The following is a 144,179-nucleotide window of genomic DNA, read 5'->3' on the forward strand; positions in this document are numbered from 1 at the left end:
GACCCCCGGTCTGAAGGGCACTATATAAATATAAGTTGTTGTTGATGCTCAAGACTTCTCTCTGGTTGGCAACTCACAATCTGTCAAAGGGCAACTACATTGGGGGAGGTTCTGTCCTTTGGTGAGATGTTAGACTGAGGTCTCGTCTGCCTGTTCAGGTGGAAGTTAAAGATCCAATGGCACGACTTGAAAAGAGCTTTTCCAGTGTCCCGGCCAATAATACCCGGGATACAATCATTTCATTTCTGCTTGTTGTAGATTGGGGGCACAAATTGGGTTTGCTGTTCACCTACAAAATGCACCGGCTTTTGACGTGAAAGGCGCTGTATCAAATGCGAGGATTATTATAATTATTATTTTTTCTTTAAATTAAGAACAATGTTAAGTTGCAAAGACGTCAGAATGTAGCATTGTAAGAATCCTTTAAATTATGGGTATCGACTTATAAAAAGCATATAAGAATGCATTTTCCTATCGATGTTACGATGTGTCTGCTCACGTATCTGTTGGGCTTCTGATTGAGCTGCTATTTACAGAGTCTGACACTGAAATGTGACACATTTCCATCAGCACAGGGACAATTCTCCTCACTGTGAGTTGCTAAACTCAGTCAGGTTGTCAGTGAGAGGCGGTGACATCAAATAAAGATGAGCTCCTTCTCCATCCGTTGAGAAGGAGAACCATAGGGTGATCCACTCTGACACCATCTCCCAAGTCCTAGTTAGTCTTACACAGAAGTGTTAGCGAAAACCTGGGTGCACTTCAGAAATATGCTTGGTACAGGGAACTTAAAGTAAATTCACCCACAAAATACACAGTCACTACACTTTACAGTATATTCTGTGAAGCGCTTTGATAAGGAACAATAAGGCACTTTATCAAATGCAAGGGTTATTATAAATTTAGAAAAACTTTTGTGCTTTGGGACGTCCTCTCGACGTGAAAGGTGCGCTATAAATGTAATTTTGTTGTTTTTTTAAGGTTTAAAAAAACATATCGGTCAATCTATCAATATTTTCCCCCTTTTAGAAATTTAGATAACTGGATTTAAATGGTGCACCATAAACTTGTAAAGTAGATTTATCAAGTATGTATGTGTGGGGGGGACGGGGTGATCTGTGTTGTGTGCGATAATTTACTGTTTATTTCCCCAAATACAAGGGTCCTGTAGCTCAGTGGTTGGAGCACTTGTCTCGCAAGCGAGAGATCTGGGTTCAATTCCCAGCCGGGTGAAAAGTTTCCTTACTCCACATGCCTGATAATAATCCCTCACGATAATAATAATAATAATAATTTAGTCACTCAATCCACAAATGTTTGTGGGACGCTGCTGTGCGCAATTGGCTGCCGCGTTTCGCCCACAAATATACAGTCACTACATTTTACAGTACATTCTGTGAAGCACTTTGACACGTCTTGAAGACGTGATAAGGCGCTGTATTCAAATGCCAGGATTATTAGTACATTATTATAAATTTCTTTTAAAAAGAGCATCAACTGGAGTGAAGCAATTGATCCCAAGGTCTGCCGCCAGGTGGCGCTGCTGTGCCACAGTGCCTGAATACAGTGCTGTAGCGCCGTCTTGTGGCATTTATCATGAGCTGCAGCTCAGAGAGTCCAATAAAGGACCAGGAAATTAACTAATTAGATCGGATTAGAAATAAAACCAGAAAACGCAGGAAATGCACAGGTGAGCTCACACATATATAATAATAATTGTAATACTAACAATCCTTGTATTTGACGCAGCATCTTATCACATTTTTGAGACGTCTCAAAGTGCTTCACACAATATATTGTAAAGTAATAATAATCCTCGCATTTGATATAGCGCTTTTCACATCTTCTCAACGTCTCAAAGCGCTTCACAGAATATACTGTAAAGTGAAGTGACTGTATATATTTGGGTGAAACGCGGCAGCCAATTGCGCACAGCAGCGTCCCACAAACAGCCGTGGATTGTATATATGAGAAACATAAAGAGAAAAGTTATTTATGCAGTGAGAAATATACACAGAAGCTGCATCAGCAGCTGAAAGAGACAGAAGAGCCAAATCAACCACATCAAAATTATATTTATAGAGCACCTTTCACGTCGGGAGGACGTCCCAAAGCGATGTACAGTCAGGTGTTGGGGCCCAGGGGTGGGAGGGGGGTGGGGGAGTGGTGGGGGACTGGTGGTGTAGGGGTGAGGAAAGGCAGAGAGGTGGGAGGGAGACCAAAGGCACGATCGAACAGAAGGGTCTTGAGTCCGGCCTTGAAGGAGGCGAGGGAGGAAGTGAGGCGAAGGGACCGTGGGATGGAGTTCCAGAGTGTGGGGGCAGAGAGGCTGAAAGTCCGGCCACCGATGGTAGGGCGGGTCGGGCGGGAGACATGGAGCAGACCGGAGCCCGATGAACGGAGGGAGCGGGCGGGTTGGTAGGGAGTCAGCAGGTCAGAGAGGTAGGAGGGGGTGAGGCCATGGATGGCCTTAAAGGTGAGGACAAGGATCTTGAACTCGATCCTCTGGGGGATGGGGAGCCAGTGGAGTGGGCGAGGGTGGGAGTGATGGGGTCGGGCAAGAGTGGGAGTGATGGGGTCATGGAGCCTGTTGCGCGAGAGTACATGAGCTGCAGTTTTGGATGATCTATAGCTTGTGAAGGGAAGAGTTGGGAAGGCCGATGAGGAGGGAGTTTCCATAATCGATCCTTGAGGTGACGAATGTGTGGGTGAGGGTTTGGGCAGCCTGAGGGGTGAGGCAGTGGCGGAGTCTGGCAATATTGGGGAGGTGGTGGTAGGCAGTGCCGGTCATGGCGCGGATGTGGGGGAGAAAGGACAGTTCAGGATACCCAGGTTCCTGACTGGCTTAGTGAGGTTGAGTGCGTAGCTGTGGAGGCTGATGCTGCCGGTGCTTGAGGTGCGGAGGCGCTGGCGCGAGCCAATCAGGAGGTCCTCCGTTTTGCTGATGTTGATTTGGAGAAAGTTGTCCCTCGTCCAGGACTTGATGTCGGACAGGCAGTCGGTCAGGACACCAGTAGTCCTGGAGTTGAGGGTGGAGACAGAGAGACAGAGTTGGGTGTCATCCGCATAATGTGTGAAAATTTACCCCATGTCTGCGGATGATGTCACTAAGGGGGAGCATGTAGAGGGTGAAGAGGAGGGGACCGAGGACAGAGCCCTGAGGAACACCACACGAGACAGTGTGGGGGCTGGAGGAGAAGCCGTTTACCGCGACCAAGTGGAGGCGGTGTGAAAAGTAGGACCTGAACCAGTCAAGGACAGAACCTTGAAGGTTGAGGTGGGAGGAGAGGCGGTGGAGGAGGATTGAGTGGTCCACGGTGTAAAAGGCAGCAGAGAGGTCGAGGAGGACGAGGAGGCAGAGGGAGCCCTGGTCACACATGGTCAGCATGTTGTTTGTGACCTTGACCAGAGCAGTTTCCGTTTGGAGGGGTTCATGGAAGGAGTGAGAGGAGAGGAAATAGCGAAGCTGGGAGGCAACGGCTCTCAAGGACCTTGGATAGGAAGGGGAGATTTGAGATGGGCCGGTAGCTGGATAGCTGTCATGGGTCAAGGGAAGGTTTCTTCGGGGTCGGGGTGATAGTGGCTGTTTTGAAAGCAAATCGAAAGCACTCAGAATTTATCTCACTCGCCCAGACACCAACCCGCACCCCCACCCAGAAATCCTGTCCTCATGTAATACTTTAGTTCATTTTTTTAATCAGGAAGATGTTTGCTTCCTTTTTCCTCGCTCCACTGGCACCAGTTACATTTCACCACCTCATTATTCAGGATTGAGCCTTTACAGTGAGTGTTTGCAAGTTATTCGCTTGTATGTGTTTGGGGTGAGGGAGATCTCAGATAAAGCTGTTCATATCCTCACTCATTAAAGTCTCAAAGTCCACATATTTACATCTTCTGAGCATGGAGTGGGGGGAGGAAGAGATAATTACTGAAGCGGGAACCCTGGTTGATTTAACTCCCTTCTTAATCCAGGTTTCTGAGGCTAATTGTAATCTTCATTGTGCCATTGGGTTCTTAGGTTAGGTACCTCAGCACAGACGAGGGACCAGTCTGGCAATTTGCTGATCTGAATAGACTCACAACAGTCCTTAAGTTGATGTGGAGGCCTGATAGCTGAAAAATACTCACAGTACGGCTCCTGAATTTTGTATTGGGCTCCACTGGGACAGTGAAGGACAGAAAGGTCAGACTGAAGGTAGGAAGGGGTATTGATGAACCACAGGAAAGGCAGGACCAAGTTTGACCGAGAGGTGGAAAGGAATGCAGACAGGAGTGTGAGAGAAACAAAGCCACAGCTGATTTATCTGTTGTATTTTCAGGAAACAGAAGTCCTAGTGAAGAGCCCACTAACAGAAGGGTACTGGGACAAAAGTGCGTTGGCAGAAATGGCAAAAGACAATCTGGTGGATGAGTCGGTTGGTGGGGTATAAGATGAGGACAACGAGTTTCTTTGTTTCTGTGTGCGAGAGGGACATGGAGGAAAGGCCCAGGAAATGGGCAGATCTAAACAAAGGTCTTATCCATCAGCCTTCAGTGGTGGGACGTCTTGAGAAAGGTGCTGTACAAATGTAATCTGTTGTTGTTGTTATTCTTTGGGTGGTGGGTGGGGGAAGTAACTTGAGATGCATTGATACAGAAAGTGGAGTCAGATTACACACAGAGAGAGACAATGAATTAATTCTTGGTAATACTAAACAACCATACATAGAAACAGGAGGAGGCCATTCAGCCCCTCGAGCCTGTTCTGCCATTCCATTAGATCACGGCTGATCTGTACTCAGCTCCAATTTCCCACCCTTGCCCCACATCCCTTGGCACCCTGAACTATATCCATCCACCTCAGTCTTGAATTCACTTAATTATGCACACCTTGAGGTCATACATTGCTCTCATCTTTATTACCCTTTCACTCAGGTCACCTAGGCTTTGCAGAAGAAAAACTCCTTTAAAAATAAACTACCTTTTTTTTATTAAAATAAATAAATCATATTTATATATGCTGTACCTGGCAGTGAGATTAAAACACAAATTCAGGCCAGGAGTTCTGCTTCTGTTCATAAGAAATGCACAAAGGAAATATTGCCTTGTAGCTCGACGCCAGCTATTCATTATACTTTCTGATTCTGAGATCATTGCCTGACGAGGCTGAAAAATGAAACGCTCCAGCCAAGGCCATTTAGGCATAACAGAGCTGGGAGACGGAATCACAGGCTGCAGGTTATAAACTGGGGAAATCTACTTTACAGACGCAACATAATGCTACTTAAAGATGGGGATAAATTGATGCACCGGTTTTGAAGCTAAACTGAATGGATTTTTTAAAAAAAATGCTTCCTACTTATAAAATAGATTCACCCACAGCATACAGTCGATTCACTTTACAGTGTATCCTGTGAAGCGCTTTGAGACGTCTCGAAGACGTGATAAGGCGCTGTATCAAATTGCAAGGATTATTGTTATTATTATTATTATAAAATCTTTGTGCGCTGTTTAGGAAAAGGATATTCCTGCGCTGAACGATGAAACACATGTCTCCCACATGGTTTTGCAACGTAACATACCAACAGGAATTCCATTATAAATTGCTCGCTGTCAGTAACGTATACAAGGAACCTATGAGCATTTGCAATGGAAAAGAAAATGTCTTACATTAGAATTCTGTGAGGTGGATGAATGGTGGCCTTTCCTTGTTTTCCAATATTTCCTCATTGAAATTGACCTCAAATTCAAATTAATTGGCCATTCATCTGCTTGTGGGACATTATTGGTGCAAATCAGCTTCTGTATTTGACTCTATAACAGTCTTAATTTCTTAACAATTACATTGCAGTTTGGTCATTGTTTGTAGGACAATTGCTGTGTGCAAATTGGCTGCTGCATTTGCCTACAAATACACAGTCACTGCACTCCACTCCAATCCTGTGAAGCGCTTTGGGATGTCGGATACAGGTAATAAATCACTTTGTCAGATGCAAGGATTAATATTTGTTATATTTCATAAAACACTCTGAATTAAAGTTTACACCAACGATGCCTTACAAAGTCAATGTTTTATCATTCTGTTTGTTAAATCCTAAGAACTACAATCATTTAGTGATTTTTATGCCTTCTTATGACTTTGTTCCTCCGGGTCTCCTCCTCATCCCCCGAGTCCTCCGCTCCCCCTCGGCGGCTGTGCCTTCAGCCACTATGCCCTGAGGCTCTGGAACTCCCTTCCTCACTCCCGTCCCCTCGCTCCCTCCCTTCCTATTTTCAGGTCTCTGCTGAAGACCTTTCTCTTCAACCGCGCCTTTGGTCACCTTCCTCCCCTTCCCCCTGGTCCGGCCCCGGGATCCGTTACTGTGAAGCTCTGAGATGCCGTCCAGCGTGGGGGGCACTATATAAATCCAAGTTGTTGTTGTTGTTTATCCCCCATAATATCTCATAACGATTTGCATCTTGTGTGTCTGCACTAACCTCCTCCAGCCCATTGTTAATCACCTTATTCCTGATGAGACCTCACCCAGCGCCTCGGGACGTCCTCCCGAACCAAAAGGCGCGATACAAATGTGATATTGTATTGCGTCCCTTTGGAAAAAAACCTTGTGCTGATTTCCATTGCTGGACATTTCTGGTTCCCTTCCTTCTCGAAGGGAGACTGAATTCTCCATGTGTTGCTATACATTTCACCGCTCTCTCTTGATCTGGCCACACGACAGACTTGTATTATTATGAACCTTTGTTTAAAAAAANTGGATCACATCTTCAAAGCCTCTCTTAACTAACCGCAGTGCTTTCAACTCTCCCCCCGCCACAATTTTTGATTTTTTAAAAATGTAATTAGAAAGAGGCTCTTGCCTTAAAACAAAATTTCTATGAAGTTCTGGAAGGTTGACATTCTGCTCAAAATACAGATTTTTTTTTCGCCTCTTCAACTGTATTTCTGAATTGCTTTCATTTGACAACATAATTGTTCAAACTTCGAACTTGCAATAGACTTCAAAAAGACTGGGTAATATATGGCTTCATTTGCATCTCCCTCTCAGATCTACAAGCATATTACATTACAATTGAAAGAAATGATAATTAGAAAACACTCTTTTATCAAAACATTTGCCATGTTTATTGTTCTTCATCTCTCAGGATTCGAGTGGGCAGGTGATAAATCATCCCGAATAAATCTGGGTAATTGGGAGCAATTTATTTTTGCCAAAAGAAATACGAGATACAACCAATCAGTCAGGCATGTAACACAATACCAACGTTCACAGACGGAGGAGCACAGAACGGTTTGGTGAGGGCAGTGGTCTTCACTTGAACTACGGTTCCCCAAACTGCAACCCCAGATCAGCCCAAATTTGGGGCAATTTCTTTAAAAAAATTATCTTTCAAGCAACTAGGAAGGCTAATGGCATGTTGGCGTTTATTGCAAAAGGGTTAGTATACAAGAGTAGGGAAGTCTTGCTGCAGTTGTATAGGGCCTCGGTGAGACCGAAACTAGAATATTGTGTGCAGTTTTGCTCTCCTTATTTAAGAAATGACATAGTCGCCTTAGAAGGGGTGCAGCGTAGACTCACTGGGTTGGTTTCTGGGATGAGGGGGTTGACCTATGAGGAGAGTTTGAGTAAGTTAGGCCTATGTTCTCTAAAATATAGAAGAATTAGAGGTGATCTGATAGAAACCTGTAAGATTCTTATGGGGCTGGACAGAGTAGACAGCGTGAGACTGTTTCCCCTGTTGGAGAATCTATAACCAGGGTTCACAGTCTTAAGATTAAGGGACAGCCTTTTCGAACTGAGTTGAGGAAACATTCCTTCACTCAGAGGGTAGTGAATTTATGGAATTCTCAACCCATGAGGCTGTGGATGCTCAGTCAGTCCTTGAACATATTCAGGACTGAGGTTGATAGATTTCTAAAGGATACATGGATTAAGGAATATGGGGATAAGGCGGGCAGATGGAGTTAGGTTAGAAGATCAGCCATGATCTTATTGAATGGTGGGGCAGCTCGAGGGGCCGAATGGCCTACTCCTGCTCCTAATTCCTATCTTTAAATTTGAAATGTGTTTTTCAACAGTTCTTAAATAGAACCAGCTCCCAATTCAATAGCGAGTCGAAGAGTTTTCCAAAATATTACATGTTCTTAATATTTTAATTCCATGGGCTTGAGGCACATTTTGGTTCTCTGATGTTTGGTTCAGTTTTCGCCCATTGAGCAGGAATGACAGCCCTTCCACAGCCTGGAAACAAAATGAAGACATTCTTTCTTTGTTGGAGTACTGCAAACAACCCAACTTGCGTTGAAACATGTTAAGCACGTTCAGCCCCCAAAATATACAGTCCATTCACTCTACAGTGTATCCTGTCAAGCGTTTTGAAGCTCTCGATGGCAAGATAAGGCACTATATCAAATGCAAGGATTATTATTATTATCGACATTAACAGCTATGAGATGAGTTGTAGACACTCTTCCCACAGGGAACTCAAGATATAGCAGTAAATTAATGATTTTTTAAAGGATTGAACAACAATTGTAGGATTGATTTTCGGTTAATGCATTTATTGCCTTTTTACATTTGGTCATGATATTGATCAAATCTCCTTTAGTCCCTTTTTAATCTTGACGTGATAAGGCGCTATATCAAATAAAAGGATTATATTATTATAAACCTTTATTTCATAAGCATATTGCTTTCCTATTATTTCATATTTATGTGCTTTCATCTTTTCCTTACTTCTCTCTTTATTGCCCCCCCCCCTCCCCCCTCCCCCCCCCCCTCACACACACCAGCCCTCGAGGGAGTAGTGGCTCTAAACACTTCAGAAGCAAAGAGGAACTCAGTGTACAGTGCAAATCAGCAGAAAGTCTTAATCGAATTAGTTTCACAGGAGCTGGCACAGCTCAGCACAAATACCGAGGTGAAAAGCGAGAGTTTTAACGCTAATAAAGTGTCCCAGATTGAGTGGGTTGGTGCTGAAAAAACACACCTCTTTCTGGTCGTCTTGGTAACAACACACCAATGCATAATTTCCCATTTTAAAGCTGCCAAACTGATGTCAAGAGCCACCATAAAAGAGCACAAAGCTCTGATGATAGCAGAACCAGAGAATTCAGATTCAAAGCCAATGCCTTAAAAGTGTGAGACTGCGCTTCATTTTGGAAATTCGTTAAATTCGGTCTCGATTTGAGGATCTGTACTTCTGCGCCTCCCCGAACAGAACCGGTGAAAACTGGGGGAACTGGGGAAAACCTATTTCCAAATTACGGCTGAATTTAAGGATTTTCTTAAATTCTGCACAATCTAAAATTTTCGGACAATAATAATAATAATCCTCGTATTTGATACAGCGCCTGATCACGTCTTCGAGACGTCTCAAAGCGCTTCACAGGATACACTGCAAAGTGAATTGACGGCATATTTGTGGGCGAAACGCGGCAGCCAATTGCGCACAGCAGCGTCCCCACAAACAGTCGTGGATTGAGTGACCACATGATTGATTGATTGGAGGGATTAATTGATGGGCGCTTCGGTGTCTTTTCACAGACGAGCTGCAGTGAGGGAAAATTGCAAAGGGTCAGGACATTGCTGCCTTTGAGGCAAGAAAATACTAACAGGAGGGTTTGAAGCGAGAGAGTTCAAGGGTTGCAATTCACCCGGGTTGTCAGGAGGTGGCACAGTGTAGTCGCGAGGAACTTGAAATCACTTTACCAGCATCCTGCTCCTGTACATCATCAATAGCGAGAGGTGTGGTTTTAGTTGGTTAGACTCTGTGAAGCACTTTGAGACCTCTCGATGACATGATAAGGTCCTATATTAAATGCAAGGGTTATTAATGTTATAAACCCACCTTGTGTCATTTCGGTGTCATTTCTGGGTTTATAATATTAATAATAATAATCCTTGCATTTGATATAGATATAGCCTTATCATGTCATCGAGACGTCTCAAACAGAAACTGGGAAATACCTTGTGATATATGATGGTCTTTATCTGAATCCTCCTCATTTTCTCTCCTAAAGGCCACGAGTCACCTTTCTCCTCCAACGACTGATTCTTTTTCTCTGTTAAAACTTTTGAATGGTACTTTTTTTGTGAACGGATCGCACCAGCCGATGGCATTCTGACGTCTCGAGTCAGAAGGTCGTTGGTTCACGTTGCGGATCGAGGGCTTAACTATTCTGTGAAGCGCTTTGAGACGTCTAGAGGATGTGAAAAGCGCCAAATCAAAGGCAAGAGTTATTATTATTATTATTAACCCCTTGTTGGCACTGACGCTGCAGGGCTGGCCTGGGAAAGGCATCGCATTGCCAACATACAGCGTTTCGAATGAGACATGAAAATCGAGCTCCCATCCGCCTGTTTCATATGGATGTTAAAGATTCCATGACTCTATTCGAAAAGAGCAGGGAGTTAGTTGACCATTTGCTTCATGGCTGCTTGCTGCACGTTACTGGTGTAAACCCCTGCCCGCAAAAACAGTTACTACACTTGACAGTAAATACACACGAAGCCTTTATATTACATCATGAGATTTAAGCGCTCTGGGACGCTGCATAAAAACAGGACTCAGGATAATTTTGTTGGAAGCCCTGGCTATTGTGCTTACCCTATATTTGAGTCAGTGTCTTGCACTGTGACTGATGTGTAACCACCAGCACTGAGCATGTAAACAGCTTGAAGTTGTGAACTTTTAAACCCTCTCAAAAAACGCACGTCAGTGTCATCCAAACCCACCATTTGGGAAGACTCCAAGGAAAGGAGTCTTTCTCTGAATCCTCTTCATTTTCTCTCCTAAAGGCCACGAGGTCACCTTTCTCTTCGTAGGACGAACGTAGGCACAACGTGGGATTGTTCTGTGTGTCATATTTGTTCCTGACCCTGATCGCACACAGCGAGTTGTAGTTATGTCTGAAAGTTGGGATTTACTGACATACTTTTTGAGAAAATAGTGACGCAGCAACACCAACGTGCACTTATACAGCGCACCCCACCCAGGGTAGTGTCTCAGAACTTTTCAACTCACCCACACAAGCCGTGAGAGCCACAGAATATATAAACTGTGAGACGTTGTGGCCTTACGAGCAATTAAATTGTCCTGATGATTTCTGCTGCTGTCGTTTGAATCTCGATTTGGGATTAGTCTATTCTGTAAAGTATTCTCTCCAGAATATTTTCAAACTACCATGTCCCTCGTTCCGCCATCGGTGGCCGGGCTTTCAGTCACTACACTGGACCCCGAAACTCTGAAACTCTCTCCCTCTAACCCTCTGCCTTGACCCTTCCTTCCCCATCTTCAGGTCACACCTGAAGACTTTCCTCTTCAACCGTGTCTACGGTCACCTCCCTTCCCCTGCACCCCCACCCCCCCCTCCCCAGGCTCTGTGTCGTGCTCCGTCACTGTCAAGCGCTCTCAGACACTACCCTGAGTGAGGGGCACTGTGTAAATGCATGTTGTTGTTGTTGTTTGATCTGACAAGGATAATAACAAGGCACTGTGTTTAACTTACATTCATTCTAGGTTTGTGCTGAGTGCCATGTGCCACAAACCCAGACCTACCTCTAGTAACGTCATCGTTATCAAGTGCTGCATTGTCACAGGTGCTGTCCTTTGGTGCTGTGGACATCAGATACACTTCATTTAATAATTATCAAATGTAACACTAAATTGACTCCATTGCGTATTAATTAAATAAAGGACTAATTGTTCGTCTGCACGCATTTTGCCCACAAAATATACAGTCACTACACTTTACAGTACATTCTGTGAAGCGCTTTGAGACGTCTCGAAGACGGGATAACGTGCTATATCAAATGCAAGGCTTATTATTATTAGTATTATTATTATTATCAATCCACCGCTGAGCCTGGTGCAGGAAGACCAAATTTGGCAGGATTCAATGAGACATTAGTGTCCAGTGGTTTAACCGTTTACAATCAATTGCGTCAGAAAATATCCGGGGAGTGTGAGTGATTGAGGCCATTTGCGATCAAAGGACTCTTGTGTACTCACCAACTTTGGAGTCACTTTTCCTCCACAGAAAGTCTTCTCAATCTTCCATTCAAATAAGCACAAGAGAATATAAATACATTCCTTCATATTAAATCACCTTGAGACTTTGCCTTCTTGGCTACCTAGAAAGAACAGAGTGTTCGGTTGCACCTAATCACACACTTCACTGCAGTTCAATGTGATGTTTTCAGATCATTTAAATCCCATTGCAACCTTCTGGCACCTGAATCAAAACTGAGAGAAGCTCAGCATTTTTTCCTATGAATGAAACAACACGTTTTGTCTCTGTTACAGTTGCAGTTTGACCTCGTAACGATTATTCTCAGCTACTTTGCAGAGAATTTATTCAAGAAAAGGTTCAAAATATAAGTTTTTGAAAGTTCCAAAGAGTTTTCAAAGGGTTATTTTACAATCAAGGCTTCTATTTACAACAGAGGACATCTTGACTGTGTGAAAAAAAATGCATCACAGCTTACACAGTTGTAAAGAGGAAAATCACATAATGTCCTCGAATACAATGATACCATCAGACTGTTGATCATGTCTGTACTTTTAAAAAGAAGCATCATTAATGTTTATTGAAAGACCTTGAACATCCTCACGCAAATTACATTGCGATAGCTTCAGCAACAGTAGATGTGGTAATGCTTTGCGCCTCCAGTCAAGTGAGTGAAACCGGCTTTTCAGAGGCTTTGATAACAATAATAATAATAATCCTTGTAGCCCGATTGTTCCAAACCCAGAACCTCCAGCAATGGCGTGAGGCTGGTCCCTTTACTGTGTTGTAACAATAATAATATAATAATAATAATCCTTGCATTTGATATAGGGCCTTATCATGTCTTCGAGACGTCTCAAAGCGCTTCACATGATATACTGTAAAGTGAATTGACTGTATATTTTGTGGACGAAACACAGCAGCCAATTGCACACAGCAGCGTCCCACACGCAGTTGTGGTTTGAGTGACCACATTATTTATTTATTTTGAGGGATTATTACCCCCGGAAAGACGATCTGCCAGTCGGGTTCCCACTTACTCCTTGGTAAACAGAGGCATGTGGAGTAAGGAAACTTGCCCAAAGTTTCTCCCTGCCCAAGAATCGAAGGCAAGTCTGTGGCTGCGAAGCGAGTGCTCTAACCACTAAGATACAGAACTCCATTTTATGACATTTCTGAATCTCTCCCTCCATGAATAGATTCATAGAATATTACAGCACAGAAGGAGGGTTGGAAGAGCTACTCAATTAATCCCACTCACTCCCCCGCTCTTTCCCTGTATCCTTGCAATTTTTTTCCTATTCAAGTACCTATCCAATTCCCTTTTGAAAGTCGTTATTGAATCTGTTTCCATCACCCGTTCAGACAGTGTATTCCAGACCGTAACAACTCTCTGTGTTCATATATTAAAAAATTCTGCTCATCTCCCCTCTGGTTCTTTTGCCAATGATTAAGCTGATGTTTCCTTTCCCTCTCACAAGGTCTTTCTTACAGAATAAGTACAACTCAATCCCCCCCCCCCTCCCCACCCCGTAAACATATTTTAGGTGTTTCATTGCAATATGGGAGTTTTTCTATCAGGACTAGAAAATGCAAAATATTGCACCAGTTTTATCTTTTGCTGAGCTGAGCAGAAAGCAATTTGCTAAATCTAATGGACTGAAATAAAGTCAATACGTTGGTGGAGGAGCAGAATTTGAAATCAGTTTTGAAGTAAATCTACCAATATTGAAATATGCCAATTAGTATTGTGGGAAATGGAACACATAGCACTGTGCAAATTGTGGCGTGTAAATTGAGTCTGTGGTTGAAATTTCCATCTGAGCCGGTGCATTAAACAAAGAAGTCAAGCAGCAATAAGGGCTTTTCGAATGTTAGGGTACGAGATTAGTCCTCCCTAGAATTTCATAATGTTATTGCAGATTTTGATAAACAGGTGACAAAAAAAAGCATCGACCAGGCTTGTCATTAAACCCACAACAAGAGTCCAATTGATAATATAAAAGGTAAAGCAACTTCTGTATTGAAGTGCCACCTACCCATAATAATTCTCTTAGCTTCATGTTTTACCTTTACAATAACCTTCACTTGAAACATTCACACTTTAAAAAAAAATCCACGAATGTTCGTGGGACACTGCTGTGCACAATTGGCTGACACATTTTGTCCACAAAATACCCAGTGGTATAAACTAGAGAGAGCTTGAATATCATTGGAATATCTTCAAAAGCTAAATGAATCCACTATTTAATGCCATTTGTTTTGTCAAGGTACAATGTTGTATTAAAGCCACAACATCTAGTCTCTTCCCAAGCCTGTAATTGACGTACACAATAAATTCCCAACAGTAACAGAAACTTAGGCTCTGAGTTGGGTCCAATAGGCATCGTCTTTAAAGAGCCTAATCTTTGCATTCAGTCGAATAGAAGAAACATGTTGTACTGACCAAAGGAATGAAAATCTGGTATGATCTGTCTTATCTCATGAAAGCATGTGTGATCTGTCTTATCTTGTCTTATCTCATGCTTATGGACCGACCCATCTGAGAGTATGCAATGGAGCGAGTAAATTTGTTTCGGGTTTAGCAATGAATACTTAGTGCTCCAACCATCAGAAAGGAGGTGGGTCCAGTGATGACAAGCTAAAGTAGCCCATGACAGGAATGCACCCACTCACCAACATTGCTGCACAGTGTAGGAATGTGCCTAAAGCTTCTAATCGATCCCTTAACATATCTTACTCTTATGCTTGATTTTTTTGCCACAAAGTGTTTGTTCCAAACATGTATTTGGGACTCAGGTATTAACGCTTTAAAGCAGCTTTCTGCTTTAAACAATCAGCAATATTGATTAGTCTTTCCATTTTTTGTCTGGCCCCTTCTTATCTCACCTGAAAACAAGAGGCATTAAGATGTTTACGTTGCTTTGGGTATCGAGCGAGTATAAAGCATTTGAGGCATTTATTTTTAGTGTGCTTTCATCGAGAGGGAGTTGAGCAAATCAATTAATTTCAATGATCTGATACGTCGTGATTCCAGCCCGAACAGAAGAAGAAGAAGAAGAAAAAAAATTTGCGAGGTCGGCCTGAGATTCAGATTACATTTTTTTCCGAAAGGAATTTTTAAAATTGCGGTTTGATAGTTTCATTGTAAGTCGAGAATTAGATATTTTTCTTCAACCGGGTGCAGAATGTTCACTTTAGTGCCTTGAGCCACAGCAAGAAATCTGACTTCCAAGCTAGAAACAGAGAGAGAGAGAGAGAGAGAGAGAGGGCCTGACAATTGCTGGCAAATTAGCTTTTATTCTGGTACAGCAGGTTTCTAAAACACCGAGTTGAGCTAATGGTTGTGTACATGTACAATTCTTAGCAATCGTGCTTGGAGCTTGGACCCATTGCCATACTGATCAGTGTACGTCAGATCTCTGTTGGGCTGCAACAGATAATATATTTGCGTTGAGTGTTTGTCTGAATTTTGGGGCTAATTGATTATGTTGATGCAGAAATCGTCACTACACTTGACAGTGAGCACTGTAGAAAATGATTTTGGGATGTCATGACGTACGAATGAGCTGTAAATGAACCTACCTGATTCTTGAGAAACAATCACTGAAGTATCCCTCAGGCTTTAGTCCCATGTCAGGACAGTTCAACTTGAAAAAGCGCAAATGTTCATTCCTAATAGCCATTTAAGTAAAACGTCATATCAGATTATTTTCACTTCTTTGTGAGACGTTTGCATTTTTTCTCCGTTTCAAAGCCTTTCTACTAAGGTTGGTATTCACAAGCTCCTCAGTTTGCGTCTCTCAGCCCTCTGGGCCTTTGCCATGCACCAAGTTGTATATATCTATATATATTATACACACAGTGCCCCTCACGCAGGGTAAAGTTCCAGAGAGCTTGACAGTGGTGGAGCACGACACTGAGTCGGGGGGAGGTGACCGTAGGCACGTTCAAAGAGGAAGGTCTTCAGGCGTGACCTGAAGATGGGGAAGGAAAGAACAAGACGGAGGGATAGAGGAAGAGTGTTCCACAGTTACCCTCCTCCACTCCACCTCCCGCAAAACTACTGATAAACTGTTCTTGTTTCTACCCAGTACCTCAACCCGTGCTTCCAAAAGAACATCTAAATCTACACAGTGAATATCTCTAAGCTAATGCTTCCATCAAGTAAAGGTAATGCTACTTTGGTGAAGCAGATAATCTACTGCTTCTGTCGTTCTGTGAAGGAACATATGGGGTGGTGTCAGTACAAATCCATTTGCATGCAGTCCTTCAGCCCATTACCATACTGCCCTTACATAACTACAGCATCATTACATTTCCTACAAGAAATCACTGTGTTTAAGAGGAAAGTTTTGCAATGCAGACAGGAGGGAGAAGGGAATTGGAAGGGTATAGGAGAGGGGATTAGGAGGAGTTGTGGAGCATAGACACAGCATCAGATGTATCAGATGGACCAAATGGCCTGTTTCAGTGCTGTAACATTCTATATTAATACTGTGAGGTGCTTGAGTCCAATCGCTGTCCATACATTTGTTGCATATAAACTTCAAACACTTGTCACCATTCTACCCTTTTCTCTTCAAATATTATGTGTGTTTCCACTAACCATAAACTTTCTACAATATTAATCAAAGTATCAATATTTAGCCTCCACATGTCTTCTAAACACAGAGTACCTTTGGGCATCATAAGTCTTGTCAAATATTATTCTTAATTACACGAGTTACAAGCAAGTCTCTGGATGCTTATAATGTGCCTTCACTGTTGCACAATATGGGAATTGTTTCCACTATGTGAACATAATCCACAGAACTACAAAATACCATTGCAACCCATCTGATCAGTGCCACTGTTTAAACAGAATCATACATCACTTTAACCCTCATACCCGTCAATTAATTCTTTCCCCAGTCATTAAAACTGGCCACAATAATATGGCTGTCAAGTGGAGTCCTGCATCTCAGTGGTTAGAGCGCTCACCTCGCAAGCAAGAAGGCCTGGGTTCGATTCCCGGGCAGGGAAAAACGTTGGGCAAGTTTCCTTACTACACACACCTCTGTTTACTTGGCTGTAAATAGGAATCCGATTGGCGGATCGCTTTTCCGGGGGTAATAATCCCTTCAAAAAAAGAATTTGTTCACTCAACCCATGACTGTTTATGGGGCGCTGCTGTGCGCAATTGGCTGCTGCGTTTCGCCCACAAAATATACAATCAATTCACTTTACAGTATATTTTGTGAAGCGCTTTGTGGCGTCTCGAAGATCTGATAAGGCACTGTATAAAATGCAAGGATTATTATTATTACTATAGCCAAGATATGAGTTTTTATTAATGTTGATGTATAACTGTAAAAAGGCTTTACCAATCCCATACGCACATCGGTTTTCTCCCCTGCACAGCTTGTGAACTTGTGGCATAATGCACTTTAACATCACTTAACACCTCATTCAGTCTGCAAAAAAAAGTGCTACTAATTTATTGTTGGAGGCAAATGGGCATTGACTAGCTGTTCCCTGTTGAGCTTAATGGTACCTTACATCCAAATAACAAGTGCAATATGTAGACAGTGCAAAGGTGGTGAGATAAGTGGGATTAATCTATCAAAAAAGCAGTGTATTGTTGAGACTAATGGCCTTTTTGTGTTCCGAAGAAATTTTATATTCTAGCGTGTAATTTAAGTGTGTGTAATTTATTTAAATCCCATACAGTGCACGGCTACCCATTGGGCTGAAACAGTTTAAAAGGAGGTGTTTTTCAGGGAAATCAAGATTATCATGAAAAATGTCAACAGAAAAAGAACACAAAATATAGCATGGCTACCATCTAAACAATACACACCGACGTAAAAGGAACAATTAAATATTGCAAGGAATAAAATAGTTTCAGCACTCACAGAGAAGATGGTTTGGGGGTTAAGATCTAGATCAAGTTGAATGTAAAAGATTAATGTAGAAACCTCTTGGCAAATGGCATAGGGAGATTGGTCGTTGATTAGGTTTCTACCCCTCAACGTTCTGTTCTGATCATCCCTTCCCCAACTCCCCTACAGACACAAAATATTGTGTGTAACATTCAGCTTCCTTAGAATAACATACTATAAAATAGTATCTTTATATAATTGTCTTATATAATTGCATTACATAACTACGCTGGTTTGAAAACATATTCCCTTTCCTTTATTAAAAGAAACAAAGGGGATTTCGCAGTCAGTAACGTTTTGCTGATCTTCTCTGATACAGACATTAAGAATAATTTGGGAACTATTAATGACAGTTTATCAATTCCAGTATAAATGTAGCATAGTAGTCCATGTTTTAGAACAGCGGCTTAAAACAACTAAGTGGAGAGAGATTTAATTAACTTCAATTATGTAGGAGATTTTGAAGTTTAAGGTTAAGCACTGCACCATTATTAAAAGTCGCTTTCCATGTGGACTTTATTGCCGCCAACAGGCTGAAATCGATACCTTTCAAGTCATTTTAATTTGAATTACTGACACAATTGGCAATATGAAGTGAATGTGTTTGGGCAGAGGCATTTTCTAGGAATCTATTGTGATGTGTTGCAATGTGTTACCTCCTCTTTCTCTCAGTGGGCAGCGTGGAAGTTAATGCGAGCGCTGGAGTTTTGTGGAAGAAATAATATCTGCTGGAACTGACATACATTAGGCTATCAGAGGAACCATTGCATATTTATGATAACAAGAAGCTCAGGATAAAGAAAATAAATAAGGTTTTGCAATTTTTATAGCACTTTTATCGAGTCAAAGTGTCCCACAAACAGTCGTGGATTGAGTGGCCAAAATTTTTTATTATTATTACCTGATATGATCCTTGCATTCAATATAGCGCCTTATCATTTCTTTCTTTAATTTCATGACTTTACAATTAATATTAGCAAATTGATTAAGAAAGAGATTTAGTAATAATGATTTATCCTTGCATTTGATATATCGCCTTTAACATCATGTCAGGTGGACGCCTCAAAGTGCTTCACAGTATGTTCTGTAAAGTGTAGAGATCGTATTTTGCAAGCGAGTATTTAACCGCTCTATGTGACCTATTTAAAGACTACTCCTCACCGGCCTCCCCTCCACTACCCTCCATAAAATCCAGATTATACAAAACTCTGCCGCCCGCAATCTCACCCGTACCAAACTCCGCTCCCCGATCCCCCCAGTCCTGGCCAGACTGCACTGGCTCCTGTCCCAGAGAGGATCGACTTCAAGATCCTCACACGTCTTCAAATCCCTCCACTCCTCTGCACCCCCCGACCTCTCTGACCTCTCTCCTCCCTCCGTTCTTCCGGGTCTGGTCTCCTCCTTGTCCCCCGAGTTCTCCGCTCCCCCCGGCGGCCGTGCCTTCAGCCACTATGTCCCAAGGTTCTGGAACTCCCTTCCTCACTCCCTTCCCCTCGCTCCCTCTCTTCCTACTTTCAGGTCTCGGCCGAAGACCTTTCTTTTCGACTGCGCCTTTAGTCACCTTCCCCCCCCTCGCCCCCTGGCTCCTCTCCCTCCCCCCGGCTCGGCCCCGGGATCCGTCACTGTGAAGCTCTGAGATGCCATCTGGGGTGGAGGGCACTATATACATCCAAGTTGTTGTTGTGCTATACGTCACTCTTTCATACATTGAAAGGTTTAGTGATTCTCCACTCAGCTATGTAGTATTGTTCAGGACTCTGTGATATGGACGGTTGTGTATTGTATTTACCTTTGACGCCCTTTTTCATTGTTACATTTTCAGCAATGCTGCTGGAGTTTAGAAACTTGGTTGATTTTACGTGCTGTTGAGGTCTAAGCCTTCTTGCATCTATCCTTGCACGATAGATGTGGTGTTAAAAAAAGCATCTTTATGTTCGATTATCAGTTCAGACATTGAAGAACACCATCAACTTTCCTCTCGTCCCCACTTTCTGCCTTTTCATGCCATTCTTGTCCAACATCGCTCTCATTAATATATTGGTTAAGGTGATGCCAAGTATAATATAACTGGTAGAACAAGCTCAACAACTCCATCACTTATTCCAATGCCAGTCTTGCACCAGACTTTATTTGGTTCACAATAAACCATGTCAAACTGTCAAGTTCTCACGACCATCTGTCTGTGATGTTAAATGGTTGCGTGTGTTTTTTTGACATCTAGTAGATTGCTCAATAGGAGCAATTCCGTCTACTAATAAGGAGTGGATCTATGAGGTCTGCAACAATTTTCTACAATAGTTGGGTTGTAAAGAGTTACTGAAAGGGGCTCGGAACCTGGTAAATCTTCAACATCAAATGTCACAGATCTTTTTTCACAAAAACACTAAAATGAGTCATTTGTTTAATTTGGAATTTTCTTTGTATATTAATTTGATGACTTATCAACGTATCTCCGGAGAAACAAAACACTTTGAAGTGAATGATGTTCGCAATCTTTACAAATGAGCTTTTAGGTTTTCGTACAATCATCATTGCAAACTCAAATAATCTGCTCTGCTCCACGGGGGCTGTGTTCAAATTGGATGAAAGACTCAATTTAACACCTGTGGTCACAGCGAGTGTTGCAAGTTGTGACCTAATATGGTAGGCGGTATGTAAACGGCTGCAAAATATATTCCTTCCTTAACCAAATGAAACAGGTTTTGTAGCTGTATTTTCTTTGTGCAAAGCCACATAACCAGTGATTACCACATACTAAACCATATACGTCTAATCATAATCCCTCCTAAAAAAACCAATAATAAATTGGTCATTTTTCAATGTTTGTGTCTCACAAACAAGCAATGTTTGTGGGACATTGCTGTGCGCAATTGGCTGCCGCGTATCGCCCACAAATATACAGTCAATTCACTTTACAGTCTATTCTGTAAAGCGCTTTGAGATGTCGAGAAGACATGAAAAGCGCAATATCAAATGCAAGGATTATTATTATTATTATATTGCACCAAATAACTGCAGTCATAAGTTCAGGCCATACAAATGTACCACATTTAATGAGCATCAACTAACTATAGTAACGTATACAGAGTGACCACAAAGTCGTGATATCTACCATTATCTTTAAAAAAATCATAATTTATTTAAGACTTATTTGACATTGTAATGATATCACAATTTATCACTTGGAATAACAAATACCTGCAGGAACACATTAACGACATATTCTGCAAAAATATGTCTATTAACAACAGGCAGACATAAAGCATATCACAGAGGTCCAGAATTCCACCAGGACTTATCTATTTTGTCTTAAGATTTTAAATTGTGTATAATTGCAGAAAATTCTCAAAATTAGAATTTGGAAGGCTTCGGAATTGACTGTATATTTTGTGGGCGAAACGCAGCAGACAATTGCGTATAGCAGCGTCCCACAAGCAGTCGTGGATTGAGTGACCACATGATGCAGGAGCATTAGGAATGGACCTGAGGAAATGGTTTCCAGAGCACTTTGATTCCCACTTCATGGTGTAATCCCCATATGGTCTTTGGAATACCTTGGCCTGTCCAATGAATTGCAGAGGCACTTCCAAGGGATCGTTCACTAAAATTATCATGCGATCTTGAAATAACCTCCAAACTTGCACCAGATTTCCCACTTCTGCAGACCAACACTGGATGGTATTTTAATGTAACAGCTCCTGATGTCTAAGTCTAAATGCAGCATCTTGCTCTGATGCTGGAAGCAAAGTTGATTGCTTCTGGCAGTATAAACACAGCATAATATTACAATAATGATGCCTCGTCAAATATAATGAGTAGCCATATTACTGTACCATTAACCTCTGGGGACTAAAATAAACATTTGTTGTTGTAAATTAAGCTCAATTTTAATTAGAAAAAGGCAGAATGCTTTCAGTCTGCATTCCCACTGTCTTTATTGCCCCCTGTTTTATCTTCTTTCCTTTGTTTTATTTGTATATGTTTTTAAAAACAAAATGTCTACCTAAACGAATCAATCCTATCTGTTCAAATCTTCTCCCTTAAAAAATAATGAATATTTGGCACATAAACGAATCTGCCCACCAGTAGAATTTGCTCACTCTGGATTATCACATTAAATAATTTGTGTTTCTTCCAGTGTCAGAGGAGTGATTAATACTATATGTCACCTGGGTTATTAGTGCACACTATTTATTTCTGAGGTTTTGTCTTTTTAAATAAGATTTTTCCCCTTGCATCTATAATAGAAACAGGGAGAGGATCTAAAACATATTACTTTAAAAACAGTTTTGAATTGCTATTTGCTATTTCTGATTTGCCAAATTTGGATTGCGAGATTTGCAAAATGGCACTGAAAAAGATATGTGAATATGAGACTTCACGATTTGAACCTTGCGATAGAAATGGATCTTCTGTAAGTAGATATATTGCTATAGTGTCCGATGCTAAGCAGCTATGCAAATCAATATATGACAACTCGTGATGGCCGAAGAAATATAACCAACAAATACCACGACATCAAGAGGGATTAAATGAGTTTCCCCAATGGCCTAGCGAATAAAGATAGCACTCGGTGGAGCAATAAAACATCATGTTGAATGTTCAGATCAATACTCAGTCAGGAGATATTATTTGGGGCTTTAGTTGGGTCACTATATTTTTCTCAATACACGGGATTAGGTGAGGAGAAAAAGTGATCAGTCACAATTCCCAGTATTGTTCCTGTTCTCTGTCCAATAATAATAATAATCTTTGGATTTGTTACAACATCTTCGAGACGTCTCAAAGCGCTTCACAGAATATACTGTAAAGTGAATTGACTGTATATTTTGTGGGCGAAACGCAGCAGCTGATTGCGCACAGCAGCGTCCCACACACAGTCGTGGATTGAGTGACCATTATTTTTAAAAACATTTTTGAAGGGATTGTTATCCTGGGAAAAGTGATCCGCCAATTGACTAACAACAATAACAAAATTAGATCTGTATAGATTTCACGTCGGGAGGATGTCCCAAGGCGCTGGACAGTCAGGGATTGGACCCGAGCTGGGGGTTCAAGTTTATCTTTTTGCAATACTTGACACATTTCGGACCCGAGCTGGGGGTTGGGGTGGGGGGAGGGTGTAGGGCAGGGGAGGAAACAGGGAGATTGAAAGCACGGTCGAAGAGGAGGGTCTTGAGATGGGTCTTGAATGAGGCAAAGGAGGGGGCGAGGCGGAGGGACTGCGGGATGGAATTCCAGAGGGTGAGGACATTTTCTGTAACGTAAGGAGGATTTGGGGAGACCGACAAGCAGTGAGTTTGCACAGTCGAGCCTCGATGTGATGAAGGTGTGTATGAGGATCTCGGGGGCCTGCGGTGTGAGACAGTGTCGGAGCCGGGCGATGTTGCGGAGGTGGGGAAGGCAGAGCAGGACATGGCATGGATGTGGGTAGAAAGGATAGTTGAGAATCAAACAAGACCTCAAGGTTCGGGACTGGCTCGGTGAGGGGGAGTGAGCCCCAGGGATGGTGATACTGTCAGCGCCTGAGGTGAGGAAATGTTGATTGGAGCCAATCAGGAACCTCGGGCTTGTTGAGGATCAACTGAAGAAAGTTCGCTCTCATCCAGGACTTGATGTCTGACAGACATTCTGTCAGGACAGCAGTGGCCCTGGAGTCAAGGGTGGAGGCAGAGAGATAGAGTTGGGTGTCACCTGCACAACAACCGGGTTCCTGTTTATTGTTATTGGGTAAACAGAGGAGTGTGAAGTAAGGAAACTTGGCTAACGTTTCACCCGCCCAGAAATTGAACTCAGGTCCTCTCGCTTGTGAGGTGAGCGCTCTAACCACTGAGCTACAGGACTCCACGTATACAGGCTTCCCACAACTTGTCCAAAAAGCACCACCCTGCCCATTAGGGCTTTGGCTTGCAGCATTCGTGGGAACTGCATGGGAGATTTATTGTTGTGTTGCCACACCGCAAGTGGTGGGGGAGGGGTGGTGTAGGGGTGAGGGAAGGCAGAGAGGTGGGAGGGAGACCAAAGGCACGGTCGAAGAGAAGGAGGCAAGGGAGGAAGCGAGGCAAAGAGACCGTGGGATGGAGTCCCAGAGTATGGGGGCAGAGAGGCTGAAAGCCCAGCCACCGATGGTAGGGCAGGTCGGGCGGGAGACATGGAGTAGCCTGGAGCCTGCTGAATGGAGCCTGCCCACTGCCCTGTCCTGACTAGTCATCTCTTTCAAACCGTGAGAATGCGAGGTGAGCGCTCTAACCACTAAGCTACAGGATTCCAAGATATTGTCAGGAAGCCAATTTCATAGGAAATGGATGAACTACACTGGAGTTGTCACTGTGGTATCTCGCTCCAGCACAACATCTCTGCCCTTTCCTGCCATGCATGTTTTGCCCACAAAATGGACAGTCAATTCACTTTACAGTATATTCTGTGAAGCGCTTTAAGACGTCTCGAAGACGTGATAAGGCGCTACATCAAATGCAAGGATTATTTTTATTATTATTATGTCCGCCTCTAGCACAGTGTGAATCTCTCTTCTCTTAGCTGCCATGATTCAATCCCTTTGGCCACCCTCTACACAAATGGGAGTTGTCCCAGACTATTAATTATTTTTGAGACAGGATCTTGGAAGGAAATTAATGTCAGAAGAGCAGAAGAGGAAAGATCAGACTTTCGGGCACTCAGAATTTCTGTATGTTAAAACCAGAAGTTGCAATATTCCAATAGAAATGTTAGACAGTGCTTTCTGAAAACCTTGTTGAAAAAAGCAATTAAGACAATTTATTTGATCTTGGGAGCCAATTAAGGCAGAAAATCTATGATTTTCTATGATTTTTACTATATCTGATGCTTTCCAAACATAGACGGTATTTAATCATGGTTTGAGAAGGCATAAATTCTATGAACTGTGTGTAAAGTGCTGTATCTTTGGCAGGGTGTACAGAGAATGTTTTATTAGTCAATGGCATGCACTCCAAACTGATGGACTATAATGGTCCCTGCAGTTAATATTGCAGTTTCCTTACAACAATCCAAACATCAAAACGGAAAACACCACATAAAATAATTCAAATAAAATCATTAAAGGCAAAAAAATTATATATTTTTAAAAAAGAATTCAGTCTTAGTGAAACCTGAGCGCTTAACAGTGGCAGAGCCTGACTCCGAGCCGGTGTGGGGGAGGTGGGGGAGGTGGCCGTAAGCACGGTCGATCAGGATGGTTTTCAGGCGGGACTTGAAAGAGGGGAGAAGGGGGGGCAAGGCGGAGGGATTGAGGGAGAGTGTTCCAGAGTCTCGGGGATGTAGTGGCTTAAAGCACGACTCTGATATCGGGGCAGAGGGTGTGAGGGACGAGCAGGAGCTGGTACCAATCGAGCAGAGGCTCTAGGTGGTGGATTGGGGAGTCAGGAAGTCGGAGCGGGAGGGAGACACCTTTGTTCTGCTGTGCACTCGGTGCCAATAACTGCTTTCTGTAAATAAATGCATGTGCACCCATTGCCATCCGCAGGTTAGGGAGCAGGAATTCAATGCTTTTGTTAGGAAGGTCACAAACCACAAGCTGGTAAGTGGTTTTGTGTAGATCATAAACCTCAGCACAATAGACACGCTGACGGACATTGAAACGTTTTCTCTTTTACACAAAATTGTTGATGTATTGAGTTGAGAGCAGGCAGGTGAAAGAGTAAAAGAGGACCTGGTTTTGGAGCAAAAAGCGAGGTTATGTAATAGCTATTTCGGGCTCACTTCTAGTGTAAAGTGTAGTGGAATAATTATAATAATCCTTGCCATTGATATAGCACCTCATCACGTCTTTGAGAAGTCTCAAAGCGCTTCACAGAATATACTGTAAAGTGTAGTGACTGTATATTTTGTGGGCGAAACGTGGCAGCCAATTGCGCGCAGGAGCGTCCCACAGACAGTCGTGGATTAAGTGATCAAATTATTTTTATTTATTGATTTATTTATTGAAGGCATTATTACCCCTGGAAAAGCATGTGAAGGACTGGAAAGGATCACTGCAGTCCAATAGGTAGATCCCAACTCATTTGGCATTCAGAAGGTTCGTTTCTAATTTCACACGGCATTTCGACAATTAGCCTTTAATGTGAAATGATCTGGATTAGGATTGGGTCAGTTAACAGCTGTAGGCATTTGTTTACTGTAGAATTAATAATAATAGTCCTTGCATTTGATATATCGGTTTTCACGTCTTCTAGATGTCTCAAAGCGCTTCACAGAATATACTGTAAAGTGAATTGACTGTATATTTGTGGGCGAAATGCGGCGGCCAATTGTGCACAGCAATGTCCCACAAACAGCCGTGGACTGAAATGACCAATTTATCATTGTTTTGTTTTGGAGGGATTATTATTAAGACAGGTATAAAAGATGGAGTTAGAGATCTGTCTTTGATTTACTTGAGAGCTTGATGTATTGTGTGTCCTTCAAAGCAAGAAATAGACAAATTCCAAACTGCTGTGTTAGAATCAGGATCAAGTCATTTTTAATTGAATAAATACAGGTACTTGATTGAAGCCTCTTTTCCCCTCTCCATTTAGAATTTGCAGCAGACTAGAGCAGCAGTTGCTGATGAAATTCTCGTGAAACCAGTAAGGAGTTTGAATGTGAGCATTGGTTGTACAAGGAGCAGGACTGTAATGGTTTGTGACAGCTGCCTAAATGGATAAAGGAGTGAGGAACTCCGAATGCTGATTAACCCTCCTCTTGTGGAAATACAAAAGACAAGTTCAACTGTCAACCCATGATAACAAACACTCAGAAGCCTAGGTGAAGTGGATTGAGAACATTGCTACTTTGGAGATTGCTACAGGAGGTGCTGTAAAATGTAAGGGTGCGGTGATAAGGCATTGGTGTATTCTGAATGTTTATGTTGAATGAACTCTAGTCCATTCATGACTATATCAGGAATCCAGGAATGTCAGGTATATTTTGCTAGGTCAGGGTATCAAGGGATAATAATAATACTAATAATACTCCTTGTATTTGATATAGTGCTGTTCACATCTTCTAGACGTCTCAAAGTGTTTCACAGAAAAACTGTAAAGTGAATTGACTGCATATTTGTGGGCAAAACCCGGCTGCCAATTGCGCACAGCAGTGTCTCACAAACAGTCATGGATTGAGTGACCAAATTATTATTATTGTTTTTTTGAGGGATTATTATCCCTGGAAAAGCAATCTGCCAATCGACTAACAATCGGGTTTCTACTTACTGCTAGGTAAACAGAGACGAGTGGAGTAAGGAGGCTTGCCCAACCTTGGGATATGGGGCAAGGGCAGTCATTGGAGTTGAGGTACAGATCAGTCATAATCTTATAGAATGGCAGAACAGGCTCGAGGGGCTGAATGGCCTCCTCCTGTTTCTATGATTCCGAAGAAAAATACATTTAGTGCTAGTCAGAGGGTAACTGCGATTTAAAACAACAGAACTGTGTTTGTTCAGAAAATGAGAAAGCGTGAAAAAGCCGCGCAAGATCTGATAACCTTCATAAGATTTTTTTTTAAATGGCTACATTAATTAATCATGACCATTTCATTTTAACCACAGCTGAAGTGAGGACATGGTGACCAGTCAGTTGTGTGAAGTTATTGGAATCTCCCTGTGTTATCCAATACCTCTACATTTAGTTTGTCAATGACACAAGCAGGATTTATTTTAATCTGCCTGACAAATTGCAACAAAAATAATCTGTTGACATCTACCAACATTAGTTGAGTTGCCGTAATGTATAGGCTTGTTTGCTGTAACTAATGAGTGCTAACCCATCTGACTAGAGTCTCACCCGCAAACCTGAATTTTTGACATTTTTAATCTTTCTTAAGGCATCAAGTCAAAACCTATTTTCCATTGACTTAAACAGCCATAAATCCAATGTCAACAAAAACATTTAGTGATATCAGGATCCCTGCCAAGGCAAAGTTGTAACACACCAAAAAAATTATCTTACCGCAACTTGGCATCTGCCCTCCAAGGATACTGTATATTGGAACATGATATTAACACAAGCTACTTATCTAGCTGAATGTTGTGGAAATTTACCAAACCAAACACTCAAACAGAAGGCTTACTCGAGTGCTCACCAAATGACAGCCAGCATAGAGAATTTCTAGATCTGGATTTGAGCATTGTAAGCTCAAAGCAATAGTTCTTTTCTGAGTGTAATACTACAATGTGTTTAGCAAGTGGCTGCCTCTAATGTTCATGCTAATCTGCCTGACAAGCGACTCAGCTTCTGGCTTATGGTAGCAAAAAGGTACAACAGGAAATGAGAAGTTGGGAGTTTTCCTCAGTAGAGGAGTGCCGCATAAAAGGTTAGTTCAAAAGATAAGGGCCCATGGAATTGGGGGGAGCATATTAACGTGGATTGGGGAATGGTTAACGGGTAGGAAACAAAGAGTAGGGAAAAAACGGGTCCTTTTCAGATTGGCGGGATGTGACTAGTGGAGTGCCACAAGGATCAGTCCTTGGGCCTCAGCTATTTGCCATCTACATCAACGATCGAGATGAGGACATCAAGTTAATATATCTAAATTCACGGATGACACAAAACTAGGAGGAAGTGTCAACACAGAGGACGACATTAAAAAAATGCAGCGAGACATAGATAGGTGAGGTGATTGGGCAGATAGGTGGGACATGACGTATAATGTAGGGAAGTGCAAAGTCATCCATCTAGGGAGCAAAAACAGTAGAGTGGGTTATTTTTTAGAAGGGGAGAGATTGGAATGTGTTAGCAACGTATAAGATCACCAAAGGCCATGATAGAGTAGATAGTGGGAGATTGTTTCCCCGGTTGGAGAAACTAAAACCAGGGGTCACAACCTTAAAATCAGAGGCAGCCCTTTCGCACTGAGTTGAGGAAGAACTTCTTCACTCAAAGGGCAGTGAATGTATGGAACTCACTACCCCAAAGGGCTGTTGACGCTCAGTCCTTGAACATATTCAAGACTGAGATTGATAGATTTCTTATTGTGAAAGGGATTAAGTGATATGGGGATAAGGCAGCGTCAGGTTATTAGCTGGAGTTAGATTAGAAGATGAGCCATGATTGAATGGCGGGGCAGGCTCGAAGGGCCGAATAGCCTCCTCCTGCTCCTACATGTTATGCTATGTACACAAATTCCATTTAGATTATAAAAGACAAAATACTGCAGATGCTGAAAATCTGAAATAAAAACAGAAGTAGCTAGGACCACTTAGCCGGTCAGGTCAGGCAGCATCTATGGAGAGAGGAAAATGAGCTAACATTTCAGGTCGGTCACCAGTTCTGACAAAAGGTCATCGATCTGAAACGTTGACTCACTTTCCCCTCTCCATAGATGCTGCCTGACCGGCTGAGTGTTCCCAGCCACTTCCATTTCGATTATATCCTTCGAAAGAACTGCAGCCTCTCTCTTTACACAATCATTAGGAATCTTCTAGTTTCTAATTTGTTGGGCAATGTGGCTGTACGTTGGAATCTAACAGGCATGGGTGAACAAGTCAGATTAGAAATGATTCATTTAGAATCAGAAGTCAAACCCTTAATGTTTTTCTCTGCCTTTCATCATCACCCAACACCTAGTACAACATGGACTAAAAGGTTATCTATTTTGTGGGCGATTAAGTAATTCATCACCGTGGGATGAACCAAATATGTTTTTATGCTAGTAATGAATCACTTTATAATTCAGTACAAACTTATTTATTTTGTGCTGATTAAACGGCAAAAGATGAATTGGTCAATTACCAATGATGACACCTTTAGCTCCTTTTTCATATAACCCTATCGGAAGAGTTTTACAATAAAATACATATTCTATAAATACGACGATAATACCTCTTTGAAAATTTCGAATCTCATTTCTGTAATAGATTCAAGATAATTGGCAAAAGAACCAGAGGGGAGAGAAGGAGATTTTTTTTTACACAGAGAGTTTTTTTACAGTCTGGAACGCATGGCCTGAAAGGGTCGGTGGAAGCAGATTCAATAACAGCTTTCGAAAGGGAATTGGGCAGGCACTTGAAAAGGAAAAATTTGCAAGGAAATGCGGGAAAGAGTGGGGGAAGTGGAACTGATTGGGTGGCTCTTCCAAAGTGCCGGCACAGGCACAATGGGCCGAATGGCCTCCTTCTGTGCTGTAATATTCTATGAAATGGACTCCATGCATTGACAGTTGGTGATACGCGATTACTTTCCGATTAGATGTGTGCAGATTGTCCTTCCTTGGTTTTAGAGACTCTGTAAGATCTCAGTATTAATTTTATCACAGCATCTTTGGAGCAATTCTCCCTGTTTTTCGTGAGACAATCAAAATTCCCTCCCCTGGCTATTGCCTGATATTGATCATGGGTTGTCCAATCATTCACTGTCATTCCAAGAATAATTATGAGCCGGAATGGCTGAGGGTTTTAGCTTTGATGCCTTTTACAGATAACCTTTTCTCGAATAACATTCCTGACAACACCTCATAACATAGAGAAGAACAGGACCGCTGATTCAAAATACAGTATCTAGAGATCTCTCTCTCTCACTCGCTGCAGTGCATGAGTACATTTGTGCAAGGCCTGATACAGGAATGAGTAACTAAAGGGACTCCTTAGGTCAGTCATTGATCACTACTGGAGGACAGAAGTTAGATGCAAGTCCCTCATTGCTGAAGTCCTGTAGCTCAGTGGTTAGAGCACTCGCTTTGCAAGTGAGAGACCTGAGTTCAATTCCAGGCAGAGGGCGAAACCTTGGGCAAGTTTCCTTACTCCACACAGAGCCTAATAATAATCCCTCCAAACAAAACAATAATAAATTGGTCATTTTCAATCCATCACTGTTTGTGGGACATTGCTATGCGCAATTGGCTGCCGGGTTTCGCCCACAAATATACAGTCAATTCACTTTATAGTCTATTCTGTGAAGCGCTTTGAGACGTCGAGCAGACCTGAAAAGCGCTATAACAAACACAAGGATTATTAATTATTATTATTGCTCTCGATGAAGCTGAAACCAAAGGGAAAATAATTTCCTTGTTACAAAGAAATCTTTCGTTTTCAGGCCACAATCTTTTGACTGCAGCTTCCGACAAATAAGCTGTAGAAATGTTTGGAAAACGTGCTGATCATATTGGAGAGAGCAGAGCAGAACAGAACTAAAATCTAATTGTCTAAACAAAGGGATGAATAATAGAGTTTGTCATTTTGAAGCTAAAGGGAAGTTTCTAATGTCAGGTTTACGAGCTAAGTTGTGGTGTCAGTTTACAAGGATTCTTTCCTCTCCAGTGAAATCTTTCACAGGTTCCTGTGGGTCGTTGTGAAGGAATTCTCACTAGGATTTCCTTATTGAGGGATCCCATTAAAAATCACAACATGGTTGATGCCTCTAGCTTAACTCTAACTAAAACCTGCTGAGGAGAACATGGCTAAAAATGCAGATTTTGCCTATCCTGACTCTTTGAAAGAGATCAATAAAGAGGGGAGTGTAGACTAGACACACGAATCTTCTGTTATTTTGCAGTATCAGCCGCTGTTTGTTTGAAAAAATGTAACCTCCTATGTTGTGTTCTCCCTAGAAATAATAACCAGCTCTATTTATTTCAGTAGGTTCTGCAATCTATATCACCGCCTTTCTCAAAACAATTTCAGTGTTTCCAGTGGCCTGACCTTGGTAAGGCTTGGGAGAGGGTGAAAGGAATGTGCTGTAAATCAATGACATCATAACGAAGCAAAACTTCATTCATTTCAGCACCAAGAATGTAACTCTCGCAAAACCCAAGAAAACTCCAGATATTTAATAGTGTGTGCAGACCAGAACACACAGGACTGTCTATTGCAGTACCATTGTCCCTTTTGCACAGAGGCAATGTAGTAATTGTGTTTGTAGGTCTACTTTTAGTGCATTTATCAATTTAAATTTGTCGCAGTAAACTAAACCTAGAGTGGCAGCAATCTTGGCTCTGGTTCAAAGCTCGTTCATTGTCAAATACTGCTCAATTTTTTAAATAATAATCTTTTTGAAAATGGCATCCGATCTTTTAGGACTGAGGCAATATGAGCTGGATATAATTGTGCTAAAAATGACTTTTTGTTGAGAAACTTTCAATAAAACTGCAAGTGAATATCCTTTCACATGCATCATCATAATAATCCATTTAATACAGCGCCTTATCACGTCTTCAAGACGTCTCAAACCGCTTCACAGAAGATACTGTAAAGTGAATTGACTGTATATTTTGTGGGCGAAACTCGACTTTAAAATAGTAATATGTGATAATCATTGCATTTGATAAAATGACGCATCACAAAATTGAGACCCCATAAACTGCAGTATGATAGTAGTTTAAGGTGTAAGAAATATTAATTAATATATGATATCTATGTAAATATTTATATATGGACATCTGGACGTAAACACAAAAAGTTAGTTGAAGAGTTCCAGCTGTATATTTAGAGAATAATACAGTAGATACATGAAATTGATTTAAAGTATTCGATTCTGCAATACCAATTTCGGCATATAGCCTTTGCTGTAACAGATATAAGGGAAATCTGTAGCTATTATAATAGAATGGTTTGGGTAGGGATTTGACTAAACACTCACTCACGCGGTGGAAGTGTGTTATAAAGCAATAATACAAATGATATGTTCCAATGACATGGTATCTGTATGACCAAAGCTCAAGTGGTTTATTAATCATATAAAGCTCATGATTGGATTACTGCTGGTAATCCTCTTCCAAACATCTCCTAGCTTCGCGTTAAAAGGATCTATTTTGTTATAAAAAAGCACTGCTCGAGCTGGATTTTGTATCAATCCTAAGAGATATGTTCCAAAATTGAAGTAGTTATTTTCGTATCATGATAACTCATGCTCAATGGACGACCTTGGCCCATAATAATAATAATCCCTGCATTTGATGCAGCGCCTTATTACGTCTTCGAGACGTCTCAAAGCCCTTCACAGGATATACTGTAAAGTGGATTGACTGTATATTCTGTGGGTGAAATGCTAAAATACCACTGAAAACAATTTGAGTGGTTTGGGATCAGTTCTCTTGGAGCATCAGGTGGCAGTCGCTTGTTCTACTGTTTATTGTTTGAAGTTAGTGAGAAATATTAATAACTATTTTCTCCCATAAGAGATGAGTTTCACTCCCATGGGATTCACTGATTCAATCCAAGGGTGTACCAAGTATATATCCAATTCCCTTTTGAAAGTTATTATTGACTCTGCTTCCACAAACCTTTCATCCTTAACCTTCTCTGCTCTAAGGAGAACAATCCCAGCTTCTCTAGTCTCTCCACATCCCTGGTATCATTCTGCTAAATCTCCTCTGCACCCTCTCCAAAGATTATTGCTCATAATCCATATCCAGGCATTTAGTAGTCACACATTCTGTTTTTTTTATTAAAAAAGACACTACTTAAGGCCTGTATTTGCATTACTTAATAGCAAAGTACAGATAAATAATTAGTGACAAAATTGTCATTTTTAAACCAAGAAATTTCAGATAGGAGAGAATTAATGAAGTAAAGCTTTGAGTGTTAGAAGTTTTAAACCATGAAATTAATGTTCTTGCTGGGAATTAATGTGTTGTGTGAAGCTATGTGAGACGGAGACAAGCAGAGATGACATTCCCATGATCGTAGATTATTTTGCTACACTGTTTTGCCGCTATGTTGGCCTGCCTCATGGTTGGTGTGCTAAGCCTTTAGTCATTATAGCTGTCTGACTCTCAGTGACTGCTCTAAGAACACAAGAATTTGCTGGTGAAAGAAGACCAAGGTCCATCTAGTTTGCCTTCCACCATCCTGGCAGTCGCTTGACATGACATATCTCAAACTATATACTGCATTCCCAGATATTATTTTCTAGTAGAAATGATATCTTCTCTGATATATTACCTGATATTACTTTGTAAAACTATTTTCCCTTCACGTAATCTAATAAAACACACTCCTTTATAATTATGCTCTAGACATGTAAAATAATGACAGTACCTTGTTCTAACCACTAGTGATGTAGATGACCATTTAATTCTCAATGGGTCATGATCACTGCTCTGACAGTCTCATACATTAAATAATGAAACACCTTCACTAGTTTTGACCATCATGGTCATCAGTCATTTATCATTTCAGCTCACTAATAATAATAATAATCCTTGCATTTTGACTAAAAATCTCCCCCCATACAAGCACTACAGCAACAACGCTGGATAGCAAAGCAGCTTCCTTCTGTTTGGAACTCCATTTGGAACCCATTGTGTCTTGCAATCCTTTCCAACATCATTTTATTTATTTATTTGCTCCTGTTAATGTAACAATACAACATAGAATAAAAGCGTATGTTTATACCTAAATAAAACAAGTGATTTATAGACACCAAAGTGCATTAACTCACTTAATTTGTTGCTACAAACCTCTGAGTACTTTTGACTGAAAAGCAAATTCCGATTCAGCTTTGAACATCTGATGTGCTGCTAACTCCAAGCATATAATTTATGATTGTTAAAGTGTCAGGAAAATGAGGGGAAAAGAAACATTTGAACGTTAGAAATGACTTCTGTCTATAGCTTTCAAATTACTGTGCTTCTTTCAATCGCATTACATCTTGTTATCAAATAAATCAGAAGAATCCAGGCCAACAATCCCGGTGAAAATTGGCCATCCACTTTATGGCTGTTTGTGGGAACTTGGCTGCACTTGGCTGCCACATTTACCACTCAAATTCACAGTCACTATATGTGACAGCAAGTGCATGAGAAGCTCTTTTGAGGGATTCGGCGGAATAACAAATGCAAAGATTACCTTGATAAGTTATTGAGTAACTACACAATGCAGGCATAGAAATGGGGCAATAAGATAGATCAGCAGGTGTTCATTCCCACAGTGGCCTTTTTTTCTAGCAGATCCAAGAGCAAGTTTTTTTTAATATTTAAAAAAAGATTGCGGATTCTGCCTACGCATGAGGACTTGCACGTGAAAAGCTTGAATTAAATTACGGCCAATTTTAATGGAACCAGCCCTAAGCCATCGGTCATAGAAAGTGCAGAGAGCAAACACTAGATTCAATCCCATAGATAAGGTGAAAAGGTATGTGAGTATGGAAATGCACAACCAATTCTGCATTGGTTTGCATTGGTGCAGAACTCTTTATAGTCAAGACAAACAATGTCATCCACCTAGAACATAGAATATGTTAGCACAGAAGGAGGCCATTGGCCCATCGTGTCTTGCCGGTTCTTTGGAAGAGCTACCCAGTCAGTCTCACTGCCCCGCTCTTTCCCCATTTCCTTGCAAGTTTTTCCTTTTCAGGTACCTGTCCAATTCCCTTCAGAAAGTTGTTATTGAATCTGCTCCCACCATCCTTTCAGGCAGCGAGTTCCAGACCATAACAACTCTGTGTAAAAAAATGTCTCCTCGTCTCCCCTCTGGTCCTTTTGCAATTATCTTAAATCTATGGGCTCTGGTTACCCACACACCCACCAGTGGAAACAGTTTCTCTCTGTTCACTCTATCAAATCCCCTCATAATTTTGAACACCTCTATTAAATTTCCCCTCAACCTTCTCTGCTCTAAAGAGAGCAATCCCAGGATCTCTAGTCTATATCTAGTCTTCTCTTCAATCTGATAATTAAACTTTTGTCAGAACCACAATGCCTACAAGCTGTACGCCAGCATCTGCTAGCCTGGCGTCCCAACACTATCCTCCACAAACTGTATTCCATCTACAACTCCGCAGCTCACCTTCTTTCCAGCATTAGATTTCAAGAGCCTATCAACCCTATTCTCCCTCCCCCATGCTCGGGCCCCAACATCTGACTGTTTGGGATGTCCTCCCGACGTGAAAGGCGCTGTATAAGTGCAATGTTATTGTTGTTGTAGTGCTTGCTCTCTGTAATTTCTATGACCTATGGCTTAGGGCTGGTTCCATTAAAATTGGACGTAATTGGATTCAAGCTTTTTATGTGCAAGTCCTCATGTGTAGGCAGAATACACAATCTTTTTTTAAATACAAAAAACAACGATTCCTATATGTTCCTCCTTAACATATAAGAACGTGATGCAGGGCTTAATGCCGGGCAATAAGCACTGCATCATGTTGGGAAGCATTTTGCTGTCAGATGCGCAGTGGTGTACAATGACAGTAAATGGAATTTTCTGTTCCTTTAAGGGGCGTCATTGGCACGGCAGAGCAGAGGCTGGCTGCAGGTGCAGTCTGGAACGACTGAATGTGGACTGGGTGAGCTTGGCACAATGCCAGCTGGCACACTCAGCGCCGCAGTGACAGAAACCAAAGAAGCGAACGTAAAAGAGCAAAGTAGAGAAGAAAAGAGAAGCAGGGAAAGATGCAGGAGGAGATAGCAACCGAAAGCTAGTACAGGAAACCTCTCATAAATCATGTCATTTGGGTCCGTACATTGAATATGACTTGTGCGAAGTATGAGTTATGTGAAACTTATAAATAATAGCAAATTCAGCGGGACTTGGGCAGTTAATAATAATAATAATAATAATCCTGGCATTTGATACAGCGCCTGATCACGTCTTCGAGACGTCTCAAAGCGCTTCACGGAATATACTGTAAAGCGCATTGACTCTATGTTTTGTGGGAGAAACTCAGCAGCCAATTGCACACAGATGTACAACTTAGGAAGAGAATGAGAATGTGGTCCTGATCGAGGAGATTCAGGGATAAGTTGTGAAATTCTTTAGAAAAAATGGTAGAGAGAGGGTAAGGTTCCTGTGGATGAACTTTGTAAATAAGATATAAAAGGTACATTTTGTAACAACAACAAAATACAACAAAATTATATCTGTAAAGTGCCTTTCATGTCGGGCGGACATATATAAAAATAACCTGGAATGTGGACAAAAAAGAATAAATTGAAAAAACAGAACTCATGGGCAGGCCAGAGCGGCAGCAAATAAAACTGACTTCGTGAAGGAACTCAATTTCTGTGTATTGAATCTGAATAAAGAAGCAGAGATGGAGGAAAGTGAAAGGAAACCCGAGATAGAAATGGGAATAGAGAGACTTTCACACAATGAGTAGAAGGAACCTGCTTTGAAACCGAGCATCAGACAGAATCTGTGCGAGAAAAAGCAATTGGAAAGGAGGCAGGCGGCTTATAATCAACCATAAGTTTAGTTCAGCATAAGGAGAATTATTTCATAGCAGGGAGCCAAGCATAACACAAAGGATAATAAGCAGTTGAGAAAAGACTTAAATAATAATATAATATAATCATAATAATCCTTACATTCGATACAGCGCCTTATCCCGTCGTTGAGACGTCTCAAAGCGCTTCACAGAATATATTGTAAAGTGAATTTACTGTGTATTTTGAAGGCCAAACACGGCAGCCAATTGCGCACAATAGCGTCCGACAAAATGTTGTGGATTGAATGACCAAATTATTATTTATTTATTTTTGGAGGGATTACTACCCCCAAAACAGTGACCATTGTATTGTTGTTATTGCCGATTCTTACTGCATTGCTACTTGTAAGGTATTAAAAACTCACACTTAAGCTAATGTGCTTTAATGCTGTGCCCCTATGTGTGAAACTCTTAATTCATCACCTCAAACTGCTCCCATTTCTACCATCCAAGTGACAGACATATAACCACAAGTCATTCACCTCAGCCTTCTGTAGTTCTAAACGCTCTCCCAAGTATGGAAAGAGAAAATCTATAATTGCTTTGCTGGTTGTTTTTCACAGTTTGAATAGACGTGGTACAATAAATTCACTTGGCTACCATAATGTTTCACTGAAATCCTACTTGACAGCACTGCAATATACACCAAGACTTAAGCTGAGCTCAGCTCCAAAAGGTCTTTACTACTTAATGCTTTGTGTAAACTAACAACTAAACTTTTTTGTGTACTTCACAACATGGTGAAGTCCTGTAATGTATTGGTTAGAGCACTCGCTTCGCAAACGAGAGGATCTGGGTTTATTCCTGAGCAGAGCGAAACGTTGGGCAAGTTTCCTTGCTTTTCACGCCTCTGTGTACCGAGCAGTAAGTAGGAATCCAGTTGTTAGTCGATTAACCCGGGGTAATAATTCCTTCAAAAATACAGTAAAATAAAAATAAACTAGGTCACTCAATCCACGACTGTCTGGGACGCTGCTATGCGCAATTGGTTGCAGATTTCTCCCACAAGTATACAGTTAATTCACTTCACAGTACATTCTGTGAAGCGCTTTGAGATGACTTGAAGAATTGATAAGGCGCTGTATCAAATGCAAAGATTATGCTTATTCTGGTCTTGAATTCAGCCCCCTTTGTTACTTGACTATGTTGAAGGGATACTGCCTTCATGCTTTAACATTATTCCCCAACAATTTGATCAAATTAGTTGTGCTTTTACTCAATAGTCGACCGTAATATTAAAAAAATTACAATAATCTTCAAAATGCTGTGTTGACACTTACAAATACTCGCAGCCTGACTGTACGTTTGTTCGTTGCTGTTTGTTTCGAGAAAATTTATTCCCAATAATTTTTGCAGTTGTCAAATATTGCTGATATTTTTAGACAGCAAAATGTTTTTTTATTTTAAATAATGCATATTGAGAACGCTGTTTTACTGCAACACGCAGGGAAATAAAATCTTATATTCACCGCATTTCAATCGCACCTTACAAAAGCACTTCAGTTTGGATGACATGATCCAGTCGATGAAAGTTGTTTTCTATTTTAAATGAACTCTGCTATGGGATTCAACCAGAAAAAAAAATAACTGAAGGTGTAAATTTTAGAAGGAATAATGCAGTGAATAAACCTCACTCTGAAAGTTTATATCCTTCAATATATATAGCTTCCTTGCAACCCGATCTATCGGGTGTGGTATTTTACGATTATCGGACAATGCAGTGAATTATCAGGATTATTAATAATAATGCTTGCATTTGATATAGCGCCTGATCACGTCTTCGAGACGTCTCAAAGCGCTTCACAGAATATACTGTAAAGTGAATTGACTGTAATTTTTGTGGGCGAAACGCGGCAGCCGATTGCGCACAGCAGCGTCCTCACAAACAGTCGTGGATTGAAGTGACCAAATTCATTATTATTATTATTATGATTATTAAGAATCTTGTCATCCTGAGAATACTGCATAGTAAATACTATCTCTGATTTCCTATTACTCTTCACATAGCCGTGAAACATGGCGAGAATCAGACAGGAACAAGGCATCCTCAAGCATAGACATGACTCGATAGACATGGCTAGGGTGGATCTGACCCACCTCTCTATCTCCTGGGAGAATGTTATCACATTAATACCCCCAGATTGTCTCACAGGCAATAAATTAACCACTTTGGAAGTTTCATCGATAACCACTCGACTAATCTGGTTTCCTCGTCCCTCAAGACAAGATTCCCGCCCCATTCTCCCCCGGGTAAAGCAGGAGCACGGAAAAATCAATGTGTTCCTTGCAGCACTTGTACATTTCAGTTTGAACCTATCCCTATATTACCCCAATACTGTTCTCAACCAGAATGCTAAACCGGTTTGTTGTGACTAACAGTTAATGCTTTTGTCGATAACATATGCACTGCAGTGATTTTAGCTGATATGTCGAATCTGGTTGAATGTTGCTGTTGTGGTCAACGGTACCTTCTAAGTCTTTGATAATCCCACCAAGACACCTTTATTCTGCACGTATTCGTGTTACATTTCAGACCCTTGAAAGTTGTAATGTGCAATGCATAAACCATTTTATTTGACTATATATGAATTATTTATACGTAGCGCAATGGATTCGTTGAGTGATTACAAGGTAGTAATCGAATTGGAGAGGTTCAGATGCTTTATGCATGTAAAATAACGGATGCCTGGGAGTGATTACAAGGCGGTGAGCTAATTGAGGGGCTTTGTAACTGTCACATAACTCGAAAATTGCATTTCTAGGCCTTGAAATTCCACCAGGGCATGTTGCTGGTTATTTTTATAATATTATATTATTTTCTTTGTGGGGAACTTTTATTTTCTTTTATTTTATTTCTACCAACTGGTCCACGTCCACGTGGGGGGCAAGGTGACCAAAGGCGCGGTCGAAAAGAAAGGTCTTCAGCAGAGACCTAAAATGGGAAGGGAGGGAGCGAGACGACGGGAATGAGGAAGGCAGGCTAACACTAGAGTGTGAGCGGAGGTTCCTCGGTTTGATACTGGCACAGCAAAACTCCGATGATGAAGTCTTGGTCTTCCAACTGTAACAAACCCTCGTAATTGCCACGGTACTGATGCCACTAGCCTAATATGGTATGAAATTGCTTTAGAAATGATTTTCTGTGCTCTTCGAAAGCTGATTAAATGTCTTAATTAATTAACTTGTGTTAACTTCAAAGTGCACATTTTTTTTCATATTTTTACAGTCTGGAATTAAAGCACATGTTAAACATTTCCTGTGGACTTTCCGCCCCTCCATAACACCCTGTTCCCTCTTTAGTTTGTTCTTCTGTTGTTTCTGCAGTTCCCGATAATGCTGATCTGGTGATGAGGCAGTTTGCAGTGACTCTGATGTCTGTACCTGTGCTGAGCTGTGTGATAGCCTGGTTCAGTTGCCCAGCGCCTACACAAATACAGTCACTGAACTTTACAGTGAATCCTGTGTAAAGCTTTAAGACGTCCTTGTAACATGAAAGGCATTATATAAAATACAAGCCTTATTATTATTGAGCAAGCACCTTCTAGACTTCAATTCTTTCCTCTTAGCCTTTCTCTATTGAAGCTGCCCGCTTGGCGATGGTTGCCTGACTTAAATGTTTTTTTTTAACATCTTAAAAACCCAGAGACTTTGTATCAGCAGGCTGTGTGACCATGGGGGCTCCCGTCAGCGCCTGACATCCACATATGTGCACTTCCACTAAGGAGCCCTGGATAATAGACAGGAGTGCAAACCCAAGCCAATTCTCTCTTCTCCTCCCGTTCCCAGCTCAGGGGTACTGTAGCATGACCATGGCTGAGACTCTCTGTGCATCAACCACAGATTGAACTTGGGGTCTGTTTGGCTCGGTGCTAGACCACAGGTGTATTTCCGCTCGGAGTCTGCGGAGAGCTGCCAAAAACTCTGGAGGATTATTAAAAAAAAATTGAATTGCTGGAAGTAGGTCATGCACAATCAAATTACTGGCTGCCTTGATCTTTTTCCTTTTTGTTCGTCATTTGAACATTTTAAAATTACTTTAGCATAAAACGCTGTTTAACAGAATGAAAAGCCGGGTGATAGTCTCATAAAGCATCTGATGAAGCAGAATTCGCTGCGCGCAGATGATGTTTAAAAAAGAGAGAGAGAGAGAGGCTGCACCATTTGGATGCTCTCCGAGCCCCATAGTCTCTCTGTTGTGAAGCCCACAGCAAAGCTCGCTGTCCAGATGCCGTGTGTTTAGCACACGCTCCTTCCACCTCTGGGACCTGTGTTCGAATCGAGCCAAAATGTGTGGGGTAATAGTCTCTTCTGTCTGTTCGCTGTAAGTTTCCTATTTGAAGTGATTTTGAGCCGTCGTAAGCCAGTTCTTGGGGCGTGCAGACACATTGAATGATTTGGCATTAAATTGCCATTCTCATTAAAGAGACTGCAGGATGGCCATCGTGGGAAATGTAAAACATCACATTGCTGCACATCAGAGGTTAGAGCAGAGGCAGAGTTGTACACTGCGTCTCCACTTCTGTAATAATAATAATAATCCTTGCATTTCATATCGTGCCTGATCACGTCTTCTGAGATGTCTCAAAGCAATTCACGGAGTATACTGTAAAGTGTAGTGACTGTACATTTTTGTGGGCAAAATAGATGTACACGATTGAGTTTCTTGATGCTGACATTGAGTAACCAAAGTGAGAAAGTATTTCATTTTCCATTGTGTTCACCTCACGCACACAAAGCTTAGCAAACCTTTCAGTTTCACAGTGCTCCCTCGACTTCAGTTCCTTAATCTCCTCTGTACGGCCATTTAAATGTGGATGTGGGAGAGAGACGGAGAGTCTATTGACTACAAACTAAAAGTTGAGGCCAGTCATAAGAAAATAACTTTGTTTTATGGGAATTGTGAATGGAAAGTGGAATGTTAACGTATCTATTACAGGTAGAAGAATCATAGAATATTACAGCACAGAATAATAATAATAATAATAATAATCCTTGCATTTGATATAGCGCTTTTCACGTCGGGAGGACGTCCCAAAGCGCTTCACAGTACACACTGTAAAGTGAATTGACTGTATATTTGTGGGCGAACGCGGCAGCCAATTGCGCACAGCAATGTCCCACAAACAGTCGTAGATTGAAAATGACCAATTTATTATTGTTTGGTTTTGGAGGGATTATTATTAGGCTCTGTGTGGAGTAAGGAAACTTGCCCAAGGTTTCCCCCTGACCTGCCTGGAATTGAACTCAGGTCTCTCACTTGCAAAGCGAGTGCTCTAACCACTGAGCTACAGGACTCCAGAAGGAGGCCATTCAGCCCATTGTGCCTGTGCCAGCTCTTTGGAAGAGGAGCTACCCAATCAGTCCCACTCCCCCGCTCTTTCCTCCGTATCCCTGCAAAGTTTTCCTTTTCAAGTACCTGTCTAATTCCCTTTTGAAAGCTGTTATTGAATCTGTTTTCACCGACCCTTTCAGACCGTGCATTCCAGACCGTAACAACTCTCTGTGTAAAGAAATTTCTCTTCATCTCCCATCTGGTTCTTTTGCCAATTATCTTAAAATGAAAACTGATAATATCTCCAACTCTATGGTGGAAAGCAAATCACCAGCGAGCTTAAGAGTAGAGATGCCAAGAGCCTGGACTGAAATAAAGCCTGATGTGTCACATGTCTTTTGCAGAGAACACAAGGTGCCTGGGTTAGTAAAGCACTGCGGAGAGTCTCGTTACTGCAGCACCAAGAGAGAGACAGAGGGCAGCAGCGACTGGGAGCGGAGTGGGGAGAAGCTCTTGGAGAATCTGCCGGGAAGCTTTGGAGAAATTCATTCATTCATTCGCTCAGACCATGGCTGAGAAAAGTTCCGAAGCCGTGCTGGTAAGGGCTCTGCAAATGAATTCTTTATTTCATTTTGTTTCGTTCGTGATGTGTCGCTGTTTTTAACCCGAGAGAGAGAGAGGGAGTTTTATTAATGTGGTATAAACTTTTCTTTCCCAGTCTCGCTGATAGTCTGATATGTTGCATTTAAAATGTCCTTCGCTAACAGCAAACTTTATTTTGTTTCGTTCGGGATCTTTGCTGTTTATGTTTTTTTTTACAAAGTGCAGTGTTATTTTTCATTCAATTATAAAACTAGTTTCTGAAGGGATCTGTCACACGGAGAGTCTTAGGCTGAAAGCTTGTTGCTCAACACCTCGTGAAGCAGCTTACTCTGGAACAGTAGTGGGTTGTACCACTTCACTGCCTATCTGAAGCATGTGTGTAAATCAGTACGGCTCTTTTTCCCCCTGCGCTGTTCTCTCTCTGCTCAGGAACATTGAAAGTGTTGACTGAAGGTAAATATTTACTCCATCCTGGTCAGTGTCCTCTGACTTTCTTCGACCAAACCCTTTGCGATCTCATCCACAGGACAGCTGTCCAGCCAACAGTGTCAAGCACTTTGAGAGGTCCTCTGAAAAGGGCCCATGCTTTACACCCTGATTACTCACTCGTGTGCAGCGCTGCAAATGAAACATGAAGGGACGAACGTTTAAAAGAAACCAATTTCTGCTGCGAGATTTGGTCGCATTTATTCTTAGGAAACATCTCTCGCTCTGTACCACAAGTCACTTTGGGTGGAAATCTAGATCCCTCCGAGGTGATGGCAGGTCAGGCAAGACGTGACACAAATCATCTTTAAGAAGGGTGCGGAGAACTCCATTTTACAAATCATATGGTACTTCTTTCACACCGTCTATTGTAATCACATCCATTAGTAGGATCTCTGTCCCTGCGGTGAAATCTTTACCAGACATATGCTCAGTAGAATTGAGTCTGAACAATTCTGACAGCCTGACACTGTTTTGCCTACTTCTGTTCGAGATGTTTTACATTCCTTCTTTACGGGAGAGCACAAGAAATTTTCTCTGTTGCTCCTTTCTTTCTTGAGGTGCCCTGTTTGTACCAAACCCACCAGCCTGGCCCGGTCTGGTGATCTGGTCTCAGCCCTCGCCACACATCCTCTGTCCACTCCCAGAGATGATAAGGACAACAACAACAATTTGCATTCACACGGCGCCCCTTGGGCAGGTTAGCGTCCCAGAGCGCTTGACATTGGCGGAGCCGGGGGGAGGGGGGGAGAGGGGGAAGGTGACCTTAGACACTGGTTGAAGAGGAAGCTCTTCAGGAGCCACCTGAAGATGGGGAAGGAAGGGGCAAGGCGGAGGGATAGAGGAAGAGCGTTCCAGACCTGTCAGCCATTCATTTGTATCACTTTCCGTTTGCTACGAAACAAATGTCTTTCAAATGCGAACCACGTGAAGAATATCTTTCAATAACAAAAAGGAAACGGCACAAATGGGGCAGCCTGTCAGAGTTGTTTTCGTTTGTTTAGCCTGGAACAGTCCTTGTTAAAAGGCTCGCACTCTAACATAGCTTAGAAGCTGTACTTAAAGGGGGCATTGTCTTCATGAAAAAGTCTTTGGCAAATCCTTTCTTGCTCAGTTACAGACACATGATTGGGATGTAAATCGTGTTAAAAATCATCATTGTATCACTTGCCCATGAAGGGATCAGACACAAACAGTGCACAGTTCTCCTGTCTCGTCCTTCTGCAAACAAAATCAAGCTCAATTATGCCCTTTAGCAAGGCTTTGATTCTGAGAATTTTGTGTTCAAAGCTGATATCTTCCCATTATTTATTTCTTCCTGTAATACACAATATTCATCTTCATCCCTTATTCTTTCTTTCTCGTCTTAGATAATAATAATAATTTGGTCACTCAATCCACGACTGTGTGTGGGACACTGCTGTGCGCAATTGGCTGCTGAGTTTTACCCACAAAATTTACGGTTAATTCACTTTACAATATACTCTGTGAAGCACTTTGAGACGTCTTATCGACCTGATGAGGTGCTGTATCAAATGCAGGGATTATTATTAATATAATTCTATCCTTCTCTTCTTTAACCCTCATTCAGTCTGTCTCCCACCCAGTTTCACTGCCAGTCACCTGAAAGCTTCAACAATCTGGCGGTATTTGCACAAAGCTTTCAATGGCAAATAATCCAAGGTGTGAAAAGGCAGTTATTATTAGTCGTATCCCAATAACCTACTCAACAAGAACCACAACAATAATAATAGTTCTTGCATGTGATATAGCGCCTTATCACGTCTTCGAGACTTCTCAAAAGCGCTTTACAGAATATACTGTAAAATGAAGTGACTGTATATTTTGTGGTATATTTTTAAGCTAAACTAAATAGTGTTTCCCCCTACCAAACCGCCCGCTCCCTCCGCTCAGTCGGCTCTGGCTGCTCCACGTCCCCCGCCCCACCATTGGCGGGAGAGCCTTCAGCCACTCTGCCCCCAACCTCTGGAATTCCATCCCCCAATCACTCCGCCTCGCCCCCTCCTTAGCCTCCTTCAAGTCCCGCCTCAAGACCCTCTTCGTCTATGCCATCGGCCACCCCCCTTCCCCTCCCCTCCCTTCTCCCCCCTGACCCCAGCTCGGGTCTGAAATGCTGAACAGTGTCCAGCGCCTTGGGACGTCCTCCCGACGTGAAAGGCGCTATACAAATGTAATCGTGTTGTCGTTGTTGTTTCTTAATGTTCAGTTTTAAACATTCAGTGGTGCAGGAAGCGGGAGGAGGGGGGGTAGGGGTGGTGGAGAAGGACATACATCACACACACTCAGCTGTGGAGACCAGGTGTGTTTCGAGAGACCTTTGCTATTGGCCTCAGGAGAAGCAGACTGTGGGACCCAGGGACTGCACACTGAGGTTCAGCTGTTTGCTTTGCTTTGCAGCCCACATTGGTGGAGTAAATTCTGCTTCGTCTGATTCTGTTTGAGGCTGTTGCCCAGTTTCTGATGGTGAGGAATCCCTTTGGATTTTTCAAGCTCCTTAGTGTTTTGAAGCCTAATCGCCACTGGAATTGCTTCTCATGGCGCACATATCTATTAATATCTAATATTTATCAACATATTTTAAAAAATAATAATAATTTGGTCACTGAACTCATGACTGTTTGTGGGAACGCTGCTGTGCGCAATTGGCTGCCGCATTTCGTCCACAAAATATAGTCAACTTTACAGTATGCCCTGTGAAGCGCTTTGAGACGTCTCAAAGACGTGATAAGACGCAATATCAAATGCAAGGATTGTTATTATTATATTACACTAACACTTATCTATTAACATATTACACATGAACTGTTAATGCATATATTACGCATCCTGTTCTTGGGTCCTTCTGAATAGGGTGTTCTTGGCACTTAACGGATAGATTATCAAACTCTTTTTGAGCAAATGATCATTAATTAAGTCTGCATTCCAAGAACCAGTTGAACTTGGCAATATAATAATTACATATCTATCTATTATTGGTGGTAATGAATGTTGCAACCTGTTTTACTCTTGAACAAGGGAATTGAAATTGCAGTTTATATGTTAATCAGCTCTCAGCCCTGAATTCCAACATAACACACAGTGGAACATTAATAGTATCCATAGTGATGGATTTGACTTTGCCTACGGTCACCTCCCACTCCCCCGGCCCGGCATTGTGCTCCGCCACTGTCGAGCTCTCTAGAACACTACCCTGCATGAGGGGCGCTGTACAAATGCAAGTTGTTGTTGTTGGTGGTGGTGGTGTCCATCACTGTGAATGCTCTCCGAATAAGAACTCCTTTGACTGGTGATACGAATCCTGGGTTCTGCAAGGCACAAACGTCACCTGTCTAAACCTTGGTCTATTTTGGATGAAATGCCTGTGACCATGTTATGAGAACTTGTCGAATTGACCTCTCCTCTCACACTCCTCTTCTCCTAACAGAGACGTTTACACCCCAGAGTCATCAATGTCTCTCTCTCTCTCTCTCTCTTCACTGAGCCAACCCTGACATTGTCCTTCTGAAAATGGAGTTGGGAAATTATGGATGTATTCCATGTTATGGACTTTCCAAATAGGGAGTTGAGAGACTGATTTTATCTCACAATCTAAAAGCCTTGGGATGTTTGATTAGACTTGTTGATAAGAGACTCACATTGACAGGCACGTGGAGTGTATGACATCTTTCAAACTTTGGACAGATGGTGTGTGCACAATAGGTCCTGTTTCTATCATCTTAAAATATGAAGGGTTTGGCTTAATGCAGACAGTGGGATAACAGGATTATTCCCTTTGCTGTTTGCCCTTTGTTATTGAGAGGTTTCTGTTCTATTCTGTTGTGTTTCGAGGTCTGGTTGTTTCGAAGGAAAAGGACTTTAAAAATAGCTTATTAAAGCTTTACAGTATTCTGCACCTGGCTTGGTGGTTAAGGAGACAGCTCCCTCAGGCTCATTGGGTTTTGTTTAGTAAGTCCCTAGTTTTTGTTCATCAGCTACTGGCAGGTTTTTAAAACGGATAAAAATCAAATGAATTACCATCTTTATGTAGAATATTTCGGCCCTCAATTTTAATAGGGCTACGTTGAAGATCGCGACAACAGCAACAACAAAAATGGACTTTCAGGTTTATTTTGATCTCATTAATCCCTTTAAACAGTGACCCCCATTTTTGAACACTGTCTGATTGCTTTCATCTTGAGTTTGATTTTAAATGCAACTAAAATTAGAGCTGATGTAAAATCCAAATAATGTTATTGCAAAGAATTCACCACAACCAAGAGGTCCATTTCTGTCTCTTTATTATTGATTGGCCGGTGGGGGGGCAGGAGGTGAGGATGGAGAAGAGTCAGACACTGGGAATCACAGTGGTTTAGGCATGAATCACTGGAAACATGGCTGAACTCAGCCCAAACTGATGGAGTTAACATCTCCGTGTGTTTGATGGCTGTAAAATGTCCGATGTGAAATGAGTTTGTGCAGTCTCATCCAGAGAGGTTGCAGAATAGTCAGCAGTGATGTAGAAACATTTGATACAATATTTGGTTCAGAGTAGAGAGTGAGCCTTAAACTACGCTCTTACCTGACAGCTCTTGAAGCAGACACTTGTTTTATCTGAAATGGATAGCGTTCCATATCCCAAACTGCACCTTGAGGAGCCCAAAATAATTTCCCCCCTGCACCACCCAAAAAACAACCCCAGTGTATTTCTACTGATCGACAAACATAGTTTAGCCTGGATTTACAGAGCTATCCAACTGCTCCAGCAAACAAACAGAAATGTTGGTTCTATCCAACAAGTTTCTATTATCATTATAGAACCGTAGAATTATACAGCACAGAAGGAGGCCATTCGGCCCACCGTGTCTGTGCCTGCTCTTTGAAAAGAGCTACTAAATCAATCCCACTCCCCCGCTCTCTCCCCATTGTCCTGCAAACTTGTCCTCCCCAAATAGTATTGAATGAATCAAAGGCGGGCAGAACATGAGGGGGAGAAACACCTTTGGCAGTGATATAGTTCTAGAGATTATAGACACAGTGCCAGTTTTGAACAGTCAGGTTTGACTCACTTCCTCCTGAAATAAATAGATTTGGAGATGAATACTTGGAATGTTTGCCTAAACAAAAGTTTGAAGGAGTCAAAGATCTGGCCAGAGGGAAGGAGGAGAGAGAAAGAGAGGGAGGGAGAGAGAGAGAGAGAGAGAGAGGGAGTGAAAAAGAAAAAGAGGGAGAGAAAGAAAAAGAGCCAGAGGGCTTAATCAAAGAAAAGGGAGATGGGGAAAAAGATTCAGAGGCCTTGCCAGAGGGAGGGAGGTGGAGGGAGAGAGATATCCCTGGACAAGGTGGATCAGGATATGGGAGCACTCTGGGATCAAACCTTGCCACCAATTGTTGTTTTAAGCCCCAGTTTTTAGAAATCCTGATCCAAGCATAATCCTGATTTCATGCATAAAATTAGATTTCCACTGTGTAAATCCTCATTATATCTCCAGCTTCCTACTTAATATTTATAAATTTACCCAAAGAAACCCTAACATCCTGCCAATAGTATTTCCTGGGCTGAGAAACAGATATAGCTGGAACAGATATAGGAGTGAAATTAGGAGGCAGAACTCCAGAGCTCTCTCCCCCAAAAGACTGTGGACTATTGGATCAAAATATATTTTCAGGATTGAGGTGGATAGATGCTTATCAGGGTCAGGGTATCAAGGGATATGGGGCAACGGCGGGTAATTAGAGTTGAGGTGCAGATCAGCCGTGATGTTATACAATAGCGGGACAGGCTCGAGGGGCTGAATGGCCTACGTTTCTTAGAAACTAATTATCCCAAGTCTGCTAAAGAGGCTCAGAGGCAAATGCTGATCAGATTTCTGTTAGCTTTTACCTTGATTGCGGATTGCAGGATATGAAGCTTGATCTGCGAAGAATCTTGTGTTCCTAGACATAACACTATCTGTTGTGTTAAAACTTGTGGAATATAGAGAAATGGGGTTAAATAAGTCTGAATTTTTTTGGGGGGAAATTAGACGATACGTAAGATTGTTGTTTTCTGATTTTTTTTTTAAAAAGGCTTTAAGACTAAAACCCAAACGCATGGACATCAGTTGGGATTTCAGCCCTAGATGAGACCAGGAGTGAAAGAGAACAGGAGTGTTCTAGGAGCTATAAAGATTTGATATGTGCTGTGGAGTGAATCCCACAAGTGCAGTTTAAACTGAAATATATCAGTTCTTCTGCATGTGTCACGGCTGTAAGTCAACAACAGCGGTGGGTGGGGATGGGGAGAGGAGAGACAGGGTGGGGGGGTGGGGGAGGAAAGATTGGCTTTTTAAGGTAAATTATAGAAGAGTCAAAGAAGCCTGGAACATTTGCAGAGATCGGCTAAGATTGTTTCAGTCGTGGTGCACTGCCAGGAGGTTGAATTAATCTCCATCTCCAGAGGTTTAAGTCATGCACAGTGTTAAGTGTGCAGGCTGCTGTACAAAGTTCTCTATTTCAGTCTGTGTTTTGTGCCGACTTCCAGCACAATTTGCAGGACATTAGCACACACTGAAATGTGGTATTGTTTTATAAATTCTACTCTGAGGCTGGGAAATGAAGCCAACCGGCTGCTTTGAGCCATTCAATATTTGTTTCTCTCAGTCTGTCTTCAAGTCTGTTATTATTTTTCTCGGTTTTCTTGCTCCATTCTTGCTGTCCTCCCGATGTGAAAGATGTTATATAAATGCAATTTGTTCTTGTTTGTTGCTGCATTAAATACACAGCGCCATTTGCTGGCTTCTCCCTATCTCACACTCCTCATCTGCACCAAACAATGACTGATATCTTTGGGTTGAAGGGTTGTCAGTAAAAGCCCAAAGATGCAACCCAGAAGGCCTAGTTTGTATCTGTGGGCTATCATATATCTCCAGCTAAAGAATACGTTTACAAACCTTTTTGTAATAATCAGTTGATCAGAATAATTTTGGCCGTGCGTGAATGAGAAACAAGTTTATTTCTGTTATGTTATTGGTATGGGTTTGATTAGCTGTCATCATACCATAATTTAGTGCTGGCCAGACTGGCATGTTTCAACAACACAGGCACAAGGCAATCCTGTGGGTTTTGCGGGCAGTGTAATTGTGTGGTTGGACTTGGAACCATGCTTGTGGCTCCCCATATAATACAATAAGTTTGTTTTGAGCCAAGCTAAATTGCTTCCCCCAGGATGGGAAAGAGTCCTGTAGCTCAGTGGTTAGAGCACTTGCTTCGCAAGCGAGAGGACCTGGGTTTGATTTCCGAGCAGAGCGAAACATTGGGCAAGTTTCCTTACTCCACACGCCTCTGTTTACTCAGCAGTAAGTAGGAATCAGGTTGTTTGTCGATTGGCGAATCGCTTTTCCAGAGGTAATAATCCCTTCAAAAAAAAAAATAATTTGGTCGCTCAATCCACCACTGTTTGTGGGACGCTGCGGTGTGCAATTGGCTGCCGCGCTTCGCCCACAAAGTATACAGTCAATTTAATTTACAGTATATTCTGTGAAGCGTTTTGAGACGTCTTGAAGACGTGATAAGGCACTATATCTAATAGCATGAGGCGGAGCCAGTCATATACAACAACAACAAGATTACATTGGTATAGAGCCTTTTACGTAGGGAGGATGTCCCAATATAGACAGCCATATGCAGACAAATGCTGACAAAACAAATATGAGTGCAGAATCACTGGGTGAATAACGCTATAATAACCAGACTGATAACGGCACAAAGCATAACATTTAGTTCAGTAAATGTAAGATGTTGCAATCGTTTACTGACTTCACAGTTGCTACATTTTCCTTGCCTCTTGTTTCACACCAACATTCACCAGATGTTTTGATCTCGCTGGGTTGCACATCGTTCCCCACCTGCGAGGATCAGGAACTCGCACGTTTTCCTGTAATTAAACCGGGTGGTGAGGAAGCTTGAGAGTGTGTCCTATGGGGGAAACCCGTAACCGTCTCGTGCGCCTATCCTGCATTCTGGGTGGAGAATGTGGAGCCTGGCACTTGGTCTCCTTCATACCCTTTGAAGACTATGGACTGAAGAGTGCTATTTGCTGGCTGTAGCCGTTGAGTTACTACCTGTTTAACACAGAGCAGACAGGGAACTCAATTCCTGAACATGGCTTTGAGCCCAAGCCTAAGCAACAGATGAACGCAGTGCTTCCTGATGACTGCTGATAGAAACAATGTAATGCTATTAGTAACTAGACTGAGAAAGGCACAGAGCTGCTATCAGTCTGGTTATAGCGTTATGTTGTTAATAAAATATTGTATTTCCAGTTATACTTGTTCATTTGTGTCGACACAGAATTAACTCTAAGGAGTAGGCACAAATGTACGGGCATTACTGGAAAGTGCAGTATTATTGGAAGTACTTCATGTGGCAAGAGCTTGTACCCAAGTTCACGTATTTTTTATTTACCGTCATTTCAAAAAAAAATCTTCTTATGATTTTCATGGATGTCCTTGACTTGTGCTCAGCGAGTCTCTGTGTAAATGTCCTTGTTTGCCCCCCCCCGCCCCCACCCCCTCTCCTGATCCGCTAACAAGACTCTCCAACTCAATCGTCACAGTTCTGAAGAAGAGTCACACATGCAGTTTGAGTCAATCTTTACTCTGGCGTGTTGGCTGACCTGCTGTGCATTTCCAGTGTGTTCTCTCGGTTTGTTTTCATTTCAGATTCCAAACATTCGCAGCTTTTTCTTTCTACTCCTGCCCAATCTGCTCCGCTGCTATCTTGAGTGCAGTGACTGTACATTAGTCAATCATTAAGCTGACTTTCTCTGGAAATGTCCCCAGTCCCTGCTGCTGTGTGAAGGATACAAGCACAGTGTTGCGCCACTGTTTGCCGGCCTGTGTCATGACAGTTTTTCCCTGCTTGCATGTGAATCTCCTGGACTATCTGATCTCTGAAGGCAAAATACTGCAGATGCTAGAAATCTGAAATGAAAACAGAATTTGCTGTTTGTGAGGACGCTGCTGTGCGCAATTGGCTGCCGCGTTTCGCCCACAAAATATACAGTCAATTCACTTTACAGTGTATCCTGCGAAGCATTTTGAGACGTCTCGAAGACGTGATAAGGCGTTGTATCAAATGCAAGGATTATTATTATTATAATCTGTGCCAGTCAATGCTTTCTACCACTCGGGCCATTCGAGTGACTTTCCAGGGTTTGCATGATGTACTGGTGTGATTTTACACGGAGTATCTATCGCAAAGAGTGGAGCAATAACACCACACTGTGTGTCATCTGCTGATAACGTCTTTTCCTTCTGTGTCTAAAGTCGTTAGAAATGAAGCGAGCAGCCATCTGACAGTAATATTTATTTTAATCTGCAAATAGTCAGGGCTGCTGTCTTTACCCATGTGATCGTTCCATTCTGTTCATGGCTGCCTGCTGGGAGCTTGGGAACAGATGCTCATCTCGTTCCCCGCCCACCCCATCCCATTCTCTGGGGGAATATCATCCATTCCACTTTTTCCAGAAGTTTACGTGTATTGTAGTTTCAACCGGAACCAAGCTGTAACCGTGGTGGGAGGGAGGAAAGGGGTAATGGGGTAAGGGGGGCAATGGGAGAATGGAGGGCAGGGTTCAGATGAGAGTGACCAAGTTGTTCTGTGCGTGTCATTGAACATGTCAGATGCTGTGTCAGATGCTGTTTTTGCCAGATGCTGTGCAGAGCATTCGTGCTGAAGAAACTGAATATTGGTACGTGAGCGTGTGAGGGAAACAGACATGAAAAGTAGAACAAAATCCCTTACCTTGTTAGAGGAGATTGTGATTGAAGACAATGCACTCTAGAGATCTGAGATGTATGGCCCAAGCTAGGAATAGAAGGCCATTTTAGGAAGAGGACGTTGTTTTTGCCCAGTGAACACCAGTCACAGACTCAAGTCAGCAGGTGCCTACTCTGACACGGGAATGCCTCTTGTTGCTGGATTACATTCCTATCTGAACTCTGGTAAGCGCCCAACAAATACCCATCTCCTTTGTGTCATTGCAGGGTTCCCTGTTTCAGGCTGAGGTTGACGTTGCTGAGTGTGAATCCCATCCTCCAGCAGAGCCTTGAAGTGTTGAGGTTTTACTTGAACTTTCAGCTCAACTTAAAAATTGAAGGCTCAAAACAAATTGGCAGTGTCTCACACTCAAATGCTAACATCAAAGAGGTGCATTATTAAAAGGACTGTCATGCACAGATCACACCAGCCGTGGCCTTGTGTGTTAATGAACAAACCCAAGCAAGCTCCACGCTCTTTATATTTAACATGCAGAACATTTTGTCTGAAATTTAGGCTCTGGGACCGATTCATTTTGTTATCATCCTGTCCATCCAGGAGGAGGAAGGCAGCGACTGACAGGCTGCAGAGGGAAAGTTTCTCTTTGAAATTTAAATGAATGTGGGACAAATGTAATTCACACGGAACTGAGTGAGCATTCAGTGGCGCAGTGCAGTGCTTTGCAAGTCATCAGTCTGTATTGAAAGGTTCAGCCTCATACCCATAGATAACCCTGTTCTTTATTCAAATGTGCAATCAGGTGGTACTGAAGTCATGGCTCTGTATTCCGGGTGCAGCACAGTGCTAGATATCGAGATTCTCTAATGGAGGGGTTTGATATCTGAGCCGCAGTTCCTAATTGTGTATTCAGAGAGGCAAACCCTACAGTAAATCCTGATTCTGTATCCTGGGGCATCACCATTTGGAGACCACTGATATGACTGCTTTTTGGCAACTGTTTTCTCCTCTGGGCCAGTAATAGGTTGTTGTGTGAATAGAGCAACTGATGACACTGAAAGAGACATCAAACAATTGACCCAGTCACTCGATCGACTCAGGTCTTTAATATTCCTGAAATTCGCTTCGATGGTAAAGACAATCCACTTGAGATGTCGGAACCCCAGAGGCACTGGGAAACCAAGGTGCCAGCTCCCTCTGGAAAACAAGAAGGAATCTATGTAACAGAACTCAGCAAGATCTAGGTGTCTATCTGTTTACCCGATAACAGGGTTAGGTTAGGCTGGCAATGGATGTTACACAGTGATAATCAGATAAGAAGTTACATAACAGTTTGTTTAGTGTCGAGATTAAGAAATAATGTGCTTTTTTTTCTGCTTTCCACCCTCCCGGCTATAAAGCCAATTTCGACATAAGTACTTCTGCTGAGAAAAATAATAATTGGGTGGCTCAGAGTCACACGTTACATTGGAACATCAATATGTTGTGAACCGAATTGGTGGCCACCACTTCCTGCTCACAGTGACTCAGCTAATCTCGGCCACACCCTGACTTGGTTATTTATGTAGGCAGATGCGTAAAGACAAAATAATAATCATATAATGATCCTTGCATTTGATGTAGTGCCTTATCACGCCTTCGATCAGCCATGATCTAATAGGATGGTGGAGCAGGTGTGAGAGGCTGAATGGCCTTTTCCTCCTGTTCCTATAACTTTCTGAAACCTTTGAGATAACTCTGCGCAAGCCTCTGGCTGCAGTGTGTGTGGCTGTGCCTCAGGCTGAGTGAAGGGCTGTGGCGTGTTCGCACAGTACACGTGACCTGAGCCGTGTTGTCACGTGTTCAGCCTCCAGTCCAGTCGGCAGCCCAGCATAGCCCCATATGTGCCGTGAAATCTGCATGTCCCAGCTTTTGCTGCTTCATTCGCGCTTCACTTGTTCCTATAGACCTTTCTTCTATAAAAAGGTTTCAAAGGGACACTTGGGTTTTTTTATTCGAAAAACAGCTGTGATGCCGCAAGTCAAATGCTTAATAACAGACCAACTAAAACAAAAAGTTCCAGTTTAAAACTGAGTAAAGTCCAAATGATTTGGCCACCATATTTGCAAGCAGTACGTGAACATGTTTTATTTAGCCTCTCAAGCCCATCGAATAGAGGGTGTCACATTAATATCGTCTTGTTTTTTTGCATTTATTGTAATCTAAGAGTTATACAATTTAAATTATTTTCAAGCATTCATATCTAACTCTTGAATATTTGCAACTTGAGAAGGAGATCATTCAGCGACATTGGTGCTAATCCCATTCCTCTGCTCTTTCTCCGTGCCCTTTAACACACCATAATATAACATTTATCCAATTCCCTTCATTTGCTTTACAGACTTGTCTTTTAACACTCGCTTGTGGAGAGGTCTTCTATATTCTAATCGTCCTCTATGTAAAATAAAATCTTTTATCCTCTTGTGATAATCGTCATTGATACCCTATTGATGCTGACTCGCTGTTCAGTGGAAGCAATATTTAGGTGTCTTGCCAAAACCATTCATAATTATGAAAACTTATTTCAGATACTCCCTCCCCTTAACATTCTGCGCCAGAGAAAATAATAATAATCCTTCCATTTGATATAGCGTCTTATCACATCTTCGAGACGTCTCAAAGCGCTTCGCAGAATATACTGTAAAATGTACATTTTGTGGGCAAAATGCAGCAGCCAATTGCACACAGCAGCGTCCCTCAAACAGTCGTGGATTGAGTGACCAAATTATTATTTTGTTTTGAAGAGATTATTACCCCCTGGAAAGTGATCCGCCAATCGGCTAACAAGCGGCTTCCTATTTTCTGCGAGGTAAACAGAGGTGTGTGGAGTAAGGAGACTTGCCCAACATTTTGCCCTGCCCAGGAATTGAATCCAGGTCCTCTCGCTTGCGAGGCGAGGGCTCTAACCACTGAGCTACAGGACTCCACAACTTTACAAGGCCCAACTTTGCAAGTCTCTAGGTGTAACTATGACCAGATATTGCTGTGATGAATTAAACCTCCTGTGATTAAACCTAAAGGAAAAACCCTTTGTAAACATTTGATCTGGAGTAGATTGATTAGTGTTTGCTGTAGCCTGAAGGCGCCCCACAATCTTTAAACAACGGCTTTTGTGGTGAACCTTCATGATGCTGGTCAGCAGACCCTGAAATCTCCTCCATCAATTAGCCAGCCAATTTCTCAATAGAAAACGTCCTTGTGTTTTCAGTGTTGACAGATCATCAGTTGGAATTTGTTTGTGGCAGGCCCTAGTTCAGTTTTCTCTGGGTTTATGTATATGCTAGATGTTGACGCTGACAAAAATTAATTGTTATTTATAGGTTTGTCGCCTGGACACTGACTGACACAAATTATTTTCTATCAAAACCAATTAGCGCGAGGATTTGGAATAGATTCTAAGAAATTGCAGCACAGAAAGAAACCATTCTGTCCATCGAACGTATACTGGTACCATCCCCCACAAAATACACAATCAATTCACTTTGTATTCTGTGAAGCACTTTAAGTGGTCTCAACATGATAAGGTGCTATATCAAAAGTATTATTATCTCCATCACTGGGTCTAACTTCGGCAAATCCAGTTTGTGTTCCCTCTGCATACCCTTTTCTGTTGTTCCACTTCAAATCATTTTCCAATTCTCTGTTGAATACTGTTATCTTTCTCAGCCTCAATAATGTTTGCGGCAAAACTTGTTCTAATAAACTACTGGTTGAAAAGATTTCTGCTAACTTCCTCTTGAACTCTTCTAGTTTCAAGTTAATATCCCCAGTTACTGATTTACTGACGCACATAAATAATTTTTCAGTGTTTATCTTCTAGAAATCTTCTAGTAATTTGTTGATCGCTATAGATTCTCTGTTCCAGAGAAAACAGTTCCATTTTTTCAAGACTTCAAACTGATCCTTGGTATCATGGATGTGAATCTGTCTCTGATGTCCTTTCTGTAATGTAACTGTGATCCAATCAACATCTTTAAACATACAATGGCAATTCCTTATTTTTGCTTTAACTTTCTCGTGCTCTATCTTTAAATTTCCCAATCGAAGAGGGGCAGTCTTGAGACGTGCCTTGAAGGAGGCAAGGCAGGGGGTGAGGCAAAGGGACTGTGGGATAAAGTTCCAGAGGGTGGGGGCAGAGAGGCTGAGGTTAGGGAGTCCTGTAGCTCAGTGGTTAAGAGCACTCGCTTTGCAAGTGAGAGACCTGAGTTCAATTCCCGGCAGAGGGCGAAACCTTGGGCAAGTTTCCTTACTCCACACACCTAATAATAATCCCTCCAAAACCAAAAACAATAATAAATTGGTCATTTTCAATCTACGACTGTTTGTGGGACATTGCTGTGCGCAATTGGCTGCCGCGTTCGCCCACAAATATACAGTCAATTCACTTTACAGTGTGTTCTGTGAAGCGCTTTGGGACGTCCTCCCGACGTGAAAAGCGCTATATCAAATGCAAGGATTATTATTAGTAGTATTAGGGTGGGTGATCAAATGGGCTGAACGACTTCCTTTATCTGAGTCAGTCTTATGATAGCCTCTCCAATCGAGAGCGGAAAAAAAGGAAGTGCGGTGGTTTATTTGGTACTCATTTCAGCCAGCCAGGTGCCTCTGAATAAAGGAATTTGGTGCAGTCTGAAACCGGAGGCTAGTGTGAGCAAGCCAGCAGCAATTACTAAACCATAATTCAGCACTAATTGGCAGCACGTTATCCTTCTTCCTCAGAGAAGCCACAGAGATGGATTGTGTGGGCAACTGAAATGTCACAGTGATGCTCTACTAAGGTTGTGGTGATTGTGGCAGTTCAGAGAGAGAGAGAGAGAGAGAGAGCCTTTGGATCCTCTGCTATACAGTCTGGACTTGAGAGTGTTCGCTCTGACACTGAGGGCAGAGGGCAGTAAAGTAAATTCCCTCTCACTCCCTCACTCACTCACATTGGTTGAGTGCACTAAAGAAATCAACCAAACCTGATAAGAAAAGGAGAAACAAAAGAAGATAGTTACAGCAGCTGTCAAATTAAAGGGCAAAGATTTAATTCTTTGTGACATGGTTAGAGTATCAGCTGTGGAAGCAGCTGTTAGTGTGACTATCCCAATAGCACAGTGTACGTGCGCCTGTGTACAGAAACTGAGCCAAACCCTCTGGACTGCAAGAGTACAGCTGGGAGATGGCAGAGAGCAGAACAAGAGAGGAGCCCAAGTACAAGCACATTAGCAGCAACACTTTAGTTGCATAATCATTTTCAAATGAGATCCTTTGGCTTTTTACAGAGAGGAAGAGGCAAAGAAAGTGCAGATTACTTTCATTCCAAATGTTACATCTGATGCCAATTCACGTTACAGTAAATCCTATGAAGTGCTTTGAGACTTCTCGAAGACGTGTTAAGGCGCTGTATCGAATGCAAAGATTATTATTATTCCGTTGTCATCCAGGATAAAGTAAACTTTGCTCACTTTGCTCTTTTGCTCACTTGTAACAATAAAATCCTGTAATCCTTGCATTTGATATTGCACCTTATCAGGTCTTTGAGATGTCTCAAACGCTTCACAGAATATACTGTAATGTGAATTGACTATGTATTTTGTGGGACGAGTATCAACTCATCATTGCGGGTATCACAAATATGACCAAGAATTACTCAGGCTTTTCCTTTTGCAGTTAAGTACAGATGAATTATCCCTCCTGGCAGTGAGGAAGTTGATTTTTTTCTGGTATATTTTCCACTGAAAGGCTGTAAGTAATACTGGATCAAGTTAACATGGAGAATCGCTTGAACATTTGGCTGCAAATAACAGAATAAACCATTTCACGAGATTAGAAATGATCACAAGAGAGGTTGGACCATAATTAGATGCTTCCTGAATACCAATCTAATCTACCATTAAAGCATTAAAAAAAGATTATTATTAAAGCATCAGTTCAGGTTGTTGGCATTGTGCCACATACAGAGACTTAGAGTCTTTAGAAAATGTAAAGAAAATTTGAAGTCACATTCTAGAGGACAAAGAAAATTGAGTGATAGAGGCAGCCCTCTTTCCCCCAGTCTGTCAATGAAATATATTCCCGCAGCATACTATATAGAACCCAATCCTGTGGAATACCAGAGAGAGATAGAAGGTGCACAGAATTGAATATTAAATATAAAAATGTACTACCTATTCTCGCCAAACCCCCCCCAACAAAATCCATATTGCTCGTCACTTACTTTCTCCCACCTATCTGTCTGCGAAACATTGAAACCTTCAAATATTTTTGCCTTACACTATACTTACACTACAAAAATGGGAATTTACATAACAAGCAAGTCATAGACTCTCCTGTGTATATTGTTCTAAAGTTGCACCACCCCAGTAACCACTGTATAATATAAAAATAATAACAACACTGTACAATATCCATAGTTGTAGTTATGGAGTCTGCGTTTCCCAGTTGGAAATGTTGAGAGTGATATGGAAATCACTCCGCATTCTCTCCTCCCTTCGCTCCAGAATCTCGAGCCTTTAGTGTGACTCCAGACCGGAGCATTTGTAAGAGACTCGACACATTCGAATGTTGATTAAGATAAGCAAGTGATATGTTTTGTCAGTGGGAGGTGACGTTCATTTGCCCCACAGTAAAGCTTCTTGTTTCATTTTCAAATGAAGCTACGTGCTGCGAATGGAAAAAGCCTGTTTAAGGGCGCCCTGTGAATGGACAAGGGAATGTTTTTGTGTGTGATGTTCTATGTCGCTATACAACCTTCTCCTTTTACTGCTCTGTGTTTGGCAAAATAGATGCAAAGTCAAGTCGTTTACTGTTGTATGTTCACTTTCCTCTTTCTGTAATTAGTTTCCTTCTTTTTTCAGGGAAGACAGGCTGGGAAAATTGGGAATTTCTTGCGCTGTGGAAAGAATCCAATGTTTAGATCAAGTCAAAAACCTTATTTTTTGCTGATGGAGGGAAGGACTCAGAGTGCTTTTTGATTTTGGCAGACTCCAGAGGTTGAGAACGGAGTAGAGAAAACTGTGGCTCAATTTCAGATTCCGACTCTGCAGTGATGAATGAATGAATGTAGTGTTAGCCGGTAGCCAAATCAGCTTCTGGGATCACAGTTGTTAAATGACAACTCATTAGAATCACACCACTGAATCGTAACATGAGGGGAGACAATCATATCGTCCGTTTGCTCGCTCAACGCTCGACAATTTGAGCTTGAATTTGAATTCACCGGGTAATAGGAATTTGAATTAAAAGAAAATTAAATAAATCTTAACGGGTGAGGTGGCTGTGGTTCCCCAGTGGATGAATGCACCACCTTTTGTGGTACTGAGTCATTCATAGTAGAAGGTTAGCCTGGGCTGAGTTAGGTGATTTGGCCAAATCCCACTCTTACACAAGACACCAAATCGCACTTAGACTTAGCCTGAAAGACCATTTTGTCTTAAAGCAAGTATGATTGTGCAGAATTGTTGAATATTCTTAAGTTCAGGCTCAAGTTTTAAAACAGTTTCTACATTTAACAATTTTCCAAAGTTCGGCACTGTGGTAAAACCAAACATAGTCATCTGTTCTCTGGTGAGTGTGGATGATGGAAGAATATGTGTGAAGTGCTTTGAGATAATTCAACAACAAAAGGAGCTATATTAACTGCAGAAAAGATTGGGTTCTTACCTTACCACTTGCTAAAAAAAAGTAATGATTTTCCTCAAATAGAGGTAAACAGTAAAATTATTCTCTATAGCGATCAGCTTATGTGTTTCGTTGGTGATCAGAGTTTGCTCATAAAATACACTTCACGGTATATCCTGTGAAGTGCTTTGGGATGTCCTCCCGACATGAAGATGCTATACCAAATGCAAGGATTATTATTGCACGCTACCCCCACTACCACCCCCATTATTTTCATCTCATTATGACATCCACCTTAAGTGTCAAAACAGGGAGCTTCGATTTAATATGAGGTACAAAGGGGAGCACCTCCAATAAAGCAGAAAGCACCAGTCTTTCAGCACATCCAGTGCACTGAAGCCAATTCTCTCCACACTGAACTCTGTTCTCTCCACAGCATCGCACTTACCTTGGAGGAGCTCTGTTGTTTTCCACTCCCTGCTGAGTATTATCTGACAAAAGTTTACAAGCTGGATAATGACGGCTAGAAACAAATCAAAGGCTTTTTAAAATAATTGGAGGCGAGGGAAGACTCTGTGGGTAGAGCGTATCTGTGCTGCACTTAGAATGGAATAACTGTGCAAAGTGTTTTGAAGCATCCTCCTGATGTGATAAGCGCTGTAGAAATATAAATTGTATTGCACCGTTTTGGAGGAATGAGAAATTCCAAACAATCTTTGGATCTTGCATCTTTCGGGATAGACACGGCTTCTAAGTAGGAAATACCCCACCAGTTAGAAGCCCTCGTTCTAGTGATATTCTCTCTCTCTCTGGAGGAATAGGGTCTATAGATGAATGGATGATAAGTGTCCTGCACAATGTTCTTACCACAGTGGTTCTGTCTCTTTAAATGTATTAAGATGCTGTCAGCGAGATCGTGCTCTATCTCTCCCCAGTTGGGGGATGTTTGATTTCTTAATGGCAATGGTTTGATGTAGCCAAATTCTTACAAGCATCTAACTCTTACTGTAATAAAACCAGAAGTGGCTGGGAACACTCAGCAGGTCAGGCAGCATCTATGGAGAGAGTAAAATGAGTTAACGTTTCAGGTTGATGACCTTTCATCTCACTTTCCTCTCTCCATAGATGCTGCCTGACCTGTTGAGTGTTCCCAGTGACTTCAGTTTTTATTTCAGATTTCCAGCATCTGCAGTATTTTGTCTTTTGTTACACTCTCACTGTTGTTTGCCAAGAAGTATTACTTAGGGATCAGGATCTCGAGAAACTGTAAATGAAACACAGCCAGTTTGCAAATCACAGGCAGCCTCATTATAGGGGAAATCTCAGCATTGGGTTAAGTTGACGCAATGATGTTTTCTTCACTTACTATTCACCCGTCTTTAACAAATACTCAGCAAGAATTGGGTTGAAGAACAATGAGGAGCAGAGATTAGCGTAATAAATAGGCTGACAGATTTAGGGTAGATATCAGCAAAAACATCTGTACTCAAAGTTATCATGTTTATAAAATAATATTAGCAGAAAAGCAACAGAGCTTTTATTAAAAACATTACGGTTATTAAGAGCCGTTAAGTGGCAGGATTGTGAGTTAATGTGCTGTGGGATTAGTTTGGGTTGGCTGAATGGCCTTTTCCTGACGCTTTTGTTCAGCGGATACTTTTCTATTGTGTATTATCTGCTGCTACCAGTAGTTGAAATGAGACAGAGAAGAAATATTAAATAGAGACTGTCTAGTTATTTTCAGCACCCGACCTTGAATTCTTCCAAGCAGCAAAACATGTTACATTATTTTCAACAGGCAATGCAAGGTCAGGCTCGCTGCCTGTGAGGGAGGCAAAACGTTTTGTGGCCAAACGTCCACAAAATGGGGCAGGTACATCCCCAGGGAGAAAAGGGAAATTTTGTGCTGATTGACTGTTAGTTACTCTCGGGGTCAGTGGAAGGAAATGTAATAATAACTAAACTGCTTGTCTATTCAAGGCATTGGAGTTCACATGGCACTTGTCTGTCTAGGACTGCCCTACCCTTTGGGACAAACAATTATTATCTTTTGTTTCCTTCTCAGAAACTCCTCAAAAGAATTCTTCTGACATAATCCTTTGACATTCACATTTGTATGATAGACTTACTACACTTTCTTCTCAATCTCTTACCTATCCCCAGGTGTCCTGTAGTGTATTGGTTAGAGCACTCGCCTCGCAAGCGAGAGGACCCAGGTTCGATTCCCGTGTATGACGAAACCTTAGGCAAGTTTCCTTTCTCCACACGCCTCTGTTTACCAGCAGTAAGTAGGAACCCGGTTGTTAAAGGACGCCATTAGGCCCGTCACTTCTGTACTCCTGTTTTCTCTTTATATACCTCTCTTCCAAACATCTATCATTCCCTTTTAAAAGAATAAGTGAGCTCTGCTTCACCAATGGTTTGTGTCAGAGAATTAATTTTTCATTGCACTCTGTATAAACAAATGTTTTACAACATCGTTAATTTTTTTTATGGCTATCTTAAATTAGTGCCTCTGATTTTATTTTATTTAAGAAAAAGTCAGAGTGACCAATTCAGAGTAATTCTAAAGGAAATGCTTTAGTTGTTTGTGGTTTCATTGTCAAATATCAAGCAGCTGAAATATTAAAGCTGTGTTATCACTCTCAGTTACACACCATCACACATAAACACACATTACTGACAGAGGGACAAAGAATTGCAACCTCTTCAGCTCTTCCAAAAAAAAAAGGACTGTCTAAACCACATTTAGTCTGACCCCTAAACCACCAAGCAATATTATTTTAACATTCACCCGATGCAAAACGGAAGTAAAGGTTAAAAGAAAAGCTGGAAAATTAGGAGGCAGTTTCTCACTCAAAGGTTAGTGGAAATCTGGAACTGTCTTCCCCAAAAGCCTATGGATGATGGATCCATTCACATTTTCAAGACTGAGGTGGTTAGATGTTTGTTAGGTCCGGGGATGAAGGGATATGGGGCAAAGGCGGGTAATTAGAGTTGAGGTACAGATCAGCCGTGATCTGATAGAATGGCGGAACAGGCTCGAGGGGCTGAATGGTTTCTAAATGTGGCGACTGAATTCTTCTCGTGATATTTCAGATAAGAACTCTAAACTAAAACAAGACGGCGTTTAAAGTTCATTGCAAAGTGCTGACGTCAGCGTGAGTAAATAGAGCCATTGAGGACTGACCGATAAACATCGTTAACGCAACCATTGTCCAAGAGAGGGGAGAAATGGTGATTCTCAGTGGAAGGGAGAGTGATTGCGAGGATGAAAAAGTAAGGTTTACATAAACGATTTTTGACAAATGAAGAGAAACTGCCTTAGGCTTTGCTTCGCTTGCAAGCTAGATCTTTCTTATTCTTCGCTGTGCTGTTTCTGGCGGCCGCATTGATTTCACTTCCATAACCTCAGTCATTGGAAAATTGCAGTACTAATGGCTGTGTTCTTTTACACTGGTGACAAGTGCTGTGCACACTGAGAACTAAAAGGGTTCACCTGACCCCCCTCAAGAGGATCTTGAATTGAACGCTGTAAATAACCCCCCCCATCCCTACTGTACAATAGCATCTGTTGTGAGGGTTTGCGTTGGTCTCCATTGTGAGCTTGAGGTGGGTGTGTGGGGGGAGGAGAGAGTAAGGAGATTTATTTTCACTGGGTTTGAAAAAAGGAAATTATATAATGACTTTAGCTTTCAGGGAAAACATAAAACAGATTATTTGCAGGTCACTAGCCTGGCACAGAGGCTATCAACCTTCTCAGGATTAAAAGGCCATCTCACCTCCCAATTACCAAGTGGTGTGTGAATAAACGAGGTATTCTAATGAAAAATTAGCATCTCTTTTGCTGCTGATGAGAAAACCATTAACTGTCACAATTCCAGGAAGCATCCTATTCTGCAGCGTCTCCGGACAAAGTTGTTTCCTGCTCCGACCCAGCCAAGGCTTCTTGTTCAAACGATCCCTCCACCTTGCCCCCGTCCTCCCCACCTTCAGATCCCACCTAAAAACCTTACTTTTTGATTGTGCTTATGGTCACCTCCCCCCTCCCTGTCCCCCTGGTTCGTTGTCAGACTCCCCCACTGTCAAGCGCTCCGGGACACTACCCCTTGTGGAGGGCGCTATATGAATGCAAGTTATTGTTCACAGATAGACAGGGCTCTGCCAAGGCTCAAGATTTCTGGCGTTGGGGTGTTCAAGGCTGCGAGGGTCGAGGAAGATTAACCGATGGTAACTGAGATAATGCTCCTATATGGGTGCCCGAACCAAACCCAATGACCCACCTCACCCCCACGGCCTTTCATTCAGTCACATCCACGGGACGCTTTAGTCTTTGCGCCAGGCTGACTATCGAAGGCACCTCCTCATTAGCTTTTCATTCACAAGTAATTAACGCTCTCCGGTTGCACACTGTGGACACTGAGGAATATTACTCCAAATTGCCGAAGCTTTCTGAAACAGATGTCCGCTTTCCATCAGCAGGGGAATCCTGCTTGTGTGTGCAGAATTTCTGATCCACTATTAGAATCTGTGTCTGTGTGAATGCAAGTTATCAACTTTGGGGATGGAATTCACGGGGTGAACAATCTAATACATTGGTATGAGTGCTCAGGAGCTTGTTGACATATATAGTCAGGTGTTAGGAGTCAGAAAAGCGTGTTGTTGGGGGTGGGGGTGGGGGAGGGAGACGGGAATAGTTACTCTGTGACTTAGTTTGACTGACATTCTCTCTGGTATTTAAGAGTGGGAGGTAAAGAAGCCTCAGAGATGTAATGTGAAGCATTGGATGAAGAGTTTTGTGTCATTGGGTTCACTGACTATCCATTAGACTTGTCAACCCTATATGATTAAAGGTAGCTGTGAGCACATATTTGAACCGGACATGTGTTCTGCCAGCTTCCATGGTTACATTACATACCAGCTCATTAATGGCAATTTACTGTCTTCCAGTGAAACACAACTCATGACTATTTCAGCGTCAGCTCCTGTAAACAAAGCATATACAGGGTAAAAGCTGAAAGTAATCAAGAGTTTGGCGATGTCCTTCCAAAGTAAAAGGCGCTATATCAAATTCAAAGTTTGTCACTATTATTTTGTTTAGCGCAGGTCATTGAAGCACCAGTTTATTGCACTAAAGACCTATGGGCTGTGGGTTCGATCCCCTCGGCTGGGAGCTGTGCAATTTAGGTAGTTGTTAGTTTGTCCTCCAGCACAGAACTCCCCGGCTATTCAGGTGAAGTGGCATCACAGTCTGTTTGTTTGATTTTGTTATGGCCTCGTCATTGTCGGGGAATTTGTGAAGATGGAACATTCACACAGTTGGAATTACATTTGACATGATGACTGCCCTGGTAATGTTTGAGGAATGCAAAGGGCTTGAGGATGACTAGTGCAGATCCCAGGCTCTGCACAGCTATTATGCAGTCTTGCTTCACAAACCTTTGAATTGCATGGAGAAATAGGAGCAAAAATTGCATCATGGTGTAGAGGTTTTGGCAAACAACCCCCAAAAAAAGTCCCAGATAGTTTTGGTCACTGTGGTTTTGGAGACCGGAAACCATAGTTTGAATCTGTTTTGGTCTTTCTGTGTCTCCAGCCATGTTGATCTCTCACTCTCTGCTTCTTCCTTATATTAAATTACAATTGAATCAGGTCCATCATCACTGAATTTAGATGAACATAAACTGCTGTCAATGTTGGTGAACTCCTCACACATAGAGACATGGCCACAAGAGCTCAATAGATGTAAGACCAGAATAAAAGTACAATGAGGAAAGGCCATTGGGGTCTGTCTAAGCATATCTCTTCCCAGAGCAGGTACCGCTACCTTATCTACACTCCACCTGAACCACATAGTCTCCCTTTTTACCTTTCTATTCAAAGATACATGATGTAAAACTGTATAATAACTGGGTAACCTTATGTTCTATTTATTCATCTTTGACCAATTTATTCATCTTTGAGGCCAAGGAGTTCAATCTTTCTCGTTTGAGGTTTGATTATCTCTATCCATAGCTTTCCTTATCTGTCTCAATCCACTTTTTACACTAATAGTCAATCCACGACTGTTTGTGGGACGCTGCTGTGCGCAATTGGCTGCCGCGTTTCGCCCACAAAATACACAATCAATTCACTTTACATATATTCTGTGAAGCGCTTTGAGATGATGTCTCGAAGACGTGATAAGGCGCTACATGAAATGCAAGGATTATTATTATTGATTATTACCTTCTATGTCTTCATGTTATCAGCTTGCACCTCTGTCTGGATGATTTTAAATGCTTGTTTTAAAATAATAATAATAATAATAATCCTCGCATTTGATATAGCGCTTTTCACGTTGGGAGGACATCCCAAAACGCTTAACAGAACACACTGTAAAGTGAATTGACTGTATATTTGTGGGCGAACGCGGCAGCCAATTGCGCACAGTAGCGTCCCACAAACAGTTGTGGATTGACTGTATGCAGTTCATGTGAATTAACATTAGAAATTCTGGCCAGGTGTAACTCCAGCTACAGTGTATTTTGGTAACTTGTCATAGAGCAGCTAAATGCATAGCTTCCAATTTCTGTGGCATCTTGAATATTTGAAGAGTATAAATACACACTGTCATCAACCTCACAACTAACAGTAGACAACAGAAGTGCCCTCCGAGCTTCACTTGGTTCGATGAAAAAAATCTCTACAGGATACCAAAGTGCCACACGGTATCTAAGCAGACCCTTTCTCAAGCACTTACAGAGGCATTTCTGGGGACTCATTGGGGCAAAAAATAAGTCCCAGCTGCTGTAGCTGAATAAATTATTCCAAGGAAGAAATCACTGAATAATTTAGAAAATGTATCCAGTGGTCTGGACAGGATGTCCATTGACTGGACTAAAAAATACTGTATGTGTTAATTATTACTGAAGAAAATATGTAGTTACAGTAGATTTGCATTTGCTGACATGGGGTTCAGATTGTTCAGGCATTGTGGATTGATGGTAAATGTACACTGTGCAGTGTGGCCTTACCACAGTAATAATCATAAAAATAATAATATCCTAGCATTAGATACATAGGTCTCTCCTCTTCAACCCCCACCCCCCGCACACACTGATTGTGTTGCTGCCATGAGAGTTTTCAGATGGAGGTAAGGAACAGGACTGAAAGCTCAAAGCCCACTCCAGAGCCTCACGTACGCATACACAACCACAGTGAACATCGTCAGTGTATTGGTAGGTTCACCGGAGTGAATTAAATGAATTAATTACATAAACAGTAATTATATTTATTGTTTATTTGGGAAATAAAGTCCCTGGGGGGAGGGGGGCAGGCCTGCACGATTGACTAGGGTATATGGACCGTGTGTAACGTGTTCACTGACTGAATCTCAGAAGAGAAAACGGTTTATGTTTGATAATTTTACACGGAGCGGTGTACATGTGGGATGGACTATTCAAGGAAACAGATTGTGAGCAAATTCAAGAGGGAATCGACAGTTGTTTGGCAAAAGACTCAACTGAGGGATTTTGAGAGATAATGTAGGGATGGCTTTGGCTGAGCGCACATCTGGGAAATGGCTGAGCGCACATGTAGAATAACAACACGGGAATTGTGATCATAAAACCAAGCGTCAGAAAAGTGAGGAAAATGTCATCCCATTTGCCGGGGTTAGATTTAAATCCGGGTCCGAAGGGTCAAAGGTTTGTTGCTCCCTGACATTTCAATTGTTTTTTTTGTTGGTTGATTAGCTCCGAGGTGCTGTGCCTGGCAACAGAATGTCAGAATCAAGCAAGTTGTGTTGGGTAGTTTGGTAAGGCCAGTTCCTGAGTTGAGTACTCTAGAGCACTACTGATGACAGACTAACTACGTTGTGGCAGGACAGGACATAGAGGGGTAGATCAGCCCCTGAGGGCAGGAATTCTTATAACAATAATAATTAATAATAATATTCTTCTCACTCCCTCAGCTTCCTTTAATCCCACAAGCAAAGCCCTCACTGCTAGGATGATCTTAGCTGGACAAGCAGCGGCAAGTGTGCCAGACCGTGATTTTAATGACAAGTTATACGGTTTTAGATGGTTAATCTCAATGCACACTCTGGGATCATTAAGCTTTGGCTCTAATGATGTCTATCTAATGATGTCTATCCCAGTGAACTCATAAAATCATCATCAACCTATAGCAGACCGCTGATCTATACAAAAAAAACTAGTGAAATGCAAAGTGAGTTACAGTATGATCTGGAAGTAAAATATTCACTGCCTCAAATATGTCCGTTCTCTCCAACCTTTTGTAGTCTCTTCCTTACTGCAACTAAATGATTCTTTTTTCATTTGCTACAGCGATCATTCATTAATGAATCATAGGCAGCTTTGGGTGCTGACATTATCCATTGGGAGTTGGGGCTTTTTTTTTTAAGTGAATGGTGCTTTATAAATGCAAGTTCTTGAGCCAAACCAGTCAAAGTCAAAAAGCATTGCATTGTCCATCTAAGAGAGAGGGAGAGGTATATACAAAAATGCAGAGGAAAAATAATCTTTCCTTATTTTATGTTGCAACATTGACCACCATCTCCTGAAGTTGATTTCCGCAGAATAATTTACAGCCAAAATGAAAATGTGATGGCAATAGAAATTAAATGAAAGAGGGGAATGAAGCAAAAAAAATCCCTCCCTCAACAGACAATAAAAAATTGCTACAGACAGTAATCCGCATCATCACAAGAAAATCAATGTTTTTTTATCCAGAATTACCGCTGGCTCTCACAGAACATCAGCTTTAGCTGCCAAAATACATCAGCTTTGAATTTTGAATCAATTTAAGACACTTTTAGACTTCTGTAGAAAAAAAATTTAAAAATCAAATATTCCAACGGCTTTTGGAGTAAAGACGCAAATTAACAATTTAATATTTAAGATTTAAGATAATTGGCAAAAGAACCAGAAGGGGGAGGAGGAGAATTTCCTTTTACGCAGAGAGTTGTTACGATCTGGAATGCACTGCCTGAAAGGGTCGGTGAAACCAGATTCATTAATAATTTTCAAAAGGGAATTGGATATGTACTTGAAAAGGAAGAGATTGCAAGGCTGTGGGGAAAGAGCGGGGGAGTGGGAGTAATTGCGTGGCTCTTTCAAAGAGCCGGCAGAGGCACGATGGGTCGAATGGCCTCCTGCCCTGTAAAATTCTATGATTCTATATTAAACGCATGAGGGAAAATGATTGGCAGGCCTGTTAGCCGCCAAATTATTGGTGTGCTGTCCCCCCCCCACCCCCGTCTGAGTCATACTGTGCAAAATGTAACATTTTAATATGTGCTTATTAAACCAGGTAATTCTACACTATATATTGTTCTAACCACTAATATGCTTTGTAATTGAATTGATTGGATCACTTTCACAGTGCCATTATCTATCGATGGCTGGAATAGGTTTGGCTGAGCACCAATATCACTGCCATTCAAAGTGTTGGTGTATTTTGAAACTCCTGGTGGGAAGAAAGAAAAGTCAGTCCCCAGCAGTGGGGACCTTTTTTCTTCAGTTTGCTTTGTTGAAATGGCGGAAATATTTCTGGCTTCAGATGGTCCTCAAAGCGGCCAGAAGCTGTTTGGTGCCTGGAGTCAGTGGAGCTCATTTACCTGCTTTGCGAGGCTGAATCCAAGGCACCAGCACAGCAACAATCTGAAAGGGAACCCAGTGGTTCCACAATCTTGATGTGAACAATGACCACATGTCTGACCACAAGTAATGGCCCATCTGTAAAAGTTGCAGACTGGCCAACGACGCTGAAACGGCAGTGTCAGACTGTCGGGCAGATGGCCACCAAAACAACAACAATAACAAATAATTACATTTGTGGAGCGCCTGTCACTAAAAGGCGCCATTCAAATGTAATCTTGTTGTTGTTGTCACCTCGGGAGGACGTCCCAACCAAGCAGATTTGAGCGAGATTTGAATCCAAAACCTAACATGTTAACTCACTACGTTAAATGCCTTTGTAATGTGGATTGATTATAATTACCTTTTAAATTGTGACTGAGACTGTTTTATGTCCCAGTCACCGTCACCTATTGATTATTTTGCGATGAACTTTGCAGTGTGTACATTAGTAATCATTAATTCTTCGACGTGAACACTGTCATGTTTCAGTGACTGCCAACACATTGGCTATTTGCCATGGCTGGCGCATTAATCATAGAATCATACAGCTCAGCCCGCGCTCTCCCCATAGCCCCGATCAACCCCACTCCCCCGCGCTCTCCCCATAGCCCCGATCAACCCCACTCCCCCGCGCTCTCCCCATAGCCCCGATCAACCCCACTCCCCGCGCTCTCCCCATAGCCCTGATCAACCCCACTCCCCCGCTCTCCCCCCATAGCCCCGATGAACCCCACTCCCCCGCTCTCTCTCCATAGCCCCGATCAACCCCACTCCCCCGCTCTCTCCCCATAGCCCCGATGAACCCCACTCCCCCGCTCTCTCCCCATAGCCCCGATCAACCCCACTCCCCCGCTCTCTCCCCATAGCCCTGCAAACTTATCCACCCCAAATAATTATCTACTTCTCTCTTAAGAGAGAAGCCAGCCTTTCAGGCAATGCATTAGGGGGTACAAAGCACCCCATGAATTTTACTGCGCAGGAGGAAAGCTATAGATGTCCTGGAGTGATCCTGAAAATTTCATTTCAGCTCCAGGTTCAGCTGAAAGAAGCAAATCACTTGATCTTTAATCTTATGGTTTATGGCAACATTTGAATCCCTTGATTGATTTGGACTCACAGTCGTGGGTCAACGAGCCCACCCAGATCATCCACACTGCCTTCTCCCTTCACCACAACTCCTGCCACTCTCCACTCCTCCTACTCCTTTACCCCCAAAACTCCCTTTTCCCTCTCAACCACTATCACCCGAATGAAGTTCACCACCTATTACCTTGATGCCCTCCCCACCCAACTGCTGGTCACTCAACTCCCCCTTCTCTCCCCCACGCTGGCCGACATGGTTAACCAATCTCTCTCCTCAGGCTCTGTTCCACTTCCCTTGAAAACCGCTGTCATCACACCACTCCTCAAAACCCCATCCTCGATCCCTCTAATCTCTCACACTACCGTCCCATCTCCAACCTGCCCTTCCTTGCCAGAGTCCTGGAACACATTGTTGCAGGTCAACTTTGGTCACACCTCTCCCTCCACTCCCTCCTCGAGCCCCTGCAGTCTGTATTTCTCAAAGTCACAAATGGCATTCTCTCTATCTGTGACCAGGTCTCCCTCTGCCTCCTTGTCCTCCTGGATCTCTCTACCACGTTCGACACAGTCGACCACGCCATCCTCCTCCATTGGCTCTCCTCTCTCATCTAACTTAGTGGGACCCCACTCACATGGTTTGAGTCCTACTTAACCAACTGCCTCCATTTCATCTCAGCAAATGGTTTCTCCTCCCACCCCCGCCTGGTCACCTGCGGAGTAGCCCAGGGCTCCATCCTTGGCGTCTTCTTCTCCTTATCTCTATGCTCCCTCTGGGTGATGACATCCGCAGACACAGGGTAAACTTCCACAGGTTTGTGGATGACACACAAATCTACCTTGCCTCCTCCAGCACCAACCGTACCTCACCCCGAATGCAGGCGAAATCCTCGTGTGTGTGTTTGTCACCTCCCACCTGGATTACTCCCAACGCACCCCTCGCCGATCTCCCCATCTCCACCATTCACAAGATCAGCTCATTCAGACTCTGCCGCCCATAAACTGACCCCAACCAAACCCCACACCCACATCTCCCCAGCTCTGGCCCAGGCTCCACTGGCTCCCCATCACCCAACACATCGGTTTCAACATCCTCATATTCGTGTTCAAATCCCTTCACTCTCTGGCCCCTCCCTCCCTCCCCGACCTCCTGACTCCCCAATCCACCACCCGGGGCCTCCGCTCGACTGGCACCGGATCCTGCTCGTCCCTCGCACCTCCGCCCCACCATCGGAGGTCCCGCTTTCAGCCACTACGCCCCAAACCTCTGGAACTCTCTCCCTCAATCCCTCCGTCTTGCCCCCTCTCTCCCATCTTTCAAGTCCCGCCTGAAGACTTTCCTCTTCGCCCGTGCTTACGGCCACTTCCCCCCGCCCACCCTACACCGGCTCGGATTCAGGCTCCGCCACTGTTAAGCGCTCTGAGATGCTACCCTGCATGGAGGGCGCTATATAAGTGCAAGTTGTTGTTGATGTGGATTGACTGGACACTGAATTTTGAATGATAGTTTTGGCCTGCGCTTGCACAACTTGTAATCCAGGATTGTTTCGACCTCACGTCTCACTGTGCACAATGTTCACACAACTAGCTCTAGAAATGCCATAACCAATTTGAGGCCATTACTCGATGTGTGTGTGAACAGCTCAGGGTACAGCAATCCCCAACCAGTCAGGCTGATAATTTCTTAGTGCGACTTCTTTCCTTAGGACTGCTGTGTGTAAATTGGCTGCTGCATTTAAAATCCACGGACACTACAATTTATAGCAAATCCTGTGAAGCTCTTTGAGACACCCTGCCACTGTGATAAGACGCTCCACCAAATACAACGTTCATTTTGGACTGCTTTTTGATACATTACAAAGGAGAAACTTAAAAATTAACAGTATGTATAGAAACAAGGGAACATAGATAAGTGCTGGTATTTGGGAAAATAAGGAAAAAAAAACTTGGATTTGCACTCACATTACCATGTCAAGCTATCCCAAAGAGCTGTTCAAGTACTCGGTGTCAAGTGTAGTGACTGGTTTAATGTAGTAGTCATTTGCGCTAGTAGATTTCCACTAGCAGCCATGAAGTGAATGAAAGGATTGTTTGTCAGCTCACCAGGGCAAACTCCCATTTCTTCTCAAAACATGACGTGGGACCTTTAACAACCATCTGAACAGGCAGACAGGACCTTGGTTCTGACCTCTCAACTGGAATATGGCACCTACATAACACCACTCGGGGAAGGAAGGCTGTGTGCTAGAATGCCACCCAGACTGTGAGCTAAAGCCTTGACAAAGAGCCTGAGCCCACAGCCTTCTAACCCAGAGATAAGAGTGCTACCAATTGAACGAGGTTAACACGTTCAGGAGTGTGTGATGAAGGATTGACACAGCAAGGAACTTCACCACATCAGCCCCACGCACTGCTGGGGAAAGGTCAGCCAAAATAAGCCAATGTGCCTCCACATGGCATGTTTCCAACAGGGTTGCTACTCTTTGGCAGTGACTTTTTAATTCAAAAATCATTCATATTAATGTGTCAATTCCCAACAAATCTTGCCTTGGCGTTGCAGTTCCTAATCGTAAACCCTGGGGTGGTGTTTGAACTGTGGAAGATTACCTCTACGGCACTTAAACAAAGTGGTCTATAAAACAAAACTGGAGCATGCTTTACTTCAACTCTTGGTGTGATCTTGGTGTGGGGCCAATTTTTACCTTTGGCAGTCAAGGGTTTCATTCACACAGTGGTTCATATTGAACCTGAACTATTGGCCAAAAAATAAATAAGCTTGTAACGTTCTTATTTCAATACTTTCCTGAGCCTGCTGAACTCAGAAATGTTTCTGCGGTCTCGCTCAATAATTGAAGACAGATGGAAAAATAACAGGACCCGGTGTAAGGTTCCCCGCTTCCCTGGTGTGAGTTTGGCAACATCACCCAGTTCTAACAATTAGTTTACAGACTTTATTCAGGCAGAGAAATGCCAAGGAGCACTTCAGAGAATATGTTGCTGTGCGCAATTGGATCCCTCCCACGTTTCGCCCACAAAATGTAAAGTCAATTCACTTGACAGTATATCCTGTGAAGCGCTTTGAGACTCCTCGAAGACGTGGATAACCCGCTATCTCAAATGCAAGGATTATTATTACTTCTTAGTATATTCCTGGTAAATACCCATTCGGAGCAACGGAAATGAGTTTGGTTTAGCGGTAAAGGAAGCTACATAAACTGCGGGATTCAGACGGGAGGGCAAATAATTGCACGGAAGCAGCAAAGGTTTGAAAGAGCTAACGCACCACATCATCGGATCAAATGAGGTGGACTTAATTCACTCATTAATCAACTCGGGCTGTTTTTTTTAATTCCTTTAGGGAAAAAGTTACGAAAGGGCCAGAGAGGAAGGGAGAGTTAAATGGCAGGTCTTATGGTGGTACTTGAAATGAGTGGAAGTCCTGTACTCTTGACTGAGCAGGTCTGCTTTCAATAATTTTTAGAAGAGTCCCAATCATAATTAGAATCTTGCTGCAGAGGATGTGAGAAAGGCAGTACAGTAGGGGCTGAATATGAATGCAAGCTCTTTTGTGAGCGTTGTCTTGTATTGAGCTAACCCTAGCACTGAGAAAAACCTTCAGTGTCCGGGGGGGGGGGGGGGTTGTGTCGGCATCAAAGCCACATTGTTCGAGGCTCCAGGGGTGATGGCGTGAGGTGCTTAGGAATGGCATTTATCAAGAAAGTGCATTGTCCTTCCTGCCTCTCTCTCTGTGGTTGCTCAGGGACTCTCTGACGACTCCATGTGGCTTGCTCCATGTGATACAAGGCCTTCGCCTTTTTAAAAGTCTGTCCACATGCACTTTGTAAACTCTTCTAAAACATCACTTCAGTGAGCCAGAGAGGGGAGACAGACAGAAAGCCAGAGAGAAGAGGGGACGCACACACCCACACATACACAGAAAGCCTTGAAGGCGGTGGAGTTTGTGTGTTTGCGAGCCCAGTGTTGGTTAGGAGAAAGTCTGCCCACACATATATATATATATATATATATATATGGCTGCACAAGCACAGGTTGCTTTCATGCAAAGTTGACAGATGGAGAACTCGGCAATATTTGTAAACCAAAAAAAACATGGCTTATTGTCCGATTGGGATCTATAACGAGAGCCAAGTGTTGACTGATCCCGTGCTTTTCCCCCGAGGAATACACGTGTTCTTTTGGTAGAAAACCACAACCTTTTTTTTGTAAGTTTCCTGTTGCCTGGGTCACACAAAAAGGGTTCGACGTTAAACTACACGCCAGCAATGGGTTTATTCGCGGTAGGTGAAAATCTTACGTCTTTCTTTATGTTCGCTTTCTTGTGAAGCACTAACACTGGATGATAAGGTTGAGGTCTTTAAGGTTCTGAAGGGACTGGATAATGTAGACCATAATAAGCTGTTTTATCTTGTGCTGAACAGTAGAACCAGAGGTCACGGATTGAAGAGGGTAAATTCAGAACAAATCTGCAGAGACACTATTTCAGTGAGCGAGTAGTAACCTTATGGAACAGGCTCCCTAGGGAGATGGCAGAAGTAGAAAATGTTGTTTGTTTCACGAACAAACAAGATAGATTTCTGCTAGAAAATAACATCTGAGGAGACATAGTTTGGGACATGACATGTCAAGCGACTGCCAGGATGGTGGATGGCGAACTAGATGGAACTTGGTCCTCTTTCGCTAGCAAATGCTTATGTTCTGATGTACTTTGTGAGAAGATATGAAAAATAATCTTGCACGGGAATTTGGAGAACAGTATTTCTTTCTGGGAAAAAATGAACGCTGTGTTTTTATATATTTTCTGCTGAGACAGTTTGAGTGTTGGTTTTTTGGAGCATCAAGTACAGCTGAACAAATGGAATATTTTGCTTCAAAAAAGTTTAGAAGTAAGGCAGAAGTAACAATCTCGTTGACCTCAATGTTGTCGGAAGGTGGTCTGTGGATGTTATAAGAATGTTATTTTGACGTCTACTTAAAGTGGTGCATGATTTGAGAGCTTCTTGTACTGGTAAAGCTAATTGGTACAAGTGGCTGCTTTTATCACAAACTAACAGGAAATATGCTACAGACATTGAGATACCGTATGTGACCTGTAATAAACATCCTGGAGTGATTATAAGACGGTAATCACATCAAAAGGGTTCAGGTGGATAATGCTTGGAGTCGGGAAAACCTGTGAATGAAAGGAAAGCAGTAATGTAATTGATTCCACCAATTTATTTGTGGAATAATGAATACGAGAGTAGTTTCAGGGTAGTGATTCCATTAAAATGAGAGAAATCTGGAAGTGATTAAAGTAGGAATAATTTAATCAAGGGATTCAGATGATTTTATGAACCAGGAGAATTGTATATTTTATAGCTGTCACCAAAAACCCCAAAAGGAGATTATTGCCTTAATAGTCAATCCCATATTTCATCCTTTAATGATATATCATAGTTAGGTTTATGAGGAAGCTTTAGTTAATGGATGGTGTCTGTATTAATAATGATAATAATCCTTCCATTTTATACAGCCCCTTATCACGTCTTCGAGACGTCTCAAAGCGCTTCACAGAATATACTGTAAAGTGAATTGACTGTGTATTTTGTGGGCGAAACGCAGCAGCCAATTGCGCACAGCAACGTCCAGAATCTATACGTAGTGCTAGTCAGTTATTAGTAATAACACTACAATTCAGTGTGTTTACTGAAAGTCATTAAATGAGATAGAGCTTCTGCCAGCTGACTGCCGGTCACTCTCCACCTCAAATCTCTGTTGGTCTTAAGTGGCTAAGGTTATCAACTTGGACTCAGTTTGAATCATGCTAACAGGAGATAGTTTATTCACTCACCTCTGCTCGTGGGAGTCAAACAGTTACAATGCCTTTACCAGCATTTTTTTGAGAATGAGAAAGGACATACCCAGAAAAAGCTGGTAACTGCTGGTACCATCATTGTAATTACACTTAGCTGTAAATTCCGGTTCATCCCGTTTGTCCAGCTAGATGGGCTTCAGTGTATATCCTGTGAAGCATTCTGAGCTGTCCGCCCAACATGAAAAGCGCCGCACATCAAATGTAAGCATTCTAATAGTCCTTGAAGTTCAGATAGCGCCTTATCATGTGGCCTAAATGTCTCAAAGCTCTTCCTAGAACGTTACTGTGTTCATAGGTGAAAGCTCCTCTCCCTCTGATCACCATTGTCCCTATTCCTCCACAGCAATCTGTAATCAACAGCTGCACATTACATTTACACAGCGCCTTTCACATTGGGAGGACGCCCCAAGGTGCTGTATGGTCAGGGATATGGACCCGAGCTGGGGGTTGGAAACAGGAGGGGTGGCGGGTAAGGGGAGGAGGGTTGCCAAAGGCGCAGTTGAAGAGGATGGTTTTGAGACGGGCTTTGAAGCAGGGTAGGGAGGAAGTGAGGCAAAGTGAGAAATTGAGTATTTCTTGTTCTTACCTGTCGTATGTATCAAGGCTCCAACTGCACGGTGCTGTACTATTACTATTAAACTGACTGCCTAAGGAGAAAAACATAACTGGGATTTAGTTATGAGTTAGTGCGCAGGGAAGTTGCCAGAATTGCACCATCAGGAATCGATCAATTTGTGTTTGAAGCAATTTGTAATGCGGTTTCCTTTCCCACACTACGTGACAGCAAATGGGTGGAAATAAACAAATCATCTGTTACAATTTTGAGACATAAAGCAACACCACTATGGCACAACGGCTTGGTGTTGCGCTGCGGAATATCTGGAGGAATTGGGACGTGGGTTTAGCCCCGGCTTTCTTCCATATGGCAAGTTGCTATCCGTGTTTGGATCGTGGGTGGTTTCCCCGCACCCCCTGGTGGCAGCGTTTGCAGCAGCATATAAATTCACTTTACAGTATATTCTGTGAAGCCCTTTGAGACGTCTCGAAGCAGTGATAAGCCGCTATATCAAACACAGTACCTCAGCGCTGCCCGTGAACACCCTCTGTCACTTGCTGTACAATTGGCATAAACACATGAGAGAAGCAGAGCAGAGCATTAAGTGACTGGATACGTGCGTTTCTAAAATTGATCTCCGCTGTGAAGACATCAATATCTTTGTGGCACAGAGGCTCGAAGGTTGTAACGTAGCAATCTGCCGCACGGTTTCAACCATTGATCCATCTTGTCTAACCGTTCGACTTCCCACTCTAGACATAAAACGTGTACTTATTTTAAGTGGGTCAACTTCTTTATCTACTGGCTGAACGTATCAGGAGAGAGAAAAAAAGTAATTCCATAGAGTTTGCGGAGGCTTACATGTAGATGGACCCAGCCAAACATTTTCACCTTGCAACTTCTAATGGGAAAATAAGCGAAAATCATCAAAGTTGTCATTACATTTAGCAGCGAGGGGAATATCAGAGCTTGTTTGTTATACCCAAGTCTCAGTTTGTGCCCCTTTAACAGAGTCAACTTTGAAATTGGTTAATAGCTCAAGGTCTCCACAGAGCATACAAGTGACTCATTTCATTATTTTTGAAATGGAAAGTAATTGCCGCAGTTCTATTCTTTTGACAAACATCACCAGCCTATATAACTTTGTTATTCTTTCTCTCTGCCAAAGGCAACTGCTCCAGAAACCATTTTATTTCCAATACAATCATAACAAATTAAATGTCAGGCTCAAATCATCTATTCTGAGGGAACGTCTCCAAAGTGCAACTAGAGTTTGAAATCAAATGAATCTTGTCATTTTTCTCATTCTCCAAACTCAGTAGAATATGTTCAGCCCCTTAAGCGCTGACACCATCAGCATCCAAGGCTGCACTCTCCACCTCTCAAAGCCAGTCAGGAACCTCGGCGTTTTGTTCGACCCTGAGCTGTCCTTTCTCCCTCACATCCGCACCACAACTGGCACCGCCTTCCATCACCTCCGGAACATCGCCAGACTACGGCACTACCTCACCCCTCACGCGGCTGAAACCCTGGTTCACGCCTTTGTCACCTCAAGGCTGGACTATGGGAACTCTCTCCTCGCGGCCTTCCCGCCACCTCCCTCCACACTGCAGGTCATTCAGAACTCTGCAGCTCGTGTACTGTCCCGCACCAGACACCGCGACCACATCACTCCCACCCTCGCTCGCCTCCACTGGCTCCCCATCCCCCAGAGGATTGATTTCAAGATCCTCATCCTCACCTACAAGGCCATTCACGGCCTCGCTCCCTCCTACCTCTCCGACCTACTATCCCCCTACCTACCTGCCCGTACCCTCCGTTCCTCTGGCTCCGGTCTGCTCCACGTCCCCCGCCCCAACCGCCCTACCATCGGTGGCCTTCAGCCTCTCAGCCCCGAGGCTCTGGAACTCCATCCCCCAGTGCCTTCGCCTTGCTTCCTCCCTTTCCTCCTTCAAGGCCGGTCTCAAAACCTTTCTCTTTGACCGTGCCTTCAGCTCCCCTCTCGACTCTCTTCCTCCTCCTCGCTCCCTCCCTTCCCTCCCCTCACCCTGACCATTTCCCCCCTCCTCTCTCCCTCCCTTCCCTCCCCTCACCCTGACCATTTCCCCCTGCTCGGGTCATGACCCAACTGTGCAGCGCCTTGGGACGTCCTCCTGACGTGAAAGGCGCTCTATAAATGGAATCTTGTTGTTGTTGTTGTTGTTGTTAAGTGAGTATGGAGTGTATAATACAGTAAACCTATGCAATAATTCATCTCAGTTAACTTAATCCAGCAAAGGGAACATTTGTTATTTCCTATTTTTCTCCTCTTTTCAATGCCTATATACGTTACTTGGCCAATCCACAACAATAAAATATTGACTAAACAGAATTATCAGAGCCATCTTGTTATAACACATATTGATCATTCTTTCTTTATAGTCAGGTGTCGATTGTTACTCAATAAAATTTAAACAGTTAGATGCGCCGTAGTTAATATTTCTGTGATAATGAAACACAATCACTTCTGTGTTTCTGGAGCCTGCTGATCACAAGCGAGCAATCTTATTGATGAGCTCAGATGATATGAAATATGAGAGCAAAGTGTATTACATGTCTAACCATATTTGGACTTGGCACACACACTGTAAGTTGTATTGTATTGTGATCCCAAGACAGTAATTTCACTGAGAAGAACAAACAATGGTTATAAATTATGCCTTGAGATCACTCCAAGCACTACGGGTTTCCAAGTAATATTCCATCAACTGAAGTCCATTTATCTCTAACCGAGATGGAGATGAAGGACTGAGGCACTTTGGCTAAAATTGAAGATTACCAGAAAGGAGCTACAATGTAGAAGTGGTGTTTGTGTCACGCAAAGCTTGAATTTAAAAAGCCTCTATAGATTGTTTAAATAAGGGATGATTCGACTGTTTTAATGCCCTGATGAGTTATTGACGAGATAATGTGATGGATCTGGATTTCCAACGTAATGATGATATAGATTTATTTTTTCCAGTGTTTATTTTATTACACCCAAGTTGAGTAGAGGGTGAAATCACCTTAAACTCGCAATGAGACGTTGTTTAATCACTTCTATATAAATGCTCCAGTCTTCTCAATCACATCATGATCTTGAAATCACCCTCCAAGTGATTTTGATGTACTCGAAGGCAGTGCTTGAAACATTTTTAAGTGTTTGTTTTGATTTTTTCGTACTGTTTGAAATCCACGCTCCTTCCCAATTTCGTTTGTCTTGAAGGCATTATTTTTAAAATAAAAAAACAAAAAGAAATGTTAAACACTTGATGTTCACTCTGCTGAACAGTTTAATGTTCAACACAACAATGAATGGATGTACATTTCTCTCTAGACAAAGAACTGTATCCCACAATGAGCTGTTGAGTCAACAACATTCAGCTGGTCAAAGACACTGAATCCAATTTGTGTAGACAATTTCCATTACATAATAATAAAAAAATTACAGCTCGGCATAAGAGAAACAGTACGAAGCTCATATAGGATTACAGAAAGGAGTTAAATCTCTACTAAGCTTTGAGTCCGCATGAACTCTTTAATTGTAATAATAATGCATTAGATGTTTCATTCACTTCTGCTGTGAAGATTTACGTTCTGTAAAGTTCTTACTGAACTGAACAGGATTCCTTTGTTTCCTCTGAGGTCTATTTCCAGCAGAAATTGTCAAAACAACTGTGTCGCATTGTTTCAATAACAGAGATTGGTTTGGGAATAGAAGTACCTTTGGTAAAGGCAGAGGAATTAGGCTTGAAGTAAGATCTCACTTTCTGTGAGATAATGAAGGGGCAAAGGGAGAATGGACATGGTTGGAATAATGATGTAGGAGAAGCATGTAATGGACAACAGAGGGCAACATTGGTGAGGGTTGTATTTCTTTGAAAATTGTTGAGGTAGGGAAGGTTTTTACCATTAAAATGGTGAGAAGAACCCAGACAGACATGGTTTGATGGTTTTACTCAAATTTCTCATTGTCATTTGTCACTTGATATTTTTCTTGAACTTTCTATAGTCCTGCAAAAATTTCCTTGGCCTAATCATCTGAAATGGCTTGACCATTCAGGGCACAGGACATATGAGGATCAGGTACAGGAACTTTGATCCAACAAGTCCATCTCTTCTTGATTGCCTTCCTCAATACCCACTTGCTCTACAAACACTTATTGCTGTCTCTTCAATGCCTCGTGTCCCCACATTACCCGGCGTGAACATCCCTGTATAAAAGCAAGTCGTGGGTGTTGTATACTATTTGCTACAATCTGCATTCCTGGTATTATGTTCCACATAACCCATACCTTTTCTGTGGATTAGTTCCCGCTTGAAACAGGAATGGAAGCAAAGTGAGGGAAACAAAGTGACTTGGTGCCTAATCTGCATTATTTCTTCCATGGGTTTCTTTAATACGTAATTGTTCAGTCTTTATTCGGCCTCTTTATTCTCAGTACAAATAGTGGCATTGACACAGGTAGACATAAGAACAGGAGGAGGCCGTTCAGCCCCTGGAGCCTGTTCCGCCATTCTATAAGATCAGGGCTGATCTGTACCTCAACTCCAATTACCCGCCTTTGCCCCATCTCCCCCATCCCCTGACCTGACAAACATCTATCCACCTCAGTCTTGAAAATGTGAATGAATCCAGCATCGCAGCCTTTTGGGGGGAGAGAGAGAGAGGCAACTGGATTCCTTCTTCGATGTGCTTATCATGAATGCTGTTGCGCATTAATTAATGTTTTTCTGCACCAAGAAATTAGCCCAGCCTGGCGTCCTTTTCCCCTTCACAAGCAGACATTAGTGGGACTGCGTGGAGGAAACAGATTGTGCTGCCTCCCAGTTATGTGCAGAAATTAGGGCCTGTCAGATCCCGGCAGTGCAGCGTGCTAATTGAATGCTGTGGTTAAATGCACAGCACGCTTGACGCCACCCTCTGACAACATGAACAAATGCAAAATGACATTTACATTTTTTCGGGGTGGGGAGGGAGGGAACGAGAGCTGTTATTGGCGCCTGATATGGGAACTGAATCCTTCCGAACGCCATTCATTCATAATCCCCCCTCCCTCTCCCCCCGGCTCGGTGTCAGACTCCGCCACTGTCAGGCGCTCTGGGACGCTACCCCACGTGAAAGGAGAGTTGTTGTTGTAGTAAATAAAGAACACTGGATGCCCCTCCCTCTCAGAGACAGTCTGTACAAATCTGAATATCACATCTTTCAGACTTTCAGAATCCAATTGTTAGCGTCCCGTTTGGACATTTAGAATAACTCTCTCAGATTGCTGAGGACCCTTTAGCATTTAAATTAAAAATATTTTCTCATTTGAAAAAAAGCGCTTTCAGGTGCAGATTTGGTGCAGAATAGCTGATAGGATCGTACTACAAACAGGGTAATTGGCCCTTAGATGGATATTTATAAATAGCTTCCATTTAATCACAACTACAAAACATAGGTTTTATTTTGCAGTCGAAAGCAGTGCTTGCAATGGGGGGGTAGATGATTGAAACCATAATACGGGCAGCCCTGGCTAATAGCATATTTTTTATTCCCACCGTTCCTGTAAGTTCACCTTCACAATAATTGAGTGTGGAAGGCAGTAAGGTCAAGACTGTAGCAATTTGTAATTGAAGTCATCAATAATAACTTCAGGTCAGAAACAGCAAACTCTGCTGGTAACCAGAAATATATTATTCCAATCCAGAACTACTTGGGATTAGAAAAAAGTGTTGCCGACAGTGACTGATGCACCTCCACTTGCCAAAAACATCGGTTATTAATGATTGAATTGCTACAATTTCTACCTTAATATCACATCAATAATAACACAGGGATAGTATTATGATAGTGATGGCATGAGAGAGCCTTCACTGTAGCCCCCACCCCTCCATTGGTGACCTGCACTGATTCATCATCAGACTCCATGTCATTGGGTTTGCCGCTCACGTCACTTTCTGTGCGCTTTCCGCAGGAAGTGACCCAAAAGGCAGCTCGTGCTCCCAGCGGTCTTGTGCACACGGCAACAGCGAGTGGTTTTGGCAGCGACTTGACTACCCAAGACACCAGCCATGGTCACCCACCTGGTTTAGAACATGGAGCCTGCCCAGCGCTGCCCTGCCCAGCCCTGCCCCGCCCTGCCCAGCCCAGCGCAGCCCTGCCCTGCCCAGCCCAGCCTTGACCAGCGCAGCCCCGCCCTGCTCCGCCCTGCCCAGCCCTGCCCCGTCCAGCCCTGCCCCGCCCAGCCAGGCCCTGTCCAGCCTTGCCCAGCCCCGCCCTGCCCAGCCCCGCCCCGCCCTGCCCTGCCCAGCCCTGCCCAGCCTTGCCCTGCCCAGCCCTGCCCAGCCCTGCCCCGCCCTGCCGGCTGTAATCAGACTTTCCTCTCTCGGGGAGATCAGATGTGAAAAATGATGAGAGGTGTAAAGGGAACAGGACATTTTCTCCTTTGAGAGCAGAAGAAAACTGCCAACAAGCAAGGCTACTGATGATGCATTAATTAACTCCCTTAAAAACAAATACTAGATGTATGTTTGCTCCTCTGGCTTTCCCTCTTGTGACACAGAGTAGCCCACACGGTCTCCCACTGTTGGTTTGGCTAAATTGCAATGGCAGGAGTCCGGAGTAAGTTCCCCAAGTTCTACAGCACGGAAGGCTGGAGCACTCACATGCCCTTCTGCATTGCCACCCAAGATGCTCCTGTGGTTTGTGAATATCCCGACTACTTGAGAACTTACTGATCTCCTCTACCCTTTTTGCAAGTAATGGCATTTGCTCCGGCTGCCGTGTTAGTGGAAGGATATCTCAGAAGCTGCAGCAAAGAATGAACATTTCATCGGCCCGAGTGTCTCTCCTCGAGACCCTGATTCACACACAGAGCCGTACAAAACACTGCTTTTAATGCAGATGAGAAAAGAAGTCAGGCCAGAGAGCTGCGTGGGATGAAACAAAAGACAGATTGAGAAATTGGAAACAGGGGATGTACACACTGACGTAATTCACTGGCTTAGCCTTCCAGAATGGCCAAAAAGTAGAAAAGTAACCCCCTGATGGTTAGTAAATCTACTGTTGCAACACTTGGGACTGATCCCCTCACACAGGGACTGTCTGATGTATCACCTCTCCTTTCACACAATGCTGCTCCGCAGCTTAACAGTGCTACAGTGCATAGACAGTTTTGTTAAAGTCTCCTTCATCTTCAATCTCTCTCAGATCCTGTGCACCCTCCCTTCCGCAGAAGGGTTCGCTTTTCCAGAGGTAATAATTCCTCCAAAAAATAAATAACAAATAAACTTTGTGGAGCCCTGTAGCTCAGTGGTTAGAGCACTTGCCTTGCAAGCGAGACACCTTGGTTCAATTCCCGGCAGGGGGAAACCTTGGGCAAGTTTCCTTACTCCACACAGAGCCTAATAATAATCCCTCCAAAACCAAACAATAATAAATTGGTCATTTTCAATCCACGACTGTTTGTGGGACGTTCCTGTGCGCAATTGGCTGCCGCATTTCACCCACAAAATATACAATCAACTTACTTGACAATATATTCTGTGAAGTGCTTTGAAACACCTCAACAACGTGATAAGCCACTATATCAAATGCAAGGATTATTATTATTGTTATTACTCTGAGTATATCAGTGTAGCTGGCAGCAGACTTGTTAAACTGTTCTCAGAGGTACAGGGAAAGCCTTTGCGGTCAGTTGAGTCAATGATATGAAGTGAGGTTTCAGTTCCTTTTGTTAATCGGTCTCCCGTCCCCTCTGCTGGAGTACGAGGGAGATGCACTTAGAAACTTGACACCCAGGATGTGTCTGGTGCAGTTAGAGGTTGTAGTGGGGGAGAGCAAGGGAGATAATATCCCCCACAACTTTGACACTGGCCAGCTGTCATGAAGAAATAAAGAGAGGGACTGCACAGGCTCTGAAACGCAGCGAAATGACTTTTCACACAGAAATATAAGAGGGACAGAGAGACAATTGGCACAGCTCCATGGAATAGGCATGAAGCCAATTCAATCCTGAATTATGGTTTTCAACTGGTGGAGGTTCAAAATTCACATCTTTCCTCTCTCCTCCCCACTCCCCCACCCCCATGATCGTAGCAGATTATCAGTCATGAGTATTTAAAATGATAGTGTGTGTCTTCTGGATCTTCTATATATAAATAACAATAATAATAATCCTTGCATTTGATATAGCGCTTTATAACGTCTTCGAGACGTCTCGAAGTGTTTCACGGGATACACTGTAAAGTGAATCGACTGTGACTTTTCGTGGATGAAATGCGGCAGCCAACTGCGCATAAAATACCTCTAACCAAATATTGGCGCAAAACTCAGGGAGGCAAATGTTAAAAGAGTTAATGTTAGCTTACAGGGGGGGATGGGAAGGCGGGGGGAAGGGGGATGCCAGTGCAGTCATTTTTTGCTGAGCGATATAGACATTGGCACTTTTAAGTTCCACAGCTGAGTGGGTTGAAGAGCCTGGCAAAGAGCGATAAGAAAAATTAGTATTATGGTGGATGCTCGGGAAAAGTATTTAAATTTTTTCTGAATTACGGGCTGCTGAGCTGGACGCTTTCGTGAAAATACCTTTTTTTTAAGTGAGGTAGGAGATTAGGGGAAAGTTTCCACCCCCACAGTACAGGTTTGCGTGGGGTCTCAGGCTCTCAGCTCCCACCAACATCAATGTGTGTGGTGTGTGATGTGTATATGGCAAAGAAGGAGATTTATCATCATCCAAATTGGCGTTAGATGGTCCAAACACTTGTCCGAAAACTATGGCTAAAGTCAGATTCCACATCTGAGAAAGGGAAGTGGTTACAGTTAGCAACGTACAAGGAACTTTCAATCCACGACTGTTTGTGGGACACTGCTGGTGTTTTGCCCACTAAATATACAGTCCATTCACTTTACAGTATATTCTGTGAAGCGCATTGAGACGTCTTGAAGACGTGATCAGGCGCTGCACCAAATGCAAGGATTATTATTATCTTTCTGATCCACCTGGAAGAATGACATCCACCTCTGCTCAACTCTCTTTAGTGTCTCTTTCCCGCGCTTGCTGCTGTGCAGCGCTGCAGTTGTCTCGGGCTATGAGACATTCTGTTACATGAAGAGCACAAGTTAAACTCTAGTTGTTGGTGTTGAATTGTGTTGAAACCTGGAGAAGTTGCTGCACTGCTTTCAAGGGTATGGAAGAAATTCAGTTTGCTTTCCTTAGAGGTTTTATTGCTTGTGATTGATAAGTCCCATCACAGCGTGGAATAATTAGATGAACATGTGGATTTTATGGTGGAGTGGAGTCCTGTAGCTCAGTGGTTAGAGCACTCGCTTTGCAAGTGAGAGACCTGAGTTCAATTCCAGGCAGAGGACGAAACCTTGGGCAAGTTTCCTTACTCCACACAGAGCCCTAATAATATTCCCTCCAAAACCAAAAACAACAATAAATTGGTCATTTTCAATCTACGACTGTTTGTGGGACATTGCTGTGCGCCATTGGCTGCCGCGTTCGCCCTCAAATATACAATCAATTCACTTTACAGTGTGTTCTGTGAAGCGCTTTGGGACGTCCTCCCGACGTGAAAAGCGCTATATCAAATGCAAGGATTATTATTATTATTATTATTATTATTATTATGGTATTCGGGGGGGTGAAAATGATGGTGCTAATATTTTTTACACGCGTTAAAAAAGCGATCAGATGCTAGCTACTACATCAACAGGTCCTCCCGGTGTGAAAGGCGTTTTATAAATGCAACTTATTATTGTTGGTGCTCCCCAAAAACTTGAACTTCCGATTCACAGCATTGCACTGGCAATTAGCGGAACGCTGACCGGCCTCACTCTGTGATCCTGTTTGTTTATGTTAAGCCAACTGGCAACTAAGCCAACACTGTGAGCGGGAAACCACACACACGGCAGCTTTTGCTGAGGACCATTGAAAAGGGTTTCTGTGGGCAGTGGCCTTCTGCCTCCAGTAAAGCCTGGTCTTTTAAACGTTAGTCTTCTAATTAACATCAGGCTCCTTTTTTAAAAAAAATTAAATCATCACCGTCTGTATTAACTAACACGTTGAACGAAGCAATTTATACCCGAGGAACCTGGAGAGGTATTGAGTCTGCGATCCAGAGCACTGCGATACAAGCAGGTTATTCTGGACAGTGGATCACAAGAACATTCACTGCGCTTCGTATCTTTTTAAAAGGAAAGATTGAAGCAACTCAGAAATGCGACCCTAATTAAGGGAATCGGGAGAAAACAGCGGAATTTCACACTCTCCAACTAATATCTCTACAGAAACTCTCTTTACGGGTGATAGCTGACAAAACAAAGGAGAAATGTACTGAGATGTAACTCACATCACAGTGAAATTGCATTGTGAAATATCCCAGTAAAACACAGAACAGTGTACGTTATATGATACTCCTGTTTACATTGAATAACAATACGTTCTGTTTCACAGCGATATAACTTTCCTACACATGATTGATCACTAAAAATGGTGATCTCCTATGTTAAGTCTAATATTATGCTATGAAGCTGTTTAGCAGTCAACGGATCATTAACCTTTCTCTCCAAAATACTGACTATTATGGGAGTAAAGATATTCCCTCACATATTATATGATGCCCTTAGTAAACTGCTACAACATTCATTCCTACGTATATTGTACAATGAATTTTCCTTCACTTAATTATAACACCTCTGTATGTATTTCCTGCCAATTAGTTCTGATCACAGCTGAAAGCTCAACTCACTTCATACCTTTAAAATGTGGAGATTCAAAGGGGTGGGTGTGAGGGAGTTTGGAGCCACGGTGGGTGTTTAGCTCGGAATAAAGGCATGAAAATCTCTTCTCTCAGTGACCAGTAATGACCTGAAGTGAATATATTAGGTATCCTCGACTCACAGCCTGAAACGGCTCATAATTCAGCACAAAATTATGAGAGTTCTTACTGTCTGGAATGCACTGCCTGAAAGGGTCGGTGGAAACCGATTCAATACCAAATTTCAAAAGGGATTTCAAATAGGTGCTTGAAAAGGAAAAATGTGCAAGGATATGAGGAAGGAGCGGTGGACGAGTGGGATTAACTGGGGTAGCTCTGCCAAAGAGCCAGCGCAGGCACCATGGGCCAATTGTACTGTAATATTCAATGATTCTATGAAAATGGGCAATTTGGCTTCTAGGCTCTCACCCCAGAATCATTCTGAAATATTCATACAAACACGCCTCGAAATTCTCTTCTGATGTCGAGATCTAAGGCAGGTTGGGGGTTGGGGTTAAAGATAGCAAATCGTTCCGTTTCAGTTTGTCTTTACAGTAGAGCTCTTTGCTTCGCTCTGCTCACCCAGGGAGTGTTTGACGCTGGCATTGGGTTTCAAATTGAAAATTTTCTCCCGTCCCTAGCCATGAGGTTACTCACCAGAATAAGCTCCATCCAGAACGGATTCCTGGTGCCTCATTGTGACTGCCTGTAGAGTGAATCTCCCTGAATCAACAAACCACATCTTTCAGGCAGGTTATTCAATTTCACAGGAATCAGCTGCACATTCCCAGGCTTTAATGTGACCGTTGCTATTTGACCCATGGCATCACCACTTCCATGCAAAGCATTTGACACAATATTTATTGCTTTGCAGAAGCGAGCGGCGGGAAAGAAAGTGAACGGCGCCTTATAGGACTCCAGTCACTGTGCTCGTTGCCAATATACCGTCCTGTGCGTTTGTTTCGAGGTGTTTGAGGCCGGATTGTGTGAGACTCGAGAATATCACAATAGTGAGGTGATGCATCCAGATATCCACAGAAATAATACTCTGTGGGTCTCTGCCCTGGGCCACGCTGACAGACACTTACTTCTTCTTTCAATGGGTTTCGTATTACCATATTCTTACAATACCTGGCAGCCTGTCAGTTAGTGTGCAGCACTCGCTGTCTACGAGGTAATCAAGGCAAGGTAGAAAAGATTGGCGGAAAGTGTTGAATATCTATTACGTTTGAAGTCTTAAGTTCTTGTGTTCTGATTTCCTGTATTTTCTAATGTTTTCTCTCAAGAATTTTGTATATTTGCCGGTATACATTCAAGGTGAGAATACACCAACACAATTATGGAGCAAACTGTTTAGCTGCTGTTAATCTAATGCCCCTTCTTTTCCTGGAAAACCACCAAGGGATGCAGGAAATAATGTGTGTTATATAGGAAATGCATTTTTTATAGCGGTTTATGAACTCACTTTACTTCCTCTCGTGTCTGTAGTGCTCATTGTTATTGTTCATCTGATTTTGTCTTTCCCATTGCTTGTCTCTGTGCTCACTCTTTTCTCCTCATTGCTTTCTTTACACAAGACCACAGTTTTATAACGATGAGATTAGCACCAGATTCCACTCCCATCAATATTTGTCTTTGCTGCTTAAACGGTAACGTTTCACAGCTGCTTCAGCAGTTGGTGAATGAAATGGAAAGACGTGATAAGGCGCTATATCAAATGCAAGGATTAGTATTATTATTATCATCAGCCGCTACAGCAGATCTTTAGTGCTGATCTTCAATCATAGCCAGAGCCCGTGAACAGCTGAGAGGGACTTGTTCAGTTGAGAGGAGAAAGTGTCAACGGAAGGCTCACTTTCTCTTTAAACTGAACCTACATTTCCTGTCGTCTTTTATCTGCTGCGATGATTGAGATACGGTTAATCCTTGCCTGGTTACAGGGGTGAAAGGCGCTCTACAAACTTCATTTGATGCTGTTGGCTGTCCGTACACCATTTGTGGTGCCAGCATGCCAACTTCCAATCAGTGCACTGCATGTGGGCCAATGAGGCATGTGGTTAATGAAGTAACTGTGGTACATCTGTTTGCCCTGAAGCACTTTCAATGGATAAGAGCGAAACAAAATGTAAAGCAACGAGCATATTAAAGGTTTAAGGAGGACAGTTGGTCCTCGACTTAATCTTCTGCTGTGATAGTAAATACGCTGCTTGTTTTCAGGTTAAATGAATAGCAAATACACTTGATGGCAAATTTTTCTCATACTGTATAAATTTCAATGATCAGAGGGACTGTCCTACTGCCTTAGCTCACTCTTGTAGACCACATCACTCTCAGCTCCCTCCCTCCCTCCCTCCACGATGCCTTCAAAACTGTAGGTTTAAACAAAAAAACCCACAAACAGTTAAAAGAAATGGATAAAACAATACAACGGGTTGTTCAAGTTGATCCTAACAAGGAGTCGTGAGGTTCCATCATCCTGTGTACAACACTGTCCATATGAAGGGGTTGAGGTGATGTTACAGTAACGGAGCTGGTACCCAGGCTTTTGTCAGAAACTCAATGTGATTTGTAAGTTGGCTGTAAACTGAAACATCCGGGTCTGATGTACAGCATGTCTTAATGTGATTAAATATCATTTGTATTCCTTTCATCCCGACGAAAACTCTACTCTATATTGGAGCTCCCATTGGAACAGGGTTTTTGCACGGTTTCTGTTGTGACATCGTTGAATCCCTAATTGCGTGAATCAGAGAAATAGCGCAAATTAGGCCCCAATGTTGGGTAGGGAAGAAGGAGCTTTATTCTGTATCTAATTGAGCTATAATTGACTTAGATGCTGACATGGAGTACTCAAAATAATAATTTCATCTGTAGGCAATAACGACTTGATGAATACAAAGATAGTAGCCGGGGAGGTGAAAAAGTTTTTTTTTAAAAAAGCCACATGACACCACGTTTTTCTGTGCGCAATTCAAAGCATTTCTCCCAATAATAATTATTATTTTATTGAGCCTCTGACTCCTTTAATTATCAGAGCTATGTTTAGATCAGTTTTGCGAGCCTTGAGTTGTCACTCAGCCACTTGGAACTCGTTCAATCCCCGGACAACATTGAAACAATACCAGTGATTCTGGTCAGAGGCGCACAGTTAAACGATGGGTCTGAATGCAAACAAAGATCATCTCCCAGCTTCCAATAATTATTGAATTATTTAATTAGCCCGGTAATTAAAGGATACAGAAAGCTGTTCTTTTGTTTTTTTCTCGCAATTTATGGCTAGTTTGAGAAATTCTATCTAATAAAATACCAAATAATAAATTTAGAAACACAGGAGGCCATTCAACCTCTCAAGCCTGTTCCGCCATTCTCTAAGATCACGGCTGATCTGTTCCTCAACTCCAATTACCTGCCCTTTGACCCGTATCCCTCGATCCCCTGACCTAACAAATAGCTATCCACCTCAGTCTTGAAAATGTGAATGGATCCAGCCATAATCCACAGCCTTTTGGGGCAGAGAGTTCCAGATTTCCACCACCCTTTGGTGACAAAATTAACAGTGACAAGGATTCTGGTGATTCATACAGAAAATCGTGGGGATAACTGGGAATGTCTTCTCAGGTTGCAAACTACGTGAGTGAAATTATGAGACAGGCCAATGCCTTCCACATGAACCGTGATTCATAATTATTTGGCACACACTAGGATTGTGTTTGCCGCATACTTACATCAGGTTTGCAGAATAACAGCGGAAAATTATATAACAAACAGTCAGGGCCTGCAGATATTTGAATTTGCTGTTGACAAGCATTCCTGCATACAAATAGAGCCGCAACACGTCACAATACAATCCTGTGAAACTCTTTGAGATTGTTTCTACGACATGAAAGGCATTAATTCGAACGCGAGGATTATTATTATTATTATTCTTTATTGACATGTTACTTTAAGTGGCTGCAACCCTGAACTGTAAATTTGCTAAGTATTTTAATTTAAATGAGGCCTGTTTTCCCAGCTATCAATTGTTTTCTTCACACATCCAGGTGCCTGGAATACATTTGTGTATACAGCCAATTCACTTTACAGCATATCCTGTGAAGCAACTTGAGACATCTCACAGACATGATAAGATGCTATATCAAATGCAAGGATTATTATTATTATTATTATTATTATTATTATTATTATTATGTGTTGCTGGCCTCTGGGCCAAACCTGTGGAATGTTTCATCTTTCCACCATAGAGAGTGCTGTTGTTTCCTCCTCCGCTGGTAACTTCTGGGTTGAATAACGTCACTGCGATCGTCTTGAACTCTGCACAGAATTCAAGAAAAGTTATAAAACTCAGCTGGAGACAACAAACCAGCAGTCGGTCCTGCAACCACTTTGCCTGTCATAAAGATATGTGAAATGTTTAGATTAGAACCAGATAGAGTGAAGAAACTGGAAGAGAACAGCTGATCCAAATTGGTCCATTGTTTATTTTCTGACACCCGCGACAGGCCACAGTTCTGCTGCCAACAGTTTGGAGATTTTTGGCCATCTTCTTTGGCCTCTTTTTTAAAAAAAATTGTCCTTATATTTTCATGATTTCCTATACTCTGCCAGAGAAAGAAATATCAAAGCGTTGTGGAAATTAATGTTTATTTTTTTCTGCAGTGTCAGCCTCAGAAACCCCCCCACCCTCCACCCCCATACAACAACAACAACAACAACAAAATTACATCTATAGAGCGCCTTTCACGGCGGGAGGACGTCCCAAGGCGCTGAAAGATTACAGTCGTGGATTAGATTAGATGCAAATCAAATGTTCTCAATGTTTGAGTAACAATAGTGTCTTACAAGTAATGGCCACACAAGCCATCCTTACAGCATCCCCAGAGTGAGAGTGTCAATCAGTGCTGAATTACGAGCAGTTTTGTGCTGTGAAGTCGTAACCTTCTGCTGGTTCATTTCACTTCAGATGTTACAGCTGAAAGACAAGACAGTGAGAAAGGAGACTTGTTCCGCTACTCTTAGCTTAGCTTCAAACACCAAGTGAAAAGGAAATTTCCCACCCATTCTTCCATCCAATTCACATTGTGCGGCTTCTTGGCTAACTCTGTTCGAAATGTTCCTGTTCAGCATTGTTACAGTTATGGGTCAGAGACAGAAATCCTTATCAGCAAATTTCGGGAGTTTACAGTTGGTCTTGGGAGCAAAATAGTCCTCAAAAGTGAAGTTTGTTCCATTATGTTAAGGGAGCATTAAAAGCCAGTGGAAGTCATCTTTTTCCTACAAATTCCTAGTTTTCCAGTCTCTGTCTCTCAACTTCTTTTTTGCGTCTTTTTATGCATTATGAGTAACTATGAGTCATTCTAGTGTCATGGTTTGTTGCTGCTGTCATATGGTCATATTGTTAGGGCCGTGAATCCTGTAAATTAATTGGGCTTCAAATACTTCTCAAGATGTCTACGTAACATTAAATAAATAACAGGTGATTTGAGTTTGAATGACTTTCCAAACCATTCAAGCTTTGGCTTCTGAACCCCTTAATCATGTTAGATAACTCAATCCAATCGTGTACTTAACCCATGTGAAAAGGCCTAGCGTGTCTTAAAGTTTTAATACCCCAAGCCAAAATGGTTAACCCCTGTGCAAGACTCAAGAGAGTGCAAACTAGCGAGACCCGCTCGTTTACCCCTTTAATGCAAATGCTCTTTAGATCCCAGAGGGTTAGCGTATAACAATGAATGTCCCTGGAGCGAGGACCTGAAGTGGAGGTTGGTACAAGGGGGCCACACGGTATTCCATCGCTTCTTCTTTCAAGTACGAAATCGTGTACAACTGTTCTCTGGTGTTATGTGATTCCTACAAGTTAAAGAACCTCTAATCCCCATTCCAATTATCTGCTTTAAACCACAACATGAGGCTTTGCATCAGCCTTGTTTTTGTTCAATTTCATTGTAAATTTGCAAACGCTTACAGCTGGCGGGTAATAATAAGTTATGGATTATGTGCAACAAGAGATTTTCTGTGTAAAGTGTAGACCTCTCCTTCCCTTTTCCCCTAGCAACTAGCACTCTAGATCTATCACCTCGGCCTTTTCTGTGCTGTAAACACTCACGGAATGAGACCAGAATTAATTGGGTGGGATCTGCTGCCAATCCGGTGGCACTGGATTAGACTCACCTTCTCTAACACAGCTTTTTTTCTCTCTCTCTGTGTGCTGTAAATCTTTAAATAGTCTCCTCTGCACCAACAATAAAGCACACACAATAAACATTTGACCCGAAGGCTCCTAAACCATCACAAACCGGCTGGTTAACCCTGCATTTGGCTTCATCGTTGTAACGCGTCCTTCATTCATTCAGTGGGAAGCTGGGAGCTGAAATGGGTACAGCACATTGTCACTGTGAGTTGATTGAAATGAGTTAGTTGAGACCAACCTGAAGAGTAGCGAGTTTCACAAGTTATTCTGTTGAAGGGCAGTGACCAAGGTAGTAACATGTGATGGGAAGACCTTTGCTGATTTACTGACTCATTAATCGTTACTGATATGTCCTGTAACACGGTAACAACAACAACAAATTACATTTGTGTAGCGCTTTCACGTCCCAGCAGAAACACGTACACGCTGAGCACTCTTCTTTACATATATCAGAAGTTTCACAGGAAGGAATCAGCCAACTCAATTATACACCTACACCATAAATGTAGTGGCACAATGTAGACAAAAGAATGGCAAAGACAAATGTTGATGTACTGTTTGAAATGACTCCAATATACAATAGTGTTTACAAGGTTACTTGGGGGGATGGTGGGGGGGGGTTCATTCTGGCAGAAGATTACCAGGAAATAAGCAATTCATTATACATAATACTGTCTGGAGTCTGCATATTGTGCAGCAACCTAACCAAAACCCAAGCAACTAAAGGTGTTGGACAAGTTCCATTTCCTATTGAAAAGCCTGGCTTCTGAGACCAATGACTGCGCACAATCGCCTGTAGTCAAACTGCGCAGCTGTTTGTAACGCGCTGACCCTGTATCTCGCAGTGTAAGATGTCACATGTAACTCATTTGGTCTGACTGACATTCTTCCCGTTTCAAGGAAAAAATAAAATCACTGAATTATCGATGCTGCCACTCCAGTTAAAATAAAATAAATGATCCTTGCATTTGATATAGAGCCTCATCACGTCATTGAGACGTCTCAATGCGCTTCACAGGATACACTGTGTAGTGCAGTGACTGTGTATGTTGTGGGCAAAACACGGCAGCCAATTACACACAGCAGTACATTGTTCTATTTATATAAAAAATATATTGACTTCTTAATCCTAGTTACTACAGCAGGCAGTGTCTTTTGCTTATGCAGGTGTCTTTAACACTCAATCTTTTTATCATCTTATCTAATCCACGATTAATGAATGCGTGTTTCAGAATGTTCCCCCCGCAATGTGCAACAGAAACACCTGAGATCAGAAGTCTGCTGTATGAGGAATTGTAGGCATGACATGCAGTCCACCATTCTGTGGGACAGACTATTGGAGTAATGATGCCATCTGCCTGCACTCCATCTGCCTGTCGCTTACTTTCCAATGTGTTGGCTGTCAGTCTGAATCACTTGAAGTGCTCTGAAATAAAATTAGACATGAGTAATTCAATTACTGATTGATTAATGTTAAATCAACAGGACAATTCTTGCACCTCTTGACCAGATCTGTATTAGCTAACACACAAGCCAACGCTAATTAATTTGACTGCCAAAAGAGGTGTTTATTAATCACCATTAAAATTTGGAGACCGATGGATGCCTCAAACACTAGACATTTCTGAATATAGTAATGTCAAAGGGCAAGTTATTGTTGTACATCATTAAAAGCCCTTGGTTTGAATTACACTATTCAAGTCACAAATTAGTTTCTGTGTATGTTATTTATAATAAGTTCCCTTTACGTTCTGTTCGGGGATGGTGCCCAAAATGGCAAAGGTAAAGAAGAAGAAACATCTTAAAAATACTCTCAATGTTGAGGGGCTGCAGTGCTGAACATACGGCAGAACGCTGACTGCCTGCCTTGTGTTTGTTACAGAATGGGGCTGTGCCGGGTGAGACAGTGAAAACAGACGAGAATGTCCGGCGTGGAAACTGGTCCAATCAGATTGAGTTTGTGCTGACCAGCGTTGGGTACGCTGTGGGTCTTGGCAACGTCTGGCGGTTTCCTTACCTGTGCTACAGAAATGGTGGAGGTTTGTATAGTGTCTGTTTCTGTGCAAATGTGCATTTGTGTCATTGTCGCAGTCTGTGTGAGCGCGTGTGTGTGTGTATTGCTATTGCTCCGCCACTGTCAAGCGCTCTGAGATGCTACCCTGTGTGAGGGGTGCTGTGTCAATGCAAGCTGTCGCTGTTGTTGGTGGTAAGTGTACAGCTTTGTCTGTGTGTTCTTGGGAGAGTGGTTTTCGCTGTGTATCTGCTTACATATCAGCAAATCGTTGGTGTTGTTCAATGTTGTGCGTAAATATATGTCTGAAGTGTAAAAGCATTAGCTTGTCTGTGTAGGTGGATTAACATTAGAGTCTCATTTTATTGAGTGACAGGCACTTATATGAGTTCAAAATACGACTTATTTTACTTGCTCCGGCCTACACTGTGGTTTGGATACTCTGGTGATGGGTTTCCGTGGGGTTAACAGGAGCTGAGTGGCCTGACTCCCTGCCCCCAGTGACTGGCCTGCCCTTCCAAGTCCTGCAATGAGCCAGGGAGCTCCTACACCGATGAACACACAACCTTCTGACTCAGAGGAGAGAGTGCTTCCAACTGAGCCAGGCTGACACAACACTCTGTGACAAAGTACATCAATTGACCTAAATTATGCATGTAGCAGTTCTCTAATTTGCATGTCTCTGGTATGATCTTTCCAGCTAATATTACGTATTCATTAGCGTCTAGTAAACTGCAGAACCACTGACACGATTAGCATAATGAAGCTTAACTCCCTGGTTTATATTACTGGTCTGTTTATAAGACTATTAAATCACATGATCTTGGCTTCTGGAGAGAAAAAAAACATTTAGTAAATTCTACACAAGATCACTGCTCATCATCCTCTGTCATTAGACACTTCGAACCAGACAGAAAAATAAATGTATGTGGCTTAAATATACCCGGTCTGGCGTAAAAGGAGGAACATTGGGATCTGGAAATGAACATTAGTACTGGGTGTTCCAATGCATGTTAGCTGCCTAATTGTTAATGGTGTCTTTTTGTTTACAGGTGCATTTATGTTTCCCTATATCATCATGCTGGTGTTCTGTGGTATCCCTCTCTTCTTTATGGAGCTGTCCTTCGGCCAGTTCACCAGCCAAGGCTGTCTGGGAGTCTGGAAGGTCAATCCCATGTTCAAAGGTAAGACAGTATATCCCCAGTGAGTGATGCCAAGGGCTGTGTAGGATAGGAATGGGATTCACCACCAGAAGCCTGGAGAGGAACGAGCATTTAACATGAATCTGTATTGTGTAAGGCTGAGGGTTCAAGCAGAGTCTGAACTCAACAGTAGAATCAGGGGACACGGCTTGCGATTGAAGGGGGTAAATTCAGAAGAAATCTGCGGAGATTTCAATGAGCGGGGACTAAACCTATGGAACAGGCTCCCGAGGGGGACAGACACACAGTGGAGGCAGAAAATGTTGTTTGTTTCAAGAACAAATGAGATCGATTTCTTCTAGAAAATAATATTTGGGGAGAGTGTATAGTTTGGGACACGACATGTCAAGCGACTGCCAGGATGGTGGAAGGCAAACTAGATGGACCCCAGTCTCCTCTCGTCAGCAAATTCTTATGTTATTCTGTGACAAGACAGGAGGAGCCTGGTGCAAAATATCAGTTTACACACCTCTCTGGGAAGGTCTGTCTGCAGTGGACGTGACACTTACTGCTGTAAAGTGATTTGCATCTTTTGATGCAATTAAACTTTCTATGGTCTGACAGTTATAAACAGAAACGTGTTAGTGAGAGAACAATCCACATGGGATCAATTGTGCTATTGTCCCTTTATTTCTTTACAAACCTGGTAAAGTGACATCCACAGCTGATTCGTACCTTGATCAGGTGGTTTTAAATAGCTGCAAATATAATAGAGGCTTCTGCTGGTAACAGAATGAAAACATATGAAGCAGGGACTTGCTGAAGAGTCTCCTATTGAAAATCAAATCAATACAAAAAAAAAGATTCCACTATCTTGCGTTCCAACACATTTTCTCTGTGTTTTCTGAATGTGTTCCTTGAATATTTTCCTATCTATTCAAACACACATTTTGATCTCAGATTATAACAATCTTTATTGTGTTACTTTTTTCTCTCTGACTTGTGTTTTCCATTGGTCCTTTCCTTTCCTACGAATGCTTGCCTTTGTTACTTGTGATCTACTTTATTGCTCACTCCGATTATCACAGTAGGAAATGTTTGTTTGAGATCGGGGTGAAGCTACATTGTTAGACAGAACAGAGAGAGGTATATTCTGTATCTTGCTTGAGCTGTAACAGGACCTGGGAACATCTAATGCAAGATATGGAAACCGTTTTAGTCCCCCCACTATTAGCTGGCAGGAGCATGAAGTTTCAAACAACAGAACAATGTTGTCATGGAAAATAGAGCATAAGAATATTAGAATTTGCTGGCAAAACAAGGCCAAGGTCCATCTAGTTTGCCTTCCACTATCCTGGCAGACTCTTGACACGTCGTGTCCCAAACTATAGACTGTCTCCCCAGATATTATTTTCGAGCAGAAATCTATCTCGTTTGTTCTTAAAACAAATTGCATTTTCTGCTTCCACCGCCTGTCTCCCTGAAATAGTGTCTCAGCAGATTTGTCCAGAATTTACCCACTTCAATCGCAGGCCGTGGCCTCTGGATCCACTGTTCAGTACAAGATAAAACAGTTTATTATGGTCTACATCATCCAGTCCTTGACTTTCGATTCGCGCTGTTGTTAACAGGAGTGGGCTACGGGATGATGGTGGTGTCCACGTACATTGGGATCTACTACAATGTGGTCATCTGCCTCGCCTTCTACTACTTCTTCTCCTCCATGAACAGCCTTCTGCCGTGGACTTACTGCAACAACAGGTGGAACACAGCCAACTGCAGCAGCGTCCTGCAGAGCAACAGGACCACCAACATGACCGAGCTGTCACAGGACGTCTCCACATTGGTCAACAGTACAATGAAGAGGACCAGTCCTAGTGAGGAGTACTGGAAGTAAGTGAAGACTTTTTAATATCAGAGCAATATCTAACATTGATGAAGTTTAATCCCTTTATAATAATCCTTGCATTTGCTACAGTGACTTATCACGTTGTTGAGACGTCTCAAAGTGCTTCACAGGATTCACTGTAAAGTGTAGTGACTGTGTTTTGCTTTTTGTTTTGTTTTGTGCCGCCCACAAGCCCACACATGCATCTTTTTCCAATTTTACTACGACATCTGAAGGTGCTCTCTCACGCTGAAGAATGGTTTGTTTGCAAGTCAGAAAATGCTGACTCCAAACAAGTCTCCCATTGTTTTAGATGCCAGCTCTACGCCCCAAAATAGCACTATTTAAACCAGCAACTTGTCACCTGCGGCTTCAAAGCCATAAAAACCTGGAAGCCTTGAACCCACTGAGAAATGCCATGACTTATTTCAGTATCTCCCCGTTTAACATGTAAGGTCACGTGGCAATTCAAATGAACAAAGCTCCCTTTAAGTCCACAAGAAAACATTTGAAAATGGAGCACAGAAGACTCTTTCTTCTCCCAGCGCTGGTATTCAAACCTTGGATTTTCACTTTGAGGTCTTCCAGTGCGGTCACTCAGAACATTGGCTTTTCTTCTGTTGTTCAATATTCTAATGTCTGAGAAGCCCTTCTGCAGGCATATACCTGTGGTGAGATTTCATCTAATTGCTGTCAACGCAACTTAAATCAACTGCAGTGTTCCCTCTGTGTCCCTTCGTTTTCTGAGAATGCGTTACCTTAAATAAACAATCAGTCCCGATTGTGTCACTGAGCAAACTCAGTCATTTCCCTCTCTCTCTCTCGGTCAGTCCCGTGTCAAACTATTTCTGCTGTCGACCCACAGCTTGTATAATAATCCTTGCATTTGACACAGCGCCTGATCACATCTTCGCGGCGTCTCAAAGCGCTTCACAGGATATACAGCAAAGTGTAGTGACTGTATATTTTGCGGGCGAAATGCGACAGCCAATTGCGCACAGCAGCATCCCACAGACAGTCTCTTTGCATGGAGAGGAATCACAGATATGAAGCCACATTAGATTACGCAAGGCACTGTCTGACACCTCAAACGATGACTCACTGGATTTAGAATAACGACTGCATATTATCATAATTTCTATCATATTTTTATGATAGAAATTATAGTTGCGGTTAAAATGGGTCCAATATGAGTATCAAGGGACTCAAAAGGCACATTCTTGAGAACAATCGATTAATTTTAAACTTGGACAGAACAATTTGAAAGGAATTTTACTGGATAAGTAAAATAGACAATATTGTTTCAGAATAAGTCATAACTGAATCCACAGGAGCCTAATATTTTCCTATTGGATTGTGGATATAAATACACCGCAGTCTGCTATTCAACATCAGGAAGTAAGAAAATACATATTTAAAGGACTTTGTCAGAACCACAATCATGAAGGAAACAATAGCTCTTTTGAATCAATCCGTCTCATTCAGAGCTGAGGAAAGGCAGAACAATCCCCACATCTCTAATTGCTTTCACTCCTAACTCCCTTCTCTGATGGTCTAAAATTAATCAATCCTACGAAGCAGGTCTTCAGGAGAAAACACACACACGTTTTCACTTAATTTTGACGGAAACAAAAATACTCAACACATAGGAAGAGTGGCAGTAGACGGTGTAAACATTATTTCAGAATATTTTCACTTGAAAACACACGAGGAACTACAGCTGTTGAATTCCCAGCAGGCAAGTTAACTCTCGGTTTGGCTCCAGTCTTGAATGATACTCACACGATTTGGTTCCATTGGCAGCTGGTTCCATGATGTTATCTGGTCCATCACTTGGTCCATGTTTGGAGTGAAAGAGTCAGAAACAACATCGATGGAGACATTTGTCCTGCCAACCCAAGCTGTTGAAGATCCTGTGAACACAGAAGACAGGGTAGAAACAAGTCATTTATTTCCTGCTAACTGTGCCTGTAACACTTTTCTTTCACAGGTATTATGTGCTGAAGGTCTCCGGTGACATTGGGACCTTTGGGGAGATTCGTTTGCCTTTGCTCGGCTGCCTGGCTGTGGCTTGGTTTGTAGTCTTCCTCTGCCTCATTAAAGGGGTCAAGTCTTCGGGAAAAGTAAGTAGAGCGCTGTCGCTTTGCAATACAGAGCCGACAGCTGTGGATGTCTCAATCGAACCCGGTGCAAATCTTAGATTTTGTTTTCATTTTGGAGCTTTCATTTATTTCCTGCTGAAATTTGAGCACTATCTTAGTTTTTAAGGCTAAGGTCATGAGGGTTTTTTTTGGGGTGTATGGTGGAAGAATTATTGTGAGAAGCTCCAGTAATGCAGGGTGACCAAAATGTCATGATATCTACCCTATTATTTAAACAAAAAATATCATTTGTTTAAGACTCATTAGACATTGTAATGACATTGGTCACCCTGTATAAGGGCAAACATAACTCAGGGTGTTTGTTGCTGTCTGCCAGTACCATTGGACACTGTAGCATGGAGAACATTAATATTTCTGTCTTGCTTATATAGGTGGTGTATTTTACAGCGACTTTCCCATATGTAGTGCTGACCATTCTATTTATCCGTGGGATCACTCTGGATGGAGCAGTCAATGGCATTAAGTATTATCTCACCCCACAGTGGGACAAGATTCTAGATGCAAAGGTGAGGCGAATATTGACTTGCATTTGATACAGCGCCTTATCACATCTTCGAGACGTCTCAAAGCGCTTCACAGAATATACCGTCAAGTGTAGTGACTGTGTGCTTGCGGGCGAAACGAGGCAGCCGATTGCGCACAGGGGTGTCCCCACGAACAGCCGTGGATTGAAGTAAACAAATTATTATTATTATTATTTTAAAATAAACTGGTCTCATCCAGGCTGCAGACTGACTGCTTTCTGCTCTCTCTAGGTCTGGGGTGATGCTGCTTCCCAGATATTCTATTCCCTGGGATGTGCCTGGGGCGGTCTGATAACAATGGCATCTTACAACAAGTTTCACAATAACTGCTACAGGTTTGTGGGTGTTATCTGTACTATTGCCATCCAAACCCAAGTAGATTGCTCCTCTCTAGAATGATATCGTTTCTGAAGTCTTTGTGTAAAATCGCTTACGGTTTCTGTTTGTTTTTTTATTGTGCAATGATTTCAAGCCCAAGTAACGGGGGATTCCTATTGATACTGTTCCACATATTATTGTTGCAAACTCGTGTCTCACAGTAAGGTGGCAATCTACCACCTACATTTTCAGTGCACATGGCCATAGAGAGGATTAGTCTCGACCAACAGTATATATCTTTGTGTGGCTTGGCTGAGATCTGGCAGCCTCTTATTAAAGAGTCACCTTTTAGACCCCACATTGTATGCACGAGGAAAAGGGAAATAGAGCGGTATAGGAGCTGAGAAATAGGAGTAGTTGGGGTTAGGGATTCCAGGAATTGCAACCCCTCATTGAGGGCTCTTGTGGATTATAAACGGATTAGTTAGGCTGAATGACCTGTGTAATTCTATGTCAAAAAAATGACATCAATGAAACTCAATTCCTTTTTTAAAAAAATGAGGTTGTGTGTCTACATTTAAAAAAAGAACAGAATAAGTGTATAAATCAATTATAATTTAAAAATTAGGTATTTATTCCAACATAATCCTAACAGATATCCAAATAGTACATCCTTTCAGCAAATAACCTAAGCTATAAAGTACCAATGATGTGTTCAATTGCGCCTCACAGTTCTGTGATCCACAGGCAGGAAAGGTCAGGTAATTTCTGTGTTTGTCTAATGTTTGTTGGTTCTGGTCTGTTCCGAGAATTTAATCAGCATTCAATAGGAATTATTATGAATGTCAAAATCATGGTGTCTGGCTCAGGAGATTTCAGAACTACTCGGAAACTCAACTCTCAGTATTTAAAAGACACATATCTCGTCAGGGCAGCTCAGGAGCCAGTGCCTGGTGTGATAGGATCAGAGATTAAACCCTTTGTGGGGTGAGATAACTGCTGTCACAGCCGAAAAACAAGTGGTGTTCGATGATATTTTTTTTCATTCATCACATTGTCAAGAATTTCAATATTTCAACGATGCATGAATGAAGATCAGGAAAATGCTCATTGTGTGTGTGTGTGTATGTGGTGTGTTGTGTATATGTTGTGTGTGTGTTTGTGTTGTGTGTATGTGGTGTGTGTGGTGTGTGTATGTGGTGTGTGTGGTGTGTGTACGTGGTCTGTGTGTGTGCTGTGTGTGTATGTGGTATGTGTGTGTTTGTGTGTTTGTGTATGTGGTGTGTGTGGTGTGCGTGTGAAAATTGCTGAAAACAAAATTATTACACAATGATTTAAAAATCAAAAAGGAAATACATTGAGTTGAACTGTACCTGGGATGCAGTCTTCCAAAAGAACAGGATATTTGTTCTTTGACCTGTGGCACAATTTGCTCAGTTTGGTAAAGTCATTGAGGAACAGAGGAGTAATTGGAGTAGAGTGATCTACTGTCAGATCCTCTGAGGGCCTCTGTCTCTCGTGCGCCGCCTCTGTATCCAGGCCGGGGATTTCAGCAGGTTGTCAGGTCATGTTGCTGCAAATATCACTTCCTGCTCACCAAACATGTGTGCTATTTGCAAGAAGCACGACTCATCTCACTTCCTTCACAGCATTCCCTGCTCTTGTGGGCATGCAAAGTGTGCAGGAAGTGAGGTCAGCGGCGAGGCGATGGCGCTGGATGTTTGATGATGGTGGTGGAAGGCGATCGGGATGGACCTTGGCCTTTTTTGCCTGCCCAGCAAATTCTTCTGTTCTCATGATGCTTGCCTCTCAACTCTCCAATTCTGTGGAATGTAACGTGTTATTCCTGCTCCTTCTCTGTGCCAGGGACAGTATCATCATCAGTATCACTAACTGCGCCACCAGTGTTTATGCTGGCTTTGTCATCTTCTCCATACTTGGCTTCATGGCCTCGCACCTGGGGGTGGAAGTGTCGGAAGTGGCAGATCATGGTCCTGGTTTGGCCTTTGTGGCCTATCCTGAAGCCCTGACCCTGCTGCCAGTCTCCCCTTTCTGGTCCATTCTCTTTTTCTTCATGTTGATTCTTCTGGGACTGGGCACACAGGTGAGAAGCGCTTTCTATTATTTGCTTCAAACTCGAATGCGTCCGCTTAGCTTTAGCCTCTTCGCTGTACAACCCCACCTGAGACCAGCCAACTCAGCATGGACTTGGCCATAAGCTGCAGCTCTGTCATAGAAACATAGACACAAGAGGAGGCCATTCAGCCCCTCAAGCCTGTTTGTCATTCTGTAAGACCATGGTTGATCTGTACCTCAACTCCAATTACCCGCCCTTGCCCTGTATCTCTGATACCCTGACCTAACAAATCCACGATACCATCTGGATGTCCTTGTTCTGTAATGAGTAGAAACCTTCAGTTAGACCACAATGAAGAATGAAAGGAAAAGAACAAAATGTCAAAACATAGTTAGCGACTAGGGCCGAGTAATTAGAACTTCTGAAGTGCTTTCTATAGTAACAATATACTGTAGTTTGTAAACTATACGCCATAGAGTATAAAGAGTATAATTCACATTGCACAATGCAATTTACAGTTTAGAATGAATTGATTGTACTATAAAGAACCACTAGAATGACGGATGCTTCACACTATTATATGATATGCATTTTACGTTATTTTATACACTGCTATAATGTGCGCTGTATGATAGATCAAACCCTTGTAATTCATACTATGTGGTGCATGTTACACAGTGCAAAATACTGACCATGCAATGAATAATGCCATTAATGTTTATTTTCTTCCTAAGTTCTGCCTCTTGGAAACACTGGTCACTGCTATCGTTGATGAGATTGGCAGTGACTGGATTCATACCCGGAAATCCTTGGTGACTCTGGCCGTTGCTGTCATTGGCTTTCTGCTGGGAATTCCTCTAACTACACAAGTAAGATCATGCCACCTCCCCTCGGGTTCATTTTGCCAATTATCTTGACTTTATGTCCCCTGGTTACTGACTCACCCGCCAGCGGAAGCAGCTTCTCCCGATATAAAACCCCTGATATTTGTTTTATTTCATCTGATTGACTCGGTGAAATCTGATCACTGTAGCAACCTGCGACTAACTGAGATCTTGGTTCATTTCCATTTAACAAGTTAGGGACAGAGTGCACCTGTTTGTAGTGGCTCCAAGTGATTTGGCAGCAGATACTTTAAATTACCATGGTTTTGCTTCTCTAATTTATTTCCAATATCGAACTTGCACTTGTTGGTAGGACCTTGAGAGATTAGAGCGATGTAACACCTTTTCCAGGAAAGACTATCAAATATTTAACGTCAGACTCTTTTATTCTGAGCATGTGGCTTAAGGAACTATCTAAAATACACCAATGAATACAACATTCACAAAAGTTTTCTTCTCTCCACCCCTCAACCCCCCCCCCCCCCCCCCCACACACACACACATACAAACCAACACTAAATGAGCCAAAATACCGTATCTTATTAATTCTCTCCGGTGGGACTGGGGGCGGGCAGTTCTGGGGACAGTTAGCTGCGTAGATTGACAGTGTAATCACATTGCTGAGATACAAAGCCTCCCTCCTCCTCACACGCTCAAGGTGTCACAATCAGAAAGCCTTGAGTATAGCCCTCTGACAGCTGGACGTGTGATACAGGAGTCCTGTAGCTCAGTGGTTAGAGCACTCGCTTTGCAAGTGAGAGACCTGAGTTCAATTCCAGGCAGGGCGAAACCTTGGGCAAGTTTCCTTACTCCACACAGAGCCTAATAATAATCCCTCCAAAAAACCAAAAACAATAATTAAATTGGTCATTTTCAATCTACGACTGTTTGTGGGACATTGCTGTGCGCAATTGGCTGCCGCGTTCGCCCACAAATATACAGTCAATTCACTTTACAGTGTGTTCTGTGAAGCGCTTTGGGACGTCCTCCTGACGTGAAAAGCGCTATATCAAATGCAAGGATTATTATTATTATTATTATTATTATAATCTCAAGTGCCACAGTTACTGATGTGCATTCCTAGCTGGTCAAGCAGCGGGAAAGCTGGCCGGACAGCAATATCAATGGCAAACTGTGTGGTTTTAGCTGGTCAGACTCCAGCAGTTACACTCTGGGCTCCCACCCCAAGCCTTGGCTCTTGCCAACCTGCGCCTATTACTCTCCGGAATTAGGTAATCAGGAGGCGTCCCTCCAGGGAGATAGAGAGAGAGAGAGAGCGCATTCCATTCCAACAATCTATCTCTGGAATTTACATGTGTAGGTGCGATGTATGTAAATCTCAGTGATGGGTTTCCACATGTGTCAAACACCTGGCTAATCCCCCCCCCCCACCCCCCACCACCCAAAACAATATGTGGCTTCACTGGAAAGCCGATAGCGTAGAACCAAATTTCAGATTAACAACTGCAATACTTCTCATACTGTCATTGCTTTCAAATTAATGCTTGTAATTTTTCTTTTACCGTTCCAGAAATAGTTCATACTTTCTTTTTGTTTCTCATCAAGTTTGTATCCAGTCTCTCTTTTTTTTTCTGGATGGTATATTCTATTTAAGAAGATAGATGTATATATAATATTGAAAAAAGATACCACTTTATCGCTTAGCAACCCAGCTTCTGCGGTGTCAAGCATTTTAATCGAACCTTCTACAATAGATTCACATGCAGACAGAAACTAACGGTTCTCTCGTTTCTATCTATACAACAGGCGGGCATTTACTGGCTGCTTCTCATGGATAACTATGCAGCCAGCTTCTCTCTGGTTGTGATTTCCTGCATTATGTGCATCGCTATCATGTACATTTACGGTAGGTCTCAGTGGGAATGCGCATAGTCCTGATTAAATAGTCCTGAATTTGCCCTGCTTCAATCCCGGCCTGTGTCTCAAAGATGTGCATCAAACCAATGGATTGCTCTGCAAGAGAGTGAAAACAAAAGTGTGGTATAAATAGCCTTGCCCAGGTCACTGAGGGCCAGACACCACCCAGTGCTCTCACCAGCTGCACCACTGTGAATTACAACACAGTATACAAAATGACACGTTTATAGTGACTTCCACGTCGGGAGGAGGTCCCAAGGCATCAGGAGGTCCTTTAGCAAACTACCACATAGCTCACCTGAGACAGCAAGTGTCCCCACACAACCTGCACTAACTACAAATCAGCCTCCCACATGGGAATGGCAGCTACTAACACTTCACCTTCCTGCCAGCCTCTCTTCCTCCCCAGCCGCAGGATACAAACGTGTTCCTAAAGGTCCCCACCCGGTGACTGAATCTACAACAACAACAACTTGCATTTACACAGCGCCCTTCACGTGGGGTAGCATCCCGGAGCTGCTTGACAGTGGGGGAGTCTGACCCCAAGCCGGGGGCAGAGGGAGGGGAGAGGTGATGGTAACAACCATCAAAACGGATGGTCTTTAGGTGGGATTTGAAGGTGGGAGGGAGGGGGCAAGGCGGAGGGATTGAGGGAGAGAGTTCCAGAGTTTCGGGGTGTGGTGGAGCGGAGGGGGGCGAGGGACGAATAGGAGGCCCGAGCCACCCGAGCGGAGGCAGCGGGTGGTGGAGTGGGGGGTGAGCAGGTCGGAGAGAGAGGTAGGGATTTGAAAACAGTAAGAAGATTTTGAAATCGACACCCAGACTGTTTCCCCCCCCCCCACCCCCTTTCCCCCAACCCCCAACCACCATTTGCCATGTTTAAACATTTAAAATCCTCCTCCCTGGCTGTGAGGTGCGATACAACAAAGAGGGGGTTAAACACAGCTGAAAAATATCAATTAAAATAAAGATATATGTTATCAGGCAGGAGGTCTTTAACCATTTTGTGGCCATTAATGATAGAGTGAGCACATTATATTAGAATTACTCCCTCGAAGGCTGTGTCCTTTCATTTTCTTTGAGCTTGTGTGGGTTTTGTTTTGCTGAAAGACCTTTATTTCCCATCTCCTTGTTCAGCAGCTGACTGGAGTCCATGCATAATTTAAAGAACTCAGATCATCTCTCCCCAAATACATTTTTCCACTCAGTGCAGATGGAGCTCCCTTCGCTATCCATCATTTACTAACACCTGGGGGTTGAAATGCCTCTTGTCCACGTACAGATATATAATAGGGGAAACCTTGCTCTAAGCCAGTGTGAGCCGAGCCACTGTGCTTAACGGCATAAGGAATGTCCAGGCCTTTGTCTTATTATTGTTCGCTCAGCATTTTGCCGGCATACTTATCGAAGAAAATTGAATCCAGCTGCCACTGCCACAATCAAACCTGTCTCACTTTCTCGCAGTATTATCCTCCCGCTGGCTGTGTCTCCAACCACCATTTGTAAGAAATAACTGAGCTCTCCAAATAGAGTCACTTTCACCCACAAAATGTACGTACAGTCGATTCACTTTGCAGTGTATCCTGTGAAGTGGTTTGAGACGTCTCGAAGACGCGATAAGGCGCTGTATCAAATGCAAGGATTATTATTATTTATCATTTGTAACTCGTACTTCGGGGTTGTGGTTAGAGATGCCTCTCAGCTTCCACATGCTTGCTTTTGCTTTAAGGGACGGTGTGATTGATACTAAACTTTGCTCACAGCAATCCTATCATATCTCTGTTGCCCAGCGACTGCAAAGTATAATACTTGAGTGGCTTCAAGCCGAAACCTAAACCACACTGACTCCAATGTTAAGACAAGTGTGACAAATGTGAGTGGACAGGTTTGAGCTGTTCCTGTTATTGTCGGGGACAGTATGAATGTTGACAGGGTTCATTCCTCAAGCTTTACTCTGGAAATGAACCAGTTCACTCCAGGATAAGACGAGTAAACGGCACATCACCACTAATCCTAAAAGCTGGAACATAATCAATCCCTAGGAGTTATTTTCTGGGATGGCACAATCGTAACAATGGGTATAAGAGTCAGTGCTGTACCACAGAGCCTCTGCTTGTTTACACTTATTAAATCTTGTCTCTTTTGATTTGACTAGGACACGAACAATACTTTAAGGATGTTGAGATGATGCTTGGCTTTCCACCTCCAGCCTTCTTCCAAATCTGCTGGCGTTTTGTATCTCCAAGTATTATTTTTGTAAGTGATTCCTGTCAAACTGTAAAAGTGTTTAAAAATCCAATGCTGTTAGACAATGGGACATTTGCACCCAGAAATGGCATTGGCTTAAAGCATATTTCTCAAACTGCCTGCGTGACACAGCACATCAGGATTCTGCCCTTATAGCATCATACAATCCTCCAGCACAGAAGGAGGCCATTCAACCCATCGTGCCTGTGCTGGCTCTTTGAAGGAGCCGTCCAATTAGTCCCACTCCCCCGCTCTTTCCCCCATAGCCTTGCAATTTTTTTTCTTTTCAAGTAAATATCCAATTCCCTTTTAAAGTTATTATTGAATCTGTTTCCACCTCCCTTTCACACAGTGCGTTCCAGACCATAACAAATCGCTGTGTAAAAAAAATTCTCCTCATCTCTCCTCTGGTTCTTTTGTCCACCTGGAAACTGGCATCAAATCCAGCTCAGACGGAATATTACCTTTCTGATTGCTGTAAGGATTCCAGTTGAAAGAGGTTTGCAATCTCTGGTACCTGTTTGAGTGGTTCAAACCCATTGAAATGTTTTTTTTTAATCTATTAAATAATCATTTGTAATCGTTGAAATAATTGATTTTTGTTTTATTACAGTTCATACTGATATTCACTGTGGTGCAGTACAAGCCCATCAGTTACAATGATTACGTGTTTCCATCCTGGGCTCTCATCATCGGTTTCCTAATGGCAATGTCCTCAGTCATCTGCATCCCCATTTATGCCATTTGGAAGATCTGCATGTCAGAAGGCGACACCTTCTGGGAGGTGAGTGAGTGGACAAACCACTAAGAACATAAGAATTTTCTATGCGAAAGAAGAAGGTCCATCTAGTTCGCTTGACATGCTGTGTCACAAACTATATACTGTATCCCTAGCTGTTATTTTCCAGGAGAAATCTATCTCATTTGTTCTTGAAACATTAAGTTTGTTTTCTGCGGTCAGTCAAGAGTAAGAGAGAGACAGATAGTATAGGTGAGAAAACCCCTCTCACATGTGAAATGCTTGATATTTAATGTGGCCTAATCTCTGCAAGACAGTGAACAGTTCTGTGAACAACACTGAACCACACTTAATTGGTGCTGGGAGTCCTACAGAATCAATATCCCTTCAGGCCATCAGCAATGCAATATTTCACAAAGGCACGCAATCCTAAAATTCATCTTCTTTCAGGTCCAATATCATGTGGCAATGCAAATGCACAACATAATCATAAAGGATCGTGAAAAAAATAGCACTGCAAAATGGGTCTCCCTCAGTGAATTTGTGACAGCATTTTTTATTAAAAAGTTGAGAAGACAGATATTAACTGCTGAAGCTTGCCTCTGGGTTTAGAATGTCATTTGAGCTTATCAATTAGGCTGCTTCTAAATCGCCTTGCTCTTTATCTGATAGCTCTCTATCCGATGATAGCATTTACTCACAGAGCAACCATTGTTTTTAATAATAATATAATAAAAAGAATCCTTGCATTTGATACAGCTCCTTATCACATCTTCGAGACGTCTCAAAGCGCTTCACAGGATATACTGTAAAGTGAATTGACTGTATATTTTGTGGGCGAAGCGCGGCAGCCAATTGCACACAGCAGCGTCCCCACAAACAGTCGTGGATTGAGTTTTCAAATTATTATTCTGTTTTGGGGGAGGGATAATTACCCCTGGAAAGTTACCCGCCAGTCGACTAACAACCGGGATCCTACTTATTATTATTATTACTACTTTCTGTTAGGTAAACAAAGGCATGAGAACTTGCCTTTTCTCCACACATCCTTGCAAATGATTCCATCAAGGGGTTAAGTAAGAGACCCACTCCTCTGAAATGTAATTTGGAAACTTAATTTTAATTCAAAGAGTCAGTTTATTTTTGTATCAATAGTTTTTCCTTATTATGTTCTTAGAAAGCAGTGTGGCAGGATGCGGTAACAAAAGAATGCTAAGCTCAAAAATGTTCGCTCCCGCTGCAGTCAGTACAAAACATCCTATTTGAAATTTAATTTTCTGGTGTAAATGGATTGATAAAAAATGAATTTGGGCAGAGAACTAGATATTGAGGAGTGTTCTGAGTATTAAATAAAAACCCCATTGGAGCCCGCAGTTTGCGAACTTACTTGGCAAACTGGTTAAGAGCTGATCAGAATACAACAGCCTGAAAGGGTCGGTGGAGACGGATTCAATAACAACTTTCAAAAGGGAATTGGACAGAAACTTGAAAAGGAAAAACCTGCAAGGATATGGGGGGAAGAGGGTGGGAGTAGGACTGGTTGGGAAGCTCTTCCAAAGAGCGTGCCCCGGGAACGATGGGCCAAATGGCCTCCTTCTGTTCTGTAATATTCTATAAATCTAACCGTCGCGATCTCATTTCGGCACAGCTCTATGATGGTCTTACGCTCATCAAAGTATCTTAACTCTGCGGCTATTTTTGTTTGTTTTTCTCCCTTGGTTTCTTAGCGTTTGAAAAATGCGAATAAACCGGACAAGACCTGGGGCCCGGCTTTGCTAGAGCATCGTATAGGCCGATACGCAATCTCCAGTCCCTCCAGCGACCTCAATCTCGAGGTTCAACAGTTAAACCCAGAGAAGGAGAGAGAGAAGGAGCAGCTACCAGCCGGGGATAGAGAAGATTGTAATCTCAGCGTTCAAGGCCACAACGGTTCTGCACATACGCAGGACTCCAAGGTGTAATCAAAGCAACAACAAAAAAAATCAAAGAAGACAATTAATTAATGGGGGATTAATGGGAGGGAGGATAAAGACAGCCTTTACAAACAGGGAATAATTCTTCCCCTACAATTCCTTATCCGATCTGTGGAATTTGACACATAACCAGCACAACTTAATTGATTTTTTTCAGGTGTGTGTTTTTCTTTTATTTTTACAAAGATCGATAGAAGCGCATAACTTAATATTTAAACCCAATTTTGTTCGTAAAAAGAGAAAAAAAAAACCTCTAAATCAGTTATTTTTTTGTTGTCATTTTGTGACGTGCAGTACTTTGTATACATTCTATTTGTACATTAGTACAGCTGATAGCTGAGAGAAAGTTTCCTGGTCGTAAACTAGCTGTTTCTCGTGGCTAACCCTGGTTCCTGTTTGTGTTTCCTATCTTCTCCATGCTGCAGCATTGCTTGTTGTATGATAGCCACCTCTTGATTTTGCTTAACAGTCAAGGTAGTTCGACATATGAGAGGACAACTTGTGAAGGAAACTGGAGTTTAAACATTAAGGTTTATTTTGGGCTAATTTATAACAGTAACATAGTTAGAGAGGGGAAGCAACAACAACAAATTGCACTTATATAGTGCCCTCCATGCAGGGGAGCATGTCAGAGAGCTTAAAAAGTTCAGCACTGAGCACGATTCTAAGTGTATCTGATGCCCACCAAACCAAGTGATTTGATGAACAGTTAAGTTCCAGCCACACACCATTAAAAGGTAGATCGGTACAAAACACATGTGTACGTTGATTGTACTGAGAATGTGTGTAAACTCTGATAAACTTCTATCTACTAAATTCAATAGAAAGATCAACAGCACTATGAGAAACAATCCTTCTCCTAAACTGTCTCTGTCCTCGTTGAAAGTTCCTCCCATTTCTAAGGCATTGACTCACTTTAAGACTATAACATCCCCCTGATTCGCATGTTGATTGGGCCTCCATTACTAATGCACTCTAATTTGCTCGAAAATATCAGCACTTCAGCTGTACATAAGAACATAGGAACTGTACAGGGCCTGGGAAAAAAACAGTGTGGTTCATCTTGCCCTAAGCTGTAGTGTTTAAATGGGTGCACAGTTTATACCACTGAACATATGGGAGTTGGCATTGAGATATGCACCAGCTAGGCACCACGTGTGTCTAAACAACAATACATAGGAATATTTTGATCACTTTGTTGATTAGTTAAATATTCAACTCCTCAACTTTGTTGGCCGCCCTGTACCATATTTGTATCGTAGACGTGGAGAGGGAATGCTTGATACAGTTGGCATCCGGAATTTGTGTCGTTCTTAGAAAAGGGCAGTGATACGATGATATATGATACCCAGTGAGATTATTCACTTACATTCTCAAATTATACCTATGGTTGTGCCCCAAAATCCCGTGCCCAGCTCTGCAGCCGTATCTAGCAAAGAGGGAGGCTTGGGACAATACTTTTTTTCTTCCAGATAGTTCATGTTCCAGCCAATGTACAATTGTATCACTATATCAGCCATTGCCAGTTCTTAATCATTAAGATTTCTGTCCAAGAAGGTAAAAACCTTTGCAAGTCTTCATTTAAATGTACTCTTTCCATGTGATTTACAACCCCCCCACCCCCCACCCCGGACTGTTTGTCTCCTCCTTCAAGCAAAGTGGTCCATCAAAGGTCATGAGCTTGGTGCTTTAGTCAGAAGAAGTAGGTCTTTAACAAGATGCTGTACCCATTAGTGTTACAAGATGCATCGACCTATTTAACTGAAATCTGATGTTCCTCTATTCCCAATGTCTAAACCAATTTTGTGTTTCATTCTTTCAAACTGAGGAGGTGAAGCCTCTGTTCCATAACCCAAATTGGGCCCCACAATGCCCAGACACTCAAAGGCCCAAAGTTTCTCATAGGCTCAGCTTTAAGATTCAAAATCATTTATTCCGAATTTGGGAAAATTCTCATGTTCTTGAGTCATAACTTTGGAAGTGGATTTCGACAGTTTCCGAATTAAGAATGGGTTTAATATTTTTCCAAAATTCTGCATGTAGTCTTAATTAAGGCTAAGATTGTGAAGATTTTAATCGATTGAAATAAAAATGGGGAGAAGGGCAGAGAGTTGAGCATCAGTTGTTTCTAAACCCATCTTATACTGCATTGCTCACTATTAGGGGAGATAGAACAGCACAAATGGAACAATTTAGCCTACGCTGCTTGGAAATTTGTTCTTCCCCAAAAAACACATTGTGTTGAAAAGGGCTCACCTATTCCGGTGTTTCCCACACCCCAATGTACAGCTGCATCAATCTGGCAAATGATGTGAAGTACGTCAATTATGTGTATGACTCGCGTATCCTGACAAATGCATGATCGGTTTTGTCAAAGGGACGTCGTTGTGCTTGGGTCCAAATTTTGGTCGGATTGGGAACTTCCAGATATTGGGAGTGAACGGGAATGTTACGTTGGGATTCTGAGCCAGGGACGCAATTATGCATGGATCAAAACTTTTTTTAAAAAAGCTGAGAATGGTCATCGTGGCATTTTGTGGCTGGTTGTCGTGTGTGTTTTTTGTCGATTGGTTGCGTTTGCTTGATAATGTAAAACCACGATCTACGCAGAAATATAGTTGTGTAATAATATCCCAGGCATTCCCATTATGAAGCTGCAAATTAAGTTCTTTTTTGCCCCCCAATCTTCCTTTCTAGTTTCTTCTGTTGCCCATTTTGTCATACTTTTCTGCACATGGTTCAATTTGGACAAAGCATTGATTCCTCAGCCCATTCTGTACAGGCACATGGTGTATTGAACGCAGTTGAGGGTTGGTTCTAAACCAGCATGCCGTTGACTCAGAAACGGACGTAGAGAGTGTATAATACTGGTCTCGATGCTTCCACTTCAGTCATTAACTACACATGGATTAACAATGCCCTCAACTATCATGATTCAGGCATCATATGTCATTCTTCAGCTCACATATTACAACCCAGAAGCTGCAGTCCCTATGTATTTGATTGTGCTCCAGCTAAATCCATTGCTATTTCACCAGCGCATACTGTTTTATGAAAGCTCTAGTCCGTGCTTTACTGAAATCCACGAGTGGAGAACATATTCTCTCACATGTGACGACTCTTCAGTCAGTCACAGTTAGACTGAGCCAATAGTTCTTCCTGTAACTTGAAATTTTGACCATGTTGTTTAGTTCTGTTCTTTGTGTGTGTTTGTACAGCTGCCTGGTACTGTACTGAATACTTGAGAGGTTATAGTATTAATGTTAGCATTCAGTGCACACTTTATTCCAGCTAATGGAAATATTTGTACAGTAAACCTCCCATAAGTCGTCTTAGTTGGGAACCATACATTTAATACAGTATTTGCTTCCCAATTTAACTTAGCACAATGTGGGATTATGCATGTGATGATTAAGGTTAGTTCTGTGGAGAGTAGCTGGTAACATTTTGATTTGCTAGTAAACATTTACAGTCAGAAATAGATCCATAATATATGATAATCTTTGTTGCTTAAGAGCTGTATTGTATTTCTCTTGAAGTGAGAGTGTCAGCAAAAGGTTACTTTCCACCAGCATCATTGCCACCACATTCCTATACCTTGTGTCCTCTTTTTACCCCATAATGATTGAGAATCTCTCTAATATGTTTACACGTACACTTGGTGACGCTCTGTGTGACGTTTACACTGCTATAGACCTTGAACTGTTCAAATCCAGTAAAGTACAACACTATAACATCGCATGACTAACTCCCCTGGTTCCCCCTCCCTTCTCAGTGACATTGATCAAAGGCAGGCTTTGCTGACTGACCAGAGAGCGTGCTTTACACTGCACTGCCCAGAACCAAGAACAGGAGTGGGGCAGCTGTTTACCAAGTTCATCCTTCAGAGAATTCCTTGCTGGATTCCCTCGTGCACAGAGCGTGTGGTCTAAACAGTGATCTGGATTAAACCCCGTTTCTCAGTTTCATTCATTCATTCATTCATTCATTCATTCATTCATTCATTCATTCATTCATTCATTCATTCATTCATTCATTCATTCATTCATTCATTCATTCATTCATTCATTCATTCATTCATTCATTCATTCATTCATTCATTCATTCATTCATTCATTTTCTCATGGTTTTCATTGCTCATTCTGTCTTCTGTTCACTCTGCCTCTTTCTCTCTCTCATCCCTCCTGCCCGCGCTAACCCTCTGCCTATTTATAAGGTGTAAATATGTAGGCTTGTAATCTGTCAGTGAACTAGCAGCAACCCAAACTTGGCCAACCATTGCCCATTCCTTCACCTTTCAGAATCACTAGCTCTTGTACTTACTCATAACAGTTATTGGGAAGACCTTTGTAACCCGTACTTCCTTCCTACCTCTGGCCTTTATCCATATAAAACACTCATGCTGTATTTAATGCATGATTTAAATGGTGCAGCACCTTGCTATTCCTTTTAGAAATACAATATGTGTCGGAAAATAAAGGAAGTTTTTAAACTTTCCAAGACGTCGATAGCTCGAAACGATAATTATAATTGTGTGCGCAGTATTTTCTCGTTAGTATAAATTGTTTCAAGTTAACCATAACCCTGTAGTTCTACGTGAAAGGTTTACTTGATTCTTTTCAGTATTGAGAAGAAGCATTATATGAAAGAAGCGACTAATTGTGTAAATCTATTGAAGGTCTGGGCGCAGTTGCATAAGTCAGAAATTAATGAATACTGTAAAACATTCACTTTGTGTGAGGTCTGATTTGGCTACAGTTATCTTCGTGATTGTATTTTGCTTCTTGTGTATTTGCTATAATCAAAGTCGAGCTCTTTTTAAAACAAAACCTCCTGACCCCTATGGAGTCTTCATAGCCGGTAGTGAATGTTTTACATGTGATTTCTTACCAGTCAAACCTCGTTGCTGCAAACTTGTTTCACGACAGTCGTGTCTTCCCCCAATTCCGTCTTTTGCTGAGGCACATTGAAAGTTCGGGGAATATAGACCTCAATAAGATGAGCTGCCCTTGTTAAGCCATAGCGGGTACCTCTGCCCCTACCTGAGTTTGTGGGAACTTGGGTTTACTGTCATTTCACAGGATGCCAACTCAGTGAACTGAAGCACCTTGTTGAGAGTTTGAAGGAGCTCTTGCCCCCAGTTATCTCACTTGAAGCAGCCCACAAACCAGAAGTAGGACTGCAGAGAGCAGTTGTGTGATGTCTCCTTCAGGATTGTGTGTTGCCAACATGAAGGAGAATCCCCTGTATTCAACAACAACAACTTGCATTTGAATAGCGTTCTTCACAGGGAGCGCTCGGTATCAGACTGGTACCTGAAATAATTTTCAGATTAGATTCTGATTAGCAATTTATTCTTGTAAAATGTGCATTATTTTTCCTTTTAATAAAGGCAAAAAAAAATTAAAACGCAATAGCGTGGTGCGTAGCCACTGTAAAGAAATACGTTTATAAAACTATTTGCACAAACTCTAGCCTGTACTGTATGAGTGAAATCCAAATTGGCTGCTAATTCCCTTCTTAAAGAGAATAGAAATTCCTAATTGTTTTCTTTCCTTTCTGCCTCCTCCCACACCCCCACCCCCGCCCGCCCCCCTCCCACTCCCCCAACTGCCTCCCGTGCTACATATCAATCCCCATCAAGAGGGATGTACATGTAATCTGTCCCTAGACCTCAGCCAATGTCACTATAAGCAGTTGCTGGAAGGATTGTTGTTTTGACCCATGTTGACAGTCTCGGAATCTCTATAAAGGGGTTGGGTTGGGAGGCCTTCAAACCTGTTTAGCGTTTACTCCAGACACCCTGGCTCAGATAGGTACTTGCCGGAGGGTGATTTGCAGATCCTTGCACTCTACTCCATGCTGGATTGGTTTTGATAAGAATCCACTGGCTTCCAGACGCTCTCACGGTTTACTGCGCACAGGAACGCATCTCATTGGATGCTGACAAGTAACGGGAAAGCAAAGATTTGGAAAACAGAATGGGAGAACCAAACCAAACCATCTTTAGATGTCAGCCTTCAGAGTCTGAGAGCTGCGATGGGTTATAGCTGGCACGTAGCCCCTGAAGCCATCCAGTATAATCAGATGAAAGCCTCCTTCCTCTCGTTGACGGTTTAATAACCCTGATTATAAGGAATCTGAACACGCTCAATCCAGTCCACCAATTCACAGCCCATAACTGCTCATACATTATTACTTAGCACTAAATCTCACTTTGAGAAGCCACAAAAAAAAGGCTCCTGGCTACATCAGTCTGTACAAAGGTTGATCCTAGTGCTGTTCACTATGTTCCTCTGAAGTGAGGTTAAAAGCAGAGTTGAGCAGATGTATGCAGCCCACACAGTTCCTGACCTGGGAGTGCTTGATGCTGACATAATTGGAGAAGTATTGCATTCACCAGCACTTACCTCGATGTGCGTCTTGACAACCCTTTCTCAGTGGTCTGCGAATGGCTGAGTTCTTGCAACTGCTGTTCTGCAACACGCCCCATATTCACTACCACTGGTGCAGAGAGGGAGGGAATGGTGTGAGCGAGAGGAGTTTCATAGGAGAACAGCGTGTTAGCACAGTGTCTATTCCATAAAAATAAATCTGCTGTAAATATTATTCATTTACAAACCGAAAGCCAGACAAGCTTTAAAAATGGAACCTATAGAAGTATTCCAGAGTCTGTTTATTTTAGAATGTTTGTCAGAAATACGTGAATTAAAAATATTAATTAACCTGTGATTATTTTTTAATTCGTTTTTTTCTTCCATATCACAATCAAATTATTAGACTGTAATTGCTGTGTGTGCTGTTATTAGAATGAATGTAGAGAAAAAAAAGTAGCAAGGTGCTTTGCTGCCTAGTGTTGCTACGAAGTACAATATGTAAAACTCTCTCAAAGAAAGCTCGTCACTAAAAAATGTTTTTAAATGTGTGTACATCATTAAGAATGACTGGCTTGCAACAGAACTGACATTTGAAGACAGTAGGTTTATGTGATAATAAATGAGAATTTATTATACATCCACCCATTCATTCTGTGTACTGTAAATTTCCCTGGTTTTATTTTGTGCATTTCTTCATGTTCATGCAATGAATGTACTCTCTGCCATTTTTCTTCTGGTTTTATGATACATTTACATGGACACATGATGTGCTCTGTATTTTACATCTATTTTTATATACATTCACAGTTCATCTGTCCCTTTCACTGGTTTTATTGCATATCCAAATGTTCATTCAAAGTACTCTACATTTTATCTGTCGTTAAGACCCTTGTGATATTTGAGGGCAGGGTGATATGGTCAGTTAAAGCACTGCCCTATCAAATATAGTATTGAGGTGTGGTGTGGGAAATGGGAAATGTCAGTCTGTTGCAGTGGTATGTGCTCTTGTGTTTAGAGCAGATTAACTGGGAGCACAAGGACTGAATCAACATAGGCCTCTAGCTGCAAATATCGGGCATAGCATCTCAATTTAATTTTGCATGTAAATGATTTTCCTTTCTCAGTCTGCCCTGAAATCAACAGGACACAGCAAAAACAGCTTTGCGTTATATAATGCAGTGGCCAACGCTCATTCACATCACGTTACATCCCTAGCGTCTAAAACACAGACTCGCAGCAATAAGCCATTTTCACTTTTCAAAATTAATTCTCAGTCTGTCGACCACTGACTAGAGAGGAATCCAAAAATACAACAAAGAACATTGGTGAGTATCAATTCAATGTAGTGAGTGATTGCTTCAAGACACTCCTTTAATTCTGCGACCTGGGCATATCACTCATGGTCTAAGGTGACCTTCAGCTGCAGTAACTGGGGGAGCAGGACACTGGCGGAGATGGCTTCCTTGAGATGCCATCTGCCTGTCCTGCTGATTCAGGTGGACTTTGAAAACCCGATCGTGACGATCAGAGAATTGTCCCTGGGTCCAGGCCAGTCTGCATCCCTCAACCACATTCACCCAAACCAGATTAAATTGTTGCTGTACACATCAACTGCTGTGTTTGCCGTCCTAATTCTCCTGAGTCATGCCAAATACTTGGTTGATGATCTCTCAGGCGTCTCTCTCTAGGGAAGGTGGAAGAATTCAATGAAATGGGAACGTGCCACAGTGAACGTGTGGTTTCTAGTGAAGGCCTCCTTCGAAACCTTATCAAATAAAACACTGGAAAATATAACGAAAGAAATGCTATCCAAGTACATTTTCTGACGGTACACTGAATGTCTATATGTAAGTTGGATTCTGCACCTAGTTATGCAGGAAAACCTTGGAATTAATTAACTCCAATTTGACCTATTTCACAAGTCTTCAGAGTGCAGAGGCCGAGCAGAGTTAACAACAACAACTTGCATTTACACAGTACAAGGTGGAGGTTGGAGAAAGGGTGTTCCAGTTAAAACTCCAATAAGAACAACTGATGCTCTATTGCCATCTGATGGCTCCCCCCAAAATTGCCTGAATCCCATTTCTACCGATCAAGCAAATTAGAGGCTCTGTTATACCCTGTAATACTTTCTTATCAATCAATCGCTTCACGACAAAAAATCTCTCCATCTTCCTATCGGATTCCACATCTTGCTGGGCATGAGGTTCCTCGTTCTCACTGCCTCCTCAATAAAGTAGTCACGGCCAAATGTCTGTCCATCTTCCCTCGTCTGAGCTTTAATCCAGATCCCTTGTGGAGCTTATACAGGTTGACCAAAAAGTCATGATACCATCACAATGTCTCATAAGTCTTAAAGAAATGATTTTTGGGGGGCAATAGGGTAGATTTCACAACCTTTTGGTCACACTGTAGTTATGTCAAACATATTATTTGGATTCAATTTATATACAACCCTTAAAGATTCTTGAAAATTTCAGTAAGATCTTTCCAAGTCTCCTGTTTTCCAGACTGCAAACATTCCTGCTGAACATATACTGAGCGGAGAGAGACAGTTTCTGCCCAATCAATACATGGATTGAATGAACAAAACACACAATGAATTGGCCCCACTTACTTGAACAATGACAAAGTTCAGGCAAAAATGTAAATGAGAGAATTAAGATCCAAAAGAGTTGCAAATGTCACCCGCACAATTCAAATTCTGACACAAAAATAGGAACACAAATTACATTACGTTTTACATTTTTTTTTAGTATAGCGCCTTGCAAAAACACAAACTAAAGCAACTCAAAAGCTAATAAATCTTTGATACATCTCCCAATGGCAGCACTCATCCATCCAAGTTCATCCAAAATTTCTTTTTAATAATTGATCTTCAAATGGATTTTACACAGAAATACCATTTCAATGAAAGTACGGTTGTGCTGTGTTACCTATTTGTTTCTGCAGTAAAGTTGAGTGCATCAATTTTGCGATCGAAACTCAGTGTCATGGAGAGAATGATAAACACAAGTCTGGCCTTCCATAGTTGCGAGGACAGAAATGTTTTTTTTTGCAGATAATCTTTTATCTGGGCTCCTGTGGTGAGCTGTGCCATTATCTGTCTTGCCAACCTTCCCGAAATGCAACTGCCATTACACAGTCATGAAAGTGATCGCAAAATGCCTATCTCCGCTCACAGTCATGCTATCTGGCTCAACAAGGCAGCATCTGAATCAGCATCAAAGTATTTTCTAGGAAAGTCTGGCACCTTATCATAGGACATTTCAAAGAATTTTAAACGTGGGACTATATTACTATCTTTTGGGGTGAAAAGTTCTGTACATCAATGGCTGGAAGCCTAGGTGGCAAGTGGGTTAGCACGTGGACCTTTCACCTCAGGGATCTGGGTCCTGAATCAGAATTAAAATAGCTCTCCAGCAATTGAACGTGTCGTTGGTTTGTTAACTAAATTGGACAGGTTCTTTCAGTGAGGCCACAGCAACAGCCAGTATAGGAAGGACTCAATGGTGCAATAGTGGATGCTCTGCTAAGACTAGGGTTAAAAGGTCCAGCATTGACCAGGAGCACAAGCTCATCCCACTCTGTCTTCCCACTTTCTGAAAAAAACAGATTTTATTAAAGTTTTAGATTCAAGAATAAACACTTTTGCGCTTTAAAGTACTTGCACCATCTGAACAAAAACAAGTTTCTCCCCTTGTGTTTCATGACATTTTAAGCCCAGCATTCTAAACCTTCAACACACCTGACCAAGTGCATTTATTCACTGAATTTATCACATTGTAAGTTTTTTTAAGGACAGATTTCATCGGTTCAAGCAAAGAACTGTGTGAAGCCTCTCTCTAATTGATGTGGTGCTGTGCTGTCACCTGGTGGTAATATTGTGCATTCCAATTGCAGTATATTTTTATTACAAGGCTGTCAATTGCTCTATCATGAGCGACAGACAGTGTCAGTTTGGCTCAGTCGGTAGTGGAAAGGCCATTAAACATTAACCCTAACGGCCCTCGTACAGTGCCTTGAGGAACAAGAAGCATAGAGGAGCCGCTTTATGGAACTCCTCGCCCTGGGCGCTTGAAATGGGAAAGAAATTCCATGTCCCGGTTTGACGAGCGAAAAATGTCACCGCTTTTATCTAGAGATATTCTGCAAACGTCTGCAAATTTCCCCCCAAAAAGAGTAAGATCCTCTCCTAAGCGAAGATTCCTTTCACCAGCTTTGATCGCGAGAGACACGATAATTATTGCCACTCCCCTCGAAGGAAGGTTTTGTTCTCCACAACTCACAGGCGTTTAGGAGGTGACACTTCCAAGGTGAACACTCATCAATTTTGTTGACTTACCGGTAACACTGAATAGCCATCCAACATCAGTCACTGAGATTTAGCTGGAGATGCCCAGTGGAATTGGGCATCTTCGCAGTCCAGGAAACATCTTAAAGTGAATTAGACACAGCTCCATTCCCTTTGCTGGTGCGATTTGATGATCCATCATCAGAGCAGCCAAAATATAAGAAACTCGATCTTAATTGAGACATCACTGACATGAAAACCAATATCCAAATCAGTCAGCGGGAGGTACTTACCAGACTTGCACTTCCCCAAAAGATAGGACGGACTCAATCTGGAACTACAGTCACCAGTGCCACAATCATCTAATACCACAAGAGACCTGAAAGCAGGTCAATTACCTGCCTCCGCGATGCCTTCACGAGGGGGGATATGACTGGATCATATTGTCGTCTGTTTTTTGGGGGTTGAATTCCAAAAAGGACAGATGGGCAATTGGGTTTGTATATGTCGGTGGCACAACAGGATACAGTCTGCACAACTGAACATGGCCAGAAGTCCTGATGAATTTGACCCTGGTGATTGCTCAGAAAAGCCTGGAAAAATTATAGTCAATACAAATTGTGATTAGATATTACATTGTTGCTCGTTAGTCAGCTTTCCGGCAACATATTAATTGGGTGCCGTGTGCAGTGATTGAGTACTTGTTGGGATTAGTGCCAATTCCTTCTACAAATCTGATGGGGTAAACCGAGTAAATTATATATCCCAATACTCAATTCATCATAATCCAAGTCCAGCATTGATGATAAACGCGGTATTGAAAGCAGCCAAAATTAATCTTCAGTTTCTCTTGATGGAGATGTTGGGAAAAACTGCAAAAGGGGAAAAACTATTAATATAAAACCTAAATGATATAGAATGAAAAGTACTTCCCGTACCAATCTCATAACTTCGAGATGTCTCAAAGCGCTTCACAGGATACACTGTAAAGTGAAATGACTGTATATTTTGTGGGCGAAACGCAGCAGCTAATTGCACACAGCAGCGTCCCACAAACAGTCGTGGATTGAGTGAACAAATTATTATTTTTTTGAAGAAATTATTACCCCCAGAAAAGCGATCCGCCGATCGACTAACAACCAGGTTTTTACTTACTGTTAGGTAAACAGAGACATGAGGAGTAAGGAAACTTGCCCAGAGTTTCACACTGCCGGGAATCCAGCCCAGGTCTCTTGCTTGCGAGGCGAGTGCTTTAACCACTAAGCTACAGGACTCCCCATCGCCAATTCAATGGCGCACCGCACCAAACCACACACTGGGAGCAAGCCTGTGAAATACATGTACACGTGAGGTGCTTCAATATGTTATACTCGGATTTTAAAAAGGTCCAATTTCCCAGAAAAAAAGTTCTATTGAACAAATCGCTTCAGATTATTTTATTTCCATCCTTTATTCAAGTTGTAAGAAAATAAACATCTTTGATACTCTGTTTTTAATGTTCCCTTTTTCTCTTATTCCAGTTAACACTCACCTCAGAGATGTAAAGTAAGGATGAGGTGACAACATGGAAATAAATGAACTGCAAACACCATATTATTGGGAATGATACAGAGAACTTGTAAGTGTATTCTGATGGCGATCAATAGACACCAATTTTTTCAATTCATTTCAAACAAAATCAAATCACACCAACCCAGCTCCAAGTTTGTTATTATTTATGCAGTGCCAGTCAGACTGTCGGTGTGTGCTCTCCTCACTCTCCGGCCAGAGATAGGCTGAGCATTAATGGGCTTCTCAGATGACGGTGGTGCTGGGATAAGAATATGACCTTCCAACTTAGCTCTTGATGGCAGCACCTCAGTTGGGCTTCTCAACCTTGAGGGCAAAGTCCTCGGTTTCTCCGTGGAACGATGGATTTCTGTGTGACCTAAAGACGAGGTTAACAGTGGTTCGATTGGAAGCTCATTGGTAGCCTCTGCGCACATCAGTGACATTTGCATTTCGTTTTGCAAAGATGACAGTTCTTCAATAGGAGTTGTGCCACATGTGGGAAACATTTCAGTCATACTTAATGTCCTGGACTCAACACCCAATGCATGTGTTTGAAGTTTACTCTGAACTTTCACCTTGGAGTGGAAAGGGGCATAGGCATTCGGTGTTCCATCAATCTGACAATTAGGTTCTGAGAGAGGCATAAGAGAGGTTCTGTATGGCAACGTAGAAAGCCTTTCAGGCTTTATAGGATAAACCCATGATCCACTCTCAGATGGACTATGCAGTTTCATGCATGACTCTAGGTTAGCTTCAGATCGCCCCGACGACAATGGTAAGAAAGGAATTCTCCTGGTTAGATCTGCTGGGCCTCCACTCAATGGTTCTATGTTTCTGTATCAAACAAATGAAAATGCTACTAGCACAGGAGGTCAGAATAAACAACCGGTCTGTAACCAGCATCGCTGGATTTATATACCATGAAATTCAGAGCACCATAGGAGGAAATTCGGGTTATCGTGTCCATGCTAACCGTATGAGACAGCTGGTCTAATCCCACACTGCTCTCCTTTCACTATAAACCCTTAATATTTCTCTTCAAACATTTGTTCAATTCCCTTTTTTAAAAAGAAACTACTCTGGCTTTTCATTCAACTGCAGGGTTTAAATGAGATATTCCAACATCCTAAGCACACCATAATGAACCACCTCAGCTTGGTCAATTTGAACCTGACTCCTCTATTGAATCTGAAGAGACAGGAGGTCAGTCTTCAGGATCTCAGAGGCCTCTGCTCAAAATGTAGCTCAAGTTCAGAGAACGGCCTCTGAATGCCTCTTACCTGTAGGACACCTGTGAGGACGTGGGCCCAGACAGGATGGAGGGCAAAGCCAGGTTTTGGATCGATGACGTCAGCAGCAGATCTCGCTCAAGGATTTTCCTTTCCTCTTTGAGTTCTGAAGAAAAACAAAAACGTTAAGAATGATTCAACAGGACAGAGTGCTGACCCTTCTGTTACAATAAGTGCAAGATAGCCTTTCTAGCCAATATCATATTATTATTATTATATTGCTTGCTGGCACCAATTACAGCCAAAGTACAACAGAAATGAACAGTCTGATACCTGCAATCGATGGCTCTTTATTTATTGCCACGAGCTCACTGTTGCTCAGATGTTCTTCCTCCAAGGATTTCTATAGCAAAGAATAAACAAGATTTAAAAAATCAGGTACAATTCATCAAGCAATTCGTAACAACAATAATAATCCTCGTATTTGATACAGTGCCTTATCACGTCTTCGAGACGTCTCAAAGCGCTTCACAGGATACGCTGTAAAATGAATTGACTGTGTATTTTGTGGGTGAAATGTGGCAGCCAATTGTGCACAAACAGTCATGGATTGAAGTGACCAAATTATTATTAATAATAATTAATAATAATAAAACAATTCATAAAGAAAATGATGGGCACACAGCTTTAAGGATGGAGGGAATACTCTTTTAAGGATGTTTCTTCCCTTTTCTAGCAAATTGTGTGGTCCATTTCTCCCCTCCTCCCCTGAAAACACGGATTCACTTCAGCTGCCGCGTTTGAGACGTCTCAAAGACGTGATAAGGAGCGATATCAAATGCAAGGATTATTATTATTATTACATGAGGGAATACTGCTCCACAAACACCAGCCTTGTTCCAGTTCGTCTTCGTCACGTGAGCCTAGACAGTGTGAGCCAACAGGCGACTAAACTACAAAGTCCACAATCAAGCCTTGATTTCACTCAACATCCCTTTATCTTCCTTTATCTTCTGATAGCTTTGTCCTTCCTCTGAACCAATGGTCTAACAACACCAAGAGTTTACATGCTTGTTCATCAACTGGGCTATGCAGGTGGATTTCACATTCAGTTTACCACTGGGGGGAGCTATTGCCATACTTTTTTTGGGGAAAAAATTAACTTTTAATATATTTAGTTCAGTAAAAAAGGTAAAAATGTTCTTTTTAAGCAAAAGCAGACTTTCGGCTATTCTGCCCCTGCTGCCTGGAACTCTGTATCCCGGAGTGTATACAACAACAACAACAACAAAATGACATGTGTATAGCGCCTTTCACGTCGGGAGGATGTCCGAAGGCGCTGGACAGACAGAGTTACGGACCCGAGCTGAGGGTCGGGGTGGGGGAGGGTGGAGGCCAGGGAGGGAAGCTGGGAGATCAAAAGCTGGTCAAAGAGGAGGGTCTTGAAGGTGGCGAGGGAGGGGGCAAGACGGAAGGACTGCGGGATGGAGTTCCAGAAGGTGGGTGCAGAGTGGTGGAAGGCCTGTCCGCCGATAGTGGGGCGAGCGAAGCGGGGGACGTGAAACAGGCCGGAGCCCACTGAGCAGAGGGAGGGAGCAGGATGGTAGGGGTTTAGGAGGTGGCAGAGGTAGGGGCTGGCAAGACCATGGAGGGTCTGAAGGTGAGGACCAGGATCTTGAACTGTACCTCTGTGTGATGTATAGGACTCGCTCCCCCCTTTGCATTGCTCAAACCACATCTCAAAACATATCTCTTTGTGCTTTCGGTCATCTTTCCCTCCCCACCCCAAGCTCGTGTGCCACCCAGCCTTGCCAAGCACTTTGAGACATCCTCCCGACGTAAAAACAACTACATAAATGTAAAATAGTTTTTTTTATTAAACATGGATTTCAAATCATTAATCTGAAACATTTGCTATGAACACATTAAACTGCCACATCTATCACAACTTCTATCTTTCCTGGGTTTTAGTTATTTTCATAGTTCTGTGCACTTGAACTCTAGCAGCTGAGACAGGCTATGTTTTCTCTCTTGCACACTCTGGCTGTTTTTCCCTTATTTGGGATCTTTGGAGAATAACTTTAGACAGCCACTATTTGCTTACACGAGACTCAAAGTGTTTCTCCATGGTTTGCCAGACTTCTGCAGTTAACATCAAGCTTTTCTTCATGAAGACCTCACTTTCTTTTCAGACCGTTACCAGTTATTGTTTGACCTCTATTTGGTTCCGACATTTTCACAGATGTATAATAATAATAATCCTTGCATTTTATATGCAATACAAAATGACATTTGTATAATGCCTTTCGCGTCGGGAGGACGTCCCAAGGCGCTTATCACGTCTCCGAGACGTCTCAAATTGCTTCACTGATGAGACGTCTCAAAGCGCGTCACAGAATGTACTGTAAAGTGAATTGACTGTGTTCGGTCAGGAGATCAGGTACATGAACAAATCTAGTTGTTCACCTTCCATTGGCTAAATGTGAGCGATCCATAGAATACCATTCGCATTTTTTGTTTTCAACTGGAGAAATAAAGTAATGCTACAGCAGTCAGCCATCCAGCAATCAGCAAATCAACAAAATTATCCCTACTCTAACCATTGCAATGCCATCATCTGAACCAAACTAAGCTCATACAGAACAAATTATACAATCACTGAACACAGATCTTTCTTGGCTGATTGCAGGATGACGTGCTTATACTCAATCTTTATGTCAGGAACAATCCTTGTTCAGGAAGCCAGCCCAGTGCAGCAGAGAATCCTGTCTGCAGCAAGTAGTTATACTCCTATAGTGGCCTGGAGAACAAACATATTCTTAACAGCCCTTGTTTAAACTTCCTATACTTTGATTAATACAACACAAAATTACACTTACACAAAGCCTTTCATGTCGGGAGGACGTCCCAAGGCGCTGGACAGTCAGGGATTTGGACCCGAGCTGAGGGTAGGGAGGGAGATTGGAGTAAGGGAGGGATGGAGGCCAGAGAGGATCGAGGTAGGAGGGTAACCGAAGGCGCGGGAGAAGGAGGGTCTTGAGACACGCCTTGAAGGAGGCAAGAGAGGGAGCGAGGCGAAGGGAATGTGGGATGGAGTTCCACAGGGTGGGCCCGGCCGCCGATGGTGGACCTGGCCATTCCATCATAACACAGTCGCAAATTCTTCACATCAACTTAGAGCCCAGTTCACAACATTACAAAATGCCATCAACATTACAGACCATGCGGTGAGTTGTCCTGAGCTGACTCTTAAACCACGAGTGAAACTGACTACAACTACTAAGTGACAAAACCAACACGATTCATACCACGGTGCTGGCTGCAGAGCCAGAGGGCGATGGAGCGAGACAGACAGAACCATATTAGACATAGTGATTAGAGGGTAAACACAGACAGGCTCACTCCATAACCCAGAGCCACTATCATCTGGAATACGACCCACTTCAAACAGAGCTTGTCACTCCAATGTATAAACTGCCAGATTGAGTTGAGAGCAATGTAATGGTCGATTGTACAAGACAAAGCATTCCCAGCCTCCTCCTCAACAGCTAATCCTCATTTTCCAAAGTCATAAATGTTCCATAAAGTTATAACTTTTAAAGAGAAATGCAATAGTCATATTACGAACAAAATCTATTAAGACAGAGAAAATACTTGAAAATGTGAACACTTTATAATATATAATATCCCTTGCATTTGAAACAGTGCCTTATCACGTCTTCAAGACGTCTCAAAGCGCTTCACAGAATATACTGTAAAGTGTAGTGACTGTATATTTTGTGGGTGAAATGCGGCAGTCAATTGCGCACAGCAGCGTGCATGACATTTAATGTTGGATTTTAATTTGTTCTGCATTAAATAAATATCATGTTCCTGACCCACCGACTCGCAGTACTCAGAGCAGATGATGTGAACTTAAAGAGGTACATCTGTTCTTACTTGAACCGAAAGTCTTTTCACAAATTGCAGTCAGAAAAAAAAAAACGGCTTTTTGAAATGAGGAAATGAATGATCACCAGAGCTTATTCAAAAACATACACCGGCTGCTTTAAAGGACTGCTGAGGTTTTAGAGGAACGCTCTTGAATTCATCAACACTCTTACAATTCAGCTCCAAACTGGCCCGCAGGTTTTGTTTGACGTTTACATACTTTCCCATCTTCCACCGTGCTTGGAGGAGTGAATTGGTTCAGTTAGTTTGATGTGGACTTCATATGGCTGGCAGTTCAGTTCAATGCAGAAATATTTGGCGCAATAAATCATTTTTTGTTTTACTAGCTTGTCCCTCTGAAAGGAAGTATTGCTGTAGGCAGTTTCGAGGACTGGATTTTCCTTACTCCAGTTACAGTATTCCACCTCAACACTTCCCGAGTCGGCTGCTAATGCACTTCCTACTCAGTCTATAGGGATGGAATAGTTATTGCGGTTTTCTCCACTGGCTTTAATCAATTGTTCACTTTGTGATTTGCTGCTGTGAGCTGTGCCTTCGTCCCCACCAGCTGTACCCCCTCCACAGATGTACCCCAATGTTTCAGTCTCATTTTTCAGTCAATCTTCTGCTTGACTCGGTTCGATTTGCGTACAGTCCAAACTCTTTCAGTTCTTACCCCGTTAAGAATTCTCGTTTTCCCCATTTTCTTTTATCCAGTCAATATTTGGTTTGAATACTCTTAAGACATCCGGCTGACCGCCCCCCACCCCCATCCCCACCCCATCCGCACCCCCACCACCCAAAGAAAATTATTTCTTTCATCCAGCCCCGTTTTCGATTCATGCTTAGCCTGAACTTGCCCTCATGACAGCCACGTTGATGAGAATGTTTTTTTTTTACCAAGTGCTACAAGCTGGAAAGGATCACTACAGGTGGTTTCATGGATACTGCTTATTACCACAGACTGAGCCATTAGTTGAAATCTTATGAGCATTTATAATATTCCTATGGCATGAGCAGCTGCCAAAGGAGGCTGAAGATAGCTATTGTCTTCCAGCCAATGTAGAGTGTTGTCAAATAGCTGCTGTCGCTGGGGACCCCAGCCTGGAATTAACATCTCAGCTAAACACAGCACTGCAGAAGCCACACAAAGCTTGGATCCTCCTATGATTGGAAACGTACCCGTTGCCCAAATCAGCTGACTAATGAAATAACAAGCCCAAGCCCACAGTCTCTGAACCAAAGTTATTCCGCATGCATCAAAACAGAAAATCAGCCTCAGAAACGGAATCACGAAAAGCTTTCCGTTTGCACTGGGCTTTGTGTGTTGTCAGATGGATGAGTAGTTTTGGATGTCATTGCCAACAAAAACATCACTGGTCCAGTCTGTGGGCTTGAACATTCTACCAATGAAGTGCAGCTGATTTGTTGCTTCAAACATTCTTAAGGAATAGCGTACACGGCTGTTATCCTGGATGAATTGCAAAAGAGTTGGTAGATATGAAAGTAAGCGGTCTAAAATATTCCCCCCTGAAGCTTCAATGTTCTAAAGTGAAATCATAAAACATTAAGAGATTTGAATATTGAATTTCAAAAGGTAGAATTTTTATTCAAGTCTGAGTCATCCCATTCCAAGAAATTAGAAATTCAAATAGAAATTCTGAGATTCTGGGAATGTAAGAAAGTCTTTAAATCAAGAATAGTTTTAAAACATCCAAAGGCGAGTTTGGTCGTAAATCAATTTACCCTGGTTATAAAGGATCTTAAAATATACATCAAATACATTAATTGCTTTAGTCTGGATCAGGCTGTCCACCAAAGGTCACTGACAGAAGCTGAGCCCTGACACAACATGGAATCTTGGCATTTGGTGGATAAACTTGGCTGAGCAGTTTCTCAGCAAGCCACCTGCACTTGGAGGATAACCTACAAGCCATGCGTTTTACTTCACGGGTGAAAATCTTCTGGTTTCTAATCTGTTAGAATAACCTAGAATCATAGAATCTTGCAGCACAGAAGGAGGCCATTCGGCCCATCGGGCCTGTGCCGGCTCTTCGAAAGAGCAAGAATCTAGTCCAGTGAGCATCTGAGATGCTCCAGGAATGAACCTTCGTCCACTTGGACACCCGTCCACTTCCTTGTCCTCCTGTGCATTATCGGGAGAATTGGTAATTTGGTGTTGCCCCAACCAAGAAAATCAGAGGAGGGAAGCTAATTGGGATGGTAACTGTCAATTGTGGCTAACAATTAGACTGAGGCCAAAATAGACTGTACTTTCCATGATAGGAATGGTGGTGTGGCATCGCTTGTGGAAAAACATACTCAGTGATGATGAGAACTGTTTCAATACGTGCTGGTCTCTGCAAACTGAGAACCAGAAGCTCCTCAACATCAAATACATTAAATGCATCGATGTTGAAAATAAAAAATGAGATGATTTGGTGATGGACGAGTCTGGTTTCAACCGCTCAGCAACTTAACCAGAGATACAGCAATTACATAAATCTTGTAAACCTCCCACACAAAGCACTGCTCGTGTCCTGCACAAATGAAATATGGCTCCCAAATGATAGATGCACAATACAAATAATAGTATGAGCTTTTACACATCATGTACTGCACTGTTAGCTTTTACAGAGACAGAGTTCCACATAGTTACAGATGGAAATCTCCTTGCATCTGGGATGGAGTTGCACTCTCTCCCTAGAGAGACAAACACTGCTTACATAATTCTGGAAAGTGTTAGGCGCAGGTTGGCAGGAGCCAAGGCTTGAGTATGCTGGAGCTTAACCAGACAACACAGCCTTCAGAACAGATTTTTTGTAGGGGAACACAAAGAGGTATAACAAGATGCTTTAATGGAATAAAAATCCGAAACACCCAGCTGCTGATGTGATCAACAATAACAAATTACATTTGTATAGCACTTTTCACATCAGGAAGATGTCTCAAGACGCTGGACAGTCAAGGATTTGCACCTGAGTTGGGGGTTGGGAGGGTGGAGGGCAGGGAAGGTGGGGGTAGGAGGGTGACCAAAGGTGTGGTTGAAGAGGAGGGTTTTGAGATGGGCCTTGAAGGAAGCAAGCGAGGAGGCGAGGCGAAGGGAGTGTGGGATAGAGTTGCAAAGGATGTGGGCAGAACCATTTTTGTCCTTTCCTATTGTCCCTGGAGTGAGGGTGTTTTCTTGTTACGTGTGAGGGAAGGAATCTGACACTATTTTGGCCTTGCAGGGAGGGAGCAGTCCACAGAAGAGCATTTTGGGGGGGCCTGCAAGCCAGAAATACCGGCGAACAATGCCCCCTTTCATTTCCACAGCAAAAATGCTCTGCAATTAATGCAATTAAAATACATCAATACACAACTAAGGAAACAAATGAGGTAAGAAATTCTGCAAATAGGGCTCTTTTCCTTGATGTTGCATGTCTCCGAGTGTGTTTGAAGCAAGAAAAAAAACAACTGAAATTTGACTAGAAGCAAATATTTCATGAGGTGCACGTAGTAATGTCCGAATGTCAGCCTGAATGCGAGAGCTGAAATTCCTATTAAAATGCGCAAATGCTTTATTTATTATTTTAATTAAATGGATTATCATTATTATTGCTATTTTTATTATTATTAAATGCAATCGTCAGGTACTAGATTGTCCTCCAGAAAGTTACTTTGAAAGTTTATGCACTGTGTATTTTACGATTTATATTGAATTATACGTCCTGTATAAAACTTCAAAACCTATTTCACCTCCATCAAAGTCTATATTTTCAGGATCCTGTCACTGTGAAATGATATAAAGCTAAACCGCACAAGGACATCTGACTGGTGCTTAGGAAAATACAATGTCTGCATTTTGCCTCAAAAGTCAACATATAATAGAGACAGAGACATCCTGTCTGGGGAGGACATTCTCACTGTTTCTCCGTGAATCAAAAATAATATTAAAATAAGCCTTTCAATGATCTTCAAAAAAAAATCAACCCCAGTTTGCAATTTTTGATCAGTCACAAATAATTATATACAATACTAATATTATAAATATTTTTAATATTATAAATAATTAGAGATAACTTTTGGTTTGTCGCTACCCATTTGCTCTTTGAAAACATCTTTTTAAAAAAGTACAACTGATGTGGAAATGAGCTCAGAACGGCTACAACATTTAATAGTGATAATGACTTATCGCACCAACAGTGATAGTCATTAATACACAGTAAGTATTGTTTTTGCCAACTTCTGTGCATTCATTCAATTCCCAGCAAGTTTAGGCTCAGTCGGTACCTCTTTCAGCCCTGCGCCACCCACCCACTCCCCCTCTCTGATTATGCTTTTTTAACAAAAAAAAGCAAGGTGAAGAGTGAATTATGAGCAGCATAAACAGCAAAGCGAATTATAAAAGGGGCCTTATACCTGCAAGAACAGGATACACTTATTCAGAATGCTGCATTCCTCCTGCAAGATGGATCTGAAAAATAAAGCAATATACTTTAGAAACTTACCACCAGGGCAATAAGATGTACTTGCCAGATATGTTAATCTCATCTGTACTATAAATACCGCAGCAGTTAGCTATAATTGTACATTTAAATTGATTTTTGTTCCATTTGGGATGTCAACAATGACACTGCTCAGCAACAGAAGATAAACATGTCTCGGTTTACCCTGTGAGGACAGGTTGACATTCAATGATGTATTTGCACTCACAGAGCATTCGTTGTGACAACAAGGAATCAATGCAGGATGCCTCTAATATAATTACCTAAATAATAAGAATTCTTTTACTTTTGCAACTCACAAAGGAAGGGCAGATCATTTACTTTGTCAAGGATTCTGATTTATTGATGAAAGTGTCAAGAGGAAACCCTGCTAGAGCTCTGGAAGTCAATTTAAAAAGGAATTACTGGGCCCATCATCTGGTTTGTTACTTGTGAAGACCAAAGGCACATTTATTTACTTAATCATTAGATTAACTTCCCAGCAAAGCTTCATATTGATGTTTAGAATGGGAAAACTATTCTTCCAATAAAATGAAAACCAAGCATAACTATCACATGACATTAAGCCTACTGTATTTAGTTCCCGTATCACTCATTTTTAATACCTTCTCAGCAGGCTATTTTGCTCAGTACACAGCAATTTAGAACAAAGATCAAAATGTACTTTACTGCCCCTTCAACTATATTGATTAAGTATCTACAAATACATAGCCTCTACATGTTACAATGGATCCTGGAAAGTACTTTGAGGCCTTTCACTGCTGTAATAAGGCATTATATCAAATGCAAAGATTATTATTTCTACAATAATGGTTGACCTCCGGCACTCACAAGTGTGGAATAATGATATTTCCAGAAGGTGTATCGTATTGTTAATGTTGCGCACATTCCAATAATCAAACAATCCCTCCATCAAAATTTTGACACGTATTTTGGAATTCCCATCGGACCATGGGTGTAAATGTACAACACAATGATTTTGTTAAAGATGAAAGTGGTAAGTGTGCGGGAATGTTGCCCTGCAACTTTCACAAACTAAATATTCTGCAGCGCTTTTCAAGTTCTGCAGATGTCCAGGACCTCCATCCACTTTTCAAAGAAGTCAAGTCATATATAGTTATACGTTGAGATCATTAAACTTCTTTTGATTAAAAGTTTATATGAATAGTCTGCCACATTGCCATTCCTGTAGATGGCAGTTAATGGGAAAACCTCCTTACGATCCAAGACTTAAATCAATTTCAGTGTTTTAAACTAAGTGTATCCAGACATCTGGCAGCTTCTGTAAGGAGTCCCACTCTGCTACAGCAAACAGAGAAACAGAGCATGTGGCCAGGGCTGTCCGCTAAAATCCATTTGGTGGGGGTGGGGTGGGGTGGCAGAGGTTGAACATCCTGTGAAGGCTGACACACAACGCTCCTTACAGGGCTTTTGTAATTATTGTTATGACTCTATTGCTCTGACAGAATGCTGGTTGAATTTGACAAACATTTTAGTTCCACTTGTTTGCGATTCTGTAGGAAAACCCTTGTGTGTTTCAAGGGTTACAACCTCACGAGATATTCTAAAATGAATCATTGGTTTGAATTACTGACGGAATTACTTCACATACAGTGAAGTTCAATAATTCAATAATTGAATATTATTCAAAAATAATAATCCCTCAAGAAAAAATAATAAATCGGTCACTTCAATCGACGACTGTCTGTGGGAACGCTGCTGTGCGCAATTGGCTGCCGCATTTCGCCCACAAATATACAGTCAATTCACTTTACAGTATATTCTGTGAAGTGCTTTGAGACGTCTCGAAGATATGAAAAGCGCTATATCAAATGCAAGGATTATTATTATCCTCATTGTAAATCAGTGTGTGGCCACTACATAATTACAAACAGAATAACCACGTCCTGGGAGTGGGTTACAACATTTTGACCTAAACAGGAAAATCGGAATTAAAAAAATGATGCTTTGTGATGTGTTCATTATCACAGATGATCAATAATAATGGTAATAATAATCCTTGCATTTGCTAGAGCACCTTATCACGTCCAAAGGACATCTCAACGCACAGGAGTTACTGTGAAATGAAGTGACTGTATTTTGTAGGCGGACCTGGGCAGACAACTGCACACAGCAATGTCCCACAAACAACCATAAAATAAATAACTTTTTTTTAAATTTTAAGTCATTTCAATAGAATCATACCACCCACTGTGACAGACTATATGTAAATGTGAGGTGTGTGTGCGCGCACTGTTGATGACACATAACAATGTGACCTACAAATACCACCCAAAAACTTCACTAACTTTTCACTGGCAATGATCTCAAAGACCTTAGAGTTGTCGTCACTTTATAACCAGTAAACAGAAGCAGGGTGTACGGATTTATTGCAGATGAAACCTTTAAGACGAATCTCATCTGACTGCAGGGGGTAAAGGCAAGCAGGAGAGTTAAACATTTACAACAAGCTAAGCAGCACTTGAAAGAGAATAGGTTGAATGTTTGGGGCATGATTCATCATCTGAAATCAAGCAATTGGCCAGGAGATCCATTGGTTATGGTTTTGGAAGCGAAAAGCAAGAAAAAAAAGACATTAGGAATTTTTTTTAAGTGATACAGTTAACAAATTCTGCACCAGATTTGACTGATGATGTTCCATAAAGCCCTCCATTTCGTATTTTGGCTGGTTAGATGAAATTCATCCCGATGAATAGTTTGAGCAAAAGGCAAGATGGGTGTTATTATAACTTTGGATTTCTATTTCGCAGCTGCCTCCTGATGCAAAGACTTTTTTTTAATTTCCAAAAAAAGTTTTCCTGATCCCTGTTCTTGGCTTGTCCTTGGCTTGCCACCGTGTTGTATAGAAATATCTCCCAAGACAGTGAAAATTCACACCCAACGTAAATCCTTATCTGACCTTTGCCATTCCGGATCATAAATATGGCAGTAACTTTACTATGGTAAGGTTTAGCAAAAATCATGCATTTGTCATGCTTGCTGGAAGTGTCAAGTCTCAGAATTCATGGTAATAAAAAAATCGGTCATATTTTGCATGAACCAAACCCCCTTTATTTTGCTTTCTTTTTAGTAACTGCATTCTTATTTTTAGATCTTGGATGGGTTATTAATGAAAAAATATAGTATGTGCACCAACCTCTAGGATTGGGAATATGATATATAGCAAATGATGGATACAATCCTTATATTTTGACATCTGCAAATTTAACCGCATTGGAGCTAATGGGATTTCATTTATAGGCTACATTTAAACTTGTGTATAGAAGGAATTATCAGTGCCTCCTACTTATGTTATTAACCACTGAAAAGTTTACAGAGTCACATTCAACCCTTTTCTTTTTAATTTGTGAATTACATAATCAAGGTTATTTGCAATTTGCTCGGTACACACTACAAATTAAACAAATCCAATTCTCAACTTTTATCTGTTGCTGCAAAGGATGAGAATAAAGGTTGGCTTCCTAGCGTCTCGAAAACCTTACAAAACAGGTGAACAAAAGTGCGAAAAAAGGTCTTGAATGGGTTAATCTCCCATATGCCAGTGGAATCCAGTTCTGATTTCCAAACAATTGCTTCTTTGTTGTTAAAATAAGGTTTTCCCACCATTTTCTCTTCACAGAATTCCCTTTGGAGTCTGGCACTTTAATTTACTGTTTGCATTCCTTCTGTCAGTTTGAGAAATCCAGTATAACCCAGATGGCAGCTATTTTTCTGGCAGCAGCTAATTTTAACGAGATTTAAAGATCTTGGACTGCATTGGATCAGTTAGCATTTGGTTTTCTCCTGTGGACTACACACTCACTCACAAATCTGATAGATATCTGAGGCTAATTCTAAAGAAAATAGCATTCTGTTTAGTTATGAAACACACACGAATGGGGGGCTGGGGGGAGGAGAATTTAGGTCCTTTACAAAACAATTCCATTGGACAGAGAACCGCTTATTCATTTCCCGCTGAATAAAAATCATGGTTCAAGTATCAAATGATCCACAATAAAGTTGATTTTGATTGTCAACATGTTAGATATAGCAAAGGTTAATTCCGGATTCCTAAAATAGCTGACGCATTTCGTGTTAGATTCAGATTAATTCGCTCTTTTACTGTTCCGCAGATTGGTGGCTTCCCATTGCTGTCACTTAAGCATAATCAAAGGGGTGCTGTTCTGAAATTGGGAGTTTTAAACTATATTTAACTCATATTATAACTGACCTGGGAGCTTAATGTTGGGCACGAAGTGTGCAGAAAGTACAATGAAGTTGAAGATGTGGTTAAGTACATTTTAATTCATACGCACACTTCGAGAGATGTAAAGATATTTTCTCACAACTGCTGAAACTTGTTTCCCGCATATCTGATTGGAATTAATGAGCTTGCCAATATAAAGAGTCGAATTATTAGCATCCATCACCAACCCTTGATGTTTCTGATATGGCCATTTGAATTTCCCAAATTAATCCCAGCCCCTAATCGTTCTGTGTTTCCTTATAAATGTACTAAAGGTTCAAATTAAATATATATAATTGAATTGATATAAAATGGTAATACAACTGTGAGCTTGTGACACAGAGAAAACGTTTGCCTTTTAACTATTTGTTATGAAGTTTATAGTAACTTCCATTATTCAGCAGTAAAACCTGTAATCAATAGGAAATGCATTTTTCTTCAGTGTCTGCCAGTGCCTTTGAATAATATACTTTAAAACGAATGATTTTTGCAAGACTTGCTGTTATTCACCCTTATCTTTATTACAAAAAAGACATTATCTGATCTGGAGAGCTCAGTGTTTTTCCACAATGCTTTTTTATCATTGGGACACTAGTTTGAATTCAGCCCAGATCAACAAAATGAAAGCCTCCCCTCTACCCAATGGCTTGAATACTCCTGTATAAAATGAGTTTGGGAAAACGCCAAGCTAGTTCCTTAAAGGGTACAGAGTTACTCTTCAACTGGAGACTATCTGGCACAAATATGCTTCATGTGTGGAAATGGAAATAGCACTCTGGTACAGTAGAGGTCCAACAAGAAGTCATACTCACTGTAAATGCAACACAATGTCGTCAATGTTTTGAATGTTCAGCTTGTCTTTTAAGTCTTCCATATTAAACACAAGACTGGAAGAAAGAACAAAGGGGAAAAAATCTTGAAAAGCTGAATTCTAAAATAGGGAATTCAAACCAAAATATGTCACAAAAATGGTACTAGACAAATGAAATGTAATTTACCATGGATGGCCAATGGTGTAAATAGTATAAATGTGTTCAAGAGCCAACGTAATGCATTTCTGGAGAAAGAAGGTGGCTACGTTTGAGATTAATTGGAATATAAATGGACAAGATGGGGCTTACCCATTTCTAAACGTCCATTTCTGTTGTTGCTCATGACTCAGTTGCTGTAATAAAATATCCCATCTCTCACAAGGAATACCATGCAGATCTCTTTCCACACCAAAGTACACCAAAAATCTGATTTAGTCTCATTAAAACAGATCCTAATTCTGCCTTCATTTAGCCACGCTCCATATCGTGAATACAGACAACAACAACAACAACAAGATTCCATTTATAGAGCGCCTTTCACGTCGGGAGGACGTCCCAAGGCGCTGTACAGTTGGGTCAGGACCCGAGCAGTGGGGGGAAATGGTCAGGGTGAGGGGAAGGAAGGGAGGGAGCGAGGAGGGGGGAAATGGTCAGGGTGAGGGAAGGAAGGGAGGGAGCGAGGAGGGGGGAAATGGTCAGGGTGAGGGGAGGGAGCGAGGAGGGGGGGGGAAATGGTCAGGGTGAGGGGAGGGAAGGGAGGGAGTGAGGAGGGGGGAAATGGTGAGGGGAAGGAAGGGAGGGAGTGAGGAGGGGGAATGGTCAGGGTGAGGGGAGGGAAGGGAGGGAGCGAGGAGGGGGGGAATGGTCAGGGTGAGGGGAGGGAAGGGAGGGAGCGAGGAGGGGGGGAATGGTCAGGGTGAGGGGAGGGAAGGGAGGGAGCGAGGAGGGGGTAGAGAGTCGAGAGGGGAGCTGAAGGCACTCTTGTAGAGACCACTCTACAATGAGGATTATCTGCACATTAAGAAAATCGTCATAGAAGTTTATCTCAGAGTGCTATCACATGAGAGAAACACAATGAATTCTGATGCTTTCCCCCTCACTGTCAAACTGGGAGTGAACAGAGAGAATTTTTTTTAATATCCACTGGCTTGCTTCTGATCATTTGTGCCAAAAAAACACACTTCCACTTTTAAAGCTGCCCTGGAGCATTGGCTGGTGGAAGATTCAGACATTTGGAATCAATTTTATTGCTTGATTCGGGCTGGTCTTGGCTTGGCAATATAGAATTTAAGTCAGCTGGTGCTGATAATGGAATTTATAATGGCTAACGTGCTGCTCTAAAATTTGGCCTGCTCTGTGATTAAGTTGACAAATCTTAGCCAAAATATTCTCTTTTAAAACGGCAACAGGTTGGACCGAGAACAAACCAATGTTAAATAAATCAACCAAACGATGAACGAGATTGAAAGTAGAAGAGAGGGAAATGGAATTACAGTGTGGTAGTTACCTCCATTTGGCCAGAAATTAAGAAAATAGGAGACGATTAAATTAGTGAAAACTAGTTAGAAGTTGAGACGAGACCCAAACTAATTAAATCATGACAAGGAATGCAATTGAAAGTAAAAGAAAGGGAAATGGAATGAAACTCATCAGTGATCATTTTGTCTCAGAATAATGTATCTATAAAAAATAAACAAACTGACAAAAGAGGTCAAAGATTTTTTTATATAAAGGGTTGAAACTCGTACACATTGTTCATGTCCCAATAGTGCAGTTATACGATTGTTAGTGTCTCAGCCGAGTACGTAAATAACTACTCGAAATAAAGTAAATAAGCGTAAGTCAAAGGAAATAAGACACCGCAGTTTCACATCTGGGTTTTGGTGATGTGACGCTGACTCGAAACGTTCAAAGTTCAGTAAAATGGATAGATTGACAGAACTGAACTCGTTTCTCTCTCCCCCACACCCCCCCCAACCCTCGCCCACTTCTTTTTCTCATTTGAGAATGTGCTGATGTGTTTCTCCTGCCGGGCACGCCACAGAGATGCACTTTGACTCCAGCCCTTTGTACTACTAAGCAGAAAGGTTAAAGGGCTCAATACCAAAGTGGCAAATTAAAACCTTTCCAAAAGACGACAAGAGGGAAATTTATTTTAAGAAGACGGTATGCCTAGCACATCTATAATGTGATCACTCGCTCAAGCAGGATTCTGAAACGACGCAAAATGGAACATCACTCAATGTTCCTTAGGCAGGAATCTATTCTTTTTGCACCAATAAATGTTACTTATTGGCACAAACAGGGACCCTATTCACTTCAATATATTCTGGCCTCATAAACACCAACACAACAATTCTTTCAACAAAAAAAAAGAATAATAACCTGATTGCACAGGCTTTGATCGAGCAACACCCAATAAGGTAGACTATTGGAAGCACCAGGGAAAGATGCAAATACCTCCTTTGTAAACCACATCGATCATTAATGAATTGATGTCTCTGGTCAGATACAAATGGAGATGCTGCAGCGTTGCCAGTGATGATAGAATATAATGGGCTAAATCCTCTCTGACTGACTGGTTCTGCAAAATGTGGATCAGAGCCCAAAACAAAGCTATTTTCGCTTTGTTTAAAAAAGTAGGGTAGTCAGAGGAATCTTTCTGCCCACCCTCTCTCATCAGGTCCTATGTATCTAGTAAGTTAAATGTGACTTACCTTTTTCAATTGGTTACCTTTTTCTAATTTATTAATTTTTAATTTTTATTTTGCAGAAACACAAAATAAATATGCATCTCTTGGCCACTGTATTTGAAGTTGTGTAGCTGGTAAATGGGCGGGAGCCAGGCAGTGAGGAATAGGAAATTAAAAAGAGAGATTCACTTGGGTGAACAATAATAGAACAGCATTGAGAAAATCCTCTCAAGCAAAGTAAGGTAGACGTCCGAGTGAGATAGACCCAGAACAGTACACAAAAAATGGAAAATCACAAATATTAGAATGAAAACAATTTGCAGCAGTATTTAAGATAATGAAAGCAATTGAGAGGATCAATGGTGAAGCACTATTTCCACTGGTAACTCTGTTGAGGACAAGAGGGCATGGATTGTGGGCACGGTTATATAACCAGGAGCATGAAGGGGGCTGCTAGGGACAATCATTTTTGAAGAGGGTAACCAAGCAATTAACTGCCAAGTTTAAATGTTGAGTCGACTGGGTTTTTATAAGGATATTAGATGGACACGTGGGGACAAAGGGTGTTGAAGAGATGGAGAAACTGTGAGGGATTTGGATTAGGATAGATTCATTCATTGAAGGAAAAAACAGGGCGATTAGTATTGACAATCACAGGGCAATTTAGCACAACATATGGTTAGCACAAGATATTATAACAGAAGTCATCCTGCATGTGGTTTAAATGGCCTCCTACCATGTCATAGGATGGTGGCTCTATCAATAACACAAACTAATACAAAATTGGGTACTTGGAATTTATTTTATTAAGGCAGAAAACATCAAGACAAAGCCTTATAAGAAACAAAGATGGTTTTCTTATAATCTCATTCAATGCCAACACCTGGACTGGACTGTACTGACCTTTGACTCTCACTAGTATTGGGTCTCCTCTGTGGTGACATTCGGTCTTTTGAGCGGTCTGTGCTGCCAGGCCTGCTCAATCCACTTCCAGGCCAACTCTGTCCTAGTGCAAAACTGACAACGCTGCGATTATAACTTGAAAGGGCTTCGTTCTCATTCCTACAAAGAGTAAGATACATCCTTTGTGACAGTTGTGGAATTGCATTGTCAGCATTATTTTTACGTAAAATCAGTTTTATGGATAGTCACTGCAATGATGTCCATTTTCCTCCCCCTCTCTTCCCAACCGACACGTGCCTCTCAGATTCTGTTGGATTCAACGATTGGAGCTGCAATTGCATCAACGGGAGCCTTTTAAAAATAAATAAACGTTTCAAAGTAACACTCACTATCGTCCTACAACCACTTTGGTTTCGGTCGGGAAGTATCCATACATTTACCGCATATAGTGCCTTTCAGACAAAAGATCAACAAATTATATTGATCACACGATATTGGGTCCACTAACGGTATAGTATGTAACATTAGACCTCTAAAAAATTAATTCCTCCAAATAGATTTTTTACTGCCTTGAACTTGAACTACATAAAATAACCAGCTACAAAACAGAATTCACTTCCCATACAGTGAGCCCTCTCTCACTAAAGATAGGTAACGAACATTCGATGGTGAACCTCTGTGACTATGAAAATCACATCCCCATAAACACCACAAATGGGCAAAGGAATCGCAAGTAACATGAAGGAGCGATGCCCACAACCTTAATCTTCATGGATCAGCTGACGTTTTTCAAGTCATAGATCAAAGCAACTGAATAAGAAAAGCCTAAAAGTTCTGGATAACTATCAAAGGAATTGCTTCCATATTAATCTTGAAGTCCACA

General features: G+C 42.1%; 2 protein-coding genes across 8 annotated transcripts in view; one reads left to right on the forward strand and one right to left on the reverse strand.

Annotated features, from left to right (window-relative positions):
- Nucleotides 1-35,819: 35,819 nt before the first annotated feature.
- slc6a9 (solute carrier family 6 member 9) lies at nt 35,820-116,786 on the forward strand. Of its 5 annotated transcripts, none has more exons than XM_007899922.2 (15): nt 35,820-36,312; nt 42,741-42,934; nt 63,922-64,101; nt 96,814-96,970; nt 97,995-98,126; nt 99,716-99,977; nt 101,963-102,095; nt 102,506-102,640; nt 102,890-102,993; nt 104,843-105,080; nt 105,788-105,922; nt 107,705-107,804; nt 109,971-110,071; nt 110,676-110,846; nt 112,529-116,786. In XM_007899922.2, the coding sequence occupies exons 3-15, from the start codon at nt 64,057-64,059 to the stop codon at nt 112,760-112,762; spliced, it is 1,947 nt and encodes a 648-aa protein (XP_007898113.2). In that variant the 5' UTR covers nt 35,820-36,312; nt 42,741-42,934; nt 63,922-64,056; the 3' UTR covers nt 112,763-116,786. The 5 variants fall into 5 exon arrangements, with proteins under 5 accessions (XP_007898113.2, XP_007898116.2, XP_007898119.1 ...); XM_007899925.2 differs by having other exon boundaries at nt 35,820-36,143; XM_007899924.2 differs by lacking the exon at nt 35,820-36,312 and adding an exon at nt 39,892-40,177.
- Nucleotides 116,787-124,866: 8,080 nt separating this feature from the next.
- ccdc24 (coiled-coil domain containing 24) overlaps nt 124,867-144,179 on the reverse strand; it is a 27,433-nt gene continuing 8,120 nt past the window's right edge. Inside the window, exons 3-8 of one of the 3 annotated variants that reach the window (XM_007899929.2) lie at nt 143,297-143,455; nt 139,701-139,775; nt 134,557-134,611; nt 126,559-126,628; nt 126,277-126,391; nt 124,867-125,830 (exon numbers count right to left, since the gene is read on the reverse strand). In XM_007899929.2, the coding sequence (XP_007898120.2) occupies nt 125,161-125,830; nt 126,277-126,391; nt 126,559-126,628; nt 134,557-134,611; nt 139,701-139,775; nt 143,297-143,455 (1,144 nt within the window). In that variant the 3' untranslated portion in view covers nt 124,867-125,160. The remainder of the gene's footprint in view (nt 125,831-126,276; nt 126,392-126,558; nt 126,629-134,556; nt 134,612-139,700; nt 139,776-143,296; nt 143,456-144,179) is intronic. The other 2 variants (XM_042335928.1, XM_007899930.2) reach the window with 2 other exon arrangements.

Source organism: Callorhinchus milii, unplaced genomic scaffold (assembly GCF_018977255.1).
Source record: "Callorhinchus milii isolate IMCB2004 unplaced genomic scaffold, IMCB_Cmil_1.0 Scaffold5, whole genome shotgun sequence".
Classification (NCBI taxonomy): Eukaryota; Metazoa; Chordata; class Chondrichthyes; order Chimaeriformes; family Callorhinchidae; genus Callorhinchus; species Callorhinchus milii.

Excerpts from the sequence above, each read along its gene's own strand:
- slc6a9 (XM_007899922.2), top strand. The coding sequence starts at position 64,057 with ATGGTGATTCTCAGTGGAAGGGAGAGTGATTGCGAGGATGAAAAA. Across the intron at positions 110,072-110,675 it reads TATCTCCAAGTATTATTTTT|TTCATACTGATATTCACTGT; the intron begins GTAAGTGATTCC and ends GTTTTATTACAG. Across the intron at positions 110,847-112,528 it reads AAGGCGACACCTTCTGGGAG|CGTTTGAAAAATGCGAATAA; the intron begins GTGAGTGAGTGG and ends TTGGTTTCTTAG.